The sequence below is a fragment of the Amblyomma maculatum genome, chromosome 4 (assembly GCF_055883805.1).
Source record: "Amblyomma maculatum isolate TAMU_Amacu chromosome 4, ASM5588380v1, whole genome shotgun sequence".
Lineage (NCBI taxonomy): Eukaryota > Metazoa > Arthropoda > Arachnida > Ixodida > Ixodidae > Amblyomma > Amblyomma maculatum.
In genome coordinates this window covers 150,025,384-150,169,562 of record NC_139347.1, presented here as the reverse complement: position 1 = coordinate 150,169,562, position 144,179 = coordinate 150,025,384, and the positions used below count along the sequence as shown (strand labels likewise).

The 144,179-nt window shown below is 46.5% G+C and overlaps 2 protein-coding genes, 2 long non-coding RNA genes and 1 pseudogene across 4 annotated transcripts in view; 3 read left to right on the top strand and 2 right to left on the bottom strand.

Annotated features, from left to right (window-relative positions):
• The window catches only part of LOC146193300 (uncharacterized), a 7,726-nt gene extending 6,661 nt beyond the window's left edge, over positions 1-1,065 (top strand). The window contains exon 3 of the long non-coding RNA XR_014706432.1: positions 1,021-1,065. This is a non-coding gene — a long non-coding RNA (uncharacterized LOC146193300). The remainder of the gene's footprint in view (positions 1-1,020) is intronic.
• A 56,079-nt stretch (positions 1,066-57,144) lies between these two features.
• LOC146193299 (uncharacterized) lies at positions 57,145-68,325 on the bottom strand. Its single transcript, XM_084600512.1, has 2 exons — positions 68,155-68,325; positions 57,145-59,223 (listed from the first exon to the last, which is right to left on the bottom strand). The coding sequence occupies exons 1-2, from the start codon at positions 68,323-68,325 to the stop codon at positions 57,145-57,147; spliced, it is 2,250 nt and encodes a 749-aa protein (XP_084456638.1).
• A 1,956-nt stretch (positions 68,326-70,281) lies between these two features.
• Positions 70,282-80,708, top strand: LOC146193298 (uncharacterized). The gene is made up of 3 exons (XR_014706431.1): positions 70,282-70,342; positions 78,726-78,780; positions 80,119-80,708. It is a non-coding gene; the product is annotated as an uncharacterized LOC146193298 (long non-coding RNA).
• A 17,786-nt stretch (positions 80,709-98,494) lies between these two features.
• Positions 98,495-120,490, top strand: LOC146193296 (uncharacterized; annotated as a pseudogene).
• Positions 115,415-116,344, bottom strand: LOC146193297 (P2X purinoceptor 7-like). Its single transcript, XM_084599730.1, has 2 exons — positions 116,036-116,344; positions 115,415-115,565 (listed from the first exon to the last, which is right to left on the bottom strand). Exons 1-2 carry the CDS (start codon positions 116,299-116,301, stop codon positions 115,415-115,417), a joined length of 417 nt encoding a protein of 138 aa, XP_084455856.1. The 5' UTR covers positions 116,302-116,344.
• Positions 120,491-144,179: the final 23,689 nt, after the last annotated feature.

Sequence of the window (144,179 nt, the reverse complement as noted above, 5' to 3'; positions counted from 1 at the left end):
AAAGTGCTCTCAAAGAAGCATGTGTGGCAATAGGCCTTCAATATATACAGTAGAGCCCCTTTATATTAAAGCCACTGAGGCCAGGGAAAATATTTACTGTATCATGGTCTTTACTTTATCAGTGGTTTGTGATGACATGGTCCTGAAAGTGCTGTCTAGTAGTTAAATAGGCACTTACTGAACGCTTCTTGTTGCTTAATGAAAAAAACCTAAATGTCTTCCATCTCGCGTTTATCTTTGCGTGAATTTTTTATTTTAAAATTTCTCTACATCTTGTGGAAGTACCTCTGAAGCACGAAGACGTGATTACGAATGCAACCAAGTTCGATTTCATGTAAAAACTAAAGGTTTGCATGAACATCGTGTCCCTTTTTGCTCGTTCTGTCTTTTAAAAGGCAATAAATGATAAATTCGCATGGCACTCAAATGCTGTAAGACCTTACTCGCTGCACCCCCACTTTCTGCCACCTCTGCCTCATGATTTGTACTGCACATTTTTCTTTCCCTTCCCTATTTCTTGCTGCACTTTTACTCCTTTACTTTCTGAATGCAACACGACGCCTCCTTGCTATGTTTGTAGACAGCTTTACTTTTTTCTTCGCGCTGCGCGCTTTGCCTCAAAGCTCCAAGGCTTCTGTAAAGTATGCTTCTTGTGACTGCTGCTACGGCTAGTAGTAAAGCCACCTAAACGAACACTCGGGGTTATTGTTCTGTTTTCAAATACAAAAAGTCTTGGCCTCGCGACTCTAGGTAGTGCGCGGGAGTCATCGCCATGGCCAGAAGCACTTTAACCGATTTTTACCAAAACATCTTTACTTTAAGGAGGGAAAATGTACAGTTGCCTATGGTAGATGAACTGGGACTTCAGTTTCACTTTACTATATCAGAGGTTTTACTATAGCGGGGTTTTGTATTTTGTACTCAATTGTATAGAGCACCCAGATTACAAATATGTGTTTGGATAAGTGTTTAGAAGGTGAGTTTAGATCATATGGTGATATATGCTTGTCTTCTGTGCAGATGTCATTTGTAAGACCCACGGGCCAATCTCCTCAACAAACTGTTCCTGAATGGTTGTTTCCTTGGGGTGCCCAGCTTACTACTGGGGCCATGCGCTTCCCCCGCCCCCTCAACCTCATCACTTGATCCATTGACCCTTGAATTCCAACTATCATGCTGAACACAGTCCGCTGCCATTTTCCATCCATGGTGGATACGCCCTGGAATGCACACATGCTCAGCTTCCTATTCCTGCAACACTTCTCGCGCTACAAGGCTATAGTTCATCAACCCTGCTCAATATGTCCAGCCCCTTCCATCATGACCAATGCACACTGCACCCCATCACCTCTACCTGCACTATCTGATCATGTGCTGCTTAGTGCCCTGTTTCCAATTGCACCTACCATCCTCTCCCATATTAACCGTGTACCCAATGCCTCCTGCACTGCATTTTGGCCCTCTGATGTCCTTGTGGCATGTGCATGTATATGAGCTCTCAATAAAATGTTTTCGGAAAATATTTTGCTTGCCTCATTTAATTGCATGGTTTTTATGGCTCCTCAGGGAGATGACATGCAAGGTGCTATTGAGAAATGACTGCATAAGGAAACCACAATTGTCAGTGACAGTTAAGCAAATGGCAGCAGTAAGGGCAAGGGTGAAATAACTGCTTGGCTAAAAATGGCTTAATATTGGCAGTGCCAGTGCCACATGTGCCGATGAATACTTGTTGCGTGACAATAAATACCAATATGTGATACTAGCGGCAAGGCAGGTTTATTGCCAATGTCGCTTGTGCCAATGAATACTAGTGGCATGCCAGTACGCGACACTAGGGGCACGGCCAGCTGATAGCCTATGTTGGCAGTGCCGGGACAAGCGCAATGTTGGCTTATAAGCCGCACCAATATATAAAAATGTAGTAATTTATCAAAAAGCCAGTGTTACGCCAATGTTGGTACCATATTTTGTCGACGTTGGGCCGCGGTTGGTGCGATGTTGGTGTGCTGCCTGGGGTTGGCTCCCCCACCCCTCCCCACGTCCCATCTCCCCTTCCCCCGAACACCAAGTGTGCCGCCGCGACATTAGGCCGGCATAACCCGTGTCCGGTATCCTCCCCCCCAAAGAATATCCCAGAGATCCTAGAAGAAGAAGTTGGCGGGAAGGAAGGGAAGAGTACGGGGGAGTAGAGTGGGGGCATTGTGAGCAACGCGTGCCTAGGCGGGAAGAAAGAAAGGGAAGTGAAGGTTGCTGCCCTTCCACGATGACTGCTTCACGGGGAGAAAAGGCTACAAGATGTGAAGTTGAAAGCGGTTTGGAAAACTGTTTTAGACAAGGCCCTCGGGCGGAGAGGCGACGAAAGGTCGAGAGAATGGAAACCATATGTTCTTTGCGCCAAGCTTGTGAGGAGGAATGCGCAGAGTTTTCCCTTGGCTTCGCTAAAACAACGAGAAGTGCGTTCGTAGTTTTTTGGTTGCCTCGACTGTTGGCTCGTAACGTTTTCAGTGGAACAATAATTTCGCTACATTTTTTTTCTAAATGCAAAATGCGCTTTACCTATGTGTTTCATTAATAATCACATACGTAAAACAACCTTCAGTTTTCGCGGAATCATTCCCGGTTTGAACAAATGGACATATTTTTTACTAAAGATGATGCACAGGTTCATGACATAGTGTTCATAAAACATCATCACGCGCAACTGAGTGGTGCAGCAGCCCGTATACTTGCTGTATTCCTAAAGGAAAAGAAAAGCGAAAACGACCATACCTACGGGTGCTTCAAGGTTAAAATTCCCATGTTATTGATTTTTTTTTTTCAAATCAGGTCGACGATTAGAGCAAAAAAAAGTCCGCATAGAACTGAGCGTGGGCATGTAAAGCAGCAACAAATACAAAATACTCGACGAGCTAAGATCTGAAGAACTAAATTGGAGTGTAGTGTGGTAATCTTCGTCTTCATTGCCACTGCCATGCATCGCGTGCTGGCACACTCGAGGACGAAGAAGTTGGTGCTGCCTTGCGGATTTGTCATGGCTGACGCTCCGCAGCGAGTTCCTCCTGAGCGGCTGGATCCATCTGGGTTTACCGAATAAACACACCCCTACAATTGGTGCAGGTGCTGCTCCGTACGTTCCCGTCCACAGTGGAACTAAGAAGCCGCACATTTCCACCTGCTTCCACCATGGCGGACGATACTGCCTCAACATCACCGCCCCTCCCAACCACGGTCCTGTGTTCTTGAGCTCTACGGTAGCGTGACCTATGCCTCTTCAATTGCATGGCTGATCAAGACGTCGACGATTAGTTGTCGGCGTACGAGCGTGTCAGTACTTACAACCGATGGTACGACACTACCAAATTAAGTAACGTAATCTTTTACCTGATTGAGGTGGCGAACCTCTGGTTTCGCAACCATGATGCAGACCTGCCATTTTGGTCTGTATTTAAGAAGAATTTTGCGGAAGTGTTCGGCCGCCCTGCAGTTGCAAGCTCCGGGCAAAGCAACGCTTGCGCGAGCGCACTCAGCAGGCCGAAAAGTCATTCACGAGTTACATAGATGACATCGTTGACCAGTGCAAGCGTGTTAACCCCTTAATGTCCGAAGCGGATAAGATAGAAAACATCATGAAAGGCATCTCTGACGACGCGTGCCAGATGCTATGGGTGAAAAATCCTGCCAAGGTCAGTGACGTAATCAAACATTGCCAGAGCTACGACGTGCTTCGTAAGAAGCGCGCTTCTACCCGGCGGTGCGGTGTTAGAGACGACACCATCTCTGCACTAGCTCTGGGCGGTTCTACTCCTTCAGAGGAGAGCCCTTTGCTTCAACAAATCAAAGCCTTCGTTCGAGAAGAGTTCGCCCGCCAGCTATAACGGGTCCCTCAGTTACAAGATACTGGCCGCCTTGTTCCTGACATGGCTCCGTATTTGGCCCCTACCATACGGCGTGCCATGCAAGACCACATCCCTGATGTCCTTCTGCCCAGTTTCGTGCTCCCTCCCAGCCCAGTGCTGCCGACCAGCCCCGTGCCAGCGCAAGTAACGGCACCACTAACGTACGCCCAAAATGCGGCCAGGCCGCTAATTCCATCAGGACCTCTTTCCTACCAGGCCGCCCCTTCTAACCTTCTTTTGGCTTTGGCTGGGTCTGCATTCAATGTCCCAAATGCAAGGGTACGCCAACGCCCTACGAACCATTGGCATACCGCAGACAACCGGCCAATCTGCTACTCTTGTGGGCTGCCCGGTCATGTCGCACGCCTTTGCCGCCAACGCTTTCCATCTTCTCGCCCTAACCTTTGGAACTACTCTTACGATACCGACCAGCCCTCGCCGAGAACTCTGCCCGGTTCCGACTTTGTATCTTGCGACAATCAAACATATACCAATCGCGGATCATATTCCCCTCGTCGCCGTTCGCCATCTCCGCTACGACGTTCTACCGGCACTGTTGAAGGAAACTAGCAGTCGCAGTTCCCGGAGCAAGAACTGCGTTTGGTTCGAACTCTTCCAGTCCTCCGTGTTCTCCCGCTAACGTAATGCGAGTGTTTGTCGACGGCGTCGCAACACTCGCTTTTGTCGACACAGGCGCTGCCCTATCCGTCATCAGTGAAGCTCTTTGCCGTCGTCTTCTTTGTGATACCGTCTTGGGTGATGCCCCTACCCAGTCTGCAAAACTCCTTGTCGCCAATGACACAGACATTCCTCCATTTTCTGCTGCCTTCGTTCCACTCTCCTGTGAAAGCGTTACTGCTGCTACTGTCTTCTTCACACCTTCCGAGGCCGCTTCACGCCATCCCTGCCTCCTGCTCCCATTTGCTGTTCTGAAGTTAGAAGATGGCCTTAGTGCAATGTACGTCTCAAATCCATTTTCGTGCCCGTCCGTCCTGCTACGCGCCGAGTGTCTCGGTCGTATTGAAGAACTTGATCCTGCACTTGTAAATACTCTTCCTGCCACACCTACTTCATTAGACGTTAACGTTCTCAGCTCTTGTGATATAGCGACCGCTTCGACACCACCCGATGTTCTTCAACAAGCTATTGACGCAGATCTTCCACCCATACAACGCGATCAACTCGCCGCTCTTCTACAGAACTTCACTTCTGCCTTCGACATTCCTCACACCGCGCTGGGTCGCACGTCTGTCATTACGCACACAAATGACACTGGTACAAACGCACCTTTACGACAGCGTCCTTATCGCGTGTCGGCCTCTGAGAGCTAAGTCATTGCTGATAACGTGGACGACATGCTTCGCCGGGGCGTCATGCAGCCTTCTAACAGTCCATGGGCTTCTACGGTTGTTTTGGTCACCAAGAAAGATGGTTCCATCCGGTTTTGCGTCGATTACCGTAGACTGAACAAAATCACGCGCAAAGATGTCTATACTCTGCCGCGAATCGACGACGCCTTGGACTGTTTACGGGGAGCCGAGTATTTCTCCTCTTTGGATTTGCGCTCCGACTACTGGCAGGTACCGATGGCTGATGATGATTGCTCGAAAACTGCCTTCATAACACCGGACGGCTTATACGAGTTCAACGTTATGCCCTTTGGCCTTTGCGATGCCCCAGCTACTTTCGAGCACCTGATGGACACTGTTCTTCGTGGACTCAAGTGGCAGACCTGTCTTTGTATTCTAGATGACGTCGTAGTTTTCTCTACCGACTTTTCTTCTCACCATCTACGCCTAAAGGATGTCCTCACGTGTCTCGCCGGCGCTGGGCTTCAGTTGAATCTGAAGAAGTGCCACTTTGACGCTCGAAAACTCACCATTTTAGGCCACGTAGTCTATAAGGACGGCATTCTTCCCGACCCCACCAAACTTCGCGCAGTTGCAGAGTTCCGAAGCCAACCTCCCTGAAGCAGCTTCGGAGCTTTATCGGCCTCTGCTCCTACTTTCGACGCTTCATCTTGAACTTCGCCTCTATCATTGCTCCTTTGACCCGGCTCCTTGCCGGCAGCTCCGACCTTTCAGCCTGGACTCCAGCCTGCGATAAAGCCTTCGACACTTTACGCCGCCTTTTGGTTTCGCCTCCCATTCTACGACACTTTGATCCGACTGCGCCTACGGAGATCCACACTGATGCAAGCGGTATCGGACTTGGTACCGTCCTTACACAACGTAAGCCTGGTTACAGCGAGTATGTTGTGGCATGCGCCAGCCGAACATTGACGAAAGCAGTCCAATTATTCAGTCACAGAAAGGGAATATTTGGCCATTATTTGGGCCATCGGAAAATTTCGTCCCTATGCGTATGGCCGACCGTTTTATGTCGTGACCGATCACCACGCTTTGTGCTGGCTGGCCTCTCTGAAAGGCCCATCCGGTCGCCTTGCTCGCTGGGCTCTCCGCCTCCAGGAGTATGACATCCATGGTATTTATCAATCAGGTCTGAAGCATACGGACGCGGATGCTCTTTCCCGCTCTCCATTGCCTAGTGATACCTCATCTGACCACGTCTGTGCTTACGATTTGTCGACTCTTGCCACTATCGACATGGCTACTGAGTAGCGGAATGACCCCTAGATCAAAGCACTTTTGGATTTTTTCTCAAGTCCTACTCCCGGTCATTCATCCAAATCACTCGTCCAGCAAGCCGACCACTTCTCCATTCGTGACGGCCTTCTATATCGCCGCAATTATTTGCTTTATGGACGGAAGTGGCTTCTAGTCATCCCGCGTCATCTCCGTGCCGACATTTGTGCTGGTACCATGGTGACCCACAATGTGCTCACGGTGGCGTATTGAAAACCTGCACGCGCCTACGTCTTCGATGTTACTGGCGTGGAATGTAACGCTTTGTGCGATATTTCGTGCGCACTTGCGAATCTTGTAAATGCCGAAAAACTCCTCAGAAGTCCCCTGTTTTGTTGCAGCCGTTACCCTGTCCTGCTCGTCCGTTTGACCGCGTTGGCATAGATCTCTATGGCCCTCTTCCCACTACTCCCGCTGGAAACCGGTGGATTATCGTGGCAATAGACCATCTTCCTCGTTACACTGAAACATCACCGTTACCCTCTGCCACTGCAAAAGACGTTCCTTTGTTCCTTCTCAACAACTTGATTCTTTGCCACGAGACTCCGAAAGAACTGCTCAGTGACCGCGGAACCGTTTTCTTGTCCGATGCTCTTGAGGCCCTACTGAAAGAATGCCGCATCATTCATCGCACCGCTACTTCTTACCACCCTCAGACGAATGGCCTTACAGAACGCTTCAACCGTACTCTGAGTCACATGCTGGCCATGTACGTCAACGACGCTCATTCCAACTGGGACCAGGTTCTTCCCTTCGTAACCTACGCGTACAACACTGCGATACAGACAACCACTGGATTCTCTCCCTTCTTCCTTCTATATGGGCGCGAGCCAACCTGCACAATGGACGCACTTTTTCCCTACCGCCCTGATGTTTCTGAATCGACGCCACTATCGGACGCCACCCAGTACTCAGAAGAATGCCGTCAGCTCGCTCGTTCGCTTACAAAGGAAAACCAGTGGCAACAAGAACAGCATCGTGACAGTGGCGAGGCGCCTTCATATGCACTCAACTCCCTGGTTTGGCTCTGGGTTCCTGCCACAACCGCCGGCCTTTCAATGAAGCTTCTTGCTCGGTATCACGGTCCATACCAAGTCCTTCAAAAAACATCTCCTGTTAACTACGTAGTTGAGCCTGTTACGCCCTCTGAGGACTTGCGTCGCCGTGGACGCGAAACAGTACATGTGAACTGAATCAAGCCGTACAATGATCCGTCTGTTCTTTCGGCTCCATAAGTCGCCAGGATGGCTCCTTCTCTACCAGGGGGTAAAATGTAGTATGGTAATCTTCGTCTTCATAGCCACTGCCATGCATCGCGTGCTGGCACGCTCGAGGACGAAGAAGTTAGTCGCTGCCTTTCTGATTTGTCACGCCTGACGCTCCGCTGTGAGTTCCTCCTGAGCGGCTGGATCCATCTGGGTTTACCAAATAAACACACCCCTACAGCAGTAAAGAAACAATAGAAAGAAAGAAAGGGTCAACATTGAAACTATATCTACAATTTAGGACAAGGTGTAGACCTCAGAAAGAAGCGCGGTAAAATCATCTTCCAGCCCGCGGAAGCTGCGCTTGTGAAAGCGGCAGAATATTACAGAGAGGAAACCTAATTCTCAATCATGTCTTAAATTCTTCCAGAGTGGTGTTCTCTAAAAATGCCCCAAAACTGCCTAAATAACGCACTCACATTACTTTTAATATATATGAATTGTCATTAGCGACCTGGTTGACACGATGGGATAGATTTGTTTAGTTTTCTGGAGGGAAACGCCTTCGTTGCGGTGATTATATGGTGGGATAATAAAGCATAGAATGCCTGAAGAATAGTTTCTGATCAGTGCTTTAGATAACGCTGTCAAAAGCTGTAGTCAAACGCATCATTACGAGCCATGTATTGCAGCTTTAGAACAAAAATAACTTCCATGGAGAGCATCGTTATTATGCAATTTCAATTTTGTTACCATATATGCTGGCGACACATGAGCGCGCATTAATTGCACTTTAGGTAATTGTTTTAAATTTTTATTTTTTTCGTTTGCCTTGCCATATGTAGTGGTGTTGATTTTTTATTATCTTCCACCTGCACACAACGTTTCGGCAGTGTGCGATTTACGTCGCATTAAAATACGAACCATTCCAGTACAGTTCAGATTTCTTTTCTTTTCAATTGAATTAGCTAGACATAGCGTAGAATATATGTTGCTTGTATTTTTTCTTTGAGCTGAAATACTTTATGTGCTGCTACACCGATGGCCAAAGTCATTTCTTGTGTATAGCAGTCTGTTTCTGAAGCCCACAGCAGAGCGCTGAAGAGTGCAAGAATAAGATAAAAATTTGTGTTTAGTAGATATTAGAACTCGAAGGCCTTGAAAGCAGCCCACATATATGTCATAAGAACAGCTAGTTCTGAGGTGGGGTATAGTCAGTGTTGATGCTGAATGCCGGAAACAGCTGGCGTAATGGCGAATCATGCAGTGAGTGTTTGATTGGCTAGCACGATCGATCTCTCCCACCTCTGTTATCGCTTGAATATGTATAGGGTTTCTTTGTATCGCGGTAAAAAAGTCGGAAATAATGATGCTACGCGTGCGTGTTTCCAATCATAGACAAACGTTTACAGGTTGTGGATTCTCCGGATATATTCAATCGTTTCTGCGTTTACTATTCAAACGTAGCCACTAGTGTTTGTTCAAGCGACTCACACGTTCTGTTGCGTTCTTGGCATTTGAGTACCTTGCATTTCTTGACTGCGCAGGAGTTTTTTCGCGGACACGCATCTATTAAAGTTTTGCTTGTCAGATGTTTGCTCGAGCGTGTGCGTATGCTTGTGCTCCCGTATGCGTATATATAGGCCCATGAAACGACATTCCATGCGCGAGAGTGGTTGCCGAGATGTGTTCAGGATCTGTGCACTGATGTGTCTATCACTTTCAATCATCCTGGTTTTACGAGATCAGAAAAACAAATCGTCTCCGCCGGGAATCGGACTCCTAGCCTAGCTAGCGCTTTAACCAACTGCGCTAAATCCTGGATCGCGAAACAAGTAGCATATATAATTCGCCTTGTCTACCGTGATGATCGCGACGAGAATGATGCCGCAATTAGTGGTAATGACAATGATGACAGTATCAATGGTAATGACGCTGCGTTTAGTTGATAACAATAATGATACGTGATGCACCATATGCAGCACCATTTATCTCGCCTTCGGTAATTTCTGCAGTGTAGATTCCACGTGCTGTAAAATTTTTTCAACACTTGGCTAAAGTATGGAACACTATCTGAGTTAGCTACGTCCACGCGTGACCGACATCCGGCCCTCTGTCTGCAGGAATTGTCTCGAAGATATTATATGCAGAATTTTACATAACAATTAATCGTGCCTAAAATCGTGAATAAAAGAGTACTCTACCAAAATTGTCAAATGTAATCACAGGTCATCCGCAACAACTAGTGAATCACGGAAAATATATTCAGAAAAATTTATTCTACATTTTCCGTGATGGGCGCTTCTGTGCATTTTCTGTGGTCAGCTCAGTCAAATAATTTAAAACAATCTGTACATTAATCCCAAAAACATTATATATATAGTGGGTCAAACTACGTATGGCGTATGAATATCTTCTACAGTTGAACGCAAACTGATGTCCAGGCCAGCAAAAAATTAGTTGGGACGAAATTAGCCCAAAAACACTGACATATTGGGATACATGCACATTGAAAAATGTCTGTGTAGGACAGAGCTGCTTCTACTGTTTTTTTTAGCGCCGCAGCAGCCTGAAATGTGCAATGGTGACCAGCCATCAAAGCTCGTTAGACAATATTTACTACTAGAAACCACAATATATACAATATTGGGATGCCACCAAACCTGATGTGACAATATTGACCAATCTATGTCAAGATATATTACATATTGACAAGCCATCCATATTGGCCGAATATCATTGCCCAACCTATGCCATTAGGGTGCAATGCTAGCTAGCCATCACAATTCATCGAATAATATTGAACAATATATTGCAATATGTATCTATTGTTGGCAGGCCGCCATGACAGGCGGGTCACTATTGACCAATATATGCCAAGATGTATTTATAGCTGACAAGACAATCAATGGCCCGACAATATTAACTAATTTATGCCAATATATATGCAATGCTGGCCAGCCATCAAAGCTCAATAGACAATATTGACCACTATAAACCAAGATATATGCAATGTTGGTATGCCGCCAAAGCTGGTGGCGCAATACTGACCAATGCATGCCAAGATATATTCAATGTTAACAAGAAAAACATAATGGCCTGACAATATTAACCAAGCTATGCCAAAATGTGTCCAATGCTGGTTAGCCATCACAGTACATCAAAGAATATTGACCACTATAAACCGATCTGTATACATTGTTGGCACGCCACCATGACTGTCAGAACAATATTGACCAATGTATGCCAATATATATACAATGTTGACAAGACGGCCATATTGGCAGAACATTATCGCCCAACCTATGCCATGATATGTACAATGCTGGCCAGCCATCAAGGCTCAAATAAACAATATCGACCAGTAAAAACCAAGATATTACAATGTTAGGAATGCGCCAAAGTTGGTTGGACATTATTGACCACAGTATGCCTAGATATATTCAATATTGAGAAGCCATTGTTATTGACCGGACAATATTTACCAGGTTATAACATGGTGTGCAAGATATTGGCAACCCATTGTAGCTGGTTGGCTAATGAATACCAGGTAGCCTCATTGTGTATACAATAATGGCAAGCTGTTCAATGTGCATGGACATTATTGACTCCTGTTAGTCGGTTGAATGCCAATAACGGATATGGGTGAAGTTCACTGGGGCAGTAATGGTTATGTTATAGCGTGGCTGCGCATTATTGGTAGCTCATTGGCACCATTAGGCCACTTGTGGGCCAGTAATCCGCGATCAATTCCAAATATTCGGCCAATGGCTGGTACTGCCTGGGTAGGTGGATTTAGGAAAAGGGAACTACAGCGGCATATGGAGAGGTGGTGCTGAGACAAGCAGTGGGGTATGGCGTGCGCATGATCCGGATGGATGGAGTATGAAGGCCCTACGGCTGCACAGCGCTGGAGTTGTTTCACAAAGAGTGACAGTGCATGGGCTGTGTTTAAGGGAATGTTCTACTATGAATGGGAAGAGCAGCGTGGACTGTGCTTAGCATATGCTAGATAGCAGCACAGGTACTTGGATGAAAGCGACACGGTGGAAGGGCCAACAGGAGTGCAAGACCAGGCCAGCATGCTTTGCATCCTGCAGAAAGCAGAGCCAATGCTAGGATTCAGTGTTGTTTCAGGGAGAGTTCGTCAAATGAGCTTCGTCAAAGGCTTCAGCATAGCGTCTCTTCTTGCGGCCCACATGGTCAACTGATTCTTGCAATCTATTGCGAATAAATCCGATTGTTATCGACACATCGATACTCCGGGTCTAGAAAATGAAACCTTAACATGAAAAAGCATATTTGATGGGAGGGGAGGAGAGAAGGGCACCCTGACAACGCGTTTGCTATCGACCTTGAAATTATGAGCCACCTTATGCACATAAGGTGGAACAAAACGTCTGGTCGTGACCTCCCTTTCATGATGGGTTTTCTGCAAACGGTTGTCTCTCTTCATGCTCTGCATAAGGAACTTCATCACGGCCACCGCCAAGTAATCCGGATAGCTCGCAGATCGAAGCCTGTTCAGCTGGTTGTCAGAGCTCTCCATGATGTGACAGCAGAATTTCTGCAAAGCACATGCCAGTGCTTGCTTCGTAATTACTGGTTTAATTACCCTAATATTTGCGGCGAATCGTAAGGGAGTAAAATTCTTACAAACTCTTCGACGATAGCACCAGCAGGCATCTGTTTGTGAGTACTTAAGATGTAGGGCTAAAAACTTTAGATAATCATGCTCCGGTATTTCTGATGTAAACTTTAAACTCTTTCCGCAGCCCTGAAAAACAACAAGAATTTGCACCAAGTTTCCTTATAAAACACATCGTTCTGTCTCTTCAGAATGATTAAAAATTCGCCGACCTATCTAAAGACCTTGAGAACTCTGCAAATGCTAAACGCTAAAAACAGGGACTGGTCAATAGACGCAAGAAAATTGCTACATAACACGGGAGCAACACAGAACGCAATACAATTTCTCTGGCGCTGTAAATAGTACTGGTTCATAAAAGCAGCAAACGTAACATTATCAGCAAGCATATATCACCATGAGGTCCAACCTTAGCTTCTCAGCACTTATTCCACGCATACCTCAAGCCAAGTTTCTCTAAATTATTAATTAAACATATATTCCAGCCCTCTGCTAACGCTGTCTTCCTTAATGAACTTTTTGTTACAGCCTTCTGCGTATGCAGACACATGTAGTAAATTTGGACATATAGTGGGTAAAATGCATGCACAAATATGCATCCTTGCATGTAAAAGCGAGAAAAATTTGTCGCCAATCTTTTATTTTGCAAATCGATCACTTAAGATTGATGCTTATGGCTATTAGAGAGTTTCTGGAAACTAAACAACGGAGCTCCCCGAACAGATGAGTGTCTAAAGATTCTATAAACAATATGGATCATAAAGCGTGCGAGGTCTGATAGGGATAATAAAGACAACAATAACGCAACTTTTTTGCACTATGCCACTTGAAAGGGACACATACATCCCAGCGGGCAAAAGAGGAAGCAAACGTTTTGCCCTGTCAGCCTCAAAGAACCAATCTAAAACCTTCATGCTTCAGTCAGTCAAAGGGAGCTGGGTGTTTTCAACTTTGTACTTGTTTCATGGTGCCTCATGTAGCCTCCAGTTGTCGAAGGCGAGTAGATGGGTACCATCAAGCCAAAGAGAACGTAAGGAAGGAAATATGATATCAGAAGTATTGGTGTCATGTTGGCCCTGAACAGTCCTTTGGTGGTGGGATTTATCCAACCGCGTTTGTTGTACTTCTGGCACATGTATCCCAGCACCAGGCTGCTCACACGCATTCTCGCGTCCAGATCGGGTTGCCCCTCGCTGGACATCTAATACAGCTGCAGGACTGCTGCATTGTTAGAACTGCTTTAAATGCTGACCGACTCCCCAGTGGCACGGCCATTCATGTGAAGTAGCGAATGAGTTCTATCATCTCAACTTCCAGCTGGTAGTCAGTAGGCCGGCATTTTAGAGCTCCGTGGTCATGTGTACAAGTTCTGCTGGCAACATCCCATCTTCTGCTATCAGATGATTTTTGACTTTCTTGCTAATAAAGGCCAAGGCAGGTAATACGTTTTGTAGTTGGTTTCTGAGTTTGGTTATAACGCTCTCCTGGTTGGTCACGGAATCAAAGAAGCACATTCCGCACGAGTACATGTTCTCAGTCGAGGGTAGGCTGTCAAGTGACCTGGCCGGAACATTATATTATTGATGGGTGTGGCCCAAGAGAAGAAGGAACTTAAATTTTTCAGAGAGGCTTGGTGCCACGAAAGTCAAGAAGCAGTAGCAAATGTAATCGGAGATAGTGCATGTGTCAGTCTCCCCTATCACAGTGGAAAGCCGTTGAAGCATCTCGGCGGGCCTCACAATCAGCTTGGAGATGCGAAAGTCTCTTCGATCCCACAGCAGAACCGCAAAATACTCTTCCCGCTTCCAGAAAGAGTGGTAGTCTTTCCAGGTATTCAGAAGAGGTATAGCCTCCGTCTGCTGTTTGTGAGCCCGCGCCAGGCCCACGAAGAATTTCTCCATCTTGCGGTCAAAGTAGTGCACGTTCTGAGCGGGCCTGCGCCTGCCGGCATCGGGCTTTGCGAGCCCCAGAGCTCGAGATACGACTCTTGTGTAGCCTTCGTCGGAGGGCCGCTCCCACGACAAGTAGCATCCTCGTTCTGTGGCCGTCTTATTCACTCTGCGAGAACGTACTCCAAGAATGTCGCTTAAATGAAACAGGCCCTGAAGAAGGCCTTCGGAAGTCCTCTGGCTGCTTATCTTCGAGTCGATAGGGCACCCTGAGGCACGGGTCAGAGACGTGTTTGTGGGCATTGTTGAGATTTTTAAGTTCCCAAAAAGACCAAAGCCATTTGTCGCTCTCTGTTGTGTTCGTTCTGAGCACGCAAACCATCGTTAATGCTGTGGATTTCTCCGTTCTCAAACAAGTTGTCACACTTTGAAAAGTCCATCCCAGCTTGGACTCGAAGGCAATGAGTGACGCTATTGTGTCGCATCTACACATCTGCCTAGTCAAGACAGTCCACATCTGGTCCGACCCAATTAGGATGCTGATCACACTGCAGTTGCCAGCGCTATGACATAAGAATTCGTCCGCAATATGGCAGCCGCGATGCTGAAGGGAAGCCACAAAAAATAATCCATGGGTGTATCCTCGATGTTCTTGCAGATATGAGGAATCACAATAGCGCGCAAAGTGATCTCGTCACACGAAAACTGGCTGTTCAAGTGTAGCTCTACAAAGCGTCGTTTCTTTCCCACTTGGTTAGAGGCGTTTGAAAAGATATTAAGGGTAATGGTTATGTATTTCACGAACTTCGCTTGCAGCTGCCTTTGCAACTATTCTGTAATAAACGCGCGGTGACTGCCTCCATCGAAGAAGCCTCGAACATAGTAGCAGGTGGCGACACCCACTACACAAAAGTACGTGAGGAAGATCCAACGAAGGTACATATGGTTGCGTCGGTGGTCATTGTATCTTCTCTTTGGCAGGTTCCTCGCGCCGCGTCCGTATTGCACATGGTAGTGGCGTGTCGACCTCCAAAGTTGGAACATGTAATCTTGCGACGCCAGTCTCGCGCACGGTGTCCGTTCATCGTGGAAAGAAGGCATGACTCTGTGACAGGAGCTGCTCCTTGTCTGAAAGCAGCAGGTCAGCACGGCATGACGAAGTCAGATGGTCGCTTGATTTGCAAAAAATACAGGCCTCGGCGATGTTTGAAGATTGATCGTGAATAACTGGCGACGTCGGTCGTTGCACAGGCGCTGACTTACATTGCTTGGTATGGTATAGTGTCCGAGTCTCCGGCTGTATTAGCGGGTCCCCATCGGATTTGTAGTCGGTTTTCTCCAAGCTCTCGACTTCAATCGCCAGAAACGCCGACAAGCGATCTAGCTCCGATCCAGTTGCTGCGGTATAGTGGACTTCGGCTGCCGCACTAGTTCCTAGTGAACGGCGGTACTAGATGATGAGAGCACGCGAGAGCGTTCTTCGGAGGGTGCCGCAAAGCATTGCAGAAAACAATGTCCTGCTCACGCCCAAGAACTCTAACCCTCTGAAGTTACTCAGTACTTGCTCGTAGAACTTTCGGAGAGCCGTGGTGCCGGTTAGAGAACATAGGGTCGGTAGTGTCCTAAGTCTGGAGACATATTCTTGCTCCAATCATGTTTTATCGCCGAACCGTTTCTTAAGCATAGAAATGGCGTCCATATAGCACGCCTCAGTTGTTGGAAGGACGGTGATGGCTGAAGCCGTGCCACCTCTCAAGAACAGTCGTAAGTAGTGAAATCTGTCACAGTGAGACCATCGTTGCGGTCAATTAAAACTTCTCCCAAAATTCAGTCTAGCAGCTCAGGTCCCATAAGAAAGGTGTTACAGTGATCTTATGCAGCTTGAAACCGGATCTTATGGAAAAGATAGCTATGACTCGATCAGCTGCGTCCGAAGGTGAGGTCATCGTGGACATCAAAAAATTTACAAGAGTTCAATGCTGCTGAACCAAATATTGAGCGAAAGCATTAGCTGCGGGTGACCGAGCGTTCTTCACGTCTTTTTCTTCTGCCTATCAGCCCACATATAAAGCTCCGCTTTAACCAAGCCGTATGAACGTGCCTTAGTGGCGTATAGGAGTAAAGTGAATGCCAGGGTCAAAGCAGGGTGATTCTGACATAACCGTCCCATGTGGAACGAGATACCCAAGCTGGCAGCTCCTGCCAACTAAGCCGCGGCTCCGACCTCGCCACGCCGACAGCTTGAGCTGGGAGCCCATGTTTAGCTTTTGTGTCTCATGTGGTGTGACGTCACAGCGTCACATGGTAAAGACGTGGCCACCGCCGCGCTACGCCGACCTCTTGAGTTGGTAGCCCAGCTCTCACCCTAGTGTCACGTGGGGAAGCCGGGCTACCGCCGCTCAACGCTGAAGGCTGGAAACTTAGAGTAGTATTGCTTTCGCAATAAAAGTGCGACGACTCAGGTCTGCCAGCGTGCGTATCGCGCTCTGTTCGTACTCGATGACCATCGCGTACTCTGCTTTGAACCAAGCGTCATTACCGATTGGCTCGACAAGCGCGTCGTTAATATTCTTAAGCTCGTGGTTATTGGCCTTGAGTAATTCGTGGAGGCACGTCAGTTAGCTAAGTGTCGTCAAATCAGATGACGGAAGAACACTTGCCTCATTGATAAGTCAGGTGTTCGGAGCCCGTCGAGCCGTTCGCTTAGATCACAATCTATTCTTGGGGATGCAGCCCTCGCAGTTCCTCGTAAGGTGCAGTGAAAAATCCCGTGTTTCAGCACCAAAACGTTTAAAAATGGGCCACGAGCATGCACCCAAAGACTGAGGTCTGGGGTGGTGTCTAGAAAGACTGCATTTAATGTTCGCTTTAGCTCAAGATGGCGACTCAATCACGCCCTCACTCACGAGCTCCCGCTTCTTTTTGTCTTCTTCCTCCTCGTTGGCGCGGAAAGAAGAGCGGTGCTAACGATTTAACACTGGGGAAGACGCATGCATTGCAGATGTTCTCAAGCCGGTGTATGCTTTTTATATTCTCAAGATCAATGGTGAATGAGAGACAGCTGTTTGCTTTGCAACACGAACACTGATTCAACTGCAAGCTATTGCCACATCGGCTTTTTACTTCTTAAATTATTTTATGCATGTTGTGCTCTACTCAAAACACTCGCCTTATCTTTTAATGTACCAGGTATGATGTTCCAATCCGTGCAGCTCGGTCAAACGGAAGTATTCCACTCGGTTGCGGTTCTCGAAAATTATTTTCAACCGGCAACGAAAGTTTGTACTAAGCGTCTGTGTGCAGCGATTTGCCACGTCTTCACCAGCTAGTAGCATATGAGGTATCCATTTTTGCGCATAACCACTTATCGTATTTCTGCACGGTCTGCATCCATCTATGAGCAAACTTAGCCGTTTGTTGATGCTATTCATTGCAACTTTGTTCGTTCGCTCAGTTTTATTTTGTTGGGTGCACAGTAATCAAAATTGATCTTAGAAGTGGTATCTAAAGCTCGCATTCTTGCACCCTCTGAAAGTGGGCCATTTTAAAGAGTGGAGGAAATAACAATTTTGCTCCAAACAGAAAGTGTGTTGCAAAAACATCTGACACCTATACATTTACATGCACTCTTATCACTTGCATCTTTACCTTCTGCTGGCTACTACAGCAATAAATGTGCACGCCCTATGTTATTTAAGCCGAGCCCTAAATTTTATGTGTACTAATGAAGCAAACGACATAATGAACACAATCATTGACAACAAGGTGCTAGAGAAACTATGAGCTCATACTACGTGGCCGCAGTGAAAAGCGACTCGCACGTGGAGTCGAGCTGGCGGTCGAACCCCCCACGCGCCGAGGCCAAGGAGCGAGCGCTGTTGTTTTTTTTTCTCCTTTTCTCCCCTTTTCTTGGGCGCGGGCGCGCGGGCGCGCGGGAGGCTTGGTTTGTTTCGCCCCTTCGTCCCGAGGCGTCGCCAAGAAGCGAACGGCAGACGCATCCTTATCAGACGGGAACAACAGCCGCACGCTTCTGCGAACCACTTTACGGCCAGCTCGTCCAGCGATGTCCCGCCGTGGCGCCAAGCATGGGTGCATGGAGACGCCGTTAATGAAGCTTTTTTCACTGCCACAAGCGCTCACTAAATGTCCTGCAGACGGCGACAATAGGCGCGACCCTTGGCCCTCCCAAGTAGGCAATCAGCCCAGCGGCCTCCCGGTGTGTCGCGAGACATTGGGTCCGAGCAACGGCGACTGTACACTGCTCTGGGACAGTGCCCCCCCCCCTCTTTTCCTCGAACGGGACGGCTGGGTGGCCTAGTCTACAGATCCCCCGCGGCGTTTCTTTCACAAAGGCGCCAGCTGCACGGTCGCGTCGCAAACACGCTGAGGAGGGGAGGCAAAGACAGGCGCCGTGTGAGAGGGTTTGGAGACCAGCGAGTGGAGAGAAATGTGTGTTTTGAATGTTGTATTTTTATTTGGCGTAATTAAGGACCTGGGTCCAAGATTATTTCCAACCCACAGGGGTTGTGGCATGTTTTTAAATAATTTGATTGGCTGCTTCATTTTCGGGGCGGATCACCTAAGGTGACCGCCCTTGGGTCATTGTTGATATCTGGTATTAAAAAGCGGTCCTCGGGCCATGTTCGACAGTCAAGATTGAGGCTCCGTGCTTAGCGCGTATTTATACCCCCTAGGCTTTAACCGAAACGCTCGGTACGAAAGTAAGGGCCTGTAAAGTGACTTCTCTGTGTGAGAGTCTTTTCTTTTAAGTTACAGTTGTCTGCATGACTTGTTGCTGTAACTTTGCCTATGTATACTAATTTGCTTCTGTAAATATATATCTCCTCCTGACCATCATCAGATCATCGTCTTCTGCTTCTTCACTGCCGAATGACCACGTTTGGAGAGGCTTCAGCCCCTTCGAAGATTGGCAACGAACGAGCTAAACATCACTGGCGCAGCACGACAGGGTTCGGAAACCAGCGAATACGAGCATCACCCAGAACGCCCAGGCACTGGGAACCCACTAGGCAACAAGCGTCCGCACGTCCAGCCAGAAGCAGCAAGGTGATCCAGGCCCCGAACCAGAGGCAGCGTTCTGGGGAAGGACTCCGACGAGGCTGCGGCACCAAGGGACGGAGGCCCCAACTGGCGACACCAGCATGGGTAAGCGGGATTCCTTATGCTTTGTTGAAGTGGCTATGGCTCAAGTGTAAAGTGGCGTATGGTTTTAACACGGAGTATGAAGGCGAGCGTAGGCGAGAGAGAGACAGGGGGAGATATAACAGATGACAGCGAGCAGTCGCAGCAAGCGACAACTCAGCCTGTAGCAGGAGCGCTACGTGAAGTAGCGGAGATGTCGGTATCCGATGCGGTTGCAATTCGCTGCATGGAAGTAGATTTTGAGCTGGAAAAATTGAAAATTCTTTCACAGGAACGCCTAGAGTTACAGAAACTTGGGCTATATCCAGCGGTTGCAATGGCGATAGCGGGAAGCGGGCAGACGTCTGTAAGGTCAGACATTGACGATCAGCGTCGAATGGGGCCCGATCCAGTCTCCCAATGCGCTAACGTTCTTCAGGAACTGAAGCTGCCGTGTGACGCGGACGTGCCGTTATGGTTCGAGGAAGTCAAGAGAGTTTTCACGACGTGCAAGGTGCCAAACGAAAGACGCGTCCACTTAATCATGCCAGCACTAGCTGAGCGTGTCAGGTACCTTCTCCGTAACCTCGGGGACGATGGATGTGGCAGCTACGAGGCGGTAAAAACAGCCGTTTTAAAGGAGCTGAAGCTTAACCCCTCAGGATACCTCGAACGCTTTGAGCGCGCGACGAAACGCCGCGGTGAAACTTGGGCGCAGTTAACCTCACGCATTAAGACGTACTTTCAGTACTACCTTCGGTCACGGGACGTAGAAACCAGAGACGACCTGGTATCATTGATCATCGCAGATCGCATAAAGGGTAGCTTGAGCCCTGAGGGTTTAGAGTATGTGCATCTTCGTGAGGAGGAGAGGTGGCTAAAACCGGATGAAATATCCGACATTCTCCAAACGTTCGAACAGGCTAAGGGCAAGGGGCGCGCAGCGAAACAAATTGTTGTGTATGCGGAAAAACCGAAGGGACCCCCGCAAGCGGCGACCAATGATACCAAACGGCCAATTCAGTGTTATGAGTGCCGCGCATCTGGCCACCGAGCCAGGGAATGCCCTCGCGCTTCACAAAACGTGCAGAAGAAGGAGAAACGCGCTCGAGCTCAAAAAGTAGCTGTAGCCAACGTAGAGGCATACGAAACACCGGCGTCAGTAACATCCCAGACAACCCTTGTAGTAGAGATGAAAACGCCCCAGTCATTCGACGAGGTACGCAAATCGAAGCTACAACAGGTGGAGATTGAGTGCGCAGGGATACCGGCGACAGCTATAATTGATACCGGTAGCGAGATAACCGTGGTTAAGGAAGGCCTCGTGCCAAGTATATGTCGGGAGCCATCCGGCTCGATAAAGCTAGTTTCGGCTATTGGGGAGACGGTTAACGCAAAACTGGACACTCTTTCCGTAAGCATCAGGCGGCCTACCGCACACATAGCAGGGCCCGAGGCAGTAGACATTGTATGCGCGCTTTCTGATAAGCTGGCGGAGGGAGTGGATTGTTTGCTCTCCAGGGAGGATTGGGAGCTGCTCTCGAAGATAGACAGTCGTTACAAAGCACTTGTTATGAATAAGGCCTGCCCTCTGTCTGAAGCAGTTAACGCGTCTGTCACCATGGCGGAGCAGAGCGCAAAGCTGAGCTCTACATCACACGCGGAGCAAGCGGCGGGGCCTGAGGAAGACAAACTAATGAGTGGTGAGCAGGGTGTGGCGACGGAACAGCCCGGTGAAGTAGATCTGGAAGAAAGCGAGAAGGAAGATGTAATCTCGATCCAGGATGACGCGGACGCAGCCCTAAAACAGCGCCAGGTATTCAGATTCGACCAAGTATCAGACGAAACCTTAAAGAAAGCGTGGGTTGACGCAAAGGCAGGGAAGGCAGTCATGTTTGTTTCAGACGGCTTGTTTTACCACTGGGACTCGATCTCCGGTAGCAAAGTGAAGCAGCTTGTGCTCCCCCTTAGCAGGCGTGAAGAGGTACTCTGCCTTGCGCATGAGTCCCTTTGGGGAGGCCATTTGGGGTCACGGAAGACAAAGACCAGAATTAAGTACAGCTTTTTCTGGCCAGGCTTAGAAGGGGACGTAACGCGACACTGCAGGACATGTCACGGCTGTCAAGTCCACTCAGACAGGCGAATTAAAGATAGGGTTCCCATCACACCTCTCACCAGACCCGACCATCTATTTCAGGTCGTAAATGTTGATATAATCGGGCCGCTCGATGTTCCGTCGAGCAGGGGTCATAGGTACGCTCTCTGCCTCTTTGACTTGTGCACGCGGTGGCCGGAGGTAGTCTGTTTGCGATCCCTAACCGCTAGGGCAACATGCGACGCCTTGCTTACGATTTTCAGCCGCACAGGCATACCTGATATAGTCTGTTCAGATCACGGAACGAACTTCACAGCGCAGCTGACGTGTGAGATGTTAGCAAGGCTGGGATGCGCACCGCGTTTTTCGACTCCTGAGCATCCGGAGAGCAACGGGACAGTGGAAAGGTGGAACCGCGTTTTGAAGAACATGTTGTTCCAAGTTATTGAGAAAGATCCCAAGAACTGGGATAGACTGGTCCCGTTCGTTCTCTGGGCGTACAGGGAAGTCCCCCATGACAATACAGGCGTGGCGCCGTTCCGGCTCTTATTCGGTAGAAACCCTATTGGACCGCTGGCAATTCTGCAGCGAACATGGACAGGCCAGCAACCCCTCCCGAACACAATCAGGGAAGAACCCGCGAAGTATTTGCGACAGCTACGCGAACAGCTAGAAGTAGCAGCAGAAGTAGCGGGTTTGACGTCGAGCGCACGTCAGGGAAGTTACGCGCAGGCGTATAACAGGCGCGCACGGAGCAAGACGTTTGTCGTCGGAGACCAGGTATTGTTCTTTCACACAGATCCTGGCAGTAAAATGGCCCCCAAATGGCTCGGTCCATTCGTCGTAACCGCGCAAGGGAGGCAGAACTCGTACAGAATCGACAAGGGAAAAAGGCTACAGCGATAGTCCATGCGAACAGGCTGCGACCCTACTACGCACGTATCAGCCATGTCGGAGTAGTTTTCGAGGAAGACGAGGAGTTTGGTGAAATCGAGTACACCCCTCGGTCTGTGCCTGAGAGATGTGGTGGTTGTCTGATAGATGCGGAGAAACTCGCACACCTACCTACTCAGGACCGCCTCGAGATCTCGGAGGTGTTTGCCGCTTACGCTGATTTGTTCAGCTAGCGCCGGGAGTCGCACGAGTTGGGGCACATAAGATAGAGATGCACGAAGGCCACCAGCTCAAACGCACTTTCCCATATCGCGTGCCGGAGTTATTAAGGAGTAAGGTGAGCCGCCAGGTAAACGAGTTGCTAGACCTCGGGCTGGTGTATCCGGTGGAAAGCGAGTGCGCCCATCCCGTTGTATGCGTGGGTAAGACGGATGGATCGGTGCGCATGTGTGTTGACTACCGCGCTTTAAACGCAGCGACGCGTACGGATGCCTTTCCAATGTCACCCCCTAAAGAGCTCATCATGAGGGTGGGCCGCGCTAGGTATATCACTCTTATCGACTTGCGACGCGGATACTGGCAGGTGCCGGTAGCTCCGGAGAGCCAACATCTGACCGCCTTCGTAACTCACGAGGGACAATATGCTTGGCGCGTCATGCCGTTCGGGCTAAAGAACGCGCAAGCACCTTTCAGCGGATAATGAACACCCTCATCTCGAAACATCAGGCTTATGCGGCCGCATACCTCGATGACATCACCATTTTCTCTTCCTCGTGGACTGAGCACTTGCGGCACTTTGAAATAATTTTTGATTTGTTGCTCGACGCCAAACTTAAAGTGAGCCGGGAAAAGTGTACGGTCGCACAGGCCCACATTAATAATTAGGACACATAGTGGGAGGCGGAACCCATGGTCCCGACCGAGAAAAGATATCGGCCATTCGTGGGCTCGTGCCCCCCCGCAACAAAGAGACAGCTACGGAGTCTGCTAGGCTTATGTGGTTACTACCGCGATTACGTTGAAGGATACGCCGAGGTGGCCGCACCACTCACGTCTTTGACGAGGCGAGGTGTACCTAACACGATTCGGTGGAGCCAGGAAGCGCAAAACGCGCTCGACAGGCTCAAGTCAGCTCTGTGCGAAGCTGCATCGCTGAACACCCCTGACATTAAAAGGCCATACTCGCTGTTCACCGACGCGCCCGACGTTACAGCGGGGGCTTGTTTGGCGCAGATGGGAGACGAGAGACGGGAAAGGCCGATAGCGTTTGCCAGCCACCGATTCATGCCAACGCAGACCCGCTGGTCTACGATCGAGCGGGAAGCATTCGCCAATATCTGGGCACTAAAGAAATTTGATCATTGGGTGTACGGGGCAGAAATTAACGTGGTGTCTGACCACAACCCCCTCTCCTATCTCACTACTAGTACGCCTCATGGGGCAAAACTCGCGCGATGGGCGCCGGCCCTACACAACTACAATGTGACGGTGACCCACAGGAAAGGTTCAAGCAATGGTAACGCCGACGCGCTAACCCGTGTCCCCAATGTGACTTGGGGCGTAGACCAAGCACACGCTTGAGCCATGGCCTTTCGGCTACACGTGAATGTTCCCGCGTACCCGGTGCAATGTGTGATGTGAACGGTGGAGTGCGCGTGAACTTGGCGTGAGGACATCCAATTGCTCGCGCGCGGGACTTTAACGAACACTGTCCGGCCCGCCGATGCGAATGTGTGATTTGTTTTGTGTTATACCCATCTTGTGTCGCGAGATTCATTTGGTGTTCCATTCACGTGCGAAGTGTCTTACATGTTTTGTTTTCTTCGCGGGTTTTTGCGGCCTTTCTTGTATTAGGCTGAAATGACCGGATTCGAAGCTCATTTACCCTCTTAGGAGGGACGTGTAAGGCCGCAGTGAAAAGCGCCTCGCACGTGGAGTCGAGCTGGTGGTCGAACCCCCACGCGCCGAGGCCAAGCAGCGAGCGCTGAGGTTTTTTTTTCTCCTTTTCTCCCCTTTTCTTGAGCGCGGGCGCGCGGGAGGCTTGGTTTGTTTCGCCCCTTCGTCCCGAGGCGTCGCAAAGAAGCGAATGGCAGACGCATCTTTATCAGCCGGGAACAGCAGCACGCTTCTGCGAACCACTATACGGCCAGCTCTTCCAGCGATGTCCCGCCATGGCGCCAAGCATGGGTGGGGGAAGATGCCGTAATGAAGCTTTTTGCACTGCCACAAGCGCTCACTAAATGTCCTGCAGAAGGCGACAATAGGCGCGACCCTTGGCCCTCCCAAGTAGGCAATCTGCCCAGCGGCCTCCCGCTGTGTCGCGAGACATTGGGTCCGAGCAACGGCGACTGTACACTGCTCTGGGACAGTGCCCCCCCCCCCCCCCCCCCTTTTGCTCGAACGGGACGGCTGGGTGGCCTAGTCTACAGATCCCCCGCGGCGTTTCTTTCACAAAGGCGCCAGCTGCAGGGTCGCGTCGCAAACACGCTGAGGAGGGGAGGCAAAGACAGGCGCCGTGTGAGAGGGTTTGGGGACCAGCGAGTGGAGAGAGTGTGTGTTTTGATTTTTGTATTTTTATTTGGCGTAATTAAGAACCTGGGTCCAAGATTATTCTCAACCCACGGGGGTTGTGGCATGTTTTTAAATAATTTGATTGGCTACTTCATTTTCGGGGCGGGTCACCTAAGGTGACCGCCCTTGGGTCTTTGTTGATGTCTGGTATCAAAAAGCGGTCTTCGGACCATGTTCGACAGTCAAGATTGAGGCTCCGTGCTTAGCACGTATTTACACCCCCTAGGCTTTGACCGAAACGCTCGGTAGGAAAGTAAGGGCCTGTAAAGTGACTTCTTTGTGTGAGAGTCTTCATTTTCTTTTAAGTTACAGTTGTCTGTGTGACTTGTTGCTGTAACTTTGCCTATGTATACTATTTTGCTTCTGTAAATATATATCTCCTCCTGACCACCATCACATCGTCTTCTTCGTCTTCACTGCCGAATGACCACGTTTGGAGAGGCTTCAGCCCCTCCGAAGATTGGCAACGAACGAGCTAAACATCACTCTACGATTTGCACTTTAGTATGCCCCTAACCCACAGCCACTATGCTCAGAAAAAGCGAAGGAGTGGCTTCTCATATATAGCTTTATTTGCACACGGGAGCTATGCAGAGCACCTGTATGAAAAAAAATTGAAATGAAGAAAAAACTGCAAAAATGGAAAGTAAGTATGGTACAACAATATAACTATGACTAGTTCTCAAAGATTCATGAAAAATGCATTTAGAAGAACGGAGCACAAAATGATATTTTCACGTCTAGATAGAACGCCAAGGAGGACCCAAAGATAGGACGGGTTTAATAATCAACCTGGACGAGTCTTGCGCTCCAACTTCCTTCTCTTCCAGGCTCGCGCTTGTGGGGCCAGTCATCATCTTTGGCGTCGTCTTCTATGCGGCATTTGCCCCCCTCCTCAGGAAGCATCGTCCCGATGAGCATAAAAGGGAGTAGGAGGTCAAGGTCAGTCCGAGTTGTACGGCTTCATGCGTACAACGTGGACGACGTCGGCTTGTTGCTGGCGTCGCTTTGAGGTCGACACCCCGTCTGGCACCACCTCATACGTGACGTCGGTTAAACGTCGCTGAACAACATATGGCCGGAACTATCGCCGCAGTAGTTTTTCGGAGAGCCCAGGGCGGCGAATAGGCGTCCGGACCCACACTTTGTCGCCAGGTTTGTATATGACATGTCGGTGTCTATGATTGTAGCGTCGTGCATCATGCCCTTGCTGATTCTTGATCCGCACACGCGCTAGTTGGCGGGCTTCCTCTGCACGCTGAGCGATTTTCTCGGCGTCCTGATCGAGATCGTCGGTGTCGGCATTCGGGAGCAACATTGCATCCAGCATAGTTGTTACTGGTCGCCCGTGAAGGAGGCTGAATGGTGTCATACGAGTGGTGTCTTGGCGTGCCGTATTGTAGGCGAACGTGACGTAGGGAAGAATTTCGTCCCAATTCTTGTGGTTCACGTCAACGTACATGCAAAGCATGTCTACGATGGTTTTATTGAGGCGTTCCGTCAACCCATTGGTTTGGGGGTGATAGGCTGTAGTTTTATGGTGACCGGCACCACTGAGGCGGAGAACGGTCTCCAAAAGTTCGGCCGTAAATGCAGTTCCTCGGTCAGTTATAATGAGCGCCGGAGCGCCGTGCCTCAGGACAATGTTCTTCACGAAGAACCGAGCTACTTCGGCGGCGGTACCCCTTGGCAGAGCCTTGGTCTCCGCGTAGCGGGTTAGATAATCGGTGGCGACAATTATCCATTTATTTCCGGCTGTCGACGTCGGAAATGGTCCCAGGAGGTCCATGCCGATTTGCTTAAAATGTGTTGTTGGCACTTGAAGAGGACGGAGTAGGCTAGCTAGTTTTACAGGGGGTGACTTACGGCGCTGGCAGTCTATGCACGTACGTACATAGTGTTTCACTGTCGCAGGCAGTTTTGGCCAGTAGTATCAGTGCTGGACTCTAGCCAACGTGCGGGTGTAGCCTAGGTGACCGGCGGTTGGCTCGTCGTGACAGGCTGGCAAAACTTCACTGCGGAGAACAGATGGGACGACGAGTAGATGACTGTTTCTCCCAGGGCGGAAGTTCTTGTAAAGTACGTTGTTGGGAATAAAGAATGAAGGGATTACTCGGGTGAAAATCTTAGGCACAACGGTAGTTAGTTTTTCCAAGAAATCAATAAGAGGGAGCAATTCCTGGTCTTCTCGCTGCTGTTGGGAAAGCGTTGCGTCATCTATGACACCTAAAAACGCAGTGTCTTCATCGGTCATAGTGGAAGGTTCGACCGGCGCTCGTGAAAGGCAGTCAGCATCCGTGTGCTTTTTTCCAGATTTGTAAATAACTGCCATGTCGAATTCTTGTAATCGAAGGCTCCAACGCGCGAGTCTCCCTGAAGGGTCCTTTAGATTCGTCAGCCAACAGAGCGAGTGATGGTCGCTAACGACTTGAAAGGGGCGAGCGTACAAATAAGGGCGGAACTTCATAACCGCCCATACCACTGCAAGGCATTCTTTTTCGGTTGCCGAGTAGTTCGCTTCTGCTCTAGATAGGGTCCTGCTGGCGTACGCAATTACTTTTTCCACGCCATCCTGGCGCTGCACTAGCACAGCACCTAAGCCCACGTTGCTGGCATCCGTATGAAGCAGTGTAGGGGCGTCGTCATCAAAGTGCGCCAGGACAGGTGGTGTCTGTAAACGTCTCCGCAGCTCATTAAACGCTTGTTCCTGTTCTTCACCCCAGTGAAAGACAGCGTTGTCATGCGTCAGCGAAGTTAATGGCCAGGCAATTCGTGAGAAACCAGCAATAAACCGGCGGTAATAGGCGCAAAGACCCAGGAAAAGCCGCAATGTCTTATTGTCCGTAGGTGTCGGGAACTTGGCGACTGCGGAGAGCTTTTCAGAATCAGGCCGGACACCTTCTTGGCTAACGACGTGACCTAATAATTGCAGCTCCTCGTACCCGAAGTGGCACTTCTCGGGTTTTAGTGTGAGGCCCGCAGATCGTATGGCCTGAAATACAGCTAGCAGATGGCGTAGATGCTCTTCAAATGTGGCCGAAAACACAATCACGTCGTCAAGATACACCAGGCATGTTTGCCACTTAAGTCCCGAGAGCACAGTATCCATCAACCTCTGAAATGTTGCTGGTGCTGAGCATAAACCGAACGGAAGGACCTTAAACTCGTACAATCCGTCGGGAGTGACGAAGGCTGTCTTCTCCCGATCTCTCTCGTCTACTTCTATCTGCCAATATCCACTTTTAAAATCCATTGATGAGAAGTAACGTGCATTTAGTAGGCGATCAAGGGAATCGTCGATGCGAGGAAGAGGGTGCACGTCTTTTTTTAGTTACTTGGTTGAGCTTGCAATAATCTATGCAAAATCGTAACCTTCCGTCCTTCTTTTTAACAAGTACCACGGGGGAAGCCCAGGGGCTCTGTGACGGCTGGATAACGCCGTCTCTAAGCATTTCGGCCACCTGGCGCTGAATGGCTGCACGTTCTTTCGGAGCTACACGGTAAGGATTTTTTCGAATCGGGCGAATCGAGTCATCCGTGATGATTCGATGTTTTGTCAAAGGCGTTTGGCCGATCCGCGTTTCGGAAGCAAAGCAGTCTCTAAATTGATCTATAAGATCCAAAAGACGGTCCCGTTCTGAAGAAGACAAATTTGGACTCACATCGACGATGGTTACGGGCGTCTTGCACATTGATCCTTCCTGTTGCAGTGAGAAGCAGTGCTGCGCATTTGGGATGCTGTCGAAAAAGGCCACAGTTGTGCCGTTCGGAATTTGCTGACGCTCGTCACTGAAGTTTGTCAGCAGCACTTCGGTCTGTCCATTGGTCAAGTTGACTAGCCCTCGAACTATAGAAACACCTCGGCTTAGAACCAGGGCGACTGCCCTTTCGGCGATACCATCGCCGGTATGCGCCATGTTGCACTTCACTTCAACAAGAGAGCACGATCGCGGAGGTAATGTCACTCTCTCATTGGCGACGCATAAGGGCATCAGTGGTACTTCCGCATAACCAAGGTCTTCATGATTGTTGGTGAAGGCAACGACGCTGTCCCGAATGCTGATTACAGCCCCATGAAGACGCAGAAAGTCCATGCCCAAGATGAGACCTTTGCAACAGTCAGTGAGAATAACAAAGCTGCCAACAAACACCGCGTTTCCTATTCCTATCTGGGCAGTGCACTTCCCTGTCGGTGCCAGTAGCTGGCCCCCAGCACTTCTTATTACTGGCCCAGTCCATTCGGTTTTTACTTTGCGCAGCGTGTCCGCCAGTTTCTGGCTAATAATTGAAAAATCCGCCCCGGTATCCACCAGAGCATGTACCTCCAGCTCATCAATGGAAACGGCGAGGTCAGCGCGAACAACGTTATCTGGGTTGCTCGTCTCTTTTGGCATTTTCGGCGGAAGTGCGGCAAGGTCAGCGGTGTCAGCTTCGTCGTCGGGCTGCTCATCTGGTGCGGCATTTACGGTGAAAATGTAGGCGGCATTTTCGGCGGTAGTGCGGCAATGTCAATACTAACGGCAGCGTCAGAAGCACGGGCTGTCGGCAGTCGCGGCGGTGCTGAGGGTTTTGACAATTTTAGACTGTGTGCAACCTCCCCTCGCGAGGTTAGTTTCCCCGGTGAGGGCTAGGGGACCGCCGTCCGCCAACGTCAGCATTGCCACGACGCATCGGCGGAGAATAACTCTGTGGCGAAGGGGAGGAGCGGCGGCGGAAGCCCGGGGATTCGGTTTCCCTGCTGACCGGAAGGCCGTCCTCGGTTTGGGCAGTGTCAGCGTCGAAGCGGCGGCGAGCAGAAGCAGACGGAAAGGCCTGCCCCTCTTCGCGGTAACGGCAGTACCGATATACGTGGCCAAGTTGTCCGCAGTAGAAACAGAGTGGCCGGCTGTCATAACTGCGCCACCTGTCCGTTCGGCGTAGTTGAGAGCGCCTGGAAGGCGCCCACTGAGGCCCCTGGAAGAATCGCGTCTCCTGACGGCTTGGTGAGCTCGGTGAGGCGTGGTCTGGAGGCGGGCGACGTAGGACTGCAGCGTAGCTCTCAGATTGAGGCTCGTGATAAGGTGCAGGAATGTTGGCCGTGTAGTTGACCGGTTGTGGAACGCAGTATGGTGGTTCGGAAATGGCTGCCGCGTTGTCGACTGGATGAAACTCGTTGCACTGGGCAAACGGTGATAGGGAGCACCGAATTTCATTCCTTACAGCCTGCACGAGGGACTCTGACGACTGAGCTTTCGCAACCGTAATTCGCTGCAACTCCTCAAGGACAATTTACCTAATCATGTCTCGAATAGTGGTCTCATCTGTTCCACTCAGCGCCGCAGTCTTCGGGGCACAGCTGGCTGGTCGGTTGTACTGGCGGCACCGATCTTGGAGGGCTCGCTCTATAGCCGTAGCGTCCTTAATGAACTCACTCACGGTTTTAGGTGGGTTGCGTACTGAGCCGGCAAACACCTGTTCTTTGACATTGTGCATGAGATGCCGTAACTTCTTTGGCTCACTCATATCAGGGTCGGCACGACGAAAAAGGCGAGCCATGTCTTCCACAAGCATTGCCACGCTCTCATTCGGCTTCTGGACACGCACTTCAAGCAGGCGCAGCGCATTGTCGCGTCGATCAGTTCTCGCAAAGGTGTCTACGAGCTGGCCTCGTGGTTTTCAAACCACGTTCAACATTATCCTGAAGGGCAAAATAAACATTGCAAAGTTTGTGATCTGCGCTCCACTGATCTTGGCCACTCGCTCAAACTGGTTAAGCCAGTCCTCGACATCTTCAAACGCTTCCCCGCGAAAGCACTCTGGCACCTTGGTGTTCTGAAGAGTCACCGGCGTAGGGTTGGGATGTGCCATGGCTTGGGAGACTTGATGGACTTGGTCGTTTGAAGAGTCGCTTGGCAGATAGTTGTACTCCGGGGCTAGGCCTAGAAGGCGGCGGCTAGCACGATGTACAGGCGTGTCGATGTCTGGGATTCGCTGTGGACTGCCGGAAGGAGTCTTATGCATACCCCAGCGCGCTCCCCCAGTGTCACGTCTCGATAGAACGCCAAGGAGGACCCAAAGATAGGACGGGTTTAATAATCAACCTGGACGAGTCTTGCGCTCGAACTTCCTTCTCTTCCAGGCTCGCGCTTGTGGAGCCAGTCATCATCTTTGGCGTCGTCTTCTATGCGGCAATATCTATACAAATGACCAATATCATTGGACACATGCAAGAACTCAAACCTGCAAAAACCTTCTAGAAAGAATATCCTGGGAATCTTGAGACCTATGCAATGCGATAAAATGTTCAATACCAAGGAATATGAAATGCTGAAAAGAGACTGCAAGAAGCACGACCTAAAAAAATTAAAAATAAATGCAGACTCTTATGCAAAACAGGAAATCAAAGGAGAGCACTACAGGAGCTATAAGGTATTAGGCAATATGAAATCATTTTCTGACCACGCAAGTGAATGGTCTCAGCCGAACCGGGCAATAAAATGTTGTACAAGGTTAAGAATTATGAAATGCTGAAAAGAACTGCAAGGAGCACAACCTGAATAACACTAAATACTTTTGAGGCAAAACAAGACTGAAAAGGGGTGCACTACAGTAGCTATAAGATATTAGGTAACATGAAATGGTTATCTGAAAATTCAATGTGAATAGTCTCAAAAACTCAAATGTGCTGAATTCCTTATCACAGAAAGTTCATATGAAAAAAGGTGTCAAAATAACTGGAAAAATACAATACTAAAATGAAACAGAGAGTGCTAAGTAAAAAGCCATATGTGGAATCAAAAATTCCTTGACTTATACTTTAAAAGAGTTCCCATGTCCTCGTAAGACATTTCAGTATTTCAGTTTAAGTTTCCATAATATGATGACAAAGAATCAATAGAGCTTATGAGAGGCGCGAAAAATGCTGCAATATAATTTTGGCTGCCTCACAGCACAATGCTGGCACTATAATTTGCATTATAAGGTTTACGATCCCAAAGAGGCTTTGGCTTAAAGGGATTCAACAGTGGAAGGATTTACATGCACTGAGGCTGCATTCTTCAGTGCCTTGCTTTTCACCTCCATCTAAAAGCAGCCATCGCAGCCAGGAGTGATCCTATGTTCTTAAAGGCTCCCTAACGACTGACGCCAATATCAGTCGATATTGTCGAACCTTGACTGCTCATTGGAGGGTCAAATTCTAAAGTTAAAGATCAGCTACTTTGATCATATGATGAGAAGAGAGGAGTCACTGGAGAGAAATTTGATGCTGGGAAAGATTGAGAGTCACAGGAGAAGGGGTAGGCAGCGAACGCGATGGTTAGGTCGCATCGTCGAGGCGCTGTAGATGAAGCTATGTGATATCAGGAAGACAGTGGGAGCCCGCAAAGCTTGGCGTGATATGGTCCGTTAGGTTCACGGAGAGTCGGCCACGACTGAACAACTGAACTGAACTAAACTGAACTCAACCCCTGAGGCACCACCAGTGTGGTATGAAATTACTCACAAAGCAGTGGCTTTGAAGTTTTTAGCCTGCGATATAAACGGTTTGCCTCGGCAGTTAAAACGGCAGGTAAAGGAATACATTGGTTATTACAAATTACTTTTAGTATGTAATCACCCTGGTTCACAAATGTCTCAAAACTGTGGCAAACAAAATAAAATTCAACCAAAACATTGGCGTCTATAATTCTTCAGTTCAGTTCAGTCGTTCAGTCGTGTCCGACTCTTCTTGACCCTATGGACCATGTCACGCCACGCTTTCCGGTCTCTCACTATCTTCATAACATCCCATAACTTCATCTGCAGTGCCTGGAGGATGCCATCTAACCATCGCGTTCGCTGCCTACCCCTTCTCCGGCGACCCTCAATTTTTCCCAACATCAAATCTTTCTCCAGCGACTCCTCTCTTCTCATCAGATGACCAAAGTAGCTGAGCTTTAACTTTAGAATTTGACCCTCCAATGAGCAGTCAGGGCTTATGGTCGACAATATCGACAGGTTTTATCTTCTGGCAGTCCAAGGAACTCTCAAGAGTCTTCGCCAGCACCACAATTCAAACGCGTCAATTCGCGGTCAGTCTTTTTCACAGTCCAACTCTGGCATCCATACATCACAACTGGAAAGACCATAGCACGAGTTATACGGATCTTGGTTGGCAGACTAATGTCTCTGCTCTTTACTAGGCGATCAAGGCTAACCATTTCTCTCTTTCCCAGAAGCAGGCGTCTTCTAATTTCATGGCTGCAGTCTCCTTCCGAGGTAATCTTGGAGCCCAAGAAGAGAAAATCTGTCACAGCTTCCACTTCTTGTCCTTTGATGCTTCAGGACTTGATAGGGCAAGATGCCATGATCTTTGTCTTTTTAATGTTCAGTTTAAGCCCAAACTTCTCACTCTCTTCTTGTACGCACATCAGAAGTCTCTTGACTTCCACTTCACTTTCTGCCATTAAGGTGGTATCATCCGCATATCTAAGGTTGTTGATACGTTTTCCAGCAATCTTTACTCCAGCTGAAGACTCGTCCAGACCCGCCTTCCTCATGATGCACTCTGCATATAGGTTAAATAGGCAGGGCGACAGTATGCAGCCTTGCCTCACTCCTTTCTCAATCGGAAACCAATCAGTAAGACCATGCCCAGTTCTGACTGTGGCCTCTTGCCCTTCATACAGGTTCCTGAGGAGACAGATGAGGTGAATTGGAACTCCCATCTCTTGGAGAGCTTGCCACAATCTACTGTGATCTACGCAGTCAAACACTTTCGCATAATCAATAAAGCAGAAGTAGATGGGTTTCTAGAACTCTCTTGCTTTTTCCATGAACCAGCGAAGGTTGGAAATTTGGTCTCTAGTTCCTCTGCCCTTGCTAAACCCAGCTTGCACGTCCGGAAGCTCCCGATCCACATACTGCTGCAGCCTACTTTGGAGGATTTTCAACATTACCTCGCTGGCATGAGAAATAAGCGCGATCGTGCGGTAGTTGGAACAATCTTTGGCATGGCCTTTCTTTGGAATGGGGATGTAAACTGACCTCCTCCAATCCAGTGGCCACTGCAGGGTTGTCCAAATCTTCTGACATAATGTATGCAGAATGTTAACAGCGTCATGGTTGAGGTTTTGAAGCAACTCAGCTGGAATGCCATAAATTCCACTAGCTTTGTTCTTAGCAAGGCTGGCTAAGGCCTATTCAACTTCACTCTTCAGGATGCCCGGCTCGAGATCAGTGATCACAACCGTCTTATGTTGGGTTTGCACATTCGGGTCCTTGTTGTACATTTCTTCAGCGTATTCCTGCCACCTCTTCTTTATCTCTGAGGCTTCAGTGAGGTCCTTGCCTAATTTGTCCTTTATCACGCCCAGCTTAGCACAGAAGCTTCCTTTGATATCTATGATTGTCTTATACAGAGCTCTTGTGTTCCTTAATTGGCTGTTGTCCTCAACTGCTTGGCACTGTATGTTCAGGAAGGCATTCCTATCTCTCCTTGCTATTTTCTGATGGCCCTTAAATTAAATGTTCGCGTATAGCGAAGCATTGAAGATATTTATTTCCTATTAATATATTTTACTTTTCAGCAAGATGCTTGTACAGGGGAGAAGGACAAATGGAACTGGCAGAGAAAAACAAAGAAAAAACAACTGTCATCCTTGCAAACGACATTCTTTTGGATGCAGCACTTTCCTTGCAAAGCGGACGAGTTGTACACATGAGAGAGTTTGATAAACTTGTTACAAACAGAATTCCTTTATTTCTGTCTACATATTTCTGGCAATTTTATTTTATGCGTCAATTTTACCCAAAAAAGTGATGTCCGTGCTTCAAATTCAGGGTAAGTACTACTCTGTGTAATCTGCAATATGGTTGAAACTATTAACCTAAAAACGCACAGTTTGTAGCCGAAGCAGGTGGCTCTTCCGCTTTACCAACATATACAACAGTTTTTTCGCACATTCAAGTCATCAGCATAATCTGATATTTCGCATATTCAAATAGACAAAAACGTCCATTTGTGGTGCAGGAATAAAGTAGGGGTCATTTGAAAAGGTAGAAAACCACGTAAAATGTATTGTAAATAAGAATTTGCAAGTTGAACTAATTTGAAAAATGCGACCATTTAGGAAAGTTTAAAAACATGAAAAGATTTTCGTTTTACAGTGTTCAATTTTCAGCCTAATACTAGCCATTAACTCAAGAATAGGAAAATGATTAAGAATTTGTACCTTTTCAGTGCTATATTCTTGCCCCATTCTGCACACAATTGGACTTTGTGGGAATCACACCTATACAAAGTGCACTGATGTGCATCTCGTTGTTCTGAAAACAAAAGTTTCTAAACACCTATTCTAAAACGGCTTTAATATAACTGATTAGAGCGCAGAATGCCTTGAGTTTTTGTGCGCAGAGACCGTTTCACTTACGAGGCACCAAATATAAGAGTCATATGTTGGTTACTGAATGTCTAGCAACCATCCAAATAAAAACTAAGCCGTCCGATAACTAGAATATGCACCACATACCATACACCATTACGAAAACCATCCTCCCGCTCGGCAAAAAAACATCCACCCTTACACGGCATTTTCTTGTGTATTAAATAATTTTCGCTTTCACATTTTCATATCTGTGGCCCCATGCATACTGTGGGGTGTGACAGGTTTGTTTTAGATGCTTTTTGGATTCGAAAAGAGAAATCGAAGTTAGACAGCTATGACGAGCCTCCAGTCACATTCTCTAAAAATGAGAGCAATAAGACCAGGCCGCATATGTCACAGGAAAGTGTTGTCCTCAAACGCACCCTCTAAAATAAATGCCAGAAGCCCTTCTTATAATTGCCAACATCGAGCGCGTTTGGATCGTTTCATGACTTAGCCCTTAAATAAAAATGGGGAAGCCTGAATAATCAGCGCAAATAATTCCGTGATTTCTCATGATGTACGAAGAATGACGTTTGACGGCTTCTGATGTCGAATGCATTGCACGAGTTGTACACAAACTCTGTCGCATCTGAACCACATAAAGTTCAATCGCATAACTTATTACTACATACTATTGATGTGAAAATATAATTCCATTATCATTCACTCATAAAGACGTTCATATGCAGTGTTGTCGACCATTATAAGGGCATAGAAAATTGGCCGCCATGGCACCAAAACTCTATCTAAACGAGAAGGCAAATTTTCAGCCAGTGAGCAATAAAACCTTGTAGAGGTGTTCTAAAATCTTTAATACAAATTATTAAAGAAATATATTCTAGCTTATTGCTGGAGGAGCCTTAAAGCCATTCGGAGCTTGTACAGGACTTGTACTTTGTACCAGTGGCGGCCCTAATTTCGAGAAAACAGTGATATCTGGATAATCAGAGCTGGAAATTACCACGGTTGCATTATGACGAACATTAGGAAGCCAAGAAAATGGAACTTCAAAAATTCAAACTACCAGCAGCTACAACTGGGTGCCCTAAGTAGTGTTTTGCACCGAAAAATCAAATTTGGCGCCCTATTTGTGTTTGGCCGGCTAAACGACTTTTTTCGCAATTGGTAGAAGTTTCTCAAGAGCAGGCGATGTTGTTAAGTTTGCCTATTACCCTCTAACCTTACTGTATTGTTTTGTGGGCTCTGCAGAGGCCTCTCAAATATTCGCAATCTGTATTGGGCCCACAATTTTGTTTCCAAAAACATTTATGCTATTTCAACCTACCTTTCGTTGCTGGTATACAGCCCCATAAAATGCATATCCTGCGTAAGAGAGCTTTCTATATGTAATATGCATTTGATGAGGCGTTTATTAGATGCACATGCGGCAACCGGAGCAGCGATGACATCATTCTACTAGGCCTTTTAAAAGCAAACACTCAATGAAGTGTTTATGGCCACAACTACGTTGGTTGATATTAGGAACTGTTATAGTGCAGAACATGATAAAACTGGGGAAGACAGGCGTGTTATAATATTTTGCTGCAACTGATATGTAATTTGCCAATATATACTGTGCATTATTTTTCAATGCTGCTTAGCGTATATTGTTATCTGGTATGTCCTTTACTGTCCATAGTTTTCGAAGCAACCGCTATGTTCATATTAGTCTTTGGTATATTCTTTGTAGCCCGAAAACCCCTACTTTCTTTCTGCAAGTTTAGCGTGCATGCTTTTCTATTAGTGACAGGATAGTGTTTGCAAACAACGGACGATAAGGTTACTTAACATGTTTTCGGCTCAGTTCTTGTGTGGGTGTTATATAGGTCATGGATAATCCTATATAAAAGATATCTGGCCCCATGTTTCTGGCCCCACCGACCTTAGGGCTAATCCGGTCCGATGTTAGGTACTTAACCTTCAGATATCACAGGGATTTCTGAAAGGAGCCCTAGAAAGAAAAGATTCAGTTTATTTGTGTGTGGTGTGCATTGTACCCTCCACTGTGTGTGTTAAATTAAGTATTGTTAAACCAATTAATTATATTTTGACCTACCGAGAACAGACGTCAACATTGTGCTGGACCAAACAAAACTAATTTTTCAAGTTGATAGTATGTTTTACCCAAATTTGTCCGTAATGCAACCTTCATAGTTCTTTAAAAGCTGGCTTATATGCTTAAGCGATAGATTTAATAGGGAATGGCCACCTGTGAAATATTGCCCATTCATGTGAAGTCGCCTGATTCTACTCGTGTTGGTGATGAACTAAATAACTATCGTCACTGTATCTAGCTTGTTAAAGCCTCAAGCATAAACAAGTCTGCAGTATGATGTTTCGTGTACACGTCCGAGAACCCCAGGTGGTCGAAATTTCTGATGTCCTCCTCTATATAGTGTTCCTCATAGCCTGAGTCGCTTTGACACATTAAACCACATAAACAAAACCAAATATAATATGCAGAAAAGAAGCATACGAACACTGCAAGCCTTGCACGTGCGTCGGTGAAATCTGCTGTATGGCTGCAGAAGGCAGTACTTTTAGACCTTGCGCTCCGATGCTAGCATAGTTCAAGGTCGCGTTATTCCGCCATTTGACATTGAGCAATGTATCCTATAGCAACAGAACCTAACATACGTAGGCACGTTATGCGCGCCGTAAGGGAAGGGAAGAACATGGGAGTTAAAATTAAATGGTGGAAAGAGGTGCAGCAATGGAAGTGCTAAATAATTTCGATTACCTGTGTATCTCTAACCTGCACTGAAATAGCATAACAACAAGTCATACCAAGCGGCCTAAATAAATTGTAAATTGGTTTAGAGGAAAGGCGAGCCGCAGTATCTGCTCACTTAGTCGCAGAGACCTGACCAGCACCGTAAGGAAGTAGATAAAGGTTGGAGTGAAAAACAGAAAATAGCTAGAGGAAGATATGAGACAAAGACGAAAGAGAGAAAGATGTGCTGGGAAGTGGAGGGTTGTGGAGTAGTTTTGATCACCTGGGGATCGTTAACTGCACTGATATCAAAAAGCGTACTTACGCCGCTATGTTTCGCCTTCATCAAAACACAGCCGCCGGCGATCAGTTTGGAATATGTGCACTCCAACCCAATAGCCAGGATTTTTAACCACTTAAAGGCCTGTCACACTAGCACGACACGGCGCCGATTTGGTCTGCCAACAGCGCGTCTTCCTGATGTCTGCGTCTATGTCACACTGCGCCGACGGAAACAGTCGGCCGACAGTCGGTGTCGGCGGCGCGTCGCTCGCAAAACGGCTGTCGGCCGACGGTCGCCCAACTCCTATGTCACACTAGCCAGACAACGTGCGAAACCTCCCCACCGACTAGGCCCTCTCATTCTCACTCTCTTCTCGCGTCATTATACGTTCCTTTTCTTAATCGTTTTACTTTTTTCTACCATGCTAAATTCTCCTTTCTGTAGCTACTCTCCATCTTATTTTTCTTGGTTTATTCTCGGAACTACTAAATTAAGGAACGCTTAATTTTAATTCCATTTCATATATTCGACCATACCAAAACAAGCGCCTCAACAGTCGTGATTATGGGCGGAGACTGAATAGTGCCCAGTATTTTACGGCTCTGGTTGCCGGATCAGAACTTCTGTGTTCAAAGGATAAAAGCTGTACACGGTGAATAAGAGACAGTGTATATTAAAAGTTGAAAAAAAAAAGAAAAGAATTTCTACCCTGGGATCGAACTCACGACCTCCAGTTTGATAGCCAGCTGCGCTAACCACTGCACCACAAAAGTTAGGCCTAACCGATGCTTTCAGAGGTTGAGATAGCTAATATGCTGTCTTGCAGTGTGAAAGTCGCGAAGGCAGTAGGAGCGTTTACCGCTTAACTGACTGTCCAGCTTCCTGAGGGTAAACTGCAGATAGTTTGAATCATGCCGTGTTGTGCAGTAACAGACAAAACTTTCGGCAAATTTCCTAAAACCTTAGGCGAATTTCACAGGGCTGGCCGCGGGACCACGACAGCTGTTGGTTCTGTTGTACAGTGCAAATGCAAATTCTGCGCTTTTTGCGCACACAATTCTAGAAACACATTGAATTATGGAACAAGAATTTATTGCGTGATGCGTAACATAGCGTTGAAATAGGCTTGTGAAGTAGCGACGCAGCGACTAGACGTTATGAATGTAAACACAACGATCGAAGTGCGCAGGAGGATCGGCAGCTTTAGGCTGGCTTCAGGAAAATAATACCTTCTTTTGATAATTTCTTTGTCACGCACTATGTTCATTTTGCACTATTTTGTGCTGTTCGAAAACGCGGAAAGATTGCTCACGGTCCCAGCGCGCGCCGCAAATATATGCGCCCCGGATTCACCTCGTTGATATTCCACGCGCTTTCGGCGGCCCCGAGTATACTTTGGCGGCTCACGCTCGCGTTTTGGTCAGGGATTAGGCGTTGATGACAGGTATTCGCCGTCGACGTGGTGTATACAGAGTCGGCTATGCGTTTCGAGGAAGTTTTTGCTCGGCGGCCGATCTCGGAAAGACTCGGTCACCGACAGTCGGCAGACTGGTTTTGTCGGTGTCACCAGCCTCAAAGCCTGTCACACTGGGAAGACATTTGGTTTTCGGTCGTGTTGGTGTCGTTGTCGGCCTAGTGTGACAGCTTGGTCGGGCGCAGACACGGTTGGCCGACGAGTTGGCCGACCGTCGGTGTCGTTGTCGGGTCTGCTAGGCGTCGTGTTGTGATAGTGTGACAGGCCCTTTAGTGACTGCTGCAGTATATGCCGTCGTGATAATCAGGCGGGAGGGCAGTCAACGGATAGTTTTGAATGAGCTATCAAACGATACTTGCTGCATAATGAGCGTCGCGTCATTTTTTCTTATATGTGCATCAGTGCTTTTGCAACAGAAAGGAGAATTGCAGCCTCGCTGCCTCTTTCGTTTGTTGGCCTCAGCCCTCGCTTAGAGGTGTTCGTGAGCCGCCATCCCATGCGAAAAACGACCGGAAAAGACGTGAACAAAAAAACCGCTGTAATTTAAGCAGTCAAAACACTAGGTGAAAAAAGAAAATCTCGCGAGTTGCTGCACAGCACTCTACAAGGGAGCGAGCGCCGATGAAACGCCACATAATCCGAGACCAGAGCAACGGCGCAAACACAATGACCAAGACGCGTATCGCGAGGCCGGAAAAAGCCTGCGCTGCCGGAAAAGAACACGACGCTTCGAAAACGCACACACTCACGTAGAGCGCGTGGTGAACGCCGCTGCTCCGGCCGTCCAGTGGACCCCCCCGCGGGTGTGCTCGTCGCCTATCTATACTCGGGGACAACTTTCTGTGGCAATGGAGTCAAAGCTACGGGGGCGGGGCTTTACTAACTGTGTTACGTACTACGCCATGTTTTTCCGAGTACCTTGCCTCGGCATGTCGGCAACGCGTATGACGTATGCTGTCAAAAACAGACGCCCATTGCGAACGCGCGCAGAAATGGGCGGAGAAAAGTGGCAGACGCATTCCACCAGACAGCCACCGACATGAAAATTGCGCATTAAACTCTCGCTGTACTGGCTAGTACTGCAGTATAAGCCTGATACAATAATAAGGTTAATAGTTCCGTAGCAGTATAACATTCCAGAGCATCACCTGGGAAATTTCTGAAGGAAATTCTTGTGCGGAGCGAGCTGGTGCGTTTCGGCTCCGTAGCTTCCACCACATTGCCATAGAAAGTTGTCGGTCACTTGCCACGTTACTCGTCAGAGTCCAGGCTGCCTGACATGCGCAGTAGCGTTGGCGCTGGCCGAGTGCCGCCGGCTGCTTTATTGCAGGTTATGCTTCAAACCTGAGGGGCCAAGGGCCCCACACTTCCCCCTCGCAAGGTGGTACCCCTCCCTGGGGTTAAAAAGAGAAAACTGCAGTAATGTTCAAGGACAGAATAACGTTCATGAGGTTGAAAAAATTTCACTGCACGAGTGTTCACGGCGAATTACACATCGTCTAGGTCCAAAAGGTTTTCAGCTGCCACCGCGTCTTGAACTGCAGGTGCTTGGGGCGTGCTCTGGCTTTGGATTAAAGCTGTGGCGAACTCTGTGAGCAGGTGGTGCTTGGCGTCATTTGGAGCACCAGGCTACAGAGCCTGGCATAAAGTGTCGTGCAGCCGCTGCTGCTCCTGGTGAAGCGCGCCGAGGGCATGCGCCTCTTGAAAGATTACGCATGTATCACACAGCGAGCACCAGCCTACGTTGGCTTCCTCGGGGAGGGGCTGAATGGGGTCTATTCGGCGATCCTCCTCCATGGTATGGCCGGTGAATGGCAGTGGTGCCTGTAGACTACCTGTCTCAGGCCGTGCCTGCGTCTCCCAGGCGGAAGCCGATGCAAAGCCTGCCACCGTGCTATTGCCAATGTGGCACCAAGTTGCCACCTGCCGCAGGCGCCCCTGAACCTCGGTCCTTGCTTGCCAACGCTGTGGGGGAGCAAGATAGGCAGGTCGACTTCGGTGCGGTGACCACGTGGCATCCTGCGCAGCAACGGAAAGGAATGGGGATAACAAAGATCGGTCTTTGTATGGACGTTCCAATTAGGACGTAAGCGACGATGTCCTAAAACACCGTTACTAGTGGTTTAGACGCTCGTAATAAGGTCTGAGATCATTGATGTTCACGGAGCCAATTGCCCGACCATCATGCATGTTTCGGAGAAGGTAGGCCAGACTGCTGACGCGTTTTAGTATTAAGAAAAGGCCCTCCCATCGCGGCAAGAGGAAGGCAGCAAACCCCTTTGCAGCGTCGCTGAGTGGGTGTGTGCGGGGGAGGGCCTCTTCGCCAGCAGTGAATTCCCGTGTCGCCTTCCCTTGTTGTACTGATGCAGTGCTCCAGGCGGGCGATGTCCAGGTTCTCTCTGGCCTCCCTCAGGGTCCCGGCAAGGCGGCTCGATAGATCCTGGATGAGTAATTGGATGGTGGTAATTCTGAGCCGGAAGTAATATCGTGCTCGATAGGAAACCGGAGTTCGCGACCAAGAAGAATAGCTGCTGGCGTAAAACCTGTGGATCGGTTCACCGTGGTTCTTGTGGCGAAGGCCATCTCCTGGATTCGAGCGTCCCAGTTCTTATGGCTTTCTTTGAAAGCCACCAGCATTGTCTTAAGGTTTCTGTTGACCACTCTGTGGTGTTCGCTGGAGGGTGGTAGGGCGTCGTTTTTTGTGCTGTACTCCAAGAGATTTACAAGAGTCAGTAAATTGCCTGCTCGTGAAATATATTGCGTTCTCAGTTATATGCTGCGCTGCGAAGCCTAAACGGGTGAACATTTCTAGCAGCTTATTCCAAATTAGCTTAGAGTCGAGCTTTCGCAGTGCGTATATTTCTACCCATTTTGAGAAGGGATCAGTGAGCACTAACAAATAGTGATTCCCTTTCACTGAACGGGGGTAAGGACCCATTACGTCACAGGCCGCGATTTCCCATGGATATCGGCTCTCTACGGGTTGCAGGAAGCCTGGTAGTTTCCCTCCCCTCGGCTTCGCGATCTGGCAAGTGTGACAAGTGCGAACATTCTTGAGGACGTCCTTCCTCATCTGAGGCCATGTCACGATACGACACAACTTGTCATACGTTTTCTTACCATCGCTATGTCCTGCGAGGCGTGTGTCATGGTAGTACTCGAGGAAGGCTTTGCGAAGGCTCCCAGCGACAAAGGCCCAAAAGGGGGACTCACCACCATCCGCATTGGCAGCAGGTATATACCGCAAGAGTAGATTATCAGCTGCTTCCAGGTAACTGTCATAGTTGCCTGCTGGTACTGTGCTTGGCCAGCTCAGACACTGATGTATCCGGATGCACTGATCATCAGTGCGCTGGGCGTCTAGGTGCTGTTGCCTAGAGAATAATGTTCCCCAGGTATCTGCAGGCGCTGCTACTGCCAGGACTGCAGGTGCTGGCTCCCCTTCTCCGGGACGTGGAGCTCTGGACAGGGCGTCTGCTACTTTATAAAGGTTCCCTCGCGGTATCGCACCCTGTAATGGTAATTTTGGAAAGCGAGAACCAAGCTGGCCAGGCGGCCGGCTGGGTTTTGCAACTTTAAAGAGCCATGAAAATACCTCGTGGTGAACTCAGCCCCATTCAAATACATGTCAAATTTCTTTAGTGCGAACACTTTCGCTAGACACTCCTCTGTCACGCTATAATTGCGCTCTGGCCCCGTAAGGGTATTATTCGCAAAAGTCAAAAGGCAAAGCTTCCTTTGATAGTCCTGTAGCAGTACCGCACCTATGCCGTACTCGCGTCCATTTGCACCGTGAATGGCAGGTTTAGGTCGGGAAGTCGTAAGCGTGCCGTATCAGCGATGTCTGCGGACAATGCTCGAAATTATCCATCCTCAGTGTCCGTCCAGGACCAACAGGCCCCTTTCCGAAGGAGCTGATGGAGGGGTCGCGCTAGGTCAGCGCAGTTCGGGATGAAGTGTCGGTAGAATCCTACCATGCCCAAAAAGCGCTGGAGGCTCATGACGTCTTCCGGTGGTGGGAACTTCAGTATGGCCTGAAGTTTTTCTTCATCTGGGCGGAGTGAGTGTGCCTTGCTCCACTAGAAATCAAGGAGGTTGATGTTGTTTGCCACCAACTGGACCTTGCTGCGATTGATGGTGATGCCTGCATCTTGCATACGCCTAAAAACATTGGCTAGATGAATGAGATGTTTTTCTAGACTCTCCGAGAACACGATTACATCATCCATGTAGGCCATGGCGTAGTTAAACTTAGCGTCTCCGAGGACCATATTCATTACTCGCTGAAACGTAGCAGGCGAATTACAAAAACTGAAGGATAGCCGTGCAAACTCGAACAATCTTCGATGGCAAGAAAAGACAGTTTTCTCAATGTCATGATGGTCAATCAGGATTTACAGAAAGCCTTTGCTGCAGTCAAGAGTAGTGAAAAACTTCACTGATCCAAGTGAATACATGACCGAGTCAACTGATGGAAAGGGGTGGGAGCCTCGAACTGTTGCGGCATTTAGCCGCCGATACTCGACGCACAACCACGCTGTGCCGTCTCTCTTTGGCGCGAGAACAGGGAATGCCCAATGGCTTTTTGAGGGTCTCACCGCACCAGTGGCCCGCACTTCGTTGAGGGCACCATCCGATAGTGCTCGCTTGTGGACGCTCAAGGGCCTAGGGTCTAACCGTATCGAACACGTACCGCCAGTGTCGATCCTGTGGGTGAGAATATCGGCCTTCCCAGGAGCTTCCGTGAACACTGTAGCGAAGGGCCTCAATATCCTCTCGAATCTGCATCTCTCGGCTGGTAAGCCCCTGAAAGACTTCAAAACAGTGAGAATACCAATTGCAGTGACAGTTCCCGAAATGGCTGTTTGTGGCCAGCAACTGTGACTGCGAAGCACCTGGTAGTGCTTTGAACTTAAAATCACCAGTATTCATGCCGTACTGATAAGTTTGACAGGAAAGGCCGGGGAGGTGTAGGAAGCGCTGTCTAATGTTTCGCTAATTGATAGTGACTGTTAAACGGGCTGCCGACGTTGCGCGCGCTACGTGAGCAGGCACCACACGCAGGTTGGTGCTTACACTCCGTAACCGGAGGTGTTTCGCACCACAAGTGTTTTTGACTCGATCGCCGAAAACAAACTGTAGAACCTGTGTCTAGAAGCGCAGGCACTTCTATTCCGGCCCCACTCGCCGCAACCAGCGGCATATTGTCAAGGTGGGTCTCATTAAAACGAGATGTTGATGGAACAGCGCTCACCGTTTGTTCCTGAAGCTTTTTGACTGATGCCGGTGGCTCCCACGCTGATCTGGGCCGGGTGAGCGGTTCTCGTCTTTGTTTCACCGGCGGTCATTCGTGGTTGTATTTTGTGGCAGCAGGATTGTGTGACGACCAAAATACCTTCCTTCGTGGTGTGGTTCCGGCCCCCTGAACTCCGTCAACAGGAGGGGGCGGACGACGACTTACACCTACAACTCCGTCAAAAGGAGGCGGCGGACGACGACTTACACCCACACCCACAACTCCGTCAACAGGAGGGGGCGGACGACGACCTGCACCCACAACTCCGCCAGCAGAAGGGGGTGGACGACGACTGCACCTGACACCACGTGGCAGTCGACAGGTGTTGCACGCTCTGTACACGGCACGCCTACCGGCACATCATGGCAGGCTGCATGGAGGCGCCCGGGACCAATTGGTCGCAGGCCGGCAAGGGGTCATAACTTCTTACCACCGCCTGCCGTCCTCGTTTCCCTGCTGACGAGAACCGCGGGGACTTGGACACTGGCTTCTGTAGTGGCCTCGACCACCACACTGGAAACAGACTGAAAGTCAGTGTTTGTGTCGTCCATACCTTACCGCGTGCTTAGATCAGCAGACCGGCGACGGCCTTGGGTACGCCGTGGGGGTTCTCCTGGGTTCCAACCTCGGAGCGGGCGATCCCGGGGATCCAAGAGCTTGGTAACTGAACGGGTCCACCGAGTGAGGCAGGGGCGGAAGCAAACGAGGTCCCCCATTTGCAGCAAGCGCACCAGTCCACACACATGAGGGATCAAGGGCGGTTTCTGGTGGGTGTGGCGGCCGATAGGTCAAATCGGCTAGCATGGCGGCCTGGATATCAGCAGCCGCTTTTGGGACATCGTACAGTGACGAAAAGCTACGCCCCGCCAATAGGCCTGAAAATGTGAGTGGGCTTGGCGTATCACTCGTGTGACCTCTGTTTCTTGTGGGGAGGGGTCGGCGCGCTCATACAGTTCCTGAAATGAGCATACATATTCCAAGAGGCTTTTCTCCTCTGCCTGTGTGCGAGTGTACAATTCATTCTTAATGCTGACTGACGGCATAGTCGAGAGGTTGGCAGCGGTGGCGTAGCGGTAGAGCATTCGCCTCGCATGCAAGAGGACCGGGGCTCAAATCCCGGTGCATCGCAATTCTCCACCTGATTAAAAAAAAATTCCGCGTGTCGATGGAATTGCATAAACAGGTTTGGGGTGTGACCAGATGCCGCTGAACACCCCCGGCAACGCACTTCCTCACCAAAGCAGGAGCTGGCCACCCTGGTGCAGTAATTGGCCGCAACCTGTCATGATAAGCCCCACAAAACCCCGGCCCTCAGTGACCAGCGGCTGCGGAACGACTGACCACAGCGGCGGTCAGGCCTGTGACGCAGCAGGGGGTGCTAAGAATTCCTGGCTTCGCTGGACAGGCCGCCATTGGAAACTGACCCTGGCAACGTTTAACGCTAGGACCCTAGCTAGTGAAGCTAGTTTAGCAGTGCTGTTAGAGGAACTAGAGCGTATGAAATGGGACGCTAGGACCGCAGCTAGTGAAGCTAGTTAAGCAGCGCTGTTAGAGGAACTAGATGGTATGAAATGGGATATCATAGGGCATAGTAAGGTTAGGAGGCCGATTGAGGCACATACTGTACTGAAGGATGGGCATGTACTGTTTTATCGAGGTTTACCAGAGAGGCGACAACTAGGACTAGGTTTCCTTGTCAATAAGTATATAGCAGGTAATATAGATGAACTCTGAGTATTAATGAGAGGGTGGCAGGTATCGTTATTAGGCCCAATAAGCAGATAAACTGGTTTGTACAGGCCTATGCACCTACATGTAGTTAAGATAACCATGCAGTTGAAAGCTTCTACGAAGATGTAGAATCGGCAATGCGAAAAGTAAAGACGCAGTATACTGTATAATGGGCGACTTCAATGCCAATGTAGTGGAAAAGCTGGCAGGAGACCAGGCAGTAGGTGACTATGGCATTGATTCTAGGAAGAGCAGGGGGGAGTTACTAGTTGAGTTTGCAGAGCGAAATCACTTAAGAATCGTGAATACCTTCTTCAAGAAACGGAAAAACCGGAAATAGACATGGAAAAGTCCTAACGGGGAGACTAAAAATGAAATCCACTTCATAATGTGTTCAATCCCCGCTATTATGCAAGATGTAGAGGTAATCGGGAAAGTGCGATGCAGTGACCGCAGGATGGTGAGGTCCCGAATTAGCCTAAATCTAAAGAAAAAACGCAACAGATTAGTAAGAAACCCATCAATGAATTAGCGGTGAGGGGGAGGGCAGAAGAGTCCAGGATCTCACTACAGAATAGATATTTAGCTCTAACCGAGGATGGCGACATTACCCTAGAAGCATTGAACAATAATATCAGAGATTTTATTACTCATTGCGCGGTAGAAGTAGGCGGTGGAATAGTTAGAGAGGATACCGGTAATTCTACTAAGGAAACGAAAGATTTGATTAAGAAACGCCAGAGTATGAAAGCTTTCAATCCAACAGACCAGATGAATTGGCCGAGATATCAAAGTTAATCAATAAGCGCAAGGTGGCCGATATAAGGCAGTATAACATGGAGAAAATTGAGCATGCTGTAAAGAATGAGCGAAGCCTTAAAGCGGTAAAGAAGAATTTGGGCATAGGAAAAAACCAGGTGTATCACGAATATGGACAAGATAGTCAAAGTAGCCGAGGAGTTCTATGCAGATCTCTACAGTAGCCAAAGTTGTCAGGTCCGTAATGAGATTTGCGGAAGGGAAAGCAGTCAGACGTTCCACCAGTGACGAAGGACGAGGTCAAGAAAGCATTAGAAATTATGAAAAGGGGGAAATCAGCTGGAGAGGATCAGATAACTACAGATTTGCTGAAGGACGGGAGGGATATGGTGCTAGAAAAACTGGCCACCCTGTATACGCAGTGCCTGGTGTCATAGACGGTACCGGAACCGTGGAAGAATGCAGACATTATCCTCATTCATAAGAATATTGACTCTAAGGACCTTAAAAATTACAGACCAATCAGCTTACTGGCTGTTACGTATAAGGTATTTACTATGGATAATCGCTAATAGAATCATGACAACCTTAGACTGCAATCAACCAAAGAATCAAGCAGGTTTTAGGAAACGGTACTCTACTATCGATAATATCCATACCATAAGTCAGGTGATAGAAAAATGCTCGGAATATAACCAGCCTTTATACATAGCATTCATTGATTACGAAAAAGAATCTCACTCAGTTGAAACCTCGGCGGTTATGTAGGCATTGCGAAATCAGGAGGTAGACGTGCCGTACGTGAAATTGCTGGAAGATATATATAGTGGCTGCACAGCAAGCATAGTTATGCATAAAGTAACAAAATTCCCATAAAGAAAGTTGTTAGGCAACGAGACACAATCTCCCCAGTACTATTCACAGCTTGTTTAAAGGAAGTATTCAGAGACTTGGAATGGGAGCAGTTAGGTATAAGGGTAGATGGAGAATACCTCAGTAATCTGAGACTTGCTGATGACGTTGCCTTGCTAAGCAACTGGAGGGATGAACTGCAAATAATGATAGATGACCTAGACAGGAAAAGTAGACAGGTAGGCTTGAAAACTAATATGCAGAAGACTAAGGTAATGTTCAACAGCCTCGGGAAGGAACAGCAGTTTACAATAGGTAGCGAACTATTGGAAGTAGCAGGCGAATATGTCTACTTATGACAGGTAGTAACCGCATATCCGGACCATGAAAAGGAAATAACAAGAAGAATAAGATTGGGTTGGAGCGCATTTGGTCAGCACTCGCAGATTATGACTAGCAGCTTACCAGTATCGCACAAGAGGAAAGTATACAACATTTGCATCTCACCTGTACTCAGCTACTTGACTAAAACGTGGAGGCTAACTAAGAGCTTTCTACATAAGTTGAGGACAACCCAGAGGGCTATGGAACGAAAAATGGTAGGGGTAACATTAGGAGATAGGAAGCGTGCAGAGTGAGTTAGGGAAATAACTCAAGTTACCGGCATTGCAGCAGAAATTAAATGAAGAAATGGGCATGGGCAGGACATGTAGTGCAAATAGAGGATAACCGATGCTCGCTTAGGGTAACAAACTGGATTCCAAGGGAAGAAAAGCGTAGCAGGGGACGGCAGAAAGTTAGGTGGGCGCATGAGGATAAGAAGTTCGCAGGGGTCATTTGGATGCAGCTAGCACAGAAGGGTTAAGTGGAGAAATATGGGAGAGGCCTTCGCCCTGCAGTGGGTATAGTCAGGCTGATGATGATGATGCATAGTCGGGGGGTAGGAACTCTGCCCTTAGCATCTGATCGAAATGAGTCCAGTTTTGAAACGTCTGTCGACCCCGCCAGCATGCGGCGGAGCCTTTCAGGACTGCCAAAACTCGTTGTAAAATAATGTCGGATAGTCCTTCCGCGTTACGGTAGTCTAGCATTTCTTGTAGGAAGTTTGCTAGAGATTTTTTGTCCGTGTGCACTTCATATGTCGGCACTGCGAGCTGCAAACGGAAGATCGGTGGTTCAGTCTGTATCTGTCGCTCAAGCAACGTGGTTAGCCGGCTCGAAACAACAGTCATATCTGCCGCAGCCTCTCCTTTTACGTTGTTGTCAGACATTGTGGCAGTCGTGTGGTTTGTTGACTCGTTACGATTAGTACGTTTACCTGAGCGCAAACGCATTCGAAATAGAACAGTCCGAGTATAATTGTTTGGGCCAGAGCTTGCGTTCCTTGACGCAGTTGATGTGGTATCTGGCAAGTTACTGGCGCTGGCTTCGGATGGGTGTGGTTCTCGTGCGTTGGCTGTCCTGGCGGCACGGGTGCGCGCTCAAAGTGGCGGGGAACAACTCCCTGAAAGTTAAGAAAACATCCCGTTGGGCGCCAGATGTGAGCCTCAGCCCTCGCTCAGGGGGGTTCGTGAGCCGCCACTCATGCAACAAACGACCCGCCAAAAACGTGAACAAAAAAGACGCTTGAATTTAAACAGTCAGAAATAAACACTATGTGAAAGAAAACAATCCTGCGAGTTGCTACACAGCACTGTACAAGGTTCCGAGCACCGTTAACACTGCACAAAATCCGAGACAACGGTGGAAACACAAACGGTGGTTCCGAGTGCAATGGTGGAAACACGAGGGCCAAGCCGCGTGTGGCGAGGCCGGAAAGGGCCTGTGCTGCCGGACAAAAACATGGACGCTTCGAAAACGCCGGCCGAGTGACGCCGGCTGCTTTATTGCATGGTTATGCTCCAAAACTGAGGGGCGAAGGGCCCCACACGTTTTGCTTGAAAAATCAAATTATGCTAACGCCTAAGCATTTTGCACCCGCTGTTTCATCATTCTTCTTTCGCAAAGACATAGGTTCCAAGAAAATCTTCCACACTGCCCAGCAAGGAGTCATGTACCTGGCTTTCCGATGGTTTTCCGCCCTGAAATCATTGGGAACCACGAATTAAGAGACAGTGGCTGATAGCGGAGGCAAACCGGTATCATTGATAGAGTGCGTATACTACTGGCTGATACTAACCGACCAACGAAGCAGCATGCACAGAGCTGCGTCAGCTGTCAGCACTATAGATAACGCGGTAAATCATCCGATCTGCTTCATTTTGAAGGCGGCATTTTGAGCAGATTTTGGTGAGAATTTTAATCTTTCATAATCAAAACAATTAGATAAGTTTTAAAGCATTCTTACGCAGGGCCCGCCTTTCGCTCTTCACGGCTTTCAATATTTAATTTTAATCAAGGCGAGAAAATGGAAAATAAAAATTGACTAGTCACCTTACTTAATAATGATCAATTTAGCATCAACTATCCCATATCAAATCCCTGCCTGTCAAACAAATACAGCTGCATAGAGCATACAATAGTGTTTGTCGTAGATCTTAATACTGATGTTTGTAAATGTTTAAAAAGCACGCGGCGCCCCATGTTTTTAAAGCTTCCGTCGCTGTACACAACATAGGGATAATTTAACGCGTAGTAACCGAGTGATTCGCAAAGTACAAAAAAAGCTAATTAGCATGTACTTCTCGCACTAGTGCCACTGTGAGAAATAGAACTGCGCATGACCAAATTCTACAAAAATTGGACTATATAAAAGCACCCTTACATATACGGTCGTATGCGTGTGCACCGTATTATATTGCAACGCAACGGGATGTTTCCACGGCTATAACCACCCTTTGCGAGCACCAAAATGGTGAAAAATAACGTTTTTCTCCTCCACACTGTGGGGTGTGAAATGTATACTTTGAACCATGTTTCTCCGGAAACAATTTAATTACGAAGAGCTATCTATGTCAGGACTTTTTGCACCCAACGCTAATTGTCAAATGAATACAAAGAGGCTGCAGATGTTACTAAAAACCGTGGTCAATCGAGGTTAAAAATTCTGAAACACATCCCCTTCGCGAACTTCAACTTGACCAAAGCGTACTGTTTTCATGTGCCATTTAATCGAGCCCATGTAAGATGCTATGGAAGAGGTTAGTGGCTGAGTGAAAAAATTATTTCTGTGCTTTTTGACGTGACGCATGGTTCCCAGATATGTGTGACATCTTATACATGAGTGGATGTCATACGCACGCTGTGTGCTATTTGAATTGTATAATATGTAATGGGGGGGGGGGACATAAAGTGTCTTCCAAATACTATTTCAATGATTCTTATCATTCAACACTCATTCTGCTGTGCACGCTTCTAAGGAGATTCGAAGTAATGTCACAGCTGCCCAAAAATATCGGCTACTTAGGTCAGCAGAACTACTTTTAAAGCAGAAACCAACTATTCATCTACTTAAAATGTAATGCTTACCGTTATATCCTAGAGGTAAACCTCACTTCACTTTACACAGGATTCGGTGTACCAGCTTATTATGGAAGATGAACCTGCAAAAACTACACGCAGCAGCGCCTCATACAAAACTATCGACTACAAACTATGTGTTTGTATTCAATATTTTTCGCGTGAAAGAAAATGGACATACGCGGTTTAGGCAATAGTTACATAAAACTGATATTATTAGCTAATACATAACTGACCGACACAATTAATGCATGAAGGTAATTTGTAGATATTATAAACTGTTCTGCTGATTTATCAATTTTCTGAGATGGTTGTAGTCGGGAGGGCATAATCAGTGTACCCTCTGCGTAAATACAATAAAGACGTCATAATCATCGTCATCGTCATCATCAGCCTGACTATACCAACTGCCGGGCGAAGGCCTCTCCCATATTTCTCCACTTAACCCGTTAAGACTGCAGTAGTAATAAACCCGGTAATAATAAAACGTGAATGTGCTTAATTAATCCTAAAATGAGAATCATGATGACTTTGGGTACTCATTTATGAGCTCGGGCGGAGAACACGAAATGGCGCGTCTCGTTGGCTTTAAGAAGAACATCAACTTTTTTTACATCAAAATTCAACGTGCAGCAGATTTTTCCATCTGTTGCGAAGTTATCAAGCCGTCTGAAAATAGATAATAGGTTTGCAGAATATAGAGGCTTCATGTATATTGTGTCACTGCGCCTTCTGGATTCCTGCTAGAACGAAAATGCCATTCTCAAGTATATCGATTTTAATGCTAAATTAACATAACTTATAACGGACAAGTTTTATAGGTAATTCTCTTAAACGTCAGTATTTAATGAGCGTGTTTCGCTTCTATCCTGGTAGTCGCCTTTGAGCTTTTATTCTTCTACCACGATCACCAACTAGCTGGCAACGTTGCTCTATTAAATCAATAACTCTTGGGTGTTACCCAAAACACATCTGTATAGGGGAAGAATTAAGAAAAGAAACTAAGAGAAATAGGAACAGATGGCAATCTGACAGGCTCTGGGAGAGATTCCAGCTACATTGGAGTTTTATTGAGTTCATATTTTTAAACGCATTGTTCTTGAACATTTCGTTATCATACGTGTCGGCCGCGGGTGCTGATTCAATGCGTTCAGATTGGCAATCTTCTTTCATCTCCGTTTTTTGTAGCACGCGTCACTTCTCAGGTTGCCATGTCGCACTAGTGACATTCTGCCGACATTCCCGATAACGTGTGTATTTTTAACCAACAGGCAATATCAGTTGATGCGGCACCGGCTAGTACGGCCGAGGGCATACATTAAATTCTTCGCCGCAGTGAATTGTTCGCATACATTTCGAACAGAACTGGTGCATTGCAATTTGCGATGCCAATGGTCGTAACGACTCCAAGTAGGTTGATCCTGTTGACGTAATTCAATAACTGCCCATACTTTAGTTCTGCCAGTATTGACTGCATCGATCCCCACAATAGGTTGAGCCGATCACAGACGTAGCCAGCTACAGCGATTTTTATGTGCATATTATTTTGGCTTTCGTCAGCAAAACAACAACCAAACAAAACCTGTATAGGACGAAAACGAGGATGAAGTACTGAACGTTGTCAAAATATCTAAATATAAATGATTACTATGCACGGTAACGGCTTTGAAACTAATTAATAAGTCGACCTAACAAGAACCCATAAGGAAAAATGCATTTTAAGGATCTTTTGCAGACATTTTAAACGTTTTCTCGAAAGTACATTGTAGTCTCCGATGTATAAAGGTTGTGACTGTGAAGTGCCTGGCATACGTAAAAAGTTTCTAAAAAATCCTGAAGCACACTAAAGCGCGGTACTCAAAACAGTCCAATTAACCAGTAGCAAAGACAAATCGTTCTAGTGCTTGAGCTTTCCTGTCTTTTATTAGCAGTTATTATTGAATAGACACACTTTTTATCGTTTGTTTCTTACCTTTTCACAGGGATTGAGAAATCAGCTCTTCTGACGGGTTTAAAAGAGCAGCCCCTAAGTGTGAACCTATGCACGAGGCAGTGGACTACCTTCCTCTTCGGGCTGTCTTTTGCTGACGCTTCAGTGGGCGCGCGTGGCACATGGGTTTGATTTTGCCTTGTATATGAAGCTGCAATGACTAAACTGGCTTTTTTATCAGTAAATTCTAATTTATGATGATGCCTGCATTCCGCACTGTAATTTTGCTTCAGGTTGCGTGGAGACCGCTGCTCAACGCTGCTTCTTGAGCACTCGGCTGTATTAGAATATAATTTATACATTTCTTTGAAACCGGGTTTATGAAAGGGTACTTAAGATGACAGAGGTGCGTGTGCCTTGTAATATGGTAATACTCGAGATAAACATAGACAGCTGCGAAGGCTTAAAGGCTGCGGTTTGTTCTAGCTTTTAGTTGTGTGCGAAAAAAGGTAAAGAACCAAATATTTGATTTCTTGATGATATTGTCACGTAGTGGTGACGAGATCGACGACACAAATGAAGGGGTCGATGATTGCACTAAAGACACTCTTTATTTGGGCTGACTTGCGCCCGCAAAAGAACTAAGCAACTCGGCGGCGGCGATAGAAACAAACGTGCTCGTCGATCGTCGGACAAAGAATGCCCATCACACTCGTCAACGCTTAATTTAAAGGCTGCTAGAAACAATCTAGATAACGTCGCAAACAGCTACCAGCACGGGCTGGAACATTCTGGAAAGACACCCGAGTGGCCGGAACCTTCCAGATAGATCTCGGTGCATCTCGCGCTACAAAGAAACTGATAAAGATGTGACTCGCGACATCGAGCACTAACAAACAAAGATTACGGAACTGATACGCGGTCCAGAATCACAGTGATAAGCCTGTATGCCGGCGGCTGCTAGAAAACAACAAATACAGTTTTGAAGGTTTTGCGGCATTACTCCCCCATTAAAAAAACATCGCCTCGATGTTCCGAAACAAAGAAACTTAAACAAAAACACTGCAAATTTTAAACACCACAGATTCTTTAACGCGCGTAATATGGCTTCAGGTTCGGTTTGGTTCGGTTTGTGGGGTTTAACGTCCCAAAGCAACTCAGGCTATGAGAGACGCCGTAGTAGGGGACTCCGGAAATTTCGACCACCTGGGGTTCTTTAATGTGCATTGACATCGCACAGCACACGGGAGCCTTGCTTGTTGCGTCCACCGAAAAGCTGCCGTCGTACAACATGTACAATTTCTGGGCGTTCGCGTCGCCGGTGTGATGCTGACAGTCCGTCGGGAATGACTTCATAGTCCAGTGGTCCGACGCGGCGAATGATTTTGTACGGCCCAAAGTATCGACGCAACAAATTTTCACTTAATCCGCTACGGCGAATGGGTGTCCAAACCCACACTTGGTCGCCTGGATGGTACTCTGCGTGGCGTCGTCGTAAATTGTATCGTCGGCTGTCGGTGCGCTGTTGGTCTTTAATACGCAGCCGTGCGAGTCGTCGGGCTTCCTCTGCACGCAGCAGGTAGGCGGCGACGTCAAGGTTGTCCTCGCTGGTTACGTGCGGCAGCATTGCGTCGAGCGTCGTCGTGGGCTCCCTGCCGTACACAAGCTTAAACGGGGTCGCTCTGGTCGTCTCCTGGACTGCCGTGTTATACGCGAAGATCACGTACGGCAAGATGGCGCCCCAGGTCTTGTGTTCAGCGTCGACGTACATGGCGATCATGTCCACGATAGTTTTATTTAGGCGCTCCGTAAGGCCATTGGTCTGGGGATGGTACGCAGTTGCTTGTCGACGGCTTGTAAGACTGTATTCCAGGATGGCTTGCGTCAACTCCGCCGTAAACGCCGTTTCTTTGTCCGTGATGAGCACTTCTGGGGCGCCATGTCGCAAGAGAATTTGTTCGACAAAAAATTTGGCGATTTCTGCCGCGCTACCATTTGGTAGTGCTCTTGCTTCGGCGTAACGGGTAAGGTAGTCAGTGGCCCCGATAATCCATTTGTTATCCATAGACGAAGATGGAAAGGGGCCGAGGAGATCCATCCCAATTTGTTGAAAGGGCAGGATTGGGGGCGGAATCGGGTTTACTAGTCCTGCTGGTCTGATCAGCGGCGTCTTGCGTCGTTGGTACTCACGACACGTCTTCACGTAGTGGGCAACTTCGGCAGGCAGTCGCGGCCAGTAATACTTCACCTGGATTTGACGCAACGTGCACGCAAATCCGAGATGGCCTGCTTTGGGCTCACCGTGCGACGCCTGCAGAACTTCCTGGCGGAGGTTTTTAGGCACTACAAGAAGCCTTTCTTGTTGGTTGCAAAGTTCTTTTTCACTAGGAGGCCATTGCTTAATGCGAACGGTGATAAATGTCGCCTGAACACACCAGGAGAAGAAGTGGTCTTTCCTTTTAAGTAATCGGCTAGCGCTTTCAGCTCAGGGTCTGAGCGCTGTTGTTCTGCAAAACTGTTGGCGCTTACCGTTCCCAAAAAGGCGTCGTCGTCATCGTCCTTCGGGGGACAGTCGACGGGAGCGCGTGATAGGCAGTCTGCGTCGGAGTGCTTCCGGCCCCACTTATAGACTACAGTCAAGTCAAATTCTTGAAGTCGTAGGCTCCATCTGGCAAGGCGGCCGGAGGGATCTTTGAAATTAGCCAGCCAGCAGAGCGCATGATGGTCGCTAACAACCTTGAATGGTCGGCCGTATAGGTATGGACGAAACTTAGAAGTAGCCCAGATGATCTCAAGGCACTCCTTCTCGGTCGTCGAGTAATTGACTTCGGCTTTTGTGAGGGACCTGCTAGCGTAGGTGATCACTTTTGCCTGTCCGGCACTCTTCTGGACGAGGATGGCGCCTAGGCCCACACTGCTCGCGTCGGTGTGAATTTCGGTCTCGGCGTTTTCATCAAAGTGGCCAAGTGCACGAGCGCATTGCAAGCCGCGCTTAAGTTCGTCGAAGGCTTCTCCTTGCGGCGCTTCCCATTTGAAAGATACATCAGCCTTTGTAAGCTGCGTCAACGGTTCGGCGATCCGCGAAAAGTTTCTGACAAATCGTCGATAATAAGCGCACCGCTCAAGGAATCGGCGCACAGCTTTCTTGTCGGCAGGCGGTGGGAATTGTGCGATTGCAGCGGTTTTCTCCGGGTCTGGGCGATGATGATGATGATAAACTCTTTATTTACTCCCAAAGAAGGGGAACCAGCCGAAAGACTGGTTGCACTGCTTAGAGAAGGTCATCAGGGATCCCTTGGGACTCTGCGGCCTCCAATGCGCGCAAAATGAGCTGGCGCTGTTGGGCGAGCTCGGTGGTACGCAGGAGGGACTCCCACGCATCACTTGTAGCTGTATTGTCTGCGTTGTGTCGTGTACATGTCCACACCATGTGAATGAATGTGGCCGGTTGTGAGCAGTGTTTGCAGCTAGGTGCAATAAGATTTGGGAAAATTTTGCTATATAGCCATGGGTTGGGAAAGGTTCCTGTTTGTATTTTGCGCCAATGGACGGCCTCGCGTCGGGATAGTTCCCGGTGTGCAGGGGGGTATAGACACCGTTCGAGCCAATAATGCTGGAGTATGTCCGTGTATGTAACAAGGCGTGAATGAGTGCCTTGGGGAGTGTCAGAGGAAGCGGCAGGCTGAGGAGGATGCTCCGCCCGGTAGCTGAGTTCTCGGGCTAGAGCATGCGCCTGTGCGTTCCCGCTGAGCGCCTCATGAGCTGGGGTCCATATGAGAAGACGAGGTGTAGACGGTAAGGGGGGAGATCGGAGGATAGTGTGCGCCTGTCGGGATATGCGACCTGCATCGAAGTTACAAAATGCCTGTTGGGAATCGCTAACGACTACTTTGGTGGAGGGGTCGGTCAGAGCTAACGCGATGGACACCTCTTCTGCGGTGGTAACAGTTGCGGCGTTCAGGACGCTGCAGGCGTAGTGCCAATTTCGGTGCGGTGCCAATGCAACCGCAACCATAGCGGGGCGACGGGGGTGGTGGGAGGCATCTGTGTACGTAACGTCGGGGCGACCGGTAAAACGTTTGTGGAGCTGCCGGGCTCGGTCGGCTCTGCGCTCTGTATGATACTCTGGATGCATACGTTTGGGAAGAGGAGGAATACGAAGACTGAGTCTCTGCTCAGGCGTGAGGTCCATATACGTAGAAGTCGCCCTCAGAGGAGTGATTCCTACCTGGCTCAGTACTGCACGGCCCGCATGTGTCAGCGAGAGGCGCTCATATTGGGAAGTTAGAGTCGCTTCAATCAGCTCGTCGACTGTGTTGGAGATCCCGAGGGTCATCAGTTTGGTGGTGGAAGTGGACATGGGTAGACCCAATGCTGTCTTGTATGCCTTGCGCAGTGATGCATCCAGTCGTTTCCGATCTGTTCGCGTGAGGCAAAGGTAAGGGGCAACATAGGCAATGCCCGTACAAACGAAGGCTTGTACGAGGCGCAAAAGGTTGGATTCGCGCATGCCCTTATGCTTGTTGGCAACTCTCTTGAGCAGGCGGCTGATCTGAATTACACATTGATCTATTCGCTGAAGAGTAGTGGCGTTTCCTCCATTATCTTGTAGATTAAGGCCCAGGATACGGATTCGGTCGGTACGGGGTATGGGAGTGCCCTGTACTTGCAGATTGAAGGATGCCGGAGGCGATCTGGGGCGTCTTCCCTGGGTTGGGACAATGATGTATTCAGACTTGGTGGCCGAGCAAGATAGGCCGACTGTGGCCAGGTAGGTACCAACACGACCGATGGCTGTCTGCAGAGTCTCCTCGATCTGGCCGTCACTGCCGTGTGTAATACACAGAGTGAGGTCGTCGGCGTATAGGCTGTGGTGGAAGTAGGGAATATCTGTCAAAAGATTGGGCAGACCAAGCAGCGCAATATTGAACAGGAGTGGGGAAAGCACTGAGCCTTGGGGTGCACCCCGGCTTCCAGGAGAGATGGTGGAAGGATCTCCTGAGCCGGTATCAAGTCGCACTGTGCGGTTCGTGCGAAAGTCGCGGATATATGCATACGTTCGTTGTCCCACCCCTAGGGTCTGGAAGTTCTGCAGAATAGCTTCATGCCGGACATTGTCAAAGGCCTTCGCGACATCTAGACTAACTATGACTTTGGTGTCCAAAGTGCTATGTGTCAGCACCTGATGCTTGAGCAAGAGCATGAGGTCTAGGGCCGCAAGGTGCGGTCGAAAACCAAACATCGTGTCTGGAAGTAGGTGATGTTCTTCTAGGTAACGAAGAAGACGGGTCTGAATTACATGCTCCAATAGTTTTCCCACGCAGAATGCCGTCCTTGCTAACGATGTGACCTAGGAACCGGAGTTCCTCGTAGGCGAAGTGACACTTCTCTGCTTTTAGCGTTGCTACCGATGACATGATGGCTTCCAGCACTGTCTGTAGTCGTTGTAGGTGCTCTTCAAAGTTTGACGAGAAGACAACAACGTCATCCAAATATACCAAACAAATTTGCCACTTCAAGCCTGACAGGACTGTGTCCATTACTCGTTGAAATGTGGCTGGTGTGGAGCAAAGCCCAAAGGGCATCACCTTGAACTCAAAAAGACCGTCCGGTGTGATGAATGCGGTCTTCCGCGATCTCTTTCGTCGACCTCAATTTGCCAATATCCGCTTTTCAGGTCCATCAATGAGAAGTACCTTGCATTGCAGAGCCGGTCGGGAGTGTCGTCGATGCGGGGAAACGGGTAGACATCCTTCTTCGTTATGCTATTCAAGCGGCGGTAATCAACGCAGAAGCGAAGTGTGCCGTTTTTCTTCTTCACCAAAACGACTGGTGCCACCCAGGGGCTGTTCGATGGCTGGACTACGTCATCACGCAGCATTCCCTCAACTTGATCGCGAATGGCCTGGCGATCTCGCTGCGATACACGATAAGTGCTTTGGCGCAGACGTCGGGCGTGTTCGTCCGTTATTATGCGGTGCTTGGCCAGTGGTGTTTGTCGTACCTTCGATGACGAGGATAAGCACTCCCCGTAGCTTCGAAGCAGACTGAGAATCTTGTCTTTCCTGTTGGAGGTCAATGCCTGGTCGATGTCAAATGTGGGCTCACGGAATAGGTCCGGTGCGTCTTCTAGCGTTTGGTCGTGGAGGGAGAATACACCTTTGAGGTCCGCTAATTCGTCGAGAAAAGCGATCGTCGTGCCCTTGTTGAGATGCCGGTATTCTTCGATAAAGTTTGTTACCGGAACCTGAGCTTGACCTCTCCGGAATTTCGCGATGCCTCTTGCGATGCCGACACCTCGTTCTAAGAGCAATTGGATATTTCCTTCGACGATGCCTTCAGCGGTTTCGATGTTTGCGCTAACTACGCAGACTGCGATGCTTGATCGGGGCGGGACGGTCAATTCTTCATCGAGGACGTTTAGAGGGATGTGTTGCATAGACGTCGTCGTAGCAGGAATGGGTTTGTCTGCAGAGAGCTTGATGAGCTTGGATCGCAGGTCGATGATAGCCCTATATTCATTTAGGAAGTCCATGCTTAAAATAGTCTCGGAAGCGCTGCTGCAAGACCACAAAGCTGGTGGGGTAAGTACGCCCATTTGTGGTTATTTTGCAGTGCATCGTCCCGATGGAGTAATCAGGTTGCCACCTGCGGTGAGAATCAGCGGGCCATCCCAAGCGGTAGTAACTTTTCGGAACTGTGAGACTAACGGTCCACTAATGACTGAATAGTCAGCTGCGTTGTCTACTAGGGCGGCGACTCTGCGACCGTCAATATGAACTTCAAAGTCACTTGTTCGCGTCCTCGCATTGCACGTGGGTCTGAGTGTCCGATCTCGGCTCCGTCGTTTCTTCAGGCCATGGCCGGGGCATACCGTTGTTACTTCGATGGGCGGCGTTGTCTGCTTGCAGTCTGGTCGTGTTGTCGTCGATGTCGTCCTGTGGAGCGGCGGTGAAATGGCTGCGTCGTCGTTAGTGGTCGTCGGCGGCGGAGGATGTTCGTCTTTTCGCCGTTGAGCAACCTCATCTCCAAAGGTTGCTCTGTTTAGTTTCCCCTGCGCGGGCTTGGGGGCCTTCTGCGTGTACTCTCATCATAGGTACGGCCTGGCGACGCAAACCGGGCCCTGTACGGCGATGGAGATCTGAACCGACGGCGTGGTGGCGCAATCTCACCGCTACGCAAATAGTTGTCGATTTCTTCTGGTCGTTCACCTGGGCGTGGTAGTGGAGCTCGACTGCAAATCCACGGAGACCGATTCGTCGGTACGGGCAGTGGCGCAGAATGTGGCCGGCCTCACCGCAGTGGAAGCATAATGCCGGTTGTTTGCAGTCCTCCAGGCGTCGCACTTCCTCGGGTTTGGGGGTCGTTGGTAGGCTTGGCGGGCGGGGCCAAGGGGCGGGTTTCAGGAACAGGACGGTAGCGGCGAGGGCTCGGAAAGTCATCACGTCGGGGCGCAGGGCGTCGTAATGCACCAGCGTAGTTCATTGCTGTTGCCTCTTGCGCTGGAACAGTCGCAGCCGTCGCTTGAGGAACGCCCAGAGCCTGCTCGACTTCTTCACGGACGACGTCCGCAAGCGTCGCCACCTGGGGTTGTTGCGATGATGGCATCAATCGGCGGAGCTCCTGTCGCACGATCTCCTGGATGAGGTCCCGAAGGTTCTCTGCACTTGTAGATGCGCTGGGGTAGTGGCTTGAGTAGTCTGGCTGATGTGGTCGCTCGTAGTGGCGCATCCGGGTGTACAACGTCTTCTCGGTGGCAGACGCTTCCGTTTCAAATTCCGCAACGGTTTTTGGCGGATTTCGGACAAGATTTGCAAAAAGCGATTCTTTGATGCCTCGCATTAAAAATTTGACTCTGTCACCTTCAATCATGTTAGGGTCGGCGCGGCGAAAGAGGCGCTTCATCTCTTGAACATATGCCAAGACAGGCTCGTTAGGAAGTTAAAGTCTTGACTGGGCTCTTTCCTTTCGGACGACGCTTGAAAAGGCAGTCAAAAACGCTTCCTTGAAAATGTCCCAATCCTTCATAGCTGCCTCATGATTTTCGAATCAAACTCGGGCATGTCTGTGAAGAACAAAGTAGACCTGCCTGAGTCTCGCAGCGTCGTTCCAGCCGTTGGATTCTGCCACACGGTCGAAAAGGTCTATTCACTCTCCAGCATCTTCAGCCGGTCGTCCATGGAAGCAGGGGGGCTCACGGGGTTGGACGAAAACAACCGGTGCTGTAGGCTAGGCCATTGTCAGCGTCGATGCCTTCCGCGATCGAATGGGGTCAGGCAGCAGACTGTGTTCGGATTGTAGGCCTTGAAGTCGGCGGCTGGCACGGTGACCTGTAGGCTGGTCTTCCAGGGCGACAAGAACACGGCTTGGGTCTTCGATTGAAGGATCAAAGGCAGCACCTCCACCAGATGTCACGTAGTGGTGACGAGATCGACGACACAAATGAAGGAGTCGATGATTGCACTAAAGAAACTCTTAATTTGGGCTGACTTGCGCCCGCAAAAGAACTAAGCAACTCGGCGGCGGCGATAGAAACAAACGTGCTCGTCGATCATCGGACAAAGAATGCCCATCACACTCGTCAACGCTCAATTTAAAGGCTGCACGGAACAATGTAGATAATGTCGCAAACAGCTACCAGCACGGGATGGAACATTGTGGAAAGACACCCGAGTGGCCGGAACCTTCGAGACAGATATCGGTGCATCTTGCGCTACAACGAAACTGATAAAGGTGTGACACGCGACATCGAGCATTAACATACAAAGATTACGGAACTGATACGCGGTCCAGAATCAGAGTGATAAGCCTGTATGCCGGCGGCTGTTCGAAAACAACAAATACAGTTTTGAAGGTTTCGCGGCAATATACATGGGCTTGTGACCAGAGGAAGCTTATTGCACGCTGCTTCCAATATCTGCTGTAACAATTATAATGCCAAACGTTAGAAGCGCATGGCAATCATGTACGTGGAAAACAGTAACTTCTGCTAAATACTCGAAAGAAAGCTTAAACACACACACACACACAAACGAACCTGCGAGCGCCACAAAAAACATAAACAGGCTGCAAGTATTTCTTTCTTGGCAATTAAAAATTATCAGCGAGCCCATGTTTTCGGCGAGGGGCTACATTGCTGGGTTGCTTTTATTACCGCACACTGCTAGATATTTCAAGCCGTGTAGAAATGGGTGTAGAAACCACTATTTGATAACTTGTGGTCGGCCGTATGAAAAAGCATTGCAAGGAGCTTTTGCCACAGGTGAATTCAGAAGTATATGTCAAAAGCTGCGGCTGGGTGGCGATAGGATTGCGCTGTGCAGCCTACCTTCACGAGATTGGTTGTTTTTGTCAGGGAGCGGTTTCAATAGATGGCGGTGCAAACCCCCTGACGGAAGCCAGGCGAACCTGACGACGTAGGGTCCACATTCGTTTAAAGTGGAGCTTATGGAAACTCTAATATGCTTCCAAATGGGGTGTATATGTCCATCCAATTAGGCGGGCGAACGAGGTTTGGAAGTTTGCAGGGTCAGGCGGATGCCGGCACAGCACAGCTAGTACAGGACGGGGATAACTGGAGGGATATGAGGGTTTCCTTTGAACTGCTGTGGGTGTAGTCCAGATAATGATGATGTGGCGAGATAAAACGTTGATTCAACATGCACACTTCATACGTCAACCTATTTTATTGACAGATCCAACAGGCTAATATATAGTCATGTTCAAACATCTTGAAAAGATGATAGGGAACAAGCAGAACAAGAACTTGCCCATCTATCTGTTCGTAGACATACCGACATTCATTTTAGGAATCAAGGTTACGGATTCCATTCAAGCATTAACTCATGGGGTTGAATCATAACGTGCAAAATTTCAAGAGGGGGACCTTTTTAGCCCTAGTTCTCAATAAACGGGTGGAGAAACGTGAGGCAGGATCAGGGAATGACACGAAAGCGGACTTAATGAATTTTCACAATTTACCTTCCCGAGTGACTGCTGAGGTGCTTAAATGCTGCGCCGCAACTGGAGAATGGCATGCGTCACCAGTCTGCAAAGACACCCGTTGGCAGAATCCATCGTGAAGGGAAAAGGTCTACACTGTGCTTTGAATCCTGTGCAGCTCAAGGGATTCCCTGGCGGCACTTCATGGGTGTCACGAAAGCGCCCGGTGGGTTGCTCTCATTTTAAGATGCGCGTGGCGTCGGAAACTGCGCAAAATGTCTCGTGGCGCCCAGCACATACACGACCAGTAAGAAGTTTTTTGTTGTTAGCGTCGCCACTGCTCGGCAATGATGCAAAATTCTAGCAGTCGCGCGCATGCAAAAAAAGTAGGATTTGGTTGAATAAGAGTTCTATATCACAATTAGGGCCATTTGTTGTTGTCGGCTACCCTCGGTTACGGCAGAGGCAACATTGTATACTCATATTTTTCTAATTGCCTGTAGGTCTCCTGCGCCCCTCTTGGCCTTCTGAAATACAACGCGCTCTATTCATTTCGTCTTGGTACGCGCGGAGGTAGAGTAACTGTTCAAGTGCATACTTTTTTCGAGTGGCATGACATGTGCTAAGCTTGAAAATGGGCCTAGATCAGGACGACATAAAGCCAAGAACAGCAAATTCTAGGGAAGCGCTGGTTGACGGTGTCAGCGAGCGGCACGATGTATCCTAAATGAAAACGGACGACGGAGTGGATGGAGCCTTACCAGCATGAAGGCGTAATCGGTGCCTGCTGAGAAAGGTTAGTCTGTTAGTGTACACACTGTAATCAATGTCTCTCTCACCGCTAGGGGTTATTTTGCCGTGCCGCATTCCCATATTCGCGCCCTACTTTGTTTTGCTTTGACACGCTGTGTGGATGCACAGTGCCTTCTTTCTTTTGTATTTATGGCATAGCGCTGCCGCAAACTTCGAATGCATGCTCCGCTTTAAAGGTGCTTACGATGTTGTATTGTTCAAAGGGTTTTTGTTGACCCCGAATAAAATTAGTTGTGGCTCAACTGTGGTTAACCCAAGTTGAATAACTATAGCACCGGCGGAAGCGTCTGAACCTACTACATTATTCCCCTATCACGTCCTATCGGTGTAAGTGCTACAGAGAGAGAAAGTCCTTTTAATTTAAAAACAGAGAATTGTGCCGGCATTTAGATTTCGCTGGCATACTACTCTTTATAGGAATGGGAATTCCGCGGGGAAATATTGAAAAGGAATGGTGAGAAAATAAATAGAATTGAAGGAAGAGATAAAGCGCGGCCATTCAATACATGTTGAAGGGATTCGTGAAGTAATGGCATAAAATGAAATGATGAAATGCAAGATCCGACAAATGTGGTTATAGAGTTCACAGCTTGAAAAACGAACATGCAAGGTGAATTGAGAGCTTATCAAGTGGTCCAATATCTTTCAAATACGTAAATAAAAAGCTCATGAGCTTTTTATTTTTAATTATTTTATTTATTTTATTTTATTTTTTATTTACGCATTGCGAGACTCTGTTACCTAATAAAGCAGGCTATGGGACCTAAACCACGGTTCATTGTTAAATGCACTGGGGAGAGCTTCTCCTTTTTATGTTCATAGTACGCACACCTAAGCGTACGCAGGGCACTCGAGTGAAATATGTTCCACAGTTTCAATCGAGTAACAGTTGTCACAATCCAGACTGTTCATTTCAACGAAAGGGTAGCGCAAGCCATTTGTATATGCACAATTCAGGCGAAGTCGGTGCTAAAAGTTTCTAGTTGGCGAGTAAATTTTGGAGGAAGTCCTGATCTGAGATGTGGGTCAATTGTGTAAAAAAATTGGTAGTGATGTGTCGGCAAGCTCTAAAGTCGATACTTTGTTTCGGAAGGAAATCTTTTAGCCAGTTGAGATGATTCAGGTTACGTGAAGAAGGTCCGAAGTATGATTGATGTTGGTGGCCTTTACGAGCTACTTCATCGACTTTTTATTTATCTTTAATGCCACAGTGAGCTGATATTCAATGAAATGTATTGTAGTGGCTAGCGGCAATAGCCAAATGATGTTGATAGCCCATATCAAGGGAAACAGGATGATGATTGGTTTTCTGGAGCAGGTTTTTCAAGGTTTGCGGAGGTGCTTTTAAATCAGTGAAGATAACCCATCGTCCAGGAGTCGGGCACAGGATATAGGAACAAGCTTCTTTAATTACATGGAGCTCAGCTGTCGCAGATGATGTCTTCCGCTGCAGCCGGTAAAGCAGGCCATGGCTTATTGAGGGTACATAAAGGCCACAGGATAAAGTGTCTTGAGCGGTTGAACCGTCGGTGAATATACGGGTGTACTGCGTATATTGCTTGACTAAGTAGGCGAAAGCGGCTTGCTGAAGTGCTGCCTGTGGCATGCGGCACTTCGCATCCACACCAGGAACAGACATATGCAACTTTAGAGACCATAGTGTCCATTGAGGAAAGGCGAGTGGTAGTAGATTATGTGGCTGAATAATAGTAGGGAGGGGCGGGAACTGTGCAGCTTGACCAAAGCCAGATTTACAGTGAGCTTGGTGGGCACAGTGCAAGAAATGCTTCACCCCTTGGAGAACGTGTCGAATATGGGTGCGCATAGTTTCTTGAGCGGCAATACCAATTAGCGGGAGACATCCTGCTTCTGCAAGTTATCCTAATGCAGAGGATGCCTTTGGGAGTCAAAGGCACATCCGTAAGCAGTTGTTCCGTGCGACTTCAAAAACCTTCTTGCTTTGAAGCACCGGTAAATAGTATTCTTTGAAGCACCGGTAAAAAGTAATGTAACGCTAGTTAAGTGTTGCCTTTTCAAGTAGAACCACCGACAGGCAGTTGCTGCCCCATCGTGTTCCCACCATGAATCTGAAAACCTGCAATGCTGCAGTGATTCTCTCGTGCAGTGTTTACATCTGAGGTGCCCAAGGGAGGTTGCTGTCAGTTATAACACCTAGGAATTGGTGTGATCGTACATAGGACAGTGACCGTCCACCGAGAAGGAGCGGGTACCGAGTCATTTTTTTCATTGTAAAAGCGATAGCAACACTTTTCTGGTAAAGGCGAGGACCCCAGGTAAACAAGTGCATTGAGATGTGCAGTAACGCTCTGAGTTTGTTGCTGTGTTGTTTAACGCGAACGTGATGCTCTCCAGATGCAAATATCTGCAAAAATTGTTATGCCCACTAAGGTACGTCTCTCTTCACTGCTTGAAAGAGAGTTGGATCACGTGGAGTGCTCATAAAAATTCACCGCTTTTGTAAAAAGTGTCGAATCCTGTTGTAAAGCTTTCTACCGAGGCCAAGGCTGGACAAAGCTGGCCAAGGCTTCGAGAATTGCATGATGAAATACAGACTCAAAATTAGCCTTGACGTCAAGGAAAATGGCTGTCGGGATGCACCCAGCGTAAAGGTACTCTACAATGACGAGATCAGGTAATATAATTTTCATACGCAGACCTATTCTCGCAAAACACGTTCATTCCTTCAGAATATTCATTTCGGCTATCGGGGAATCAGGTGACGCGTTTGGAGATCACTTGCTCCATAAGCTTACCTACGCAGCTCAGTAGCCAGTAACAACTTAAATAGTTTACCTAGATTAAAATACGTGAACAAAAACAGCGAATTGTAAATAAACGACAGATGAACATTAGAGGGTATTACGTTCATCGCAAATGCAAATATGGCAAATTCAATTTAATTTCAGCATTACATATACAATAGGGATCAATGAATGCTTTTTTTAATAAGTATGAGGAAACAGGAAGGTTGTATTACTTAGAAAATAATTGGTCCGATTTATGGAAACATGATGCTAGGTATGAACGATTGAACCTTTCTCAGGTTAGCCAAGTGCGAGAGGAGATATGCGTGTGCGCTGCAGTGAGGATAACCAAGTTAATAATGATTTGTAGAAATTTTCTAGTCTCTTTAGCTTCTCTTCAGAACTTGATGTTATAGCATAGAAGTGTTTTTGGAGGTTTTTGAGGGCAATGGAGGTTTTTGAGTGCGAGTACATTCAGTGATCAATGGGAGGCAGTGCTGATAAAATATGTTTGCGTGCAAGTCAGTGCAGTGTTTATTTCTGGAGCGGAAGCTCCTCTTTGCCATGCTTCAGCAAGGTCAATGAGTATGGTAATTTAGCGCAAGGTGCACAGCGAGCAGCTGGCACCACTTTTTTCTTTGCACGTGCGGTACGCGGCTTCCTTTCTTCTACAACTCGCAGAAAGTTTTGCACCAGTACATATCTCCACAAATACATATTACTGACACAATGCAGCAATACCTCCCAGTTTCATGCCTAACCTTCACCTCCACTGAAACCATTGTCCAGCTCGTTCGCCTCCTCCTACATTCACTTGAGATGGTCACCGACACCTTCATGTCATCTAGGCTGGCTATGAGGTCATTTACGTTCGCAGAGAGAAATGGAGAAGTCGGGCTCTGGAACCATCCCTTCTGCGGCAATTCTTTCATGTTCACAGGCACACTACAAGAGCTAAACAGCAACTCGCATCTGATAGGGCTTAATTGAGCTATCGCCCTGTAAAGTTGGTTCACGTTGATTTTGCCTCCGCACATTTTGTCTGTCTTTAGCTGACTTCACCTTCTCACACACTTTCTCAGGTGCCCCCTTCAAACTTATATAGATGCAGATTTGTATTGCAGATTGTGTCAAGCTCGAAACTCTTTTCAGTCACAGGGAATGGGTCTGGCTTTTCATTTCAGCCTATTTTTGTAACACCAGAGTTTGGGAATGTGTAGAGGGATGGTGTTCGGGGTTTAAAAATATAATAATTGGTTCCCACGAAGGAAAGGCGCAGTATCTGGGTCTAGGGAGTAGATAAAAAAATGTTTCAATGGCCTCCATAATGTTGTCATTATCATTATGTATTATCTTCCTATCTACACTGTGTGCTGTTCAAAGACGCATATGTTTCTCCCCTTTTAAATCCTAAACGCAGACTTCCAATACCAGCGAAGAGGCTGATATCACCTGTAAATCGATTATTGTACTTACCTTCTCTACGCCTTGATTCTCTTCGATGCCAGCTGGTTACATTAAACTGAATTAACTATGTTGCCTGTGAAGGTAAGCACAGCCAACGGTCCTATATTGTTCTTCTTGAGACCTGATCATTGTTGACCGAGTTAGTTGCTTGCCCACATATAGCAACGTTGTCTTCAATATGTTTCATCCCCTAAATTAGCGTTGATTGTGTGTTCCACATAAATATTAACCCTTTAATCTGTCATTTAGGAAATAGTCTAAGGTACTTTCTCTCAAAGTGGTTTTCTATTCTTTGAGGAACATTCCTCACAGCACTACTTATACAGGTAATCTTAAGCCATTAGAGTTCGGTGACCCTGGCCCAGGAAATACTGAGTGCTCAGTATTCAAATCAGTAATTTTATGTGCATGTTGTTTTATTATTTTAATTTTTTGCTTGCCTTGTGTGAAATTACAGTCTCTTCCAGCCATGAGTCCACGTATTTTTGACCATTTCCCTTGCCTTCATATCTATCTCAAACTGTTATTCAATATTAACATGAAAACACGTTTTAATCGTTTTCCCCAACACGATAGCATGTAGGCTAAACAAATACACTTTAACACTAAATTTGGTTTGGTCTGGTTTGGGGGGTTTATTGTCTAAAAGCAACTCCGGCTATGAGACGCGGTAGTGGAGGACTCCGGAAATTTCGACCACCTGGGGTTGTTTAACATGCACTGACATCGCACAGCACCCGGGCACCTTTCTTTTCGCCTCCATGGAAAAGCGGCCGTCGAGGCCGGGATTCGATCTCGCGTCCTTGGGAACAGTAGTCGAGAGCCGTAACCACTGCCCCACTCTGGCGGGGTAATACTAAATTTAAGGCGTTTCGTGAAGCTTTTGATAAGAATAAGACTCATGAAGACAAAAATGTAGGAAGACGTGTGTTTAACTTAGCCTTAAGTTCTTAGGATAAGTAATTCTCGGTGAATGTTTATTTTTACACTAGCAACTCTTCATCGCTGTGACTGTCGTTCGATACAAGTGGTTTGCATCAATCATCCACACGTGTGTCTCAGTACTAGGCTTTTATTCATCTGACTAAGTTTAAAACAGTATTATTTCCGTCACATTATTCTTATTGTAGACCTCGAAAGACGAAGAAGAGCGATTCTGTATATATAGCACAGGGGACCTTTTAGTTATTCGGAGCTCCAAAAAGTACTGAGGATCCTTGAGCTTCTTGCTGTCAGTTCTATTTGCGGCAATTTCCTAGAGATGGCTTTGACCGAAGCGGGAATGTTTTGAGTTGTTTTGGGACTCCTTATTGACAGCTATGAGTAGGGATATAAATACAAATTTTTATGGCAATTATTACCCCTTCATTATAATCAAGGTGGTAATATTTCGGACTAACATCCGCGCTTCTCTTTTTTCAGATGCGGTCTTCCCTCAGATGGCTCTCCACCTAGGGGAACAGGAATTTCTAGGACTAAAAAGTAAGGTGGAAAGCACGTAGCACAATCCTTCGCGCTTAATACTCCCGTTTCGTGGCTTGTGCAGAGTTCGTCAGGTCGGCAGGCGCTAGATGCTGTACCCAATGGACGAACTTCATTCTTTCAAAAATAAGTCGTTTCATCTTTTAGCTGAATTCTGGCTGTTCAAGGTTCGTAACGTAATACAGACAAAATATTCACCACAAGATAAAAGGCAGACAAATATCATTGCCCCGAAAAGAGAAATGAAAGAAATTGCGATAGAATTACGAAATTACGAAAGAAATTAAAATATAGGAACCAATGCTATGCAATGTAGATAGTAATAGGCAAGATATAAGTGGAGGGAAGAAGACGTTGTATATCCCTTTTATATTTCAATATTTATTTTATATCAAGAAAACCTAAGAATTCTCTCAAAATGGATATTCATTTTAATAGTAGTGGCGCATTCTTTGCTTGGGTTTGCTTTGCTTGAGATCTCAGGGACAGCGGTGTATTCTGTATCAAGCAGCGTTACCAGTTCTCAATTGACCAATAAGCCTGGGGTTTACTTACATAGCATTATACTTGGAGGTCGTGGTACAAATATTTTAAATTATTACTTCCTGCAACTTGCACGCGAAATAAATGTGCCATCATAAATTAGAACAGCATATTTTGGTACTAACCTTGATGGTCCTGCTTTCTACGTAAATTTCTCTTGTTTTACAAAGCAAGCAGTGAGCAACACTTTTTAAACACAAAATTAGTGCGTATTCGAGCCTGATACGGAGACAGTCATTTTCCTCAATGTGCAGGTTAGTATGCAGCTTTACAGTAATATGGTATCAAGAACTACCGCAAATTTTTGTGTCATTTATTCTTCTTTGCCAAAGATTTAAAATGTGCGGTGTGACAGTAGGTCCAATGTGCATGTTTCTGGGGAAGCGGAGGTTATCATGATGAGCAGTATAGAGCGATTTGAAGGTTTTCGGGCGAGTATAGACCAGCCTAGCATTCCACAAGTCTAGCGGTTGGTTTCGCAAAAGGTAATATCGCGACTTCGCATTCTTTTCGCCCTCGTTAGCTGTTGCATGCTAGAAGCGTCCCCGGCAATGAACTCACTGCCCTTTGTTTTCTAGTTTATGCTTAGCATTCGTTGCTATGGAAAGTGCGGGTTTAGTTACCTTTTACCTTCGCGGACCATAATAAACATTTGGTGGAAATTCGTCACGCGCATTACAATGATCGCCGGTTCAGTAATGCAAAAAAAAAAACAAGTTAAAAAGCTACTCGTCCCAAGTGGAGTCATCGCTGCCTAAGAAAAGGCCAACAGCGTGAGCGAAGCTGTTCTAATACCTCTCTCGCCACGACAGGAATCTAGGCTATGGCGCTGTTCATGTTCTCTGTCGAAGCTTGGGCAATAACCTTCTAACCGCGCTACACTGTACACCGACCTGTCAGTGCTTCCAGAGTCGCATCCACATGCGCCACTTTAGAAGGCGCCTTTTTCATAGAAGTAGTGCTATGCTAATTGCACTGTAAAAATTGACATGGTTGCTTGAATTTTATATGCTGTAAGTAAACTGCTGCAAGATAATCAAGAGAGTTCCATGGGATGCTCATTATATCAAGAAGCAGAATGACTAGTAGTAGTAGCAGTAGAAAACATTTATTCAAGAAAGGATGATATGGCTATAGGCGGGATTACATGCGTCCTTAGTCCGTTACTCTTTTAGCCGATGCCCCTGCTACGGGCGTTTGAGCCCAGGCTCACGAGGTAGAATGTGAAATCAAATAAAATCTTTGTTTATTCTCTCCAGAAACATGGGAAATGAAAAAAGCTGCTGTTGTAAGCTGCTTGAAGAGTTCCCATTCCCTGTCAAATACAAGGATAAAAGCAGGGCACAGAGTGAAAATAACAAGATACAAAACCGCATAAAATTACAAAATGATGCATACTCGCACTGCCTTGAATGTGCAAAACAGAATTTAGAGCAGACTGCAAACACATTTGAGACATAGAACAGAATTAGATGAATTTACAAAGTGACACACAGGCAGAGTTAAGTAAAATCAAAACAACGCACCTCAAATTTAATATCTCACCCGTTTTAGAGGTGCAGAAACCTTTCATGGAACTCGCGAGTAGGATAGGTTACCGTATCAGTACCCAATTCATGAAAGTAGTCAATAGTTTTCAGAAGTAAAAAACGCAACATGGCACCGCCATAGTTAGTGCTAATCAAACCAGACTTCCAATATTCTGGATGCGTCGGAGATGTGTGTGAATTGAGGCGTATGTCAACTAGTCGTGATTAAAAGTCAGTATCACATCTTGTGTCATTTATCAGTGCTTTACTCTGCCCATTACAATAAAAATTTGTTATTTTATTTCTACCAACATTTATAGTAAAGGATATCTTCCATCATTAGCTATTACTGTTACCCTTTTATTTTGCATTCGCAGTACATCGTCTTAATATTTGTAGTAGTGGCGCCCCATATTAGAAGACAGCATGCAAAATGCAATAAATATAAAATAAATTAGAAGCCTTTAACGGATAAGAGGAACATCCCTATGTCTGTACAACATAGCGATTGGTCATGCTAATTCATATAGTCATAGATCTATGTGTCCATCCTAATATTACGCATATTGGTGCGAAGTTATCAACTACTTTAGTGGAATTGAACTACTGAACTACAATACATTTTTTTTCACACGGTTTTATTTGTTGCTGATAGACATGGTGACTCAAAAACGGATTTTTTGCTTTTGTCTGCATAGAAAAGGGGTCGCCGTTGGAATGGATTTTGTCTGGAGGCTTCTTGTTCTGGTGCATAAAGCTGAGAAGAGCCTATTTTAGTTGTAATTACGGTGTGCGGTATATATAAAGCTGCAAATTTAGGTCGGCTACCTATCCTTAGATTCCTGTTCAGGGCAATGACATACGAGATGATGTTACGTGTGTTAGAAAAAAATGTACACTCTGAATCATTAGCTTAAATTTTGTACACTACATCGATACACAAACTGAATTCCAAGGGAAGGAAAGCGTAGCAGGGGGCGGCAGAAAGTTATGTGGGCGGAGGAGATTAAGAAGTTCGCAGGGGTCAAGTGGATGCAGCTAGCACAGAACCGGGTTAATTGGAAAAATATGGGAGAGGCCTTCGCCCTGCAGTGGGTATAATCAGGCTGATGATGATGATGATGATGACATCGATACATATGCAAAGGCTGTATGCAACCTGGAAGAAAGGCGTTTCCGGTTAGTCGTTGTAAAACATGAGGTGAGACTTGACTAAGAATGTGATGTTTTGAGAACATTATCGGGAAGATTTAGGTTGGGCGACTAGAATGTGGAGCTAATGACCGTATGGTGTACAATGCAAGGTACTTGGTACCAGTCGCTACAAAAACCTAGTGAAATTCTATCATTTAGGAGTTGTTTACAAGTTGTTTACAAATATCCGGAATTATAGGCAAGTTCGGTCTTGGTGAGCCAAATGAAGCTGGACAGAGGCTAGTAGAGTTTTGTCAAGAAAACAACCTGACCATAGCGAATACTCATTTTCAACAGCACAAGAGGCGCCTGTACACATGGACTTCACCGGACGGTCTGTACAGGAATCAGATCGATTATATTCTTTGCCGGCAGAGATGGAGAAGCGCTATACAAGGAGTAAAAACAAGGCCTGGGGCCGATTGTGGCCCCGATCACGAGCTTCTTGTTGCCAAAATTAAGCTTCGATTGAGGAAAACGCAGAAACTAGAAGGCCTTTTTGGTATGATCTGGATCAAATTCCATTAGAATATGCTGTGGAAGTGAGGAATCGATTTCAAGAATTAGATCTAGAAGACAGATAGCCCGAAGAGATGTGGACTGATGTTCGTGATATAATACAAAAAGTTGCTACTAAGGCAGTTCCAAAGCAAAAGAAATGCAAGAAAGCAAACTGGTTATCTGAAGAGGCTTTGCAAATAGCTGAGGAAAGGAGGATGGCAAAAGTTATGGGGGAAAGAGAAAGATACAAGGTACTCAATGCGGATTTTCAGAAAATAGCAAGGAGAGATAAGAATGCCTTCCTGAACATACAGTGCCAAGCAGTTGAGGATAACAGCCAATTAAGGAACACAAGAGCTCTGTATAAGACAATCAAAGATATCAAAGGAAGCTTCTGTGCTATGCTGGGCGTGATAAAGGACAAACGAGGCTAGGACCTCAATGAAGCCTCAGAGATAAAGAAGAGGTGGCAGGAATACACAGAAGAACTGTACAAGAAGGACCCGTATGTGCAAACCCAACATAAGACGGTTGTGATTACTGATCTCGAGCCGGGCATCCTGAAGAGTGAAGTTGAATGGGCCTTAGCCAGCCTTGCTAAGAACAAAGCTAGCGGAATTGATGGCATTCCAGCTGAGTTGCTTCAAAACCTCAACCATGACGCTGTTAACATTCTGCATACATTATGTCAGAAGATTTGGACAACCCTGCAGTGGCCACAGGATTGGAGGAGGTCAGTTTACATCCCCATTCCAAAGGAAGGCAGTGCCAAAGATTGTTCCAACTACCGCACGATCGCGCTTATTTCGCATGCTAGCAAGGTGATGTTCAAAATCCACCAAGGTAGGCTGAAGCAGTATGTTGATCGGGAGCTTCCGGACGTGCAAGCTGGGTTTCGCAAGGGCAGAGGAACTAGAGACCAAATCGCTAACCTTCGCTGGTTCATGGAAAAAGCAAGAGAGTTGCAGAAACCTATCTACTTCTGCTTTATCGATTATGCAAAAGCGTTTGACTGCGTAGATCACAGCAGATTGTGGCAAGCTCTCCAAGAGATGGGAGTTCCATTTCACCTCATCTGTCTCCTCAGGAACCTGTATGAAGGGCAAGAGGCCACAGTCAGAACTGGGCATGGTCTTATTGATTGGTTTCCGATCTAGAAAGGAGTGAGGCAAGGCTGCATACTGTCGCCCTGCCTATTTAACCTATATGCAGAGTGCATCATGAGGAAGGCCGGTCTGGACGAGTCTTCAGCTGGAGTGAAGATTGCTGGAAAACGTATCAACAACCTTAGATATGCGGATGATACCACTTTAATGGCAGAAAGTGAAGTGGAACGCAAGAAACTTCTGATGCGCGTACAAGAAGAGAGTGAGAAGTTTGGACTAAAACTGAACATTAAAAAGACAAAGATCATGGCGTCTTGCCCTATCAAGTCCTGGAGCATCAATGGACAAGAAGTGGAAGCCCTGACAGATTTTCTGTTCTTGTGCTCCAAGATTACCTCGGAAGGAGACTGCAGCCATGAAATTAGAAGGCGCCTGCTTCTGGGAAAGAGAGCAATGGTTAGCCTTGACCGCCTAGTAAAGAGCAGAGACATTAGTTTGCCAACCAAGATCCGTATAACCCGTGATATGATCTTTCCAGTTGTGATGTATGGATGCGAGAGTTGGACTGTGAAAAAGGCTGACCGCCGAAGAATTGACGCGTTTGAGTTGTGGTGCTGGCGAAGACTCTTGAAAGTTCCTTGGACTGCCAGAAGATCAAATCAGTCGATATTGTCGACCATAAACACTGACTGCTCATTGGAGGGGCAAATTCTAAAGTTATAGCTAAGCTACTTTGGTCATCTTATGAGAAGAGAGAAGTCGCTGGAGAAAGATTTGATGTTGGGAAAGGTTGAGGGTCGCCGGAGAAGGGGTAGGCAGCGAACACAATGGTTAGATGGCATCCTCGAGGCACTGCAGATGAAGTTATGTGATGTAAGGAAGATAGTGAGAGACTGGAAAGCGTGGCGTGACATGGTCCATAGGGTCACGAAGAGTCGGACACAACTGAACGACTGAACTGAACTGACTGTATAAAGGGTAATGACATTATTTTTTTCTGTTGCCACATACATTACTAAAACTGCATACGGTGCCCTTTTTTGAACTTTATAGTGTTTCTAAACAATACACTTACGTCATTTATTGTGAAGAGCCTGCTAGCATTAACAGAAGCACTCACCTCCCTGGCGTCGTATTTGTGGTATATTTAAACCAACTAATTCTCCAATGCCTTACGTTTAATTGCTTTATCGGTTTCCGTTGAACATCAGAAGTTCCAAAGTCAGAGAATCAGGACGGATAAATAAAAGGCTTCCGAATTTTTATAATCTGCTCTTGACTAACGCACTCTTTTGCATGGATTTGCAATGTTATGGAGAAGAAAATGTTCACTTTTTTAGCAATAACACGATGAAGTCTGATGAAAAACACAGTTCCACCCTCTTACTCATTAGGCTTAAATCTACGGTCAGCGGCCGTATACATTGCGGCTTCCCTATACAATACCTCTTATCACAGCGATCGCGGATTGCTGTATAATGGGGTATTGATTGCGCATTACTGACTCCGTGCTTAGACCTATGTGCTCGATATAAATTTATCTAGGAAAAATTTTACTCAGGCACTTTTTTGAGTCCTCATTTAAAAAAAATAACATTATTCAAGGGTACATAAGCTTTTACTAGAGGTAAAGAAAATGTGTATCCGCAAGAGGGTACAGCAAGAGAGAAGAAATAAGCTAATAGAAAACGAAGAAATGGGCGGATAGAAAAACTATACAGAAATAATGCTAACGGCAGAAAGGCGTAGGATTAGTGCTGCAGCCAAATTGAAGGAAGACCCACGCAACTGACAATGAATATTTCAGGCCAAGAAATACGCAAAAGTTTGATGCGAATGCCGTCGCATATCCTGGTCGCCAGTGTCCCGCTGGCCGTTAGTACGACGGACACATCTCTTCTTTGGTCCCTGGAGGGCTTATTGTGTATTAAGGCGAAAGCCTTTAATGCCTCGTATTTTCGTTTGCAAATGTGTCCGTATTTCGTGTGCATGCCTTATGGGCATGTGCCAATCACCATTGAATCAATACTTCATCAATAGCAATCGGATGATAGCCGAATACGATTTAAGGCATTATCAAAACAATTTCAAGATAACTTACGGCTTATAATAACATAGTTGAGCAGATATCCATAGGAACCACTGTATTTGGTGGTTATCGTAGCTATCACTCACCATAACGTACTAGTTAAGAGGTTATTAAATAACACTAAGTAGACATTAAGTAGTACTCAGAAAGTGTAAATCAAATTTAACCATCACTAGCAATAGTAATAGTTAGATGTTTACAGAAATCCATAGCCGTCAGGTGGCGACGTTATCGGTCGAGACTTCATGATCGGATGTGACGCCATCATGACGTCACATCTGGTAGTATCTAAAAACCGGAAGTAATAATGATGTCACAGCCGGTCATTCTGTCATTACTGGTGATGACATCACCAGGAGATTCACGCATATGCGAAGCTGATCCCACCGGGCGTTGCATCCAGACATCCGTGTAGGGCGTTTCATTTGGCGCTTCCTGGAACGACGCACTACAGAACATATGTAGAAATAGACGCTGTACAGCACGCATCAGCGGCGTTTAATATTGGCGGAAAACAAAGAAAAGGCGCCGTATTTGTCACAATTCTAGTCAATACCAAACGGTATCGCAGTCAATGCCCAAGCAACGAGGCGGGGAAGGCTGCCGCCGCGAAGCACTTTAGTGAGCCAAAGTGCCCCTAATTTTTTTTTTCTTTTACCAGTGCAATTAACCTCATCATTCTTTACATTGGAATCTGTTCTTAACGCCTTTAGGGTATTCGTCGCAAGAATTGCACGAAAAAACATTTTCTTGCTTTGTAATCATTACATCCATTTTGTAGAGAAGGTTTCAGCTCAATTTTTTCAAAACAAAGCGTTTAATATACCTCGTAGAATAGAGGCAGCTCCTCCTGCAGCTTTCCTTGTCATGAAAAATTTCAGCCGTTTTGTGAGTAAGGCCTCAGTAACTTCGACATTGATTTTAATATATGAATCACTGCCGCGATTAACCTCTTGAATGCCTAAACTTTAAATAAGTGGCCATCGTCATGGCATAGCTCCTGAGTCTACTTCTCCAGCCCAGTCCACAACATTCGCTGCGAAGAATGAGGTTGCAAAAAAAGAAATAGTTCTCCTTCTTCGTTGTAAGCATAAAGAATCAGGCTCCTTACCGCGATTGCAAAATGGTACAGAAACTCACATCTCGCAATGAATGATACATGCAGTGAGCGATAGCGTCTGATTTACTTATGCGGCCTTTAATTCAAGGAATAAGAGCGAAAGTCTGGGAACGAAATTTTTATGCAGAGCCAAGAGCAGGGGCGGAAGGCTGATGAAAATACCTCTACCAACACCCCGAAAATAGGTGTCTCTTCATGCCCCCCCCCCATCTTTCTTCTTTCTCTCCTTCAAGGATTCCAGACGATATCATTTATTATCAACAATGTTGCATGTATTCACAACTTCTTATTACTTTTTCAGACCCTCAAAGCCATCCATAAAGAACCCAAATAGGCCATCGTCTTGCTGGGCATCCGTAAGTGCAGCTAAAATTATTGAGATAGAACAGGAAGTGTCTGTAACAGTTTATGAGGTGGTTTGAGCAAGTGTTCGCTTAATAGCTGAAACGCTGCTGCGCTGTGTACTGCTTTTGGTCTTATAAAACCATAAAATGCAGAGTATGATTATGAAATGTTGGTTTGCAACAACGAAATATAGATTTGAGAGAAATAAACAGCAGTTTTATTCCATGAATGCTTTATTACTGTATTTAGGCACGTGGTGCTCTTTTTTTTTACCTTTTGCAACTCTTCTGAATAACGCAGGTTAATTTCTGGACTTCTGGTCAAAGAATACTGTCAAAGAAGAGCGTCTAGGGGGTCAAAGAGGAGCCTCTTTTGATGGCCTAATTCAAATTATTTGCATGCTGAGTCCTCCATCGCACAAATGATGAAAGGCGTTCGTTGTTCGACAAAGTTGCCATTTCAAAGATATGCTGCTGTATGATATGCAATCCACAATTGTTATTTCCGGAAGTAGCGAAACATGTTTTATCGCTCTAGCTTATAACCAAGATACATTTAACAACTTTCGATCGCGTTTAGGTGAAATGCTCGTTGTATAAGTTTATGAGAGGGCACATTCCTTATTATGCACTGTGTTTGTCAATCTACACAGTTTGTGGCAGCACCAGTACATTTCAGAAAATTGGCTTGTTCCTTAATAATGTAACGAACGTGCGGAAAGGTTCGTGCAATAAAAATTTGGGACCCTTGCCCATGAGTGCTGCGAAAGAAAATGGGCTGCTAGATTCTTCGTCCATGCATATTTCGGTTTACAACTGACGTTTAAAATGGTTGTTCGCCACCTCGTAACCATAATCAGATTGTACTTTATCAAAATCATTCTCGGTCCCAATATTGCATAAAATTATCCGAATATATTTGTTAAAAACACTTAAGTATTTCACGTCAGAATAGTTACCGTGTTGCGCATCTAAGAACAGCCATTTGTTGCGATATAAATAATAGTACCATCCAAATATTTTCAGCGCCCAGCGCAATTTACGCGTGCTAATTAATGAGGTTCTGTTGACTGCTGTTTTTCACGGGACGTAAAACAGGGTTGTTTTGCAGCCGTAGTCTTTAGGAACGACGGTTGGAAGCATCTGAAGACTGTGATAATATGAGACCACGACGAAAAAGCAATTCTTTTGGGTAAGAATGAAATTAAAGAAAACGTTGATGCGGATCAGTCCGCCCAGCCAATAGGCCAACTACTTATACAACAACTGTTTCAGAGCAGGATTCTTCGTAAATATAAACAGTGCAAGTTTCAATTAATACTGATACATTATTTAATGCTTCCTTCGCAGTGCCCCGTTGGTCGAGGGTTTTATGGAAGACCATGCGGACATGGTTGCACATGTCGTGCGAAGGTGCAAGAAGATAACGGCCCTCTTTACTGCATATCTACTCCAAATGGAGTAGTTCCAGCTAGATATGTGTAGCGACAAGCCGAGCGCACACGTATCATTGAGACATTTTTTATGAGAATGTGTCATATTAATCTCCTAATAGAGCTTTCTTACGCGCACTTCGCAAGTGCTTACAGTGGAAATACCGAAATCGAAACTCCAGCAGAAATACAACTTTCGATGCTGAGGCTGTTCAACAATATCATGTTAACCTTATTCAAATCTATTACTGCAATTTCGAATGCAGCTGCAAGCGAAAATGACATGCCGCATTGGGAGTATGGTTATAGCTCTCCTGTCTCTTAATTCACTCTGCGGCGCCCTTGGTAACCTGCTTAGCATGCATTCAGTTTGCTACATGCATATTCACCAATTGTAATATTATGCTTGCATTACTTCATTCATACAATCTGCCATATCATTTAGAGCTACCAAGTTATGTAAAAATCGACATTGATATGAACATCGCTTTATAATTTGGTATATACTTGCAGGGTGCAGCGGTGGCGTAGCGGTAGAACATCCGCCTCGCATGCAAGAGGACCGGGGTTCAAATCCCGGTGCCGCGCAATTCTCCACCGGATGACAAAAAAAAAAAAAATCCGCGTGTCGATGGAATTGCATATATAGGTTTGGGGTGCGACCTGATGCCGGTGAACACCTCCGGCAACGCACTCCCTCACCAGAACAGGAGTTGGCCACCCTGGTGCAGTAATTGGCCACAACCTCCTATGATAAGCTCCATAAAACCCCGGCCCTCAGTCACCAGCGGCTGCGGAACAACTGACCACGGCGGCGGTCAGACCTGTGACGCAGCAGGGGGTGCTAAGAAAGCCTGGCTCCGCTGGACAGGCCGCCATTGGAAACTGACCCTGGCAACGTTTAATGCTAGAACCCTAGCTAGTGAAGCTAGTTTAGCAGTGCTGTTAGAGGAACTAGAGGGCATGAAATGGGATGTCATAGTGCTTAGTGAGGTTAGGAGGCCGAATGAGGAATATACTGTACTGAAGGATGGGCATGTACTGTGTTATCGAGGTTTACCAGAGAGGCGACAACTAGGAGTAGGTTTCCTTGTCAATAAGTATATAGCGGGTAATATAGATGAACTCTATAGTATTAATGAGAGGGTTGCAGGCATCGTAATTAGGCTTAATAAGCGGTATAAACTGAAGGTTGTACGGGCCTATGCACCTACATGTAGTTATGATGACCAGGCAGTTGAAAGCTTCTATGAAGATGTAGAATCGGCAATGCGAAAAGTAAAGACGCAGTATACTGTACTAATGGGCGACTTCAATGCCAAGGCAGGGAAAAAACAGGCAGGAGGCAAGGCAGTAGGTGATTATGGCATTGGTTCTAGGAATAGCAGGGGGGAGTTACTAGTTGAGTTTGCAGAGCGCAATAACTTACGAATCATGAATACCTTCTTCAGCAAACGGAAGAACCGAAAATGGACATGGAAAAGTCCTAACGGAGAGACTAAAAATGAAATCGACTTCATAATGTGTTCAACCCCCGCCATTGTGCAGGATGTAGAGGTAATCGGGAAAGTTCGATGTAGTGACCACAGGATGGTGAGGTCCCGAATTAGCCTAAATCTGAAGAAGGAACGCAATAGATTAGTAAGAAAGAAACCCATCAACGAATTAGCGGTGAGGGGGAGGGCAGAAGAGTTCAGGATCTCGCTACAGAATAGGTATTCAGCTCTAACTGAGGATGGCGACATTACCCTAGAGGCAAGGAACAATAATTTCAGAGATATCATTACTGAGTGCGCGGTAGAAGTAGGCGGTAGGATAGTTAGAGAGGATACCGGTAAGCTGTCTAAGGAGACGAAAGATTTGATTAAGAAACGGCCAGACCAGATCGAATTGGCCGAGATATCAAAGCTAATCAATAAGCGCAAGGCGGCCGATATAAGGAAGTATAACATGGAGAAAATTGAGCATGCTGTAAAGAACGGGGCAAGCCTTAAAGCGGTAAAGAAGAAATTGGGCATAGGCAAAAACCAGATGTATGCGATAAGGGACAAGGCGGGCAACGTCATCACTAATATGGACAAGATAGTCAAAGTAGCCGAGGAGTTCTATACAGATCTCTACAGTAGCCAAAGTAGTCAGGACCGTAATGAGATTGGGGGTAGGGAAAAACAGTCAGACGTTCCACCAGTGACGAAGGACGAGGTCAAGAAAGCACTAGAAACTATGAAAAGGGGGAAATCAGCTGGAGAGGATCAGATAACTACAAATTTGCTGAAGGACGGGGGGGATATCGTGCTAGAAAAACTGGCCACCCTGTATACGCAGTGCCTGGTGTCATCGAGGGTACCGGAAGCATGGAAGAATGAAAACATTATCCTCATTCACAAGAAAGGGGACTGTAAGGACCTTAAAAATTACAGACCAATCAGCTTACTGTCTGTTACGTATAAGGTATTTACTAAGGTAATCACTAATAGAATCAGGACAACCTTAGACTGCAATCAAGCAAAGGATCAAGCAGGGTTTCGGAAACGGTACTCTACTATCGATCATATCCATACCATCAATCAGGTGATAGAAAAATGCGCGGAATATAACCAGCCCTTATACATAGCATTCATTGATTACGAAAAAGCATTTGACTCAGTTGAAACCTCGGCGGTGATGCACGCATTGCGAAATCAGGGGGTAGACGAGCCGTACGTGAAAGTGCTGGAAGATATATATAGTGGCTGCACAGCAACCATAGTTCTGCATAAAGAAAGTAACAAAATTCCCATAAAGAAAGGTGTTAGGCAAGGAGACACAATCTCCCCAGTACTATTCACAGCTTGTTTAGAGGAAGTATTCAGAGACTTGGAATGGGAGCAGTTAGGGATAAGGCTAGATGGAGAATACCTCAGTAATCTGCGATTTGCTGATGACATTGCCTTGCTAAGCAACTCGGGAGATGAACTGCAAATAATGATTGATGACCTAGACAGGAAAAGTAGAAAGGTAGGCTTGAAAATCAATATGCAGAAGACTAAGGTAATGTTCAACAGCCTTGGGAAGGAACAGGAGTTTACATTAGGTAGCGAAATACTGGAAGTAGTAGGCGAATATATCTACTTAGGACAGGTAGTAACCGCAGATCCGGACCATGAAAAAGAAATAACAAGAAGAATAAGATTGGGATGGAGCGCATTTGGCAAGCACTCGCAGATTATGACTAGCAGCTTACCGGTATCGCTCAAGAGGAAAGTATACAACAGTTGCATCTTGCCTGCACTCACCTATGGGGCTGAAACGTGGAGGCTAACCAAGAGAGTTCTACTTAAGTTGAGGACAACCCAGAGGGCTATGGAACGAAAAATGGTAGGGGTAACATTAAGAGATAGAAAGCGTGCAGAGTGGGTCAGAGAAATAACTCAAGTTAACGACATTCGAGTGGAAATTAAGAAGAAGAAATGGACATGGGCAGGACATGTAGTGCGAAGAGAGGATAACCGATGGTCGCTGAGGGTAACAAACTGGATTCCAAGGGAAGGAAAGCGTAGCAGGGGGCGACAGAAAGTTAGGTGGGCGGATGAGATTAAGAAGTTCGCAGGGGTCAAGTGGATGCAGCTAGCACAGAACCGGGTTAAGTGGAGAGATATGGGAGAGGCCTTCGCCCTGCAGTGGGTATAATCAGGCTGATGATGATGATGATGATGATGATGATATACTTGCAAGCGCAGATTTCGAGCACTTAGTCTGCCTCGAATCACGATAGAGATAGCATGAATTTCGATCTTAAACTTGTATATTAAAGGTGCTTTCCTAGTTTGCAGCTGCTGTGAACTTTATCCCGTTATGTGGTCTTGAAACAACGAAACTAACCAGCCCCTCCATATTAGGTCATGTGGCCTGACAATAACAGTGAGTTTTCGTTCACAGTGTTGTAAAGTCAGGAGGTCCTGAAAATTGAGCCAATAAGATTGGGATGTGTACTTATGGGAGTTCAAGTGTGGCCTGAAACTTTGCAGAATAGTTTGCACAAAATTGCCTTCCACATAACTTTTGCGCTATTTAAATGTCTCTAAAATAGTCATCATCATTCATCGTCATCAGCCTGACTATACCCACTGCAGGGCGAAGGGCTCTCCAATATTTCGCCACTTACACCGGTTCTGTGCAAGCTGCATCCACTTGACCCCCGCGAACTTCTTAACCTCATCCACCCACCTAACATTCTGCCTCCCCCTGCTACGCTTTCCTTCTCTTGGAATCCAGTTTGTTACCCTCAGCGACCATCGGTTATCCTCTCTTCGCACTACATGTCCTGCCCCTGCCCATTTCTACTTAATTTCCACTAGAATGTCGGTAACTTGAGTTATTTCTCTAACCCACTCTGCACGCTTCCTATCTCTTAATGTTACCCCGACCATTTTTCGTTCCATAGCCCTTTGGGTTGTCCTCAACTTAAGTAGAACTCTCTTGTTTAGTCTTCACCTCTCAGCCCCTTAGGTGAGTATAGGCAAGATGCAACTGTTGTATACTTTCCTCTTGAGCGATACCGGTGAGCTGGTAGTCTTAATCTGCGAGTGCTTGCCAAATAGGCTCCATCCCAATCTTATTCTTCTTGTTATTTCCTTTCCATGGTCCGGATCTGCAGTTACTACCTATTTTAAGTAGACATAATCGACTAAGACTTCCAGTACTTCGCTACCTGATGTAAACTGTTGTTCCTTCCCGAGGCTGTTGAACATTATCTTATATAGTATAAAAGACAAAATAACAGTTTGTTGACCACTTCTCTCGACAGAGATTTGTGTGCGTGCCCTTCAATAAGGTGGCTCGCCAATAAGTTCGCCATAAGATATAACCGATATGATTAACAAGATCTTCTATGCGATCGACAACTTCTGAACATCACAACTGTTCTAAAGCCAACAGACCAACAGATAGACATTCTCGCCTTTAGGATTTGTAACTATTGACCACCAGACAACATGCTCCAAACCGGGCCACGAATTTGGTCAACCATAACTCGCTCTCTCTCTCGCCATACACACTCATTGCTGTAAATACTTCTTTACAATTAGAGCTCAATACCTACCGGCCTCCAATAAACTGGCGTTCCTGGCGATCAGGCTTTTGACTTAGCAGAGAGTGCTATAAGCTTTCGTCTCCGGAGCAGCAACAATTGGAAACTGAACCTATTAGAGTTCGAGGATAACTTAATACGATAAAGATTTTATATCCAGTGGATCAGAGCATCGAAAATGAGTTGCCTTTTCTGGCGCTGCTCTCTTGGCGCAAATATGCGAAAGCATAAAACTGTTCTACTGCTCAACGCACATCTCGAATGCGCTACTAATACGAAGGGGAAACTGGCAATACTGAAAAGCATGAAGCTATTTCTCCTTCGTATGGGTCTGTGTGTTGGGCGCTTCGACATGCATTTCAAAATTTCTTTTTCATGCGATTGCGCTTTCTTCGTTGCAGGCATGTTGTCACATTGAATGATCAAATGTATGATAGGAAAACCGACAGAAAGAAGGGAACAGGACTGGCACTTGATTATAGTGAAGTTTTAAGCTCTGTAGACGACTACAATAGTCAGTAACTGCAATCCAAAACTCGTGGTACATGCCTTAACGAAGGGTTGGTTCACCAATCGCAGTTTCATAAATAGCCGAAGCTTTTATGTCATGTGATAGCTACCAGGATAATCTACGAGCGCCATTTGAGCCAACAATTTGAAATAAATGTATACAGCATCGGTGAGCTGTTATATTGTTTCATAATAAATAAGTTGTTTAGGAGTTATGCAACCTTGATGTTAAAATTATTGACTTGTGGGAGAGGAAAACCTACAAAGAAAATACAAACGTAGAAAAAGGACACCAAAATGTCTCTAATATCGACTGCCACAAAAAACTGTCCCATCAGTAGTGAACAGACTTTTCAGGCAACGAATCCTGAGTTATCCTGAGTTAAATGGAAAAAGGACACAAGCTGCGTTTGAACGCATCAGTGCGATACGAAAAGGGGGTTAATGTACAGGCTGTGGGAATGTAGCATTTGAAGGCTTGTTATAGCGCGCCTAGATATTTAGTGAAGAAAGGCGTTGATAGTTCCTCTGTGAGTTATACCTCTTGCACTCTAAGCACTAGTGAGATACTAACGCTTTGCGGCCCGAATCTCTATAATCGGGAGAAGGACAAGATCTGCTTCTTAGTTTAGAAGACGTGTACTGAATGAACCCTTTTCAACTGCAATTAGTTTCTTATCGACTTCTTATGAGGATTCCATATGATACTGCAATGCTCTAGAGATAATAAGCTTCATATCACACTGGTCTGTCCGGTCTGAGGTTCACACCATGCGTGACCTCTCTGGTATGAGCTTCATATGTGATATCTGTAGTTATAGCTTTATACCGGTTGGTTACAAACCTGCTTGAAATGTATGCGATAGATAATACCAATATGATATTTATACTTTGCATTATTGTGATATTAACATGAGTAACACGTTCAAAGGTTTTTCTGGGAGCCGTTGCTAGCCTGATGGTCATTTCTTCCTATTAGACAGAGAGCAAAGGAATGAAATACAGGAGATAAACACCTACAGCTGATTTCAGATATCGCCAGGAAGAGGCTCCGTCCTTGGAAGGCTGCTTATTAAGGGTGGTAGCAGTAAGAAACCTCTTCCTCCGAAAATATATGGAAACTCAATGTGAACTGCAGGCAGGGATTGAAAAAGAGTCTTTATTTACAATTTATTACACGAAAATATCAAGTTTACGCATCTTAAGCGCGTTTTCATGAACGCTCCGGAAGGTGTTCCTGTCGAACTTTTCTAAAATGACACACACACACATTGATGACTTAAATAAGGTAGACTGGCTTATGTGATTGTTTAGTTAGGATATGTGTCCAGCGATTAGTAGATTTCTTAAGTGCCGAGGGTCGGACAAATTTAAAATAATTCTCAATGACTGAGGATTGAAACTGTCACAAAGAAACAAAGTAGTTGGAGCGTAGGGTAACTTTTTGTTGCGATGATAGTTTTCTAATTAGTGACACAAGCATTTAAATGTGGAAGAACATAAATGAGAAGTGCTCTCAATGGCATCATACACGCACGACTTTTTCAATAATCGTTTTAATGAAAGCTCAAATCTTGAAAACCCGTGTTCACAAACTTTATTCCACCTGCTGCTTCTTATCGCGACCAAATCACATGTGTAAATTTCATGTTTCTGTTATATAGCGCTGAATATAGTCTGCATGCCATTTGTGCAGTTTCGCTGCCTCTCTTAAGTTGTTTGTTTAATTGTTGTTTTCTATCTTAAGTTTGTTTCATAACATTTCCTTTTACTGCTGAATCTGCATAAGTCCACATAATAGAATCGCCGTTATTTTATTACATATTACGAATTGGTTTAGCACCGCAAATTGATATTCAGGTATTCAATGACACACACACACACACACACACACACACACACACACACAGAGATATTGTCCACCATAAACCCTTACTGCTCATTGGAGGGTCAAATCTAAAGTTAAAGCTCAGCTACTTTGGTCATCTGATGAGAAGAGAGGAGTCGCTGAAGAAAGATTTGATGTTGGGAATGGTTGAGGGTCGCCGGAGAAGGGGTAGACAGTGAACGCGATGGTTAGATGGCATCCTCGAGGCACTGCAGATGAAGTTATGTGATGTTAGGAAAATAGTGAGAGACCGGAAAGTATGGCGTGACATGGTCCAAGGGTCACGAAGAGTCGGGCACGACTGAACGACTGAACTGAACTGATCACACAACCAACCACACTGTCCTCCGCTCGCGAGTATCACATGGATATCTCTTTGTGATAGGAGGAGGAGGACGAGGAGGAGGAAAGGCAGGGAAGTTAACCAGTAAAAACAACCGGTTGGCTACCCTGCACTAGGGGAAGGCGATGAGTGGATAATAAAGTTGTGAGAGAAGGATAGTTGAAGTTAGTAGAGTCACATAACAGATACGCCACATCACGTCAGAGTCATGTCATAGCAAACTCGTAGTCTTTCGGTTAGGCCTGTGGTTCTCATAAAACGGAGCAGTACCTGGGAGGCCTTCACCGCAGACAATCGCCGTGGCCAGGGACCTAAAATCTCAGTTTAACTCAATGGGCGTCCATCTAGATGCTCCAGCATATGGCACAGACGCTGCCTTTCCTCCCTGTATATCGGGCCCTCACAAAGAATGTGGCCTATAGACTCGTCGCATCCACAATTTGTGCATGCAGGGCTGTTTGCCATGCCTATCATAAAAGAATACGAGTTTGTGAATGCTACACCAACCCACAGAGGGCACAGCAAAGCTTCTTCGCGTTGGGGTAGGCAAGATGGAAGGCGGAGCTTCAGGTCAGGGTCCAGGGATTTTAAGCGGCAGTTCGCAAACTGGTCAGAATTCTACAAGGAGAGTGTGTACTCGCGTACAAGTGCGCCCGCTGCATCTGCCCTGGAAAAGGAAATCATCACAATCGCCGTCTTGGTGGGCTGTTCGTGCGACTTCGTCCGCTCGAAGATTGCCCGCTATGCCGCTATGTCCTGGAAGCCACTGGAAGATGATGTCATGTCCTCCATTAATTGCACAGTGATGAATTTGTCCTATTTCCGCAACGAGTTGTTCATGAGCCCCACGGCCAAGAGCCGCTTTTAAGGCTTGCAGGGCTGCTTTTGAAGAGCGTGCCTGGCCTCTTGTCCAAGTTTTGCAAGCGCAGCGTATGCTACACCGCCCTGCCCAGCGATGATCACCATCTGCAAGAAGCCAGCGCAGCGTCAAGTTCCTCCACGGAGAAGGGAAGGTCCATTCGTGAATCTCGTGAAGCTGGAACATCGTTCAAATGTAGCGTTGCTGTTGGAGTCGATTGGCCTGCTACACTAGCGCAGAATGTTTCTGCTACCTCGACCTCACTACGTCTTTGATAGAGTGCGAGAGATTTGAATGGGTAGAGCTGTTTAGGGGATGTTCGGAGACCGCGAACGACATTCCAGATGCGTGATAAAAGCTTGCGGGGATCAAGCGTTTCGCAAAATGACCGCCAACATTTTGCCTGGAGGGCTTGAATTCGGCGCTGAGTTTTCTTTTGCAGGCGCCTCGCATCTCTGAGGTATCTACAACCGCCCTCCGTCGCATTGCCCGCAGGCGCTGTAATTCCGTATCAAACTCTGTGTAGGTAGGCACTGGGGGGAAGAAAGACGTCGTGCTTATCATGGCCTCCTTAATTTTCTCTTCAATACTTGCAGAGAGGCCTGCTGTGCAAGCATCTTCCATAAGTTCTTGAAATGCCGACCAATCGATGTGGCGCAATCGTAGGACAGACGTGGATGTGGAAAGGCCATTAATGATCACATATGTAGGAATGTAGTCATTTCCGTGTGTTCCTATATCTGCAAACCATTCGACGTTACTGGCAAGACATCGAGACACCAAAGCTAAATCAAGACAGCTGCTGTAAGTTGCCCCTCGAATAAAGGTCGGTGTACCGTCATTAAGACATTGCAAGTCATAATCAAAGGCGAAGGACACAAGCTTTCTTCCCTTGAGGTTCATTCGAACACTTCCTCACATAATGGGGTGAGCGTTAAAGACTCCTATGATGATCCAAGGGCCAGGTGCAATCACCATCAAGTTGCTCAATCGTGTTGCGTCAAAACGACTGGATGGCGACATATGGCTTGTGGGGTTTAACGTCCCAAAGCGACTCAGGCTATGAGAGACGCGTGGATGGCGACATATACGCACCCACAAGTGTAAACGTGAGATTGCGCTTCTTCACTGTCAGGCAAACGTACTGGTTGTCGTTGCTGGCAGTAACCGGATGGATTATATATGTGAGTTCTCGCCTAATATAAATGATGACCTTGCTGTTCCCCTGGTGCGTTAGAGATGCAAATTCCTCGTAGCCTGACCGTCGTAATATCTTTTGTACATTCGGCTCAGAAATAACAAGGATGGGGATGCGATTTGCATGAACATATTGTCGAATATCTGCAATTCGGGACTGAAGCCCACAGACATTCCATTGAAAAATAACAGGCATTGAACATTGAACATTGAACAGGCATTGAGGCGTCCTTGAGTGTTTTTCTAAATGTTAATGCTAGGGGAGCCATTGTGCCTTTAACTGTAGAGCCGCTAAAACTGGTGTTAGCGCGTCCACAACTTGCAGCGCATACTGTGTTGCTGGCGTGTGCAGACTAGATGGCACAGCGTGGGTTTTATTCGTCATGGACGTGAGAATGGCAATTACTTGTAAGTCTTGGCCATGTCCCACATCGTGACTTTTCTCTAGTTCGGTGGTAGGTGCAGGACATTCAGTTCGCGGCAAGTTTCCTGGCACAGCGGACGTGGAAGGTTTTGGTAGCGGTGGCCAGTTAAAGGGCAACTCCGGGGATTTTTCGAGGTCCACCAATTTGAATAAGATTTTACAGCATGTTTTTCTCTCTCCTATGAACTTTCACACCAAGTTTTACAGCTGTGCGGTTTGTAGTTTTCATGCAAATCAATTTTAAAGTTATGGGCATGCCTGAGCAAATCGTGACCTCAAGAGGAGCGATTTCAACGGGCAATACTGTGCTTGCCTTTTTGCGACGTCACACTCAGTACCCGCTCGCTCGCGGCCCGCCGTAGCGGTACTTTCCCGCTCCTTGCGCGTATGTTGACTGTTGACAGCGGCGAGGGGTGATCAGTGCATTTCTTTATTATTCCTGCGATGGGCGGGGGTAGTTGCTTCTGTTGTGCTGTGGGATGCGCAAACGCTTCAAAAAAAGAAAAAGGCTGGAGGTCTCTTTTCACGCCTTCCCGTCCGAGCCGAAGTTGCGGGCCCAATGGTTTCATGCTGTTCGGCGTGCCAACTGGTCTCCAAGTTCAAGGAGCTTGATCTGCTCGGCGCATTTCACTCGTGAATGTTTCAAAAAGAGTGTGCATCTGAAGGAAATGTTCGGGCTGGTGAAGCCAGGCTACAGGAGGCGCCTGAAGGCTCATGCCGTGCCGGCTGTGTTTGCCTACAATGCGTCTGCTAAACCTCCCATATACCGAGGAGCTGCAATAAAAAGGCAACGCAAAGAGGTAAGATGCCATATTAATTTCAGTTCTGACCTAATTGGGGGTGCAAAGAAAAGGTTCCTTCTTTTAAACACGCAACTTTGCACCGAATGCAAGGCGATCGCTGCTCAGGCGGCAAAACCGACGTAGCTCGAGCTAAGGTTCTGGCGCCTGAGCAGCGCGCAAAACAAGTTACTATTTTGCCTCCGGTCTGCAGATGTGCGCCAAGTATTTTAGTCCTCTTCAACTTTAGAGAGCTGAGCTATCGACAACTGTTGTGAAGCGATCTTCCTGTGTCGTCCTTTATTTAGCTCCGTATTTTATCGCGCTATTCGTTGCAATGGATCGCAACCAACTCGCTCAAATCGCTCCACTTCTACAACACGTTTCTTATACAACGGGCTGTATCCCACGTTTTCACATTTTCTCTATTAAAAAAAATGCGCTCATTCTGTTTCGACCTTTCTTTAGTCCCCGTCGCACTGCTCGTTGCAATGAATCGCTACGAACTCGCTAAAATCGCTCCACTTCAACTATGTGCACTTGACCACCTAGGTACCAAAGCCGTTACGAGGCGCTCATATTCGCCTTCGCTGTCTATTTTTGTTTTGACAGTTTTGTGAAAGCGGATATAAGATCTTCGATGTGCACATGCGAAATATGGCTTTCTGTGCGTCACGCGAGCAAGTTACATGTCTTTTACGTACATGTGTATACTTACACGCTCTCGGCGCGCAGTAAAATACGATTTGGCAGCGGTACGCCTACTGACTCGAGCGACGGGAGGTCCAACATCGCTGTTTCTGGTTGTCTGAAACTTCTGAAACTTAACTCAAGCCGTTTCCCGAGAGAAAGGCAGTTATAGAAGACCATGCACCGCCCCTACACCTTGCTTCTTATCACATTGATAGCCTCCTTGTGATAGTGCTCCTCACTACATTAATAGGTACTTGTTTTGCGATTTTAAAGCATTCGCAAATTATTGTAGCCCCATTGTGAACAAAAGCCAGCACCCGGCAAAGGTTGTGTACAGACAAAAAAAGCCACCATAAACTGACCTAATATAAAGTTGCATTAAAAGTAAGACTAAATTGATAATGACTAAGAATGACTCAGCAAAATGAAATTGTTTGAGTGACTTGCTCAGACCGAGATATGTAATATGTTGTCATAACATAATGATAATTAAGTGCCCCAAAAAATTTTCATTCTGAATATTTTTCTCGTATTTTTAACATCTTGTCAAGGATGCCTGCGGTGAGTGGGAGCTTGTGGAGGGCACCGATGAACCTACATGGCCTGTTGGTGAAGGCAGCACAGAGGAAGAGCCAGCACGAACCACAAACTGAAACTGTCCTGATGAGGAAGCTGTCACCTCTGAAGCACAGGCAGTGCAAAACACACAGCAGTATGTGTGCCCTACTGATTCGGCCATCGCAGACGAAGCGCCAGTAGAGAACTTGGACCTAATCGGCCAACAAAATTCAACGTTCTACAGTAGTGAGCCAGGCACTTCTGTGGCATCTGTGCCACGTACAAAAAATTCTTCAGTGCAAACACTTGTCCAGAAATATTCAAAGACAGTGTAGGCATTGGTCCAAATGACATCTATTGGTGAGCACAGGTTTCAGTTCAGTTCAGGCGTTCAGGCGTGTCCGACTCTTCGTGACCCTATGGACCATGTCACGCCACGCTTTCCGGTCTCTCACTATCTTCTTAACATCACATAGCTTCATCTGCAATGCCTCGAGAATGCCATCTAACCATCGCGTTCGCTGCCTACCCCTTCTCCGGCGACCCTCAACCTTTCCCAACATCAAATCTTTCTCCAGCGACTCCTCTCTTCTCATCAGATGACCAAAGTAGCTGAGCTTTAACTTTAGAATTTGACCCTCCAATGAGCAGTCAGGGTTTATGGTCGACAATATCGACTGATTTAATCCTCTGGCAGTCTAAGGAACTCTTAAGAGTCCTCGCCAGCACCACAATTCAAACGCGTCAATTCTTCGGCGGTCAGCCTTTTTCACAGTCCAACTCTCGCATCCATACATCACAACTGGAAAGACCATAGCACGGGTTATACGGATCTTGGTTGGCAGACTAATGTCTCTGCTCTTTACTAGGCGGTCAAGGCTAACCATTGCTCTCTTTCCCAGAAGCAGGCGTCTCCTAATTTCATGGCTGCAGTCTCCTTCCGAGGTAATCTTGGCGCCCAAGAACAGAAAATCTGTCACAGCTTCCACTTCTTGTCCGTTGATGCTCCAGGACTTGATAGGGCAAGACGCCATGATCTTCGTCTTCTTAATGTTCAGTTTAAGCCCAAACTTCTCACTCTCTTCTTGTACGCGCATCAGAAGTCTCTTGAGTTCCACTTCACTTTCTGCCATTAAAGTGGTATCATCCGCATATCTAAGGTTGTTGATACGTTTTCCAACAATCTTCACTCCAGCTGAAGACTCGTCCAGACCGGCCTTCCTCATGATGCACTCTGCATATAGGTTAAATAGGCAGGGCGACAGTATGCAGCTTTGCCTCACCCCTTTCTCAATCGGAAACCAATCAGTAAGACCTTGCCCAGTTCTGACTGTGGCCTCTTGCCCTTCATAAAGGTTCCTGAGGAGACAGATGAGGTGAATTAGAACTCCCATCTCTTGGAGAGCTTGCCACAATGCTGTGATCTACGCAGTCAAACGCTTTCGCATAATGAATAAAGCAGAAGTAAATGGGTTTCTGGAACTCTCTTGCTTTTTCCATGATCCAGCGAAGGTTGGCAATTTGGTCTCTAGTTCCTCTACCCTTGCGAAACCCAGCTTGCACGTCCGGAAGCTCCCGATCCACATACTGCTGCAGCCTACCTTGCAGGATTTTTAACATCACCTTGCTAGCATGCGAAATAAGCGCGATCGTGCGGTAGTTGGAACAATCTTTCGCACTGCCTTTCTTTGGAATGGGGATGTAAACTGACCTCCTCCAATCCTGGGGCCACTGCAGGGTTGTCCAAATCTTTTGACATAATGTATGCAGTGTGTTAACAGCGTCGCGGTTGAGGTTTTGAAGCAACTAAGCTGGAATACCATCAATTCCGCTAGCTTTGTTCTTAGCAAGGCTGGCTAAGGCCCATTCAACTTCACTCTTCAGGATGCCCGGCTCGAGATCAGTAATCACAACCGTCCTATGTTGGGTTTGCACATCCGGGTCCTTCTTGTACAGTTCTTCTGTGTATTCCTGCCACCTCTTCTTTATCTCTGAGGCTTCAGTGAGGTCCTTGCCTCGTTTGTCCTTTATCACGCCCAGCTTAGCACAGAAGCTTCCTTTGATATCTTTGATTGTCTTATACAGAGCTCTTGTGTTCCTTAATTGGCTGTTGTCCTCAACTGCTTGACACTGTATGTTCAGGAAGGCATTCTTATCTCTCCTTGCTATTTTCTGAAAATCCGCATTGAGTACCTTGTATCTTTCTCTTTCCCCCATACCTTTTGCCAACCTCCTTTCCTCAGCTATTTGCAAAGCCTCTTCAGATAACCAGTTTGCTTTTTTGCATTTCGTTTGCTTTGGAACTACCTTAGTAGCAACTTCTTGTATTATATCACGAACATCAGTCCACATCTCTTCGGGCTCTTTGTCTTCTAGATCTAATTCTTGAAATCGATTCCTCACTTCCACAGCATATTCTAATGGAATCTGATCCAGATCATACCTGAAAGGCCTTCTAGTTTTCTGCGTTTTCCTCAATCGAAGCTTAATTTTGGCAACAAGAAGCTGATGATCGGTGCCACAATCGGCCCCAGGCCTTGTTTTTACTGCTTGTATAGCGCTTTTCCATCTCTGCCGGCAAATAATATAATCGATCTGATTCCTGTACAGATCGTCCGGTGAAATCCATGTGTACAGGCGCCTCTTGTGCTGTTGAAAATGAGTATTCGCTATGGTCAGGTTGTTTTCTTCACAGAACTCTACTAGCCTCTGCCCAGCTTCATTTGGCTCACCAAGACCGAATTTGCCTGTAATTCCGGATATTTCTTCACTCCCGACCTTAGCATTCCAGTCTCCTATGAGAAAAACGACGTCTGATGATGGGGTGCGGTCTAAAAGGCATTGTAGGTCCGCATAAAATCTCTCAATGTCAGCTTCTTCAGCAGCAGTGGTCGGTGCATAAACTTGGATAACTGTTATGTTGAAAGGGTGACCTTGGATCCGAAGAGAAATCATTCGGTCGTTTTTGGGGTTGTACCCTAGCACTGCTTTGCCCATTCTTCTGTTTACTATGAGAGCGACCCCATTCCTTCTCTTCGATTCGTGCCCACAATAAAAGACATAATGGTCGCCGGAGTTAAATTCTCCCATTCCGGTCCACTTGAGCTCGCTGATACCCAAGATATCAATGTTCAATCTGTCCATTTCTCGCTTGACGACATCCAGTTTACCTTGCGTCATAGATCTTACATTCCATGTTGCTATGTGATATATCTCCTTGCAACATCGGACTTTCCGGTCGCTTCCCGACACATCCACAACTGAGCGTCCTTTTGGCTTTAGCCCAGCCGCATCATTCGTCCTGGAGCTACTAGGAATCGCCCTTTGTTCATCCCCAGTAACATGTGCGACGCCTTCCAACCTGGGGGGCTCATCTTCCGGTGCCATATCGATAATGGTATTGTGACTGGCCATAGGTTTTTCTTGGCAGGAAATACTGGAGTGGGTTGCCATTACCTTCTCCAGTGAATCACATTTTGTCACAACTCTCTGCCGTGACCTGTCTATCTTGGGTGGCCCTACACAGCAGAGCTCACGACTTCATCGAGTTTCGCAAGCCCCTCCGCCACGACAAGGCAGTGATCCATGAAGGGGGAGCACATGTTTACTCAGTAATAAACCACTGTATGACTGTACTACTATAATTTACAGGCACGCAAGTTCATTTAGGCTCAACAGAGGACAGTGCCACCCAGACAGATACATTCAATGTGCAAGGACACTTAGAACAGCCTGATCCCAGATGCTCGAGTCCGGTACCTGGTGTTAGTGCTCCCCCTTTGATGAATACAGGTATGCAAGATTTCAAAAATTTTGATTTGGATGATAAGGATTCAGTTCATGATTGCACTTTTAGTCAGTGCTCTTTTTGAGACTTGCTTTTCTGAAATATATTTCGGTTAAACTTGCCTAGGCATTGCATCTATGAATGACAGTACTGCTTTCTTAAAATCTTTGCAGTCGAAAAAGTTCATCTTAATCCATCATTCTAGTATATTTTAGTTAGACCCAGTTCCTGTTTCATAAGCTGGAATGATTTTAAGTAATCGACAAAGCCTTCCTTTGTAGTTGCATGACTGTGCATGGGTGGATGCTTTTGTGGCTGAAGCAACACCAGCTAAGATTTCACTGAGTACCATGAATTAACATTACTACTTTCATAATGATCACTCTGGCCACACCTTGAAATCTGTTGGCCATTTTGTTTGGCTAAGTCTGTAAAGTCAGACGTCTTGGTGCACACTGGACCTGGCTTTTAACCTAGACATCATGAAGTTACCAACAAGAAATCTGAAGAAATGTTTAACTTTTTTTTAACCTCATGACTCTACTGAGGGAAATGTGATAATGCGTAGTTGTCTTCATAATGCATTATTTTTCAGGAAAAATTACCTCTGGACAGACAACTCAGATTCCAGTGATTCAGACAGTGGTGATGATGATGATGATGATCTGTAAGTAACAGTTATTGTGTAGAGTCATTCTTGAAAATCTTCCAAGTTCATTGCTGTGTACTGGTTACCTTCCTGCTATAAAAGGACAGCTTATTTGCAGTACTGTGCAGGAGAACAGGAGCAACAGTACACAATAAGAGACGTGAACTTTGTTCCCACCACTTAGTTACACCACCTGCACAAAATGCCACCTCAGACTGCATGTTTATCTGCATATGTATGATATGTTGTATGTTTCCAAAGGCATAGGATGTAGTAGAACTGAGCATTGAGGAAGGTCATAAATATGTACTCTCGGTCTTATGGATGCAAATTCTCTTGTGTGGTGTTAGGAACATTGAGATCATATACATATATTTCAATTATGCTAACATGTGCTTAGGTCTGAATAAGGTATATAACAGCAGTAAGGCTAGTGTATCGCTCTGATGTGTTTTTTTTTGCACAGCATTACAACCAAAGTGCGGCAATACTACAGCGCAATACAAGTAAAGGTGCATTTAAAAATTGTAGGTGTGCCTCTGAGCTTTGCAGTTTTTGTTATAACTGGATACGCTACTATATAATGCCTGCTTGTAAACAAGCATAAGCAATTAACAGGTGCAATTTTTTTGGTATTGTGTCCCTGAAACCTTTTTCTGTTGCACAGAAAAATGGTGGGGGAGGCTGACATTCCTTTGGGCCACCTGCAGTAAGCCTACTGCAGGTGGCCCAAAGGAATGTCAGCCTCCCCCACCATACACACAATGGTCACACAATTCCTGCTTTTGTCGCCTGGGGTCATACCTATTAATGTGCTTCCTTCCATGTGCTGTCTTTTTTTTCCCTCTCCCCACCTGCACTTTCTTCCACTCCCCGCCTGCACCTGCTTTTTACCTCACCCATCACTACAATGCCATTGTACTCTGCGCACTCTGCGCACCTGTCTCTTTTTCCACGCTTTGTATATAGAACCTACCACCATCGCTTACATTCACACTCCTGATGAAGGCCAGCTTCTGGTCGAAACGTCGAGTCCAATAAAATGTTGCTTTAAATGAAACGTACCCTTCGCTCTATAATTTTTGAAGCGGCCAAGTACGTTAAATGTTCTCGCATCCGATATATATATATATATATATATATATATATATATATATATATATATATATATATATATATATATATATATATATATATATTAGTAAATAGTGCATATAGGGTCATTTATGAAGCCTGGTTTTGTGTTCATGATACTGTACATGCAGTCGTTCTGATGCAACTTAAGTTGTTTTTTACATCAGCATGGTTTACTCTAAAACAAGCTTTTCCATGTTGCAGAGAGCAAACTGTGAACACATCATACATTTGTGATAAACAGGACAGTGATTCAGTGTAAGTAGTTGATACATTTGTGAGGCATCCATCAGCAGGGATGTATTGGCTTAACCTAAACAGTGTCTTTACCACGGAGTGTGCATTCGAAATTGCGCAGGTTACATCCAATGGATTCTCCTCAAGAGGGAGGCACGGATGACAAAAAGTACATTGTGTTTCACACACATCTGATGGACTTGCTCAGCATTTGCAAGGTCTGTGGGACCAAGGGCTGTGATGTCAAGATTGTGGCATCTGGAAAGATGATTGCTGCTACCATAACCTGTCCCATAGCTCCTGCTCACACGAAGAGATGGTATAGCGAGCCAGTATTTGGCGACAAGCCGGTGGGAAATATACTATTTTGCTCTGCAATCCTTTTCACTGGCAGCAGTCCTACAAAGATCATGAGGCTCATGTCAGTGATGGGAGTGCAAAGACTGCAGAAAACTCAGTACTTTGAGTTTCAACGGTACTACCTTATTCCAGCAGTGCAGCAGGTTCGTATAAAAAGGTGTTTGTTCATACTGCAGTTTTAAACTCTTATAGCAAATTTGGGCGCAAAATAATTCAGCAGGATTCCAGCTACTACTCATTAAAGCAGAGCTCTAAAGCTGCTGAAAGGGACTCTCATCTGCTTGACATCTGGCTCTGTTTTACCTTTTCTCAGTTACTAAATAAAGCTGCCGCAATCTTTGACAAAATAAGAGCAAGGAAATGAAATCTATGGTGTCATTGTTACCTCATTTTGAAACAGCAGTGATAAACACAACGATTACATGGCGTATTATCGAAAGCCATCTCGCCAGAAACAGCTTCTCATTACCACCACTGTTCGTAGCGCACCAGTATAGGTGGCGAATAATTGTCTTCTTCCGGCCCAAAACAATGGTTTGCTAATTCAAGCAATTTCAAGAGAATTTATAGCATTTCAATTATCACGCATTTGAAAATAAAATGCACTTTTTGGTTTCCTGCAAGAGTATTCAAACATAGATCAGATGGGAGACTAGTTAGGACTTGTACCTCATAAAATAAGTGAACCGTCAATGACTACTAGGTCTTTCTCACTCTCCGTTGCATAAAATGACTTGGTACATTTGATTAAATGCTGAGCATAGACATCTTTTGATAAGGTTTTTCATAGATTTATGCTGTTATAATCATGCAAGGGAGAAATGTGTATTGCATGTAGGAGCACAAACAATGTCTTCTCAAGATGTGAATTTGGAAGTCTAGGTTCTTTCAATTCACACCAAGTGCTGGTATCAACCAAGTAGACAAGAGGCCTCATTAAGCAGCAATCACTCATCTGTTTTTTTAGAGCATTTTTTGAAGGCAATATGGATACTTTCATAAATATAGTTCGTTTATTCTGCTTTCTATTCCAGACATGGCAGTCACAGCAACGAAAACTCATGGAGCCATTAAGAGGCCAGCCTCTCTGTTTGGCAGGTGATGGCAGGTGTGATTCTCCTGGGCACTCAGCAGATTTTTGCGCCTACTCACTCATGGACTCCACTTTGAACAGAGTACTGCACATTGAGCTTGTGAAGGTTATAATCTTTTGTTATTTCATGGAATTGAGAGGATACTTCTTGTCAATGCACCAATCTTGAAGGTGCATACAGTGCAGCGTTTAAACTTATCAACATGCTTTGTCATATGAGGTGTTCATATGGTCTCAGTTGTGGGTAGTCATGCTACACATAAAACCACCTCGAATTGAACAAATACATATGTGCAGCAAGGCATGTGCTTACAGAGTATCAGCATGTTACTGCTAATAATGATTAACTCTTTTAACTCTTCCATGAAGCAAAAGGGTATATGTAATGCTACAACATTCACTCTGTGTTAGTTCCTTTGTTATGCTTTAAATACTCCAGGAAGAGAAAGGCTGGTTTTTCATAGCCGGGCATGTCCTTTTAAATCAATGGCACATTATATTTGCCATATGACATAAAAAATACTTATCTTTTTTTACCTGTGCCATAAAAAATTAACTTGCATATATTACTCGATTATGGACTGTTCATGTAGCTCACCCGTCGAGAAGTCACACATTACGCAGCTAATCGGAAACCAAAAATTTCACCCGTTGAGTCTGTCTTTCCAGTGCTTGCGTTCACCAAAGCTTGTTTAAGAGATTGTTTAATAGGTCATGAGTGTTGTGACAGTGGACCCCGCAGCTGCCACCAATGTTGTGCCGGTGGGGTTATCATGCAGTACCCCACCGTCAACAGGGTTGTGCCAAGGAGTTGGTAACGCAGCGCTCGTCACCCGTTTCGTGAACGAGGGCTGTCAGCTCGCTGGCGGTAGCGATGAAGCCAAGTAGGCGTTGGTGAGATGAGGAAAAGGCTTTATACACTATTTACAGGTATTTAAAGAAAGATTTCGGCTCTGGGGCCGAAAGCTAACATAGCCATACGCGACTGTTCTCGCGCAGCGACGGCCGGGGAGATTCCGCCGCGTCCGCACTGTCAGGGGGCGAACTGCTCCCGATGGACGCTCGTGACGAACTCACACTCGGAGTCTCGAACGGAAGCACTTGAGACTCCGTCGCCGAGAACCGTTGACGCTCAAAATGGTCCAATCCGACGGCAGCATTTTCGCAGGGCCAATGGGAGAGCTTGCTGCGCTCTCGCTTCAAATATGCCGTGGGGCGAGAAGGGGTTCACCGTCAGGGCCACGGCGCCGTGCTGTCTGGATTCTCAGCTCATGTTGAAACACGTCGCTTCTCTCCCTTTGGCACGGCTCGCCTCCAGTGCACTGGTGCTTTGCAGAGAAGTATCCGTATTTTGTGAAGGAGGCGTTAGCCGAAGAAGTCTGGCGTCCGGCTGAACTTCTGGGCGGCTTTGGCCAGGCACAACAGCACCCCCGCCATCAGACAATGCGCCGGGAAGACGAGCTGCTCGCATGTGGCTCGGATGCCGGGCGCGCTCGTTCGCCAGGCTCCTTCAAGCTCACGTCCAGTGTCCGGGCTCCAGGTAGCCTCACGTGCCTCGGGTTCCGCTAGCCAGGTCAGGATCTCTGCCGATAGCCTTGTTGCCGGGGCATGCCGATCAACTTCGCTCGGGTCGCTCTGATGCCCTTGCCACTCGCCACTGGTATCGGTAGACTGTTCTGAGGATTCGAAACCGACCGAAAACAGGCAACACCCAACACAAGCAAGTACCCTCGGTGACCCGTCAAACACCAGACAGAGGCAAAATTTTAAATTCAATTAGCTAAATTGTTGTCCTCTTTTTGCTCCCACTACAACAAGAGACAAGTGTATAGGATGCAGTACACAAGGTTCAAACAACAATTTTGCGTTATAAAGATACATTAAGTAGCAAGGAAAATTAATAATCAGTAATGGAAAAGAGTCTCCTTGAAATCACTTGGGCCGTAAACCGCAACTGAGGAAGCAAGGAGGTCATTCAATTTTGCCCCGATATGCGTACAGCATTACCGTTAGCGACGAAATGCTCGTCGAAGGTAATGTCTCTAATGCACGACTCAAAGCATCCGAGTTCGCACTGCGCTGCTCTTTTCCGCAAGCGGCAGAATGCGTAGCAGTATTTGGGCGGTTTGGCTCTGCTCCCTCCACCACAGCTTCGGCTGTCCATTTCTCTACGAGACCTTTCTTTTCACTTTGTGCGTGCAAGAACAGACGAGCAGAAGTTACTCGCTTTGTTGAACGATCTGTCTCGTTCCTTACGCTTTGCGCACCAATCGCGTATTTTCTCAGCACGGGTGCATTTGTGCCGCTGAGATCGCCGCTTCTTTTCCTTTCGCGATCGTTTGCGTTTTCTCACCTTTCGATGAGAGCATTCTTTCATGCACCTGCCTTTCCGCTCTTTTCGGCGGCAGCACTTGACTTTTTGCTTTCTTTCTTTTGGTGCCAGCTCTTTCAGGCTGCCGGTAACCGGAGCTAGTATGGCGCCGACATCGTCGAAGTGCGGCGCCGCGCCTGCATCGCAGCCAGCAGCGCATGACTCACTGCCAGTCGCGTCCGAACAAGGACAAGGCTCGCTCACGCCAGTCCCCGAGCTAGGCATATCCTCTGCAGGCTCGCCACTCAAGTTACACTGATCTGCCGGTGTGCCGCATCGCTCAGCGCTAACCGGCGCACGATCATGTTCGTCCGACAGCTGCGGCGCTTCGGATCGCGTGAGGTCCATGTTCGCACCAAGGTTGTTTTCGCCAACACAACTGAGCGCGTCAGGACAGGAAGATTCATGGCTCCTATCTAGTCGCTCGCCGTCGACTTCACAGGTGTGGTTCTCGACAGCGTCCGCATCATGGGCCTGCCTTAGCTGTTCAACACTTGTGAGCTGCGCAATTTCCATGAGCGCAACTTCGTTTTTCTGTGTGTCATGATCTACGTCGACTCTGACTTCGGAAATTGCCAATTTGTCGTCTCCTAGCCTGACTACAATACCGTCACAGTTTACAACTTCTGCTTCTGAGTTGTCAGGCGGTTGATTTACTGTCAGTTCCTCACTCTCGATTTGTGGAATGCTTACAGCTACGTGGGAATGCGTGCAGGACGGTGTCACTTCGGATTTCTCGCCGTTGGAGTCGGCTCCAACCGTCTCAGCTGCCAGTGGTTCGACCAAGGTAACCCTAGGAACTTCTGTTCGAGGCTCGATCGACTCGCTGCTGCTATCGCGTTTCTCGGCCGCTTCCCCAAGCTGTGTCTCATTCTCTGGTGCAAGTACAATTTGCTCCGAGACTTCCTGACTGTCTAGCCATTCGGTTACATCGGCTTTCAACTGATACGCCAAATCAAAGTACGCCGTGTTACAATGTTTCTCGCTCTCATATCTTTTCCGAAGACCCTGAGGCGTTATCCGATATCGTATCAGCAATGAGTCTTTTAGTGCATCGTAATTTTTCAAGCGGTCGCCAACCAATCGCTTGATTTCTCCCGACGCTTCAGCGGAGAGAAGAGCTACCAACTTCTGCGCCCAACTATCTCGCTCAAAGCGTTTACTTCTACAGACACTCTCGAAGTCTGCCAGATAATCTGCCATATCCTCGGCGATGAGGAACCGTGGCGTACCGTCTCGCGGTATTGAACCGTTACACTGAATGACATTGAAAGATTTAATCTTTTCCACGCTCATTCTATGGGCTGAAATCTCCAGCTGCATCAGTTTCCACGCGGGCGTCCTCTTTCTCGTGACGTTCCCTACGTTCACGATCCTCTTTCTCGCGACGTTCTCTACGTTCACGATCCTCTTTCTCGTGACGTTCACGTTCCTCTTTGTCTTTTCTCTCTTGAACATCATCCCAGACCTCTGCGGCTTCCTCAACCGTCACGTCTTCTGCCTGCATGATCTCAAGAATTTTCTTTTTTCTTTTTGTTGAGCCCAAATCGATTCCCAACTTCTCACAAATTTGGAGAAGTTCTTTGACCTTGCAACTCTCCATATTTTACCGGCCTCTTGTTTGTCTTTTTAGAATAGTGTACTATACGTTCGCTATCTCGCTCCTAGCAAGAGATGCGCAAGCCTTTCTCACACTGATTCCCCTCTTAGCATCCCTTGGTTTTCAAACCACTTCCTGTAGGCTTGAAACACGCAAGGTTAACACAATGCTGCGCTCAGCCTTTCTCTAAGCTACCCTGTGTGTTAGAGAAGTCTGGCGTTTGAGGAAAACTTCAGGTACTCACCGCGCCGAGGTGCCTGACGCCGGTCAATCCCGCAGCTGCCATCCAATGTTGTGACAGTGGACCCCGCAGCTGCCACCAATGTTGTGCCGGTGGGGTTATCACACAGTAGCCCACCGTCAACAGGGTTGTGCCAAGGAGTTGGTAACGCAGCGCTCGTCACCCGTTTCGTGAACGAGGGCTGTCAGCTCGCTGGCGGTAGCGATGAAGCCAAGTAGGCGTTGGTGAGATGAGGAAAAGGCTTTATACACTATTTACAGGTATTTAAAGAAGGATTTCGGCTCTGGGGCCGAAAGCTAACATAGCCATACGCGACTGTTCTCGCGCAGCGACGGCCGGGGAGATTCCGCCGCGTCCGCACTGTCAGGGGGCGAACTGCTCCCGATGGACGCTCGTGACGAACTCACACTCGGAGTCTCGAACGGAAGCACTTGAGACTCCGTCGCCGAGAACCGTTGACGCTCAAAATGGTCCAATCCGACGGCAGCACTTTCGCAGGGCCAATGGGAGAGCTTGCTGCGCTCTCGCTTCAAATATGCCGCGGGGCGAGAAGGGGTTCACCGTCAGGGCCACGGCGCCGTGCTGTCTGGATTCTCAGCTCATGTTGAAACACGTCGCTTCTCTCCCTTTGGCACGGCTCGCCTCCAGTGCACTGGTGCTTTGCAGAGAAGTATCCGTATTTTGTGAAGGAGGCGTTAGCCGAAGAAGTCTGGCGTCCGGCTGAATTTCTGGGCGGCTTTGGCCAGGCACAACATGAGCCAGCCTTGCATCGTATCTACATGCTGCGAGAGATGAGAACTGGAAATAAAAGTGCAGTATCTCCATCTCTCAGTATATATGTACTCAGCCTAAATTTATAATAGAATAAAATGCACATAAATAGAGACAGATAGGTAGAGACAGAGGGAACATTTGCGCTGTTTAATCCACAACGGGCCACCAACTAGCCCGCATCTCAACGCTTGCCAATTTTATGAAACGGGAGGGAGATTTCCCTTTTTTACAATTTTTAGAGCCAGCTTTTTGAAGAAAATGTTTGAAGTTTGAACTTTTTTTTTACTTGTGCTCACGTTTCTTTTTGTTCTTTATTTTTGACATAGATGAGCCCTCTGCACTATTTTTTTATATTTCGGCGAAAGCCTATGTGTGCTGGCTGCCGCCACAGAATTGAGCTGCCAGGAAAGGCTAGGTCCGTCACGCTCCTAGCAGCAGCAGCAGCAGCAGAGAGGGAAACTCAGATTGACCTTCCATTGTATTTGCAGCAATTATGCAGGCTGTATGGAAGCGCACAACGCCATTGCTCAAGTCCGACCATGGGCAGGTTTAGTAAACTGCACGAGTATGTTTATGCATTTGGCTGCTTTTTCATTTCATATTTTGCCTGTTTTTTTCCCAATCCACTGAAGTCACCTCAAGCAGCCGGATGGAGAAGGAGGGTCCAGAAAGGGCATTGAAACACCTGATTGATGCAGGAATTATGATGACAAGCTTGGTGACCGACCGCCATAGTGAAATCAAAGCATTCATGAAAAGCTGCCACCCCGAAGTCCGCCACCTGTTTGATGTTTGGCACATTGCTAAAGGTAAGTTAGCAGCGGAGGCTACTAGTTAAGCATGCACAAACTAGTTTATACCTCTCTTACTCCATATATAGTATAAAATGGCTTTCTTTTGATAGGGCTCAAGAAAAAGCTAACAGCTTTGGGCTGCTTGAAGCAGTACACCATTGTTTTGGGCTGGAAGAAGACAATTATTCGCCACCTAAACTGGTGCGCTACGAACAGTGGTGGTAATGAGAAGCTGTCTCTGGCGAGATGGCTTTCGATAATACGTCATATAATCAATGTGCACCACCACCCAGACCCACTCCACCCTTCTTATTATGATGAGGTCATCCCTGAACGAGACTGAATAATTGAGGGTATAATAATGTATCTCTTCATAATTGCTCGAGGAATTTTTCCCAAAGCTGATCAACCTGCAACACACTCAAAAGTGTGTGATGGGCTACAATGGTCGCAATATGCCAGTTGAAGGAACTTCACTTAGTTTCTTACCCTACAGTCTTGGTTGCTGTGCGGACATTTGTTTCCAATTTATTTTTTTTGGCAACCAAGTTTACTATTCACATTTGTTTATGCGAAAAGAAAGTGTTCTGTTGTGCACAGTTCATCTCGTAACATTTGTTTACATTCTTTTTCCAGGTTCAGAATCCATTTGAATAACGAAAGCCATTTTGCAATCACCACACTTTCTGAAGGACATTGTGCATGCATCGTACTCCAGTCAAACATATGGACTAGAAGCATTCCGTAGCCTAATCATTCAGTTCAGTTCAGTCGTGTCCGACTATTCGTGACCCTATGGACCATGTCACTTCACGCTTTCCGGTCTCTCACTATCTTCCTAACATCACATAACTTCATCTGCAGTGCCTCGAGGATGCGATCTAACCATCGCGTTCGCTGCCTAACCCTTCTCCGGCGACCCTCAACCTTTCCCAACATCAAATCTTTCTCCAGCGACTCCTCTCTTCTCATCAGATGACCAAAGTAGCTGAGCTTTAAATTTAGAATTTGACCCTCCAATGAGCAGTCAGGGCTTATGGTCGACAATATCGACAGATTTGACCTTCTGGCAGTCCAAGGAACTCTCAAGAGTCTTCGCCAGCACCACAATTCAAACGCGTCAATTCATCGGCGGTCAGCCTTTTTCACAGTCCAACTCTCGCATCCATACATCACAACTGGAAATACCATAGCACGAGTTATACGGATCTTGGTTGGCAATGATTCTGCTCTTTACTAGGCGGTCAAGGCTAACCATTGCTCTCTTTCCCAGAAGCAGGCGTCTCCTAATTTCATGGCTGCAGTTACCTTCCGAGGTAATCTTAGAACCCAAGAAGAGAAAATCTGTCACAGCCTCCACTTCTTGTCCATTGATGCTCCAGGACTTGATAGGGCAAGACGCCATGATCTTTGTCTTTTTAATGTTCAGTTTAAGTCCAAACTTCTCACTCTCTCCTTGTACGCGCATCAGAAGACTCTTGAGTTCCGCTTCACTTTCTGCCATTAAAGTGGTATCATCCGCATATCTAAGGTTGTTGGTACGTTTTCCAGCAATCTTCACTCCAGCTGAAGACTCGTCCAGACCGGCCTTCCTCATGATGCAATATGCATATAGGTTAAATAGGCAGGGCGACAGTATGCAGCCTTGCCTCACTCCTTTCTCAATCGGAAACCAATCAGTAAGACCATGCCCAGTTCTGACTGTGGCTTCTTGCCCTTCATACAGGTTCCTGAGGAGACAGATGAGGTGAATTGGAACTCCCATCTCTTGGAGAGCTTGCCACAATCTGCTGTGATCTACGCAGTCAAACGCTTTCGCATAATCAGTAAAGGAGAAGTAGATGGGTTTCTGGAAATCTCTTGTTTTTTCCATGATCCAGCGAAGGTTGGCAACTTGGTCTCTAGTTCCTCTGCCCTTGCGAAACCCAGCTTGCACGTCCGGAAGCTCGCGATCCACATACTGCTGCAGCCTACCTTGGAGAATCTTCAACATCACCTTGCTAGCATGCGAAATAAGCGCGATCGTGCGGTATTTGGAGCAATCTTTGGCACTGCCTTTCTTTGGAATGGGGATGTAAACTGACCTCCTCTAATCCTGTGGCCACTGCACGGTTGTCCAAATCTTCTGACATGATGTATGCAGAATGTAACAGCGTAATGGTTGAGGTTTTTAAGCAACTCAGCTGGAATGCCATCAATTCCGCTAGCTTTGTTCTTAGCAAGGCTGGCTAAGGCCCATTCAACTTCACTCTTAAGGATGCCACCTCCTCCTGCCTGCCACCTCTTCTTTAACTCTGCGGTTTCAGTGAGGTCCTTGCCTCGTTTGTCCTTTATCACGCCCAGCTTAGCACATAAGCTTCCTTTGATATTGTAAAGGAAGGCTAGGTCGAGACGGCGAGGTCGTGACGGCAAGGACAGCGAAGCCTTGTCTAGCGTTTTAATCCGATCACGAAACCAGGCGCGCGCCGGAGCTGGCGCCGCGGGACGATGATGATGCTATGTACAAATGAAAGATGAAGATCATGGCATGTACAAATGAAAGAAGGTCTACAGAAGGCTCACACAATCTGCCCGGGGGGTCGGAAGCGGCCAGCCTGGTCGCGCCTAATTAACCGATGTATCGCGGCGCACAAACGGTTTCAAGCGAGAAACATGAACCATTTCAGTTCCACGGTGGCGTCGATCGGCTGGGGGATCAGCAGGCGTGACTTTGTAGTTAACTGGAGAAGTTTGGCTGATAATCTCGTAGGGACCAAGGTAGCGGTGGTGGAATTTGTCACTAAGGCCAGGGGTGCGCAGTGGTGTATACAGCAGTACTTCGTCACCGGGACGATAAGAGACCACGCGATGCGTAGAATCGTAGCGATTCTTGCGGTCTTCCTGGCACGCTGCTGTGTTGAGGCGGGCAAGATGACGGCATCCGGCCACACGAGATAAGAACTGGGTAGGTACTGATGTGGAGTAGTCGGGCGTAGAAAAGAAGGAAGCGTCGAGAATTGTAGTGGGAGGACGGCCATAAACGAGGAAAAATGGAGAATAACCGGTAGTCCGCTGTACTGCTGTGTTATAGGCGAAAGTGACGAATGGTAGAATAGTGTCCCAATTTCGATGATCCGGTGTGACGTACATGAAGATCATATCCTTTAAGGTGCGGTGAAATCGCTCAGTCAGCCCGTTAGTCTGGGGATGGTAGCTTGAGGTTGTCTTATGAAGGGTGGATGACGCGTGAAGAAATTCGGCAACGACTGCCTATAAGAAGGCCGTCCCGCGGTCACTTAGGAGCACCCGAGGAGCGCCATGACGCAATACAATTGATCGCAAAAAGAAATTTGCTACTTCTTGAGCGGAACCGGTCGGTACAGGTGCTGTCTCAGCGTAGCGTGTAAGATGGTCGACAGCTGTTATAATCCAATGGTTACCCCCATCAGAGAGAGGTAGGGGACCTTATAAGTCGATTCCGACTACGTCGAATGGCGTGGCGGGACAGGGAACAGGTTGTAGGAGGCCAGTTTAGACGTCGGCCGTTTGCGGCGTTGGCACAAAGGGCAGGATGCGACGTATTTGGCAACGCAGGAAGATAGGCCAGGCCAAAAGAATCGTTTTTTCACTCGGTCGTAGGTTTTGTCAACACCAAGGTGACCTGCAGTAGCGTCATCGTGGAGAGCAGCCAGTATACGTGGACGAAGCACACGCGGCACGACTGGGATCCAGCGAGTTCCATCAGGGCAATACACGAAGCGGAGTAGGATGCCATCTTCGAGCTTAAAATTGCGAAGTTGTCGGTGAAGCCGAGCATTGGGTGGGTCCGAAGCGCCAATAAGGCGGTCGATGATGGGTCGGCAGTAGGCATCGGCTAATTGCTGTGAGCGGAGAGCGGAGAGCGTGTTTGTTTTCAGAGTCATCAAATGAAACTGTTGTGATATACGTCGGGGAAAGAGATGGTAGGCTGTGGTCATAGGTGGAAATGGATTGGGAAGAAAAACAGCAAGCCGATTCCGAAAGCGGACAGCGAGAAAGAGCGTCGGCGTCTTGGTGTTGGCGACCCGATTTATAAGTGACGTCGAAATTGTATTCTTGGAGGCGTAGAATCAAACGGCCAAGTCGGCGTGTCAAATGTTTGAGCGAATACAGCCAGCAAAGAGCATGGTGATCGGTCACAACTCTGAAATGCCGACCATATAGGTAAAGGCGAAATTTTTGGACAGCCTAGACGACGGCAAGGCACTCCTGCTCGGTAATGGTGTAGTTTTTCTCAGCTGGAGTCATAGTTCGACTGGCGAAGGCAATCACTTTCTCACGCGAAGTTGCATCGCGCTGCAGGAGTACAGCTCCACGACCGAGTCCACTAGCATCAGTGTGCAGGATGGTTGGAGCGCTGTCACTGAAGTGGCCAAGAACAGGGTCTGATGTGAGGGCGTGCTTCAGATTATTAAAAGCGGCTTCGCACTGTTCAGTCCACACGAAAGTGCTGCGTGCTTTAAGTAGTTCATGAAGTGGAGCAGCATTACCTGCAAAATGCCTTACAAAACACCGGAAATAAGTCTCCAGACCGAGAAAACTGCGCAATTCTGTAATCCGTTGTGGACGAGCAAAGTTCAAGACCGCGATGATTTTTTCAGGGTCTGGACGAATGCCGTCATGGCTGACTAGATTTCCCAATATTTTAATTTCCTTCTGTGCAAAGTGGCACTTCTTGGTGTTGAGCTGAAGGCCCGCTGAAGCGAGACACGTGAGGACCTCATTCAGGCGCGTGAGATGGTCATTAATAGTTGACGAAAAAAATGACAATGTCATCCAGGTAACATAAACAGGTTCTCCATTTTAGGCCACGAAGCACAGTATCGATCATTCTTTCAAATGTCGCTGGTGCGTTACAAAGTCCGAAAGGCATAACACTAAATTCGTAAAGGCCATCGGGAGTTGAGAAAGCGGTTTTTTCTTTATTGTCCTCGTGCATAGGTATTTGCCAATAACCTGAACGGAGGTCCAAAGTCGAGAAATATTCGGCGCCTTGGAGAGAGTCAAGGGCGTCATCAATTCTTGGCATTGGGTATACATCTTTGCGGGTAATTTTGTTGAGTGCCCGGTAATCAACACAAAAGCGTACCGAGCCGTCCTTTTTTAACTAAAGCTACTGCGGAGGACCATGGGCTTGTCGAGGGACGAATAATATTGCGATGGAGCATGTCATTTGCATTTTCTTCAATTACTTTTCGTTCAGAGAGGGAAACCCGATAAGGCCGTCGGAGAACGATAGAGTTACCTTCAGTAATGATGCGATGGTGCGCAACACTAGTCCGTCCCAGTGGTGGAGAAGTGGCATCAAAAATGGCTTGGTGGTGTCGAAGCAATGCCAACAGTTCGTGCCGTTGGTTCGGTGTGAGGTTAGGATTAATAGTCTTTGTGAGAACAGAAAGAGAGACGTCTGGCGAAACACTGCGCTGAGGCAGAGGGGCGGTGAGCACCATCAAGGACAAAAGTTGAACATCCACCATGCAGGAGAGAGAAGTTCCTTTTGGGAGCACGAGGGATTCACGTGAAGTGTTAGCGGCCGCTACTGTCGCTGAGCCGTTGCAGAACCTCACAAGACTAGACGGGAAGGCGATACCGCGTGCAAGATGACGATGAGATGGTGCGACGAGTACGTCCCCGTCAGTGATGTGGTCAGAAACAACGGTAAGCATTTTTTCGCACTGAGGAGGCAAAACAGTATCAGCGGCGGCAACTAGGGGATGATGTCGTTCAGAAACTTCAGATGAAAAATCGCAGTCTGTCATATGGATAACACGGTCGCCACAAGAAATTAACGCCGAAGCGGTTGACAAAAAATCCCACCCTAACATCATCAGATGCGCACATGGTGAGAGCACAGCAAACTGCACGTGATGGCGGATGCCGTCAATAACAATTCGTACGGTGCACTTTGCTAAAGGGCGCAAAGGGACGTCATCGGCACCACGGAGTTCAGGCCCATCATATGGTGTCGTCACTTTTCGCAAACGGTTGCACAAATCAGCATGAATGACAGAAATTGCAGCTCCTGTATCAATTAATGCTTCGACCGGTAATCCTTCAGCCAAAATAGAAATCACATTTTACGGGCGATCTGGAGGACTTTTGGTAAGTTCGCAGAGTGCAGTTTGACCTCCGGAAACTGCAACGCTTAGTTTTCCGGACGGCGGACAGGGATAGTTGTTGCGGGTCGGAGAGGGGAAACTGAGCGACGGTATGGGGATAGGGACCGACGTCGGGATGCATGGGTTCCACGAGGCTCAGACGAGGATTCTGGAGGTGGGGATGATCTTCGAGGTGGCCTTGGAGTAAACCGGCGTTGATAATATGACGTTGGAAGGATGTCACTTTCAAAGGTATCGTAACCAGGACGCTCGTTCTAGAGGCGGGGACGACAGACGAGGGATATATGTCCTCTAATGCCACAGTAATAGCAAATTGGTCGGGAGGGGCGCAATGGTGCGTAATAGGGTGGTGCAGGTTGAGCCGTCGTTATTGCATTGACGTGATTGTAGTTTGGTGCCGGTCGAGGCGGGGGAACTAAAGGAGGGGGGGATGCTGCGACTTGCGCGTAAGTCGGTACTGAGCGGGTGCCGGAGCTTCAGATGTTATAGGTTCGGTGATTGTTGCCAGCTCTTCTTTGATGATGCTGCGAAGACCTGCGTCATTAGATGTTGCGGAAGAGTGTTCGCACCCGTGTCGATAGACAGGCTTGAGCGCCTGGAACTCCTCGCGGATGATGGCTCGAATAAGTGCCCGCAGGTCGAGATCAGCATAGGTCGGGCCAGTAGCGTTGGCGGGCTGCAATCGGGAGGACTGCGGCTGGTCGATGCGTTGGCAGGTCGTAATAATGGAATCAATAGTTGAAGGATTCTGAGCAACTAGGATGATATACGCCGTAGAATTGATTCCTTTCAAGACGTGGTGTAGCCGTTCATGTTCCGCCATGGTGGGACAAATACGCCGACAGAGTGCAAGTATGGCCTCTATGTAAGACGCATATGACTCATCAGGACCTTGACGGCGTGAAGCGAGCTTGGTCTTCGCGATCTCAGTCCGAACTGCCGGGTCAGCGAAGTACTGTCGGAACTGCTGTTTGAAGGTGGTCCACTTAGTTGTGTGGGGCTCGCGGTTGATGAACCAAGTCCTGCGACCTCAATAAGGTAGAAAGAGATGTTGAGAAATTTCATAGCATCGTGCCACCAGTTGTAGGCACTGCAGCGTTCGTAGGTGTCAAGCCAGTCATCGACCTCTTCATCGCGACGACCAGCGAACAGCGGCGGGTCGCGCTGTCGTGTGGGCACAGTCGGAGGGGGTGGTGCAGCCGAGATAGAGGGTCCGACTTGTTCGTGGGTACTCGTGGGTTCGTGGACGTCGGTAGACGTAGCGATGGTGGCAGTTGCCAAACGGCGACCGGAACGTAGCTCCAGCGAGAGACAGGGCCCAAGGCAGCAAGGGGATCAAATTTCACCTCCACTGCTTGTAAAAGAAGGCTAGGTCGAGACGGCGAGGTCGTGACGGCAAGGACAGCGAAACCTTGTCCAGCGTTTTAATCCGATCACGAACCCAGGCACGCGACGGAGCCGGCGCCGCGGGACGATGTTGATGGTATGTACAAATGAAAGAAGAAGATCATGGCATGTACAAATGAAAGAAGGTCCACAGAAGGCTCACAATATCTTTGATTGTCTTATACAGAGCTCTTGTATTCCTTAATTGGCTGTTGTCCTCAACTGCTTGGCACTGTATGTTCAGGAAGGCATTCTTATCTCTCCTTGCTATTTTCTGAAAATCCGCATTGAGAACCTTGTATCTTTCTCTTTCCCCCATAACTTTTGCCATCCTCCTTTCCTCAGCTATTTTCAAAGCCTCTTCAGATAACCAGTTTGCTTTCTTGCATTTCTTTTGCTTTGGAACTACCTTAGTAGCAACTTCTTGTATTATATCACGAACATCAGTCCCATCTCTTCGGGCTCTTTGTCTTCTAGATCTAATTCTTGAAATCGATTCCTCACTTCCACAGCATATTCTAATGGAATTTGATCCAGATTATACCTGAAAGGCCTTCTAGTTTTCTGCCTTTTCCTCAATCATTCACTTTGCCCCAAAGAGCAGCAAATTTTTATATGAAGAGATGCTTGCAAGGTGAGTGTTCGTAAAATTTTTATTGCAACTGCACTGGATTCCCAGTCTGTCTGAATTTCACTTCGGCACCACTTTTTGTCTTTTTGCTGGTTCTGAAAGTGAAAAGGGTGAGTAAGTAGGAGAGGCGTATTTTTGGTGGATGCTTAGAGGTTTCAAGCACATACTGAATTGTTTTGCTGAAAGACATGGCTCATGTACTAAAACAGTTGCAGGCAGCAATACATGCAATAACATGACCACAATGGTTTCAAACTGAACTCAGAAATACAGAAAGTATTGCGCACTTAATTATGCCGTAATGACACTCTACGTGCTAATGACAGATGAGGGTGCAGGGAGTGCTAACGTAAGAGCTAATGCCTCCCCGTTGTATCTAATATAAAGATTGCAAAACTGTTCCTTGTAATTTCCACTGGTGTTTGTTGCAAGCAAAAGCAACTACACACTTACAGGGCGCCTCCAGTAGATTTTCAATATTCACTGACCAAAATTAAATTTGAAGCCTGTGTTCCTTGCAGTAGTCTCATCTCCTGTGCTAAAAGTTTGCACCTGAGAGTGACGCAGTTTTTCCGCAAGCGAATTTTAAAGAAAAGTGCCCCTTGACAGCAGCCACATCACATGATTGAGAAATTTGCACAGGCACCGGTACTGTGATTATTGTTGGATTAAGGTGGTTGGTAGGTGCAGTACACGAGATACGCAAGCAGTTCTGCACCATCCCAGCATGTTTAATGTGATTTAATGTGATGTGTGTGCCACAGTAGTGGGTCACTGAAATTTTTGTTGTACGTTGGAGTACATCAATTGTTCCTGTGTGTCGACAGCTGTAATCTGCCATCGGTTTTCAGTGATCACTAAGAACATTTGCGACAGGTGGATGAGAGCTGTACACCCTGCCAACAGGACCCCGAGCAAGCATCCTAGCTTGTGCTGAGAACATCCTATGCCACAGCGTTGTGAAAACACTGATACCTCAGAGAGACGTGATTATTTATTACGAATAATATCAACATGATGAGAATCTGTACCTCAGAGAGACCTTTGACTTGCAAAAGCTTCTTTTTGGAGGTGTACGAAGTTAGGCTCTGTGGCAACGTTGTTGAATTACAACCAACCATTGATGCTGTCAACTGAATGAGGCATGGCAATGAAGAAGGAGGCCATGGTAATTTAAAAAAGGTTCAATTTCAATTTAAATTCAATTAAAAGTGGCCGCCTGGCAAGAGTACACTACGAGTAATTATATAATAGCGATTCCGTTGGATGTGGTGTGCTCATCTGCGTAAGCTCTAAGCATAGGCTTATTCGGTGTGTCCTTGCATTTGGTTTTCATTAGATAGAGGTGACGTGCAATGAAGGTACATGTGAGTTTAGAACTATAATGTGCTTCTTTAATTTTTTTTTCTATACCTCTTACTTTAGTAACCTGTTAATAAAAGCAGACACTTTTGAATTGGATGCAATTTCATTTTTATGAATAAATAGTTGGAAATCTGTGCCCATGAGTTGTCTTTTGGCTCTTGCAGTCCTTTCCGTACCTCCGTTTCACACTTATGCTTATTTTCATGTAAGGTCAAATTTCATTTGCTAAGATATGGACTGTAAACCTGAGGCACATTCAACAAAAACAGAAATGAAGCCTAATACAGAGGCTCTACACAGCTGCTTATGTATCAGATATTGCAAGCATCACTCACCTATCCCCACGAGAAAGTCGTATAGTGTGCCCTTGGAAATTTTTTCCTAATTTTGCCCAGCACGCAACCAGGAAGGGGCTGCCGATTCCCTCTGCCCAAGTGGCCCCACACCCACCATACAAACAGCCTATAGGCTGTATACATCAGCCTCCTGAAACGAAAATCACATTCAGAGAAGGAAGGATGCTGTATGAATCCGCCATACCATTTTATTATCGGAGTTTGCCCTTACATCTATGCAAATACACTGAGTGCTATGAAGCTGGCTACAAACCGGTTATAATTACTTTCTGAAATGTGAAATAAATGCAAAGATTAAAATTTTACTAAAGAACCAGAAAATGAACTTTTGCATAGCGAAATTATGCTCATTTTTGGTTGCTGCTAGAATTTGACAGGTATGTAGAAGAAGGCCCAATCAATCGTAATTTTCATACTGTGACGAACCTCCAGCAACGAGCGCAGCCTCAAGCTAAATCACAGGTGTTGAAACTAAAACAGACAGCGAATAAACAGAATGCCTGTCAACATTTGTAATGCATCACCAAAACAAAATTGAGAAGCTCGGGAATGTCGCACTGCCGCGCCTCAAATGAGCGATATAAACACGGATCCACCCACCTGTTTTCGTCGGCGTGCTCAAAGTATGGCGGATTGTAGAACTGTATCTGCCGAGAATTCACCTCCAAAAGGTCGCCATCTAAACAGAGCTTCGAAAATAGAGGGTTGCTAGTGATGCATTGCCCCGTGAGGACGTTGTGCACTGTGGCAATGTTCCGGCAGCAGAGTGTTTCATCAAATTGTGTCGGCCGACACTCGCCGCACAAACAGCTGTCAGCGGGAATAGCACATAAACTTTTGGTCCGAAGATCGTATAAGAAATGCATGCACACGGAACCTACACGTGTACTTACTTCTGTGAGTTCAGGCCGGCTGCCGCGGCGGTGGGTCGTACATGAAGGGCGAGTCGTTTGGCAGGAATTCATGAAATGAATCGTCTAAAGACGCACTGTTCTCTGACAAACTGTACTCCGAACTGTCAGACATGTCGACAGCGTGGCCTCCCGGTAATTCCAAAATATGCGGAGCCGCGCCGCATGGTGTCACAGCCAATATCGCATCAAGGTGCCTCAGCGGTTTCTGTTTCGGTTTCCGTCTCGCAGAAATCGGAGCCTAAAGTCCCTAGATCAGTTTTTAAACAAGCAAAAAAGAAAAAAACCTAGGTATTTTATCGGAACTCAGAGCCGTGCTGCCGATATGTGTGGAAGCGTGGAGAACAGACGACTAATTCGACGATTTTCGGCCGGACGTACGGCTCGCTGTTCATGTACCTACCTAAGCCCATCACATGTAGAGCCGCCATTATTTGTAATAATAGGCACGAGCATCGACTAAACTGCTGGTGCAACACGGTGCGAGTTCGCGCTCGCGCACAAAGGTAGAGCGTCGTCTGCTACGTTGCTTCGATCACGCGGACACATATCTAGTAAACAAAAAAGGCGTCGCTCAGTAGAGCACACGTGCTTCCCTTGGTACCTCATTTACCGTGTTCCCACCTCAAAGAGAGCTCCTCAAATAAGAAGGTTCGCATTTCAGGCGGTGCTTTCCTAGTGCTGCTGTTTTTTTTTTAATCTTAACCGTGTTTTGTCAGCGCAGCCTCTCGTAATAGAAAAAAAAAAGAAGGAATCACGTTTGCCATTCGCTCGAATGCGCTGTGCTGCGCGTGTCCTCGTGATCGGAGCAGTGTAGCAGACGACGCACTCTTTCCTTGCGGGTGCGTGAACTCTCGCCGTGTTGCACGCTTATCTCCATCATAAGGCGCTGTCAAGTATTTTGCTCGACGCTCGCGCGTTGAAATAACTAATACCAAACCTGTACTGCAACCACCGCCGCGAGAGCCAGCCACATGACGGGTCGCGTAGGTTGTAAGGTCATTCCACATGCATGCATTTCCGATACGATCGCAGGAACAAAAAATGTGTTGTTACCGCTGACAGCTGTCCGTGCGGCGAGTGCCTGCCGATTCATGATAGAATCTACTGCCGGAACATTGCTGCGGTGCACAGCGTCCTCACGAGGCCATACATCCCAAATAATTTACGCTCAATTTTCGAAGGTCTGTCTTGACGGCGAGCTTTTGGGGAGAAATTCTCGCCAGCTACAGTTTGACAATCCTACATACCTTCATTCAAAGCACACTGACGAGAAGAGGTGGGTGGATCTGTGTTTATTATTATGGCTCTCGCCATTAGTTTACGAGCTTGGCTTTTTTTTTTACGGCTGCATTACAAAAGTCCAGAGCCATAAAGCAATATGCTTATTTTTGCACCTGTTTTAGTTGTAACCCGTCTGATTTAGCCTGTGAGCTGCACGCGTTGTTGGAAGTTAATAATTTACTGCAGTGCAAAAATAAGGCAGAGCAGGCTTCATTTCCTTACCGCAGTTTTCATACCAGCGAGCTAAGTTATATAGCCTAAACCTAGAGGCATGTTTGCATGGTGGTTGTGGGCCGCTTGAGCAGGAGAAACCGGCAGCCGCTTCCTGGTTGTATATAGGGAAAAATCAGGAAAACATTGCCAAGTGAACACTTCAAGACATTCTCATTTGAATATAACAGTGATAGCCGCACATCATTTATGCATAGGCAGCTGTGTGGAGCCTCTATAAGGTTTTCATTTATGTTTTTAAAGTTTCTGTGACACAGCTGCAATGTGCCTCAGGTTTGCAGTCCATGTTAGCAAAAAGAACTTAACCTTGTGTGGAAAAAAGAATAAGGCTGTGATTGAGGTAGCCAAAAGGATAGCAAGAACAAAAATCCACAAGTCCATGGGCACAGACTTCCAATGATTTATTCACAGAAGTGAAACTGCAGTCAACGCACATAATATTTTCCAAAGCTGCCAATGCACTGCTTGGAATCATGGCAATGGAGAAAAAAACAGTGTCGGCTTTTGTTCACAACAGGTTTTTAAACCAAGAGGTACAGAAAAAAAATGAAATAAGCATATTATAGTTTAAAATCACATGTACCTTCCTTGTACATCACCTCTACCTAATGAAAACCAATTGCAAGGACACACTGAATAAGCCTAGGCTCAGGGCTCATGCAGATGAGCACACAACATCCATCGGAATCGCTATTATATAATTGCTCGTAGTGTACTCTTCCCAGGTGGCCACTTCTAATTGAATTAAAATTGAAGTTGAACCTTTTTTAACTTTCCATGACCTTCTTCTTTACTGCCATGCCTCATTCAGTTGACGGCATCAATGGGAGGTTGTAATTCAACAATGTTGCCACAGAACTTGCCTTCGTACTCCTCCAGAAAGAAGCCTTCGCGAGTCTAAAGGTCTCACTGAGGTACAGATGCTCATCCTGTTAATGTTATTCCTAACAAATAATCACGTCTCTCTGAGATACGCAGTGTGTTCACAACACTGAGGCGTAAAATTTTCTGAGCACAAACTAGAATGCTTGCTCAGAGTCTTGTTGGCAGGATGGAGAGCTCTCATCCACCTGTCGCAGAGGTTCTTAGTGATCACTAGGAAACCTATGGTAGATTACAGCCGTCGTCACGCTGGAACAATTGGTGTACTCCACCGCACAATAAAAGTTTCAGTGGCCCACCACTATCGCACACACATCACATCAAGCATGCTGGGATGGTGCAAAACTGCTTGCATATCTCGTGCGCTGTACCTACCAACTACCTTGACCCAACAATAATTACAATATCGGGTGCCCGTGCAAATAGCTCGACAATGGGATGTGGCTGCCGTCAAGTAGCACTTTTCTTTAAAATTCACTTGCGGAAAAACTACCACTTTCAGGTGGGAACTTTTACACGGGAGATCAGAGTACGCAAGAAATACAGGCTTCAAATTCAATTTTAATTGGGAAAAAAAGCACTGGGGTTGTCATTCCAAGATTTTTTTTCATGTTATATGTATAATGACCACATTCAGAGGCTTCACGAACAGGCTGCATTTCTTTCCTTTATGCAATTTTACATGCTTCCACATTTCTGTTTCTTCCAGGATACAGATTGCTGCTATACACTACAACCATAATAGCCACAGAGGTACCATGACTGATGGTGAAGGGGCTCCAATGTACAGCCAAGAATTTTCTAGGGCAGAAAAGCAGTGGAAAGCAGCACCTATAAAGGAATCGACAAGCTACATTAAGAAAGCTATGACAAGAGCCCTAAATTATTAAAGTACAATTACTGCATGAAATTACGTGTGTAGCTGTTAGCATTGTCAAACATTTCAGTGCTCTTTACTCTAGTACAGGCACTAACATTGCAATGGTTGAATAGTCGTACCAAGGGCACATATGTGTTTAAACTTTTCCAGGTTGTGCCTGAGTTCATGTACGTAGGACTAGCTTTTTGTTGGCACTTCTAGTTCGCAAGTTTTGTCTTAAAGGTACTGCGTGCCACCTTAAACGGATTTAAAAGCTCGCTGCAATGCGCATATGGCTGGTATTTCCTGTTTACAATGATAGAAGTAGAACATGCTGTATTTCACTTCAGCTTTTAACATAACTTGAATGGCGTTTTTTGTTACAGCTTATGTGTTGGGCTTGATGGATTCCGTGCTTGAGTGTGTTCGCAAGTGGCCATCCTACTCTGCAGCCCAGGCTGTGTACAAGAGCACACATCATGAGACCATCTTAGCAAAACATGGCCCAAAACCACCTAAAGAAGAAAGCATGCAGAACCGCCAGTCACGCTTTGCTGTGTCAGCAGACTGAAATGAAGGAAGGACTTAGCAGCCAGGAGCTGCAGCTGCCACCCCTTCACATACTGCACCGCTAGCCTATTGCACTGACTTCATGAGCTATAGTTTCTTTACTGCTGCATTTTATGGTTGATAGGTGCACATTATCATCCAGTCTTGATTTCTCGTTTACCTATGTATGTAGTAGGCTGTGAGAGACGCCGTAATGGAGGGGAAATTTTGACCAGGTTTGTTAATGTGCACCGACATCACACAGCATACAAGAGCCTAGCTTTTCGCCTCCACCGAAAAGCAGCTGCCGAGGCACAGTTTCGACTCCGCATTCTTGGGTTCAGCAGTCGAGCGCCCTAACCAATGAGGTGGAGCATATGCTTGCAATGTAATAAGTTGTTTTATTTATTTGCCTTGGTGTGCAACTGCTTACTGCACCCTTACAAAGAACATATTGTGTTTACAGTTAGCTACGGCTTAAGATACAAATAGAAAAGGCCGCTTCAGCCATTGACAACGACTGGTTTTTATAATGGTTGATATTCCAGAAGATCTGCTGCTGCACAGAGGATACTTTGAAGGGCAAATAAGCTTTTTCTTTTTCTGTTGGTTATGCAGCTAATGTAGGGGGCCAACAATGGGGATGCAAGCACATTTTAAAGTTAATAGGCAACAGCAGAGATACACGTATAAGGCAGAGCTGCATTTCAGCTTGAAAAGCAGCGTCTATTGAACCAACTTAAGATGGCAGAAAGCATGCAGAACACGCTATGTTTAGTGTCAAGGAAAAAGTGGAAGCAGGGTATGAGTGATAGCACGAAAGTACGCAGTGCTGTTGAGAAAAAGACAGGATGTGTGGTGGTGGGGGGGGGGGGGGGCAAACTTTACATAGTGCAAAATGTTAAGGGATAATTTGCAAGATAGAATATGCAGGGGCAGCATTGCAGGTGGCGCAGTTTGTGCAGGAGCAAGGCATGTAATGTGTATAAAAAGACCAAAGTGCTCTCCTGGCTTTAGGAGCTAAAGTAAAACAAGGAAGCAAGTAAAAAATAATTCAGTATCTCTCATAACCTGAGTCCCTTTGGGATGTTAAACCGTACAAACTGAACCTAAAGAATAATTCAGTCTATGAAACAATGCTGGTGGTTCCTTTGCAGCACCAGGTTTCATTACACATGGTGAAGGGTGGTTGAAAAGAAAGCAAGCAGCTGGTGAGAACTACTTTGAAGCTAAAATTGGCAAATTTGAAGTCTGGAGCAATAGTAACAATGAGTGCAGTGTAAAGAGCATTGTCTCCTCTTATTGTAGCTTCATGAAAGCAAAGTACTTAATTCACCTGATCATAAACCAACTACGCAGACTATGCGCTTAGAGCCATGTGCAGAGCCGCATTGTGTACAAGTAGTCTCCCACAGAATTGCATGGAAAGGAATGTTTGGCTTTTTAAAGTATGTGATGTGCAGGTGAGAACAAGTCATATAATGCAAGTTTTTGCAATGCAGTATGGGCCATAGATGTGCATTGGAATAATTAAAAATTGCAAAGATGTACAGCAGGAAGGAAAAACTGAAGAGGACTATATACTAAGTGAAGCACCATTCAGAGATTTTTACCATTAATAGATTTTAACCACTTAAAAAAATATGTATGTAACTTTTCATGTATCCTACCAATTGGAGCAAAATCCTAATACAAAAGGACTCTAACGGTGGGTTCAATTGCCGATTTCAGCAGAATGCAAAAATAAGGAAATAGTCAATTATAATCTTCAAAGTAGGTAGTGGTAGGTGTACTGTATATTTCTGGCATAAATAGTGTCCATAGTGTGTTTTGTAAACAGTACAGGGCTTGAATGACGAAAAAGAGAAGAATATAGGGGTTTTGCTTTTTAAACAGGCGAATTTTTGCCGAAAACTGAACAAAGTTTGATAAGCTATTCATAGATTCGGCGCATATTTCTTGATACACTTCATCTTTTTCATAGAACCTGTATGTGCTTGTACAGCGTTTGAGAGCACATTCAAGTTTTCTGAATTCTGGTTAGTGATTCTGTGAAGTAGCTTGAAGATGAACAATAAATTTAACTCAGTGGCCAAAGTAGCTGCGACTTTCAGGGTGGAGACATTTTTTCATTGACTACAAATATTGCTTACGGCAAGCCACCAACGAGATAAGTTGAACTTTTTGTAAGCTTTCTGCTTGTAGGACTGTTCATAGCATGTTCATATGTCCCAAGAATGACTTTACCAATCTAAAGAAAACTGTTCATTCATTAAAACCCACTCCTCTGGAAGACTCAAAAGTGTTTCGATCAACAATGCATTCAGCATGCGACAGAACATGAAACTTCATTAAGTTCTCAACTTTACCAGACAAACTGAGCTGCTCCTCCTTCAAGCAAAATTGAGGGTTCATTGTTGTGATCAGGAGCTTGCAAGGAAAGGGGCTTCCAAGCTACTGAGTGCACAATTTGTAAACACTGAGAACTGTGGGCGAATATTAGTGGTTTAGCTAGCAATGTAAGCTTATGGGTTGTCTTTGTATAGTATGTGCACCATCATTGTTTTTTTTTTTGCGAGGAATTTGATTTGATGTAAGCAGCATGTGAAAGTGTGAGTGACCACATGTTCACACCATGTCATAATTTGGGCAATCAGAAACTGTGGAGATCACCACAAATGTTGGGAAATTTTTCTTTGTCATGATGCGAGTTTGCTTGGTTGCAGTCTCTGGCTGTTTTACAAGCTTTCTCCATGTGGACGGATTTTGATGAAGAGCTGTTTTGATGAACGCTACTGGCTCACTTAGTGCAATGTAAGAGAACTGTATGCATGTTTATCAAAGTAGTGTCGTTATGTTTTGGAGGTTTTGGTGGTGGGAACGATTGCCCCTAGTGATTCTGTGAGCAGTAGTAAAGCAGTGCATATTTTTGGAAAGGAACTCTGAGTGAAAGGTGATAGCGATGAGTGAGTGGTCAGAGCTGGATAGAATGAAGACTATTCAGTATAGAGGAGTACGGAAGATAGGGGGAGCATGCAAAATCAACCTTGAAAGAATTTTCAGAATAAACTTCACCGAAAGACAATATGTAACTGAACAGAAAGAGGACTGAAGAGTCTCAAAAAGGAAAAATGAAATGGTATAAGGGCAGAATGTTCATCTTATGGGGTGCAAAGTAGTAAGCAGGCCCTATCACCTGCGTAATTCTACACGATCCAGCAAGACAGCTGGCAACCAAAGAATAGGGAGGCTCCAGGGCGCAATAGCCCGTAAATGTTGGAATGGGACCAGGAAGGATGAAACATTGACAATAAACATGGCCACAAAATATGCCTAAGCAGTAATTCACGTGTTGCACTTTTCTCAACCAATGACACCTGTGAATACCAGCGATAGGAACAGTGGAAGCAACATTTGCACTACAATGTAAAAGTGGCCACCTTTTTTGATGAGGAATACGAAAGAATACAGCTGGCATACTTTGCTGCACTAGAAGTGCAAGACTAAACATGCAGAGCATACCACAAGTGTTCATTCATGTATCTCCTGTAATATGGTTATTGCTTTGCAGTTACTTTTTCCCTCATTAGTTTTGATGCCATAAGAACATTTTGTTAAAGGCCAAGAAAAATGCCTAGCAGATCAGTCCCAAAGACCACCTAGGATGTGGCTGAAGACGCCCTCTTCGAAAGCGGTTCCACACCTACCACACAAATAGCATCTATGCTATATACGTAACTTCCCTCGACCATAAGAAGGCAACTTGATGGGAAGAGACATACCAACAGCTACCAACAACAAGGAAAGCATAGGGGTTTTGAGGCTGGGGGCTCAGATCCCACCAGCGGCATATAGGTATAGTCTTCGTTTATTCAACTTTCTAATCATATATCTCCATGATTACATTATCATTTGTATCTACAATATTCCCTATGCCTTCCTATGTACCATTGGTTGTTGGCACCCTTGAATGTACCTCATAACAAGTCTTTCGTCTTATATTGTTTGTTCATGGAAGATATGAACAGAAATGAAACCTGAAACTTTCTGGCATCATAACTAATGTTCAATTATCAACATTTCGCACTTAAATATGCTTCGTGCTTATGCAAGGCTCAGCAATAAGGCATATTTTGTGAATAAAACGAGTCTGGCTTTCTGGTAGGTTGGTGTTTCTGCGGTGGCGCATGCGGTGGCGTAGCGGTAGAACATCCGCCTCGCATGCAAGAGGACCGGGGTTCAAATCCCGGTGCCGCGCAAGTCTCCACCGGATGAAAGAAAAAAAAATCCGCGTGTTGATGGAATTGCATAAACAGGTTTGGGATGCGACCTGATGCATGTGAACACCTCCGGCAACGCACTCCCTCACCAGAACAGTAGTTGGCCACCCTGGTGCAGTAATTGGCCGCAACCTCCTATGATAAGCTCCATAAAACCCCGGCCCTCAGTCACCAGCGGCTGCGGAACAACTGACCACGGCGGCGGTCAGACCTGTGACGCTGCAGGGGGTGCTAAGAAAGTCTGGCTCCGCTGGACAGGCCGCCATTGGAAACTGACCCTGGCAACGTTTAATGCTAGAATCGTAGCTAGTGAAGCTAGCTTAGCAGTGCTGTTAGAGGAACTAGAGGGCATGAAATGGGATGTCATAGGGCTTAGTGAGGTTAGGGGGCCGAATGAGGCATATACTGTATTGAAAGATGGGCATGTACTGTGTTATCGAGGCTTACCAGAGAGGCGACAACTAGGAGTAGGTTTCCTTGTCAATAAGTATATAGCGGATAATATAGATCAATTCTATAGTATTAATGAGAGGGTTGCAGGCATCGTAATTCGGCTTAATAAGCGGTATAAACTGAAGGTTGTACAGGCCTATGCACCTACATGTAGTTATGATGACCTGGCAGTTGAAAGCTTCTACGAAGATGTAGAATCGGCAATGAGAAAAGTAAAGACGCAGTATAATGTACTAATGGGCGATTTCAATGCCAAGGCAGGGAAAAAACAGGCGAGAGACAAGGTAGTAGGTGACTATGGCATTGGTTCTAGGAATAGCAGGGGGGAGTTACTAGTTGAGTTTGCAGAGCGCAATAACTTACGAATCATGAATACCTTCTTCAGCAAACGGAAGAACCGGAAATGGACCTGGAAAAGTCCTAACGGAGAGACTAAAAATGAAATCGACTTCATAATGTGTTCAACCCCCGCCATTATGCAAGATGTAGAGGTAATCGGGAAAGTGCGATGCAGTGACCACAGGATGGTGAGGTCCCGAATTAGCCTAAATCTGAAGAAGGAACGCAACTGATTAGTAAGAAAGAAACCCATCAACGAATTAGCGGTGAGGGTGAGGGCTGAAGAGTTCATGATCTCGCTACAGAATAGGTTTTCAGCTCTAACTGAGGATGGCGACATTACCCTAGAGGCAAGGAACAATAATTTCAGAGATACCATAACTGAGTGCGCGGTAGAAGTAGGCGGTAGGATAGTTAGAGAGGATACCGGTAAGCTGTCTAAGGAGACGAAAGATTTGATTAAGAAACGCCAGAGTATGAAAGCTTCCAATCCAACAGACCAGATCGAATTGGCCGAGATATCAAAGCTAATCAATAAGCGCAAGGTGGCCGATATTAGGAAGTATAACATGGAGAAAATTGAGCATGCTGTAAAGCACGGGGGAAGCCTTAAAGCGGTAAAGAAGTAATTGGGCATAGGCAAAAACCAGATGTATAGGATAAGGGACAAGGCGGGCAACGTCATCACTAATATGGAAAAGATAGTCAAAGTAGCCGAGGAGTTCTATACAGATCTCTACAGTAGCCAAAGTAGTCAGGACCGTAATGAGATTGGCGGTAGGGAAAAACAGTCAGACGTTCCACCAGTGACGAAGGACGAGGTCAAGAAAGCACTAGAAACTATGAAAAGGGGGAAATCAGCTGGAGAGGATCAGATAACTACAGATTTGCTGAAGGACGGGGGGGATATCGTGCTAGAAAACCTGGCCACCCTGTATACGCAGTGCCTGGTGTCATCGGCGGTACCGGAACCATGGAAGAATGCAAACATTATCCTCATTCACAAGAAAGGGTACTCTATGGACCTTAAAAATTACAGACCAATCAGCTTACTGTCTGTTACGTATAAGGTATTTACTAAGGTAATCGCTAATAGAATCAGGACAACCTTAGACTGCAATCAAGCGAAGGATCAAGCAGGGTTTCGGAAACGGTACTCTACTATCGATCATATCCATACCATCAATCAGGTGATAGAAAAATGCTCGGAATATAACCAGCCCTTATACATAGCATTCATTGATTACGAAAAAGCATTTGACTCAGTTGAAACATCAGCGGTGATGCAGGCATTGCGAAATCAGGGGGTAGACGAGCCATACGTGAAAGTGCTGGAAGATATATATAGCGGCTGCACAGCAACCGTAGTTCTGCATAAAGAAAGTAACAAAATTCCCATAAAGAGAGGTGTTAGGCAAGGAGACACAATCTCCCCAGTACTATTCACAGCTTGTTTAGAGGAAGTATTCAGAGACTTGGAATGGGAGCAGTTAGGGATAAGGGTAGATGGAGAATACCTCCGTAATCTGCAATTTGCTGATGACATTGCCTTGCTAAGCAACTCGGGGGATGAACTGCAAATAATGATTGATGACCTAGACAGTAAAAGTAGAAAGGTAGGCTTGAAAATCAATATGCAGAAGACTAAGGTAATGTTCAACAGCCTCGGGAAGGAACAGCAGTTTACATTAGGTAGCGAAATACTGGAAGTAGTAGGCGAATATGTCTACTTAGGACAGGTGGTAACCGCAGACCCGGACCACGAAAAGGAAATAACAAGAATACGATTGGGATGGAGCGCATTTGGCAAGCACTCGCAGATTATGACTAGCAGCTTACCGGTATCGCTCAAGAGGAAAGTATACAACAGTTGCATCTTACCTGTACTCACCTATGGGGCTGAAACGTGGAGGCTAACCAAGAGAGTTCTACTTAAGTTGAGGACAACCCAGAGGGCTATGGAACGAAAAATGGTAGGGGTAACATTAAGAGATAGAAAGCGTGCAGAGTGGGTCAGAGAAATAACTCAAGTTACCGACATTCTAGTAGAAATTAAGAAGAAGAAATGGACATGGGCAGGACATGTAGTGCGAAGAGAGGATAACCGATGGTCGCTGAGGGTAACAAACTGGATTCCAAGGGAAGGAAAGCGTAGCAGGGGGCGGCAGAAAGTTAGGTGGGCGGAAGAGATTAAGAAGTTCGCAGGGGTCAAGTGGATGCAGCTAGCACAGAACCGGGTTAAGTGGAGAAATATGGGAGAGGCCTTCGCCCTGCAGTGGGTATAATCAGGCTGATGATGATGATGATGTTTCTTGGCCAGGAAAAAAATGTTCATGCTTTGCACTTTCTTACCTGAGAAGCAGATGTGCTTTGTGATGTGTTCCTTGTCTATCTGGCTTTATTACTAAGCGTGTGATTTTTCATTCTTATTTACCCATTGTGTGATTGTGCTATGCAGTATTGCTACTCCTTGTACTGTGATTTGAACCAGATATAAGCTGTAGACTGTGCTTAAATTCTGATTGTGCACAGATAAATGCACAAAATGGAAAAATAAACTGTGAAACCAAGTCAAGTGCAGACCTGACAAGCTTGCAGATACGTACTAAACGCGGCGCCTGGCCTCGCTGTCCCTTTTACTCTTTGCGTGACCACCTAGAATTACACTTATAAGATATTTGAAATTTAATAATTAATCGTAAGACACTGGTGCGACAAACTATCCATTTCGCCACCCGGGCGTTGATTTTAGGACAGTGTCCCCAAATATGATCGTAATAAAAGAGTGCGCTTTAACAATGTAACAAGTGGGCTTATAAATGGACGGTAAAAAAAGAAGTCTCCCATGATAAAATCACAGACTGCCTCAGCTGGTTCTTCTAAGCGTGCATGTGCAAGCGAGATAAGAAGTGCGAATTGCGGAGGGCGCAACCCTCGCACTGCTCGTATTTTTTTCCCCTCTTAGAGCGAATAGTTTGCATATAGAAGCTCGCATGCTGAGAAACAATTTCGAGCAGCTCGCCATACCAGCGAAGTAACCAAACATTGAATTTCCTTTCGTGCAATGAGCTGGCACATCGCGGACGCATTGGAAGGCAGGTGGAGCACACAAAACGAACTTTGAGAGAATTTTCAGAATATTCTCCCAGAGACAAGGTGTAACTGTACAGAAATATGACTGGAGATTCTTAAAAAAAAAGATGAAATGGTATAAGGGCAGAATGTTCATCCTGCGGAGTGCAAACTTGGTGCAAAGTAGTAGGCGGGCACTATCACCTGCGTATTCACTATTCAGTAAGCACCTGCACGAGAACCTGCATACAGTCGAGCTATGTTAATAGTACTTGAAGAATGCGAACAAGCCGCTCAATAGCGCGAACACTCATCTTTCTGAATCGGCGCTTTAGCATCTTGCCCGTTTCATCCGGTCATCGATAGCGTCGGCCGCCGGCCGACTCCAGTGGCGGCAGGCAGGCAGTGCGCTAGCAGCGAATCATTGTCGCAACAGTCGTACAAGAGAGCCCCTAACAGTTCTAATAAGGATTCACTGCTGTCTGTGTCAATTATTTTGCGTGCGTCGAGTCACCTGGCTAATAGACTCGCTTCAATCGCATACTAATGGCATGGTCAGCACAGGTGAGGCTGGCGAGGCACCGGAGATACTGAGTGTGATGTCACCAAAACGTCATGACGCCATGCAAGCTCTGCAAGAGTTTCAGTTTCGGTTTCGCTGCTTTGTTTTACTGCTGTTTAAAAATTATTTTGTCACTATGACTTAGTTACGTTACACCAATGACTTAGTGTAACGAAGAGAGGGGTTCCCAGCTAATACAATGCAATCATTATCTCAAAATATTTGAATACGCCCCGGAGTTGCCATTTAACGTCTGAGGCACCACCTCCAGATACACCACCCGTCGAGGTCCCTTGATTTAAAACTGCAGGCATAGGAGTATAATGTGAGATTATCAACGAGAGCGAACGTGATGCTAGATACTGTGCAACAAAGAAGGACGCCAATACCGAATTTAAATGGTGCGAAAACAGTTTAGAATGAAGGGCATAAAATAAACAAGGGACGGTAATGGGTGAAGATTTAAGCGTGCTTGTGCAACCAATATCCGCAATGCTTTTCAGCCTAGTGGCTCTCATTCCATAGGTTTTGGAATGTGAGCCCCTAGGCGGCACTACGATGCACAAAAGAATTCTGGTAAGATATACTTATCTATAAAGCTTTATATTCTAAGGCTTGTTGTGCATATATTGCGGATTTGTAAAATGCTGAAAAGTATCTGATTGGGCGTTTTTAGCGATATATGAAGGTCACCGGAGAAGGGGTAGGCAGCGAACGCGATGGTTAGATGGCATTCTCGAGGCACTGCAGATGAAGTTATGTGATGTTAGGAAGATAGTGAGAGACCGGAACGCATGGCATGGTATGGTCCATAGGGTCACGAAGAGTCGGAAACGACTGAACGACTGAACTGAACTGAATCGGCACACAAAATATTTGTATGGGTTTCATAAATTGTTATAATTTATTAAATTGTGCTATTTTCATTTATCCAGCAAGTGCTTGCTTATTTAATATTACCAAAAATGTAAGAAATGTATTTACGCTCTTTGAGTTAAAACTTATTTCTCGTCAGTTATTCCGCAAGTGGCTGCGTGACGGTTTGCATGTTAAAGTTAAGTCGGGCCTAGAACGCCTCTTATCGGCTATGATTGGATTTACCAAGTATAGAGTCAATGATTATTCGAGCTTACAGTAATTTTATTTTAGTTGATTTTTTATATAATCCCTATGCTATGCGCAATATTCTCGATATTTTGGTTTTCGTTGTAAACTATTTAGTGAGGAGAAATTGTTTAACGCTTTATGCTGGAAAAACAAACCGACATCAGAACAGAGGCATTTCTGATCAGCAAACAGTAATAGGGTTTTCACAGAAGTATATTAAAAATATTTACGCCTATTGTTTATGTGAATATAGCCCATACGGTTTCACCTTTTTAGCTAGGGTACCTTTATTTGCGCATGCTTTAATAGACGCCTCTAAGACCGGGCATAAAACAACATTAGCGCGTATTGATGGGCTGATGTTTTTTGCAATATAAAAGATTCATTTAATTGTATCCTGTGCAAAAGCTGTGAGATTTGGAGGTGAGGACTTTGAAGTGTCTTCAAAGGTTCATTACTGAAGAAATGCTTTTTCATGAATTGCTGCCTGTTAGGAAAGCTTTAAAGATTTGCCTAAGAATGAGCCTGAGGTTCTTTGACAACATGAAAGTATATTCAACCGGGCACCTGATTGTCTAAAGAATTCACGGCTCATGCAATGATTTCGTGCTTGAAATGAGCATGTAGGCACGCTGTAATACGTTTCGTATATATTTGTCATACTCTGAATACAAAATCTTTTAACAAATTTAACCTTTTCACTTGAAGAGTCTGAGTCAATGTTTCCCAAACATTAACACATACGGCGTCTCTCATAGCCTGAATCCCTTTGGGACTTTAAACCCAAACCGCAGAACCAAACCATTCACACATATGCTTTCGACGACCTAACTAAGCATAACATTTATAACGGCTGACACTTGACACTCACCCCGAATCAACTATATTTTCATGTTTCATGATATCTACAGTGATGTTTATATTCTCGGCATTGTCAACTGCGGAATTATGATTTGTATTTTACGAATTGTCATGTAGCATTTTATGAAGGCTGCTTGATTTCCAGTGTTTTGTTTTGGTATTTATTCTGCTGGCTGTATTTTAATCATTTTGCATGGAACATAGAGGCATATTTGCCTTACGGTTTGCGTATTGCGCCAAACGTATTGCGCCGCACTTATTGCATGTATTGCGCCAAACGTCCAGGCAACGTCCTGAGACTAGAGGACTGCCGAAGTCCGAAAGCTGACCGAGGAGCGGTCTGAGCGCGGTTCCAGGCAACCAACTTCGTCATCTACGCCAACTAGCCACTGATCGTCTCCACTTCGTCGTCGACTATAGTTTCTATCACTGCCCCCCTCCTCTGTAGCACCGACTCGATGTGACGCGGTGCTACTGGGAATAATTTAGCGAAAGGGTACACAAAAGTATCACAAGACCCCAGCGGCGTTGACGAAAAGTTCAGTCATGCACGATCATGATAGGGCTTCAGCCGAACAAGGTGCACGACTTTAGGATGCTGTTGCCTTCGGTATGGAGCTGGGGCTACGGGAACAACGGCGTAGGTGACGTCTATTATACGGCGAACAATCTCGTAAGGGCCGAAGTATCGGCGTAGTAACTTTTCAGATGGGCCGCGATGACGAACAGGTATCCACACCCACACGAAGTCGCCTGGCTCGCGGTGACGATTCTTCTGCCGACGTTATATCGAGCAGCGTCATTCACCTGTTGTCGGTGGATTCTGAGGCAGGCTAGTTACCACGCTTCTTCAGCACGCTGAACAAATTGCCGGCGTCAGGCCTCAAGAATTACCAACTGGCATCAAGGCATCCAACGGCATGCTGACTTGGCGACCGAAGACAAGCTGGAACGGGGTCAGTAGCATCGTCTCTTGAGTGGCGGTATTGTACGCGAAAGTTCTATAGGGCGAAATCGCGTCCCAGGTGCGATGTCCTGCGTCCACATACATGCATATATATATATATATATATATATATATATATATATATATATATATATATATATATATATATATATATATATATATATATATATATATATATAGAAATAATATCGGTGAGGGTGCGATTGAGGCGTTCCACCAGCACGTTGGACTGAGGATGATACGCCGTCGCTCGTCGATGGCTAGTGTGAGTCAGAGTCATGAACAACCGGATTAGGCGAGCCCTCAATGCTGTTCCACGGTGAGTGATTACCACGGCGGGGGCGCCATGACGTAGGACGATGTTATGACCGAAAAAGTGCGCAACTTCGGCTGCAGTTCCTTTAACAACGGTCTCTACGTACTGTGTTAGGTAGTCTGTCGCAACAACTACCCAACGGGTGCCGACGAGGAGTTCGGAAAAGGACCAAGAAAATACATTTTTTACCATTTTATGCGTCCTCTTGAAACGAAAAAAAACAGAAAGAAGGAGAGGGAGCCCGCACCAGCTAACGCTTTGCCAGGCCAAGAAGTTCCATGCCCACTTGATGGAAAGGGGTCTTCGGCGGAGCAACAGGTTGAAGAAATCTAGCGGGTTTCAAGGGCGGAGACGTGCGACGTTGGCAGTCACGACATGAGCGTACATAGGCCCGCACCGATGGGAGTAACCAAGGCCAATGATACTTCTGAATAATTCGTACAAGTGGACAGCTGACCCCCAGGAGGCCGGCGGTGCGCTCATCATGGCAGGCACCTAATATATCTGGGCGCCACTTGGAGGGTACAACAAGGGGAAATGTCTTTTCACTGTTAGCAAAATTTCGCTTGTGGAGAACGTTACCACGCAGAGTGAACGTTTCAAGCCTACGATGAAAAAGATGGGAATACGGGCGTCGACGCCCTGCAGGTAGTCGACGAGTGGCGCTAACTCTGGGTCTATTCTCTGCAGCTGCGCTATTTGGGTTGTACTAATAGCCCCCAGAAAGGAAAAATCATCGGCCGTTTCTTCTGGACATATGGCGATGGGCGAGCGTGACAGGCAGTCAGCATCCTGATGCTTCCTTCCTGATTTCTATACGACTGTTAAGTCATACTCTTGTAATCTAAGGCTACATCTAGCCAATCGTCCTTAGGGGTCTCTGAGGGTCACGAGCCAGCATAATGAATGGTGCTCGCTTATAACGCAGAAAGGTCGGCCGCATAGATGTGGTCGGAAGTTAGGGGGGCACATATTACCGCCAGACATTCTTTCTCAGTTGTTGAATAGTTGGTTTCTGAGCAGGTAAGTGCTCGGCAAGCGTAAGCGATGACTCGTTCTGCACCGTCTCTCCGCTGAATTAGTACTGCACCGACCCCAGCGTTGCTGGAATCAGTGTGGACGTCGGTTGCGGCGTTTTCATCAAAATGGCCTAGTATCGGGGTGTCTTGTAGGCGGCTGCGAAGCTAAAGGAAAGCGGTCTCTTGTTCACATCCCCACAGAAACGGCGTGTCATCTTGAGTCAGTGTGGTTAATGGTTCCGCGATGTGCGAAAAGTATCGTACTAAACATCTGTAATAGGAGCACAAACCTAAGAAACGTCGAACAGCTTTCTTTTCAGTCGAGTTCGGAAAACCAGAAACAGCAGCTGTATTTTTTGGTTTGTGCTTTTGCGCTGACCACGTGACCAAGGAAGCGATGTTCCTCAAAGCCGAAGTGACATTACTCCGGTTTGATTGTCAGGTTGACGTCTCGGAGAGCTTTTAACACAAGACGTAACCGTTCTAGGCGTTGGTCGAAGGTAGTCGAAAATATGACGACATCGCCCAGGTAAAAGAAACATGACTGCAAGTTTAAACCGGACAGAACGGTATCCATCATGCGCTGGAACGTGGCTGGTGTCTAGCATAGCCCGAAAGGTAGCACCTTAAACTCATACAAGCCATCGTCTGTTACAAAAGCCGTGTTATCCCGGTCTCTCACATCCATCTCTATTTGCCAGTACTCACTTTTTAGGTCTAGCGACGAGAAATATTGGGCATCTCGCAGTCGATCGAGTGCGTCGTCTATGCAGGGAAGTGGGTAAACGTCCTTTTAGTGACGAAATTAAGTTTTTTGTAATAGACACAGAACCGCAGAGTGTTGTCCTTCTTTCTGACAAGAACCGGCAAAGCCCACGGGCTTGTAGACGGCTTAATGACATCGTCGGTAAGCATTTCGGTGACCTTTCTCTGAATTGCTGCTCGTTCCGTGGGAGGAACACGATATGGGCGTTGACATACGGAGCGCGTGATCTCGTCTGTTATTATATGGTGCTTGGCGACCGGAGTTCAGCCCACTTTCGAAGACGTGGCAAAGCAGTTTGCAAAATCTGCCAAGACAGCCCAAAGCAGTTCCTTATGAGCCGGCAATAACTCGGTGTTTATTTCGACAGGTGGCAAAACGTGACGAGGTCTAGTATCGTCTTGAAGGTCTCCTTCCACGGTGCACAAGTGTGTGTCTTGGAGGAAGGAGATCACCGCGTCTTTGGCGAGGTGCTGAAATTCGCTCGAAATGTTGGTGAGCAGAACGGTAGGGCAGCCATCCCGTAGGTGGACGAGACTTCGGGCAACAATGAGACCCCTCTCAAACAGCAGCGGGATATGACCCTCCACCATGCCCTCAAAGGTATGAAATAGGTCATTCTGCACGCGCATCAGGACACTGCACCATGGTGGGACCATGACATCATCCTCCACGATACACGAGCATGGCTACAGGGATCGCAGGTGACCAAGCGTGCCACTGCCCGTTTAGTCTAGGATGTGACTCGTGCCTCATGTAGATCAATCACAGCATCATTTGACTGCAGAAAGTCAAGCCCCAGGATCAAATCTCTCGAACAGTCGCGCAGGACGACGAATTCCCTTCCGGCCGGACTAATGAGGTGACCTCCAGCCGTGCGAATGGTAGGGCCCAACCATGGCGTCACAACTTTGCTTAATTCCTGGGCGAGGGTGTGGCTCATCACTCAATAGTCTTCCCCAGTATCAAGTAAGCGATTGTGTCAGTTCCGTTAAGCGTCACGCAAAAATGAGAAGTAGCGCATCGGATGCTGTCGCTGCCCTGCCCCTGTGAGAAATCACCGTATCAGTTTATCGGCGGCGGAGGATCTTCAATTTTTTCCGACAGCAGCGGTATTGCCTCCGAAGGTAGCGGGAATTAGTTTTCCCAGTGTGGACTGGGAGAACGTCGCTCAGTAAGGCTGGCGTCTCTGCGAGGGCTTGGGGAACGGTGCCGCAGCGAAGATGACGATCGTAAGTCAAAGCGCCTGTATCTCCCAGGCCTCTGACATTCCGACAGTTGAGCTTCAATTTCGAGGGGTCGTTCGCCGTTCCGTGGACAGGGCGCATCGAGTCCGAAGCCGCGAAATCCCATTCGGCGATAAGGGCATGCACGGTAAAGGTGACCGGCATCCCCGCAGTGGTAGTAGAGTGGCCTGCGGTCCCGCGTACGCCACACTTCCGACTTGCGAGGGCGTGAAACAGGCGCCACAGCTTGAGGCGATGTGTCATACGGACTGATGTGGCTAACCACCGGTGTCGGGTCAATAGGGCCACAGGCAACTGCTTGACATGCAAAGGACGCATACGTTTGTTTGTCGTCGACCCATAGAGGCATGGTAGCCACAGGATCGTAGGCAGCTGCCTGACGAACAACGGATGTGTGTGTGGGCATTTCATCGACGCGCTGCCGTACGCTGGTAACTGCCAATTCATGACCAGCCTGGCGTACTTCATTTCTGACGACTTCGGTCAGTGATGTCACTGGCGTAATCTAGGGCAGGAGGAAACGTTGAAGTTCCTCCCGAACAACCGATCGAATGAGGTGACGTAAAGAGTCCGCACCGCCTCTATGGCACGACGAAAAAACATCTGAGACCAGGCTGCTGACAACTCGGTTGTACTGCCAGGCCCGTTGTTGGAGCGGCGTTTCCATGGTCGTTGTCTCCGCGAGTAATTCAGCAACTGTACGCGGTGGACTGCGAACGAGGCGCGCAAGCAGCTCCTGCTTAGCTCCACGCATGAGGTGGCGAAGCTTCTTCTCCTCTGTCATATTGGGGTCCGCGCTCTGAAAAAGACGGGTCATGTCTTCACAGTAAATGCGCACACTTTCATTTGGCCGCTGGTTTCTGGTCTGAAATACAGCTTCAGCTTTCTTGCGGCGGTCGGCGTTGGGGAAGGTGGTGAGAAGTTCACGACAAAACACTTGCTAGGTGGTAAGGACGCCATAGTAGTTTTCGAACCACGTACGCGCACTCTTCTAGGGCAAACTAAACATCATTGAGCTTACGCTCGTCCCTCCAACCGTTGTACCGAGCCACTCTGTTCAAGGTCGCCAGCCAATCATCAGTGTCTTCGAAATCGTTGCCGTGAAAAGATTCTGGTGTTCACGAGGGGTGGCAGTGGACCGGAGCTGAGAGCTAAGAGACATGTTGCTACATTCACAGCTGTGGGGACAGCCGGGGATTAAATTCAATTAGAGGCGGCCTAAGTTGAGGACAACGCAGAGGGCTATGAAACGAAAAATGGTATGGGTATCATTAAGAGATAGCAAGCGTGCAGAGTGGGTCAGAGAAATAACTCAAATTACTGACACTCTAGTGGAAATCAAAACGAAGAAATTGGCATGAGCAGGACATGTAGTGCGAAGAGGGGATAAACGATGCTCGCTTAGGGTAACAAACTGGATTCCAAGGGAAGGAATGCGTAGCAGGGGGCGGCAGAAAGTTAGGTGGGTGGATGAGGTTAGGAAGCTCGCAGGAGTCAAGTGGATGCAGCTAGCACAGAACTGGGTTAATTGGAGAAATATGGGAGATGCCTTCGACCTGCAGTCGGTATAGTGAGGGTATTTATGATGATGATGATGATGATGATGATGATGATGATGGGAAGCGAACTTTTGTTTGCCATGCTTCTTCCATATTTCTCGTTGCCGAAACCCGGGAAAGTATTGTGAGCACATTCGTCGGCCCTTGCTGGACGTTACAAGAAAAATTGCAAATTCCCTCCAGCAATATATTATGAGTATGCCAGTGAACCCCACCTGAGAAAGACGAAGAGGGCTTCTCGGACAGCCACCGAAAGAAGACTGCAAACAAGCGGAACATGTTCATCCTGTGTCTGAAGACATATCCATGGAGCCAACATCCAAAAGTATTCAGAAGTCAACAACGGAGAATGATGTAAGGTCAAGCAGTGGCTACGAGCAAGACAAAAAAGAAAATAATCAGCAAAGGTACGCATCTCGGCAGAAGAGATTACAACTGCAGCTTGTGAAACAAATATGCCGAAAAAACACGTCTCAACAGCAATTCTAGCAGACTGGCCAATCTCTGTAGAGATTACGAAAAAGGCTGAGGTTGAAATAGAAGAGCTTCTTTTCATTGTTATTGCACAAACGGAAGGGCGGAGTCCTGGAGGTCCGCGGCTACTTGTACAATGCAGAAGGATCGGAAAAAAAAAACACAAATCCTTCAACGCCCTCAGAAGGGATGACCGTTGTTTCACAATCACATAAATGAAAAAAGGCCAAGGTGCCGGAAAAGAACACAGTGGAAACCAGGAGGGGCGTGTTGTGTTAGAGTGTATGGGTACCGTCATAGTGTTGACGCCAAGACTATTCGTCTAAACTTTCAGTTGCAGCTATGATTTCCAGTCCTGCGCTCTGTTGCTGGTGCTCCAGCGTTCCCACCTGGTGCCATAGAGCCCTACACGGGGGTTAACAAGAAGAGAAAGTAAGCCGGGCCATTACGAAGTGGGCCTATACTAGAGGTGCAGTCGAAATAGATGAAACCATCAGTTCTCTAGCTATTCATAGCACTACTCTTCCAAAACAAAGCGGACCAGCTGAGTGGACCTTTTCTTTTTAAAGTAGCATGTCACCCAAACACAGAGCAAGTGATGTCAAAGCCGAAACCAGGAGTGGTGATGCTTGGGTCCCTATCAAACATGTCCGGAACCCTTGGACATCGTCATACATTGATGAGGGTGCCATGGCTATGATAATGCAAGCAGATCAGTGATTATATATCTGTCACTTCCAACACTCAGGTCGATAACGATGAGAAAATGAAGCTTATGCTGGAAGAGCGCAATGAACTTCCGGTCTGCAACTCTTCCGAAAGCATTTTGAATGGCACCTATTAGTTGCAGGTCATCATAATTAGGGAGGGCCCACAGGCTGCGATGAAACCATCGAGGTGCGACAGCCCTTATTGGACCCCTACGTAGAGCAAAGGATTTATGTTGAGCGATGCATTGTGGTCACTCAGCGCAGACGACTCAGCGGACTCGGCTGCTGTGCGTACAGCGGAAACATGTGCAGAGAACTTGGGCAGAGTCTGGTGTGTAGTGTGTGATATAAATCTCTGCTCCCACGCCCCTACAAATTCATCTTGTTCTGCAATGTTATTGCCCCGTTGCGATGGTTTGAAGGAGATCTTCGTGGATTGTCTCATGTTATCATTGACGAGATTAACAAGCGAGATGTCAGCAGCGATTTACTTCATTATGGAAGTCATCAGAGACCATTGATGGGGTTCTGGTGCATCGTCGAACTTCGTTTCATATCAGGGCATGGAGAGCGTTGCAGGTTCGTGCAGGAATCTGTAGTAATAATGATGAGAAGCAACACAGGTTTGGAAATGGCGCGCACGGGAGAAATGGGATATGGAAGAATTGAGATCATCTCGATTTATCAAAAATCCTCTAACCAGTTAAGATATTTTTACGTGATGACATGACAAGCGATAGAACACGGCGACACAACAGAAACAGAACGATGTGATGACGTGACGATGAAATATGCTTTAATGGCCAGCGGGCCTGGCGCGAGCGCTCCGCCCTGCGCCGCTGCCCACTTCGTCATCTTCGTAGCATTACCCGGGGCCACCAAGTGATCGTCCCGATCGATTGCTAGAAATCCAATGCATGACGTGACAATAAACACAGGCACAGGATTGGGACATGAAACGCTGGACCCCACAATGAATGAGAAGATGGGCAGAATGCTTGCACCGGAGCATCAAGCCCAATTTTCACCGTTGCCGAAGGCCAAGGCTCATGGACATGCCGAACGGCTCGGGCGGGGGTGCTGTCTTCGCTAGAGTGGTGGTTAGGTCGCTTCGTCGTGCGGTCGGTAGGGTCGGTTTTGGACTCTTCCTGGTCGTCGTGTGATCTGGTCATGGCTGGGGACGAGGCTGGGGACAGCGGCTGGTCGGGTCTGAGCAAAACGGGCTGGGGCAGAGCTGGGCGGCCCTCTCCACGGGCTTTCGGCAGGTGGACCCGGTTTGCGGTTGGCTTCAGCGGCGCAAGGCTAGGATGGGGATAAACCGCACCTCCAACCAAATGTTACCTGGTGACATGACAAGCAACGGAATACGACAACACAACAGAAACAGAACGACGTGTTGACATGACGATGAAATATGCTTTATTGGCCATCGGGCCTGGCTTGAGCGCTCTGCTCCGCGCCACTGCGCGCTTCATCTTTGTAGCAATATCATTGCAATTATGAAACATAAGGCAATTATTGGCTTTTAATATTCTTCCGCTTCTGGTGGAATTTCAGGATGTCACCGTTCTATAATTTTTATTTTTTCTTGCATCATTCTTCTCCACTGACAGTTCTCCAGATCTGTCTTGCAGCTCGAACAAATTCCTTGGTGCGCTGGCTCACTACATTGACAATGATTATACATGTAAATACTTTTTTTATCAGATCGAATCGACTACTTTTCTCGAGCGATATTATGTGGGCTTCTATTAAATATCAAATGCTCCTCATTTTTCTTCTCTCACAACTACGAAGACGCCGGATTCACCAAGAAAGGCGTTTTATAATACTGTTTTTATACCCGAATTCGCGCTTATAGGTGATTCACAATCATAAATTGCCGCTACCTGCCAGTCGCATTCAGTGATGTACAGGAGGCACTTGACAGGGGTCATTGGCCGCATACTATTTGTCGAGAGAAGTATGGCACCATGAAAGCGTGTGAAATGGCAGAGTTGACACGTATATGGATGAGACGATACTACATTACGACTTGCGACTTCCTTAATACCAGCCTCAATGGACGGAACGGTTAGCATCTATGTGCATTTTATTTTAGCAAAAGTAAGGGTCACTAATACCAAAAAAATATTGACCTTCAAGATCTCTGGCTGGATTTCACAGAAATTTTCAGGGCTAGGCTTTATCCTTAGTAAGATCATCTCTGCCAGGTGCCATTATTCAGATTAATCATGAAAAACATTATGCAACCTATGTGACATGGCTGACTGCTCGCTTATAAAAAATATCAATCTGAAATGGAACATACGTTCTTAAATTTTTAGTTATGTGCCTCATGAACATCAAAAACACAGAAGTGGGGAATTAGGTTTTTAGGTTTGTAATCTTTTTGAAAGAATGCTATTATAGAGATTATAATTTATTACCGCTATTTTGAAGTTCTTTTTAACCTATACAGGTACTAAAATACTAGCAATATCAATTAACAATAAAAGACAGTTATTCAGCCTACAATGTAGTGAAATAACATATTTTGGAAAATGGGAAAAAGTTGACTCGGAGATTAAAAATTAAAGCACAATATTTCCAAAGCTCCGGTTCTGAAGAAAACTCTCGAAGAGCGTATATTGCTCATGAAATTACGCTGCAGAGAGGCAGTGGCTCGAAGCCTCTGATTTTGCTTTTCTGCCGCCCCTTCCTCCCCCCCCCCCCCTTCGCTATTTAGTCTGGAATGGTCTAACTCGCCTCCAATCCCCATACAGTTTCATGTTGCTCTATGACATGTGCTACGGAGAATTTACAGCATATCTAAAATTTATTCGACCACTCTTTAATTGAAGCGCACAGCAGGCAGCGCTGCAGTTCTCAGAGAGGAAAGCTCAGGTATTCAGGATTTTCTGACTCGGCGACTCGCTTTCGCGAAGCGGCGTCATCTACTGAAGCATTTCCCGACATGAATTTTATAACAGTCATTTCAAACAAACATGTATGCGTAAAGAAACCAAAGAAGGAAAGCAACTTGACACAGCCGCAGTTGCTTTCACACGGCGTCTTGCAAAACATGCACCAGACCGTAGCAACTCCGACTTTTGCGCCAGTCGCAGCTGAAAGTTCGGTTTTTTAATCTTTTTACACTCTGCACTCTATTCTCAATGGAAGCCGGTGTTATTGCGAGAAACGGGAAGGAACGACGCTTTCAGGAAGTGTACACGCTACTCGGAATGCCGTATACCGCTCAGGCTCTTTAAAAGTGTTGTCGTCATAATCCTAGGCACGTATAGCAGCGCAGACAAACGCGAACAAAAGAAAGGACATAAGACAAGCGGGCTTAAGAAAGGAGACCAGCAGAGCGCTAACATTCAACTAAACGTTATTGCAAGAGAAAGAGAATTTCTAGTCTTTTTGATCATGTGACTATGCAGAAGTTAACATCAACCGAGATGTGCTGTTTTTCTCACAAATAAAACACTGATCATGAACAAAAGATAAAAGCCTTCCGTAAAGTATATTAAATGAGCAAGCTCGTTCCTCACAGTTAAGCATTCGTTGAAGCCATGAATGATATATAGTCAAGGGTTCGACAAAAACCTGTCTGGCGAGGGGAAAACATAGTTGCAGAAGAAAACGTACTGTTGCCACGTACTGAAAAAGAAAAGTTTAAAACATGCCGTTTCAAGATTCCTACGGGTTTCTTACTACGCTGTCAAGTACGCTTATAAGAGGCGGCCCATTCCGCACATTGTTCATTGTGAATAAGGGACCCATGGGGGTCCCAAAACATCATATTATTAACTTTTTTTTTCAGTACTTGGCGATTTGCACGTTTCAACTACCACCATGAATGATAAAGCTGTAGATGGGCTCCCATTGTTAGCATATGAGGCACAAATACATGAAATAACGGATTACTAAACTTTAAAAAACAACGCGAAATAAAGCAAAACCCAGCGTAAAGGACACAGCATAGTAACTGCTGTTAGTAAGCCTATGGCTCCTGCAGGAACCCCTTATTTTTCTACCATCAATATTGACACTGCTGACGCACACGTAAATAGTTCTCATCTATAAATGATTCTTATCACGTCAATTCTGTCTTATAGCATTCGCCTCAGGGATCTATATGTGATTTGATTTATATTTCTACCAGTACTTTTTTTGTTTTTTGAAGCTACGGCATGTGTCCTTTATATTTATTGCAGTGTAAAACAAGGTGTTCGTGGAAAATGTCTCTTTTGCGCAAGTTTTCGCACACATCTTCATTGAGGCGTCTACCCGTCTTTCCTCTGTAATAATTCTGGCAGCTTTAAGGGAATTCATACACCCCTCAGGTAACATAGTTTGGTATGCAAACCACGAGTCTGGGTGATTCTAACAAATTTTGATATCTTTTTTTGAGTTATGAAAACTATTTTCACTCTTTCTTTTTTGCATATATGTTTCCAATTATGTGATATGCTGTACAGGTAGGATATAGGACCAATCTTTATTTTTGGTTCCTCGCTGCTACACGAGGCATAGCTCCTTCAGCAGTTGTTTTCATTTTCCTCGATACGTCTTCAGGCACTGAGATAAGGTTCTCAGGGCAGCCTGCTTCTTGCAAACCTTTAGCTTTTTTACTGACATTTTTGTCCATGTTGGGCGCACAATAATATTTTGAAGCATTAGAGAGGCATAAAGTAAAAATTAAGCACTTGACCGGCGCTCAATGAGCTGAGTTGATCGGGAGTAGGTAGATTGCGTGTATCATAAGCGCACGATGCATGAAAAAGTCAATGCTCAAAAAAAAAAAAGAAAAACCTGGTCCTCCCGTCAATCAATACTTCATGCTTCAGCTTAAGGGGTTGAAATTATTCCTTAAGAACTTATAAATCCTGCGCTACATTTGCCGAAAAAAATCCTTTCTATTGTCTAACAATAATAAAACGTCGTCTACGAATTTGGATACTTTTTTCGCTCTAAAACCACCAGATGGCTTTCGCACAGGTTGCCAAAATGACCCAAATTAGGTCTTGAGTATAGGCATTAGGCAATAGCCAATGATATCCCTTCTTGGTTAAGTGACTTTTTCCTTTCAGCTTACGAATGTGCATTGTGTATTGCAGTGCTTAGAAACACGGACACAGTATAGAGAACAGAATCGACGACGATACAGGCACTTAACTACAACCTTATTCGATAAGCGCAGAAACACTGCTTATATATCCAAAAACACACCGACTAGGGATGATTTGTAACGCTCTTTAAGAGTTACCTGACAAGTGTAAATGTAAAGTAAGAACCAAAAAGATAGAAGCCACCAAGATATTTAAGATAATTGGTAAACATGTAAGCACACCGTCTGTTTCATTCACGGATAATGAGTTTGAGATTGTCTTTCTTTCTGGATCTGGTTTGATCTACCCAGAGGTATTCTTTTTCTCCGGCTGTTTTATTTTTAGCGTTCATGGTAGGTTTGTTTGGTTTAATGTCCCAAAGTGACCAAGGCTATGAGAGACACTGCAAAGGAGCACTCCGGAAATTTCGACCACCCGGGGTTCTTTAACGTGCACTGCCATCGCACTGCAGACGGGCGCTTAGCTTTTCGCTTCCATCGAAAAGCGGCCGCAAAGGCCGGGGTTCAGTCCCACATTTTTTGGGACAGTAGTCGAACGCCCTACCTCTCCACTACACCGGTGTGGTTTTCAGCATTCATAGTTTTGTGGATTTCAGTTTGGTATTCTATATTTCTCTTTCGGTTTTCAGCATATCTTCATATTTTAGCTGTGGTAATGTTTGGGTAAATTTTTGTTTTTTTTTTTATTTTTCTTCTGTTTACTGTTTTAGCTATTTAGTTCTTTGTAGTCTATGCACCGACCACTACTGCTGAAGAAGCTGACGTTGAGAGATTTTATGCGGACCTACAATGCCTTTTAGACCGCACCCCATCATCAGACGTCGTTCTTCTCATAGGAGACTGGAATCCTAAGGTCGGGAGTAAAGAAATATCCGGAATTATAGGCAAGCTCGGTCTTGGCGAACCAAATGAAGCAGGGCAGAAGCTAGAAGAGTTTTGTCAAGAAAACAACCTGACCATAGCAAATACTCATTTTCAACAGCACAAGAGGCGCCTCTACACACGGACTTCACCGGACGGTCTGTAGAGGAATCAGATCGATTATATTCTTTGCCGGCAGAGATGGAGAAGCGCTATACAAGCAGTAAAAACAAGGCCTGGGCCGATTGTGGCACCGATCATCAGCTTCTTGTTGCCAAAATTAAGCTTCGATGGAGGAAACCGCAGAAAACTAGAAGGCCTT

Bases quoted from the DNA above. Each gene is read 5' to 3' on its own strand.
- LOC146193297 (XM_084599730.1), bottom strand. From the start codon at position 116,301: ATGCATTTCTTATACGATCTTCGGACCAAAAGTTTATGTGCTATTCCC. The intron at 115,566-116,035 runs GTGGGTGGATCC...TTTTCGTTTCAG, and splicing joins GAGCACGCCGACGAAAACAG to GAGGCTGATGTATACAGCCT.
- LOC146193299 (XM_084600512.1), bottom strand. From the start codon at position 68,325: ATGAAAGAATTGCCGCAGAAGGGATGGTTCCAGAGCCCGACTTCTCCA. The intron at 59,224-68,154 runs GTTAGGCATGAA...TCCGGTTCCTAG, and splicing joins TGGTTTCAGTGGAGGTGAAG to GTCACATCGTTAGCAAGGAC.